The following is a 144,179-nucleotide window of genomic DNA, read 5'->3' as shown; positions in this document are numbered from 1 at the left end:
GTGACCTCTTAGCAGCTGGTAATCACAACTGCTGGAGGATGATGTCCCAGCCAGTGCTGAGGATCTGAGCAGGGCAGCAGCAGTGACCACTACATCCCCTCATGCTCCCTCCCGTTACTATAATTTTGATACTCTGCAATTTTTCCCTTCAGCTGGATTGTCATTTCAGCACACAATTTATGAGCAATCTGATTTATCTCAGGGTTTTACCTCTTAGAAAACTCTATGCTTCACACTAGGGCTATTATGTGTCTGTTCTGTGTCAAACAATGTGTTAGATAAACTCCAGTCTTCTATGAAAATAAATAGCACAGGCCTATTTACTTAGCATCAACAAAGATGATTTCAGACATTATTTCCTCTAAAAAAACCAAGAGAGCCATAAAAACAGAGACCATGAAGGTAGGAAAGAAAAAAAGAACTTTCTCATAGAATAATACTGACATCATGTCTCCCACTTCCCTCATCAGTGTCCCTGACGACAATATTTCTGTGACAGTAGGAATATTCACCAGGAAACATGGGCTTATGAGAAGCCAGGAGGGTTTTTGATGCTGAACTGGCCAATGTCCATGAGTTCATTAACAAGCCCCAAGAGAGAATTGGCTCTAGGAAAGTTAAAAAAGAAAAATAAAGGTTTAACTTAAGCTAAAGAAAAAACCCAAAGTTAGTTCTGTATGATTTTTATACTGCTGCATCACAAAGTACCACGGACATAGTGACTTAACCCACATTTATTAACTCACGATTTCTTTGGGTCAGTAGTCCAGGTCTTACTTAGCTGGGTCCTTTGCTAAGAGTCTCACAAGACTGTAATCAAAGCATCAGCTGGCACTACAGTCTCATCTGGAGTTTGGAGTCCTCTTCCAAGCTCACATATTGTTGGCAGAATTTGGGTTTTGTGGTTGTAGTGCTGAAGCCTTCAGCTTCCTGTTGGCTGTTGGCTGGAGGCATTTCAGCTCCTAGATGCTAACCACAGTTCCCTGCCCTGTGGTCCTCTCCATAGGCAATTTACAACATGACTGCTTCTTCAGGGCCAGCGGGAGAGTCTCTGTCTCCAGTCTTCTGAGATAGAATCTTATGTAACATGGAGTCGTCCTGAGAGTGATAGCCCAGCACAGTTGTCATATTCAGTTGGTTAGAAGCAAGTGACAGTTCTCACTCACACTCAGTGGCAGGGGGTGGAGTGAGTGGTCAGTTATTACAAGGGTGTGATTCATTGGGGGTCACCTTGGGATGTATTGGACACAGATATCAGTCAGTTCCATCACTCAGTCATGTCCAACTCTGTGACCCCATGGACTGCAGCACACCAGGCTTCCCTGTCCATCACCAACTCCAGAGCTTGCTCAAACTCATGTCCATTGAGTCAGTGATGCCATCCAACCATCTCATCCTCTGTCATCCCCTTCTCCTCCTGCCTTCAGTCTTTCCCAGCATCAGGGTCTTTTCAAATGAGTCAGTTCTTCACATCAGATGGCCAAAGTATTGGAGTTTCAGCTTCAGCATCAGTCCTTCCAATGAATATTCAGGACTGATTTCCTTTAGAATGGACTGGTTGGATCTCCTTGCAGTCCAAGGGACTCTCAAGAGTCTTCTCCAACACCACAGTTCAAAAACATCAATTCTTCAATGGTACTAAACTTTCTTTATAGTCCAACTCTCACATCCATACATGACTACTGGAAAAACCATAGCTTTGACTAGACAGACACAGATATAAACAACTGTTAAGTTTCTTCAGGTGATTTAAAACTTGCTCTAAGTATCTATCTTAAAAATAGTTTAATCACTGCATTTTGCTTTTAAAATAAAAGCTTGTTGTTTTTTTTAAATTATCAAGTATGAATTCTTAGCTCACTCTGAATACCCATGGGAACAGGGAGGTCCTACACGGTCTAGCCTCCTGATCATCAGATAACAGCATGCTGTCAGGGAGGAAGACGTTTTCTCCACCCTTCCAGGTTCTTCTGACTGGTCTAAGAATTAACTTGACATGAGACAGATAACAGGAGAAAATCACACAAAAGTGTAATAACACATATATATGGGAGAGACACAGGAAAACAGAGTAACTCATCAAAATGACTGAAACCCTCACCTTAAATACCATCTTCAACTGAAGACAAAAGAGGATGTTGGTGTTAGCGGTTGGGGACATCGTCGGGGAGGAAGGTAAATGACCCGGAGATGCAACAGCAAGTGTTCGGTAGACTAATATTTGCTGGGCCAGAGATAGTGGGACCCAAAGAGGAATTTTAACAAGCAGACTTTGCTAGGTTCCTCCCTGTCTACAGGCCTAGTTCATATAACAAAGGTATCTTTGTTATATATGGTGACAGGTCTCTTCCTGGAACAGGTCCATCATCTACATTCTTCAAGCAGCTAGGGGGAAAGTCAAGGTTCTTCCTGAGTATTTGGGCCTTGATTGTTTTCAGCTCAATATGCATGCCAAAGAAACTTTTAGGGGTGGTAAATTTTGCTCCCCTAAAATGCCATGGTTCCAGGCACATATTAGGTACTCAATAAATATGAGTTGACAATGAACAAATACATGAAAAGAAGTATTTTCCTGGCATACAGCATACACCCAGCTTTTTTTAATACCAAAGAGCAATATCCTAAGTGTATGTTTTCAACCCAGCTTCTCTGCTTATGAACAACCCAGGAGGAAACCAATAGCCTCTTGAGTGTGAAAATGACATTAATATTAAAAGTTATATCTTGGCTATAGATTGTAGCATGCACAAGGTCAGCTACCCATTCTTCTAAAAAGAATAAGTAATATTGGATTTGCAAAACCATAGACAGTATAAGTACCCAGAATGTTACCTCTCTGAGTCACCATTTCCTAGATTAAAAGCCCTATGTGGTTCATATCAGGTTGATCAGTGATGAAACCTTATGTGCACATATGAGTTCAATCCTGCTGAGTCCAACCCAAAGCAGAGAGCTTCTTAGACCAGTGAGTACATTTCCAAGTTATTACTCAAGTCAAAACATATTTGAATCAATTAATTTCCAGCTCTTAGGGAAAAGATAGCCAGCATAAATGAAAGAAAAACAAAATTTTATCTTGCAGTATCATCTGACTCTTCCAGTGACAATAGCCAAGGGTTTTATTATTCATAGGATCTCACTGTGACTGAAACAAAGTAATGGAGCATTCAGCTATCTATTCTGATGAGTTACTCCTTAGTAAGAAAAAGTTCTATGTCCGTAATTATGATGGTTAACTGTATGTGTCAATTGGACTGGGCTGCAGGGTTCCCAGATATTTGGTCAGACATTATTCTGGATGTGTTCTGTGAGGTATTTCTGGATGAGATTAACATTTAAATTGGTAGGCTGACTAAAGCAGATTGCCCTTCCCTAATATGGGTGGGCCTCATCCAATCAGTTGAAAGTCTAGAGAGAACAAAGAGGCTGACTTTCCCGTAAGCAAGGGGGAATTCTTCCTGCCTGAGTATTTTAACTGAGTGGTCTTTCCAGACTCCAGACTTGCATTCAAACATCAGCTCTTTTGGAGTCTTGAGTCTCTAAGCTTTCCAACTGGAACTTACATCATCAACTTTCCTGATCCTCAGGCCTTTGGACTCATACTGAAGCTACACTTTGGCTCTCCTGGTGTCCAGTTCTCTGACTGTAGATCTTGAGATTTCTCAGCCTCCATAAATCATATAATCACATATATACATATACACATATATATGTATATGTAACTCCTATTGGTTCTGTTTCTCTGAGATCCTTGATGTGATATAATAGTTATAGGATTAATTACAGCTTAAAATGTTATAATGAACGTATTTTGTAATTATTTTCTTCTCCCTGGTTGACTCCCTATAAACTCTTCTCATACCTCCTCAATTCCATTCCAGTGGCTGCTCCAAACAGTTCCGCTCAGGTCTCCAAACTAATTTTACTCCATCTCAGACAATGAGCCAGGTCCCAGTTTCAGTGAACTCCATGTCGTGGCCCACCTGGCATCCCTTGTCTCAAGGTCATAGTACTTGTAAGAGAGCCCTTTCTGTTCAGTTTGTGCTTGTGCTCCCTCCTCTCTTCTCATAACTCCCCTAGTTAGTAACACTTCAGGCCCAGGGAGGGGAAATTGGGACCAGCTGTTGAGTTCTGGGTTGCTACAGCATCCCTTGTGTGATTTTCCTGCTCCTTATTGCCATCTTCGTATATAGTCTCTTTTTTTAACTTTTTATTTTGAAATCATTACCTACAAGAACTTGTCAAAAATAGTACATAGAGGTTCTGTGTACCTTCACCCAGTTTACCCTGATGATACCTTACATATGTAAGGGTATCAAAATAAGGAAATTTACTTTGGGATAATACTATTGACTAGACTGTAGACCTTATTCAGATTTCGTCAGTTTGCACGTTCACTCATTTGTTTGTGTGTAGTCTAATAAAATTTTATTATGTGTGATCACCACCACAATCAAGATATGAATGAATCCATCTGTATAGAATCTGTTTATTAAATTCTTCTCAAATTATCCAATTTAAGCATGCCTTCCTCTTTCCTGCCACCATCCCTACTGATGGGACCTTTAAAGAGTTTTAGCATTCTGACAGTGGAAAGGATCTGTCCTTTTGCTTCTGGTTGAGGGCCAAGAAAGCAGCAAGCCCCTTAGAGAGAAGGGTGCAGTGTGGCAGCTGCAAAGTAAAAATGGCAGTTGGTCCCCTCTTGGCAAAGAATATCTGAGATAGTTTCTAGAGTGATATGCAAGATAATCTGAGAGTTTTATTTTATGGCAATTGTTCTCAAGCCTAACTGTGTATTAAAATCAGCCAGAGAACATCCAAAAAAACCCCCCAAAAAGCAAAACAGAAACTTAGACTCCATCCCCAGAAACTCTGATTCGTTTTATCTAAAGGTGGAGTCTAAGGATTGAAACTTTTTACAAGTTCTTTAGGTGATTCAAATGTGCACCCTGTGGTCCACTGGAGAAGAGAATCACAAACCACTTCAGTATTCTTGCCTTGAGAACCCCATGGACAATATGAAAAGGCAAAAAGATAGGATACTGAAAGATGAACTCCCCAGGTCGGTAGGTGCCCAATATGCTACTGGAGATCAGTGGAGAAATAACTCCAGAAAGAATGAAGAGACGGAGCCAAACCAAAAACAACACCCAGTTGTGGATGTGACTTGTACAGAAGCAAAGTCCCATTCTGTAAAGAGCAGTATTGCATAGGAACCTGGAATGTTACCTCCATGAATCAAGGCAAACTGGAAGTGGTCAAACAGAAGACGGCAAAAGTAAACATTGACATTTTAGGATTCAGCAAACTAAAATGAACTAGAATGGGTGAATTTAACTCAGATGACCATTATATCTACTACTGTGGGCAAGAATCCCTTAGAAGAAATGGAGTAGCCCTCATAGTCAACAAAAGAGTCCAAAATGCAGTACTTGGATGCAGTCTCAAAAACAACAGAATGATCTCTGTTCGTTTTCAAGGCAAACCATTCAATATCACAGTAATCCAAGTCTATGCCCTAACCAGTAATGCTGAAGAAGCTGAAGTTGAACAGTTCTATGAAGACCTACAAGACCTTCTAGAACTAATACCCAAAAAAGATGTCCTTTTCATTATAGGGGACTGGAATTCAAAAGTAGGAAGTCAAGAAATACCTGGAGTAACAGGCAAATTTGGCATTGGAGTACAGAATGAAGCAGGGCAAAGGCTAATAGAGTTTTGCCAAGAGAACGCACTGGTCATAGCAAACACCCTCTTCCAACAACACAAGAGACAACTCTATACATGGACATCACCAGATGGTCAATACTGAAATCAGATTGATTATATCCTTTGCAGCCAAAGATGGAGAAGCTCTATACAGTCAGCAAAAGCAAGACCAGGAGCTGACTGTGGCTCAGATCATGAACTCCTTATTGCAAATTCAGACTTAAGTTGAAGAAAGTAGGGAAAACCACTAGACCATTCAGGTATGACCTAAGTCAAATTCCTTATGATTATACAGTGGAAGTGACAAAGAGATTCAAGACAGAATGCCTGAAGAACTATGGACAGAGATTCATGACATTATACAGGAGACAGAGATCAAGACCATCCCCAAGAAAAAGAAATGCAAAAAAGCAAAATGGCTGTCTGAGGAGGCCTTACAAATAGCTGTGAAAAGAAGAGAAGCAAAAAGCAAAGGAGAAAAGGAAAGATATACCCATTTGAATGCAGAGTTCCAAAGAATAGCAAGGAGAGGTAAGAAAGCCTTCCTCAGTGATCAGTGCAAAGAAATAGAGGAAAACAACAGAATGGGAAAGACTAGAGATCTCTTCAAGAAATTAGAGGTACCAAGGAAACATTTCATGCAAAGTTGGCTCAATAAAGGACAGAAATGGTATGGACCTAACAGAAGCAGAAAATATTAAGAAAAGGTGGCAAGAATACACAGAAGAGCTATGCAAAAAAGATCTTCACGACCCAGATAATCACAATGGTGTGATCACTCACCTAGAGCCAGACATCCTGGAATGTGAAGTCAAGTAGACCTTAGAAAGCATCACTACGAACAAAGCTAGAGGAGGTGATGGAATTCCAGTTGAGCTATTTCAAATCCTGAAAGATGATGCTGTGAAAGTGTTGCACTCAATATGCCAGCAAATTTGGAAAACTCAGCAGTGGCCACAGGACTGGAAAAGGTCAGTTTTCATTCCAATCCCTAAGAAAGGCAGTCCCAAAGAATGCTCAAACTACTGCACAATTGCACTCATCTCACATGCTAGTAAAGTAATGTTCAAAATTCTCCAAGCCAGGCTTCAGCAATACGTGAACCGTGAACTTCCAGATGTTCAAGCTGGATTTAGAAAAGGCAGAGGAACCAGAAATCAAATTGCCAACATCCACTGGATCATCAAAAAAGCAAGAGAGTTCCAGAAAAATATCTATTTCTGCTTTATTGACTATGCCAAAGGCTTTGACTGTGTGGATCACAATAAACTGTGGAAAATTCTGAAAGAGATAGGAATACCAGACCACCTGACCTGCCTCTTGAGAAACCTGTATGCAGGTCAGGAAGCAACAGTTAGAACTGGACATGGAACAACAGACTGGTTCCAAATAGGGAAAGGAGTACATCAAGGCTGTATATTTGTCACCCTGCTTATTTAACTTATATGCAGGGTACATCATGAGAAACTCTGGGCTGGATGAAGCACAAGCTGGAATCAAGATTGCCGGGAGAAATATCAATAACCTCAGATATGCAGATGACACCACCCTTATGGCAGAAAGTAAAGAGGAACTGAAGAGCCTCTTGATGAAAGTGAAAGAAGAGAGTGAAAAAGTTGGCTTAAAGCTCAGCATTCAAAAAACTATGATCATGGCATCTGGTCCCATCACTTCATGGCAAATAGATGGGGAAACAGTGAAAACAGTGACAGACTTTATTTTTTTGGGCTCCAAAATCACTGCAGATGGTGACTGCAGCCATGAAATTAAAAGACTCCTTGGAAGAAAAGTTATGACCCACCTAAATGGCTTATTAAAAACCAGAGACGTTACTTTTCCAACAAAGGTCCAGCTAGTCAAGGCTCTGGTTTTTCCAGTAGTCATGTATGGATGTGCGAGTTGGACTATAAAGAAAGCTGAGTGCCAAAAAATTGATGCTTTTGAACTGTGGTGTTGGAGAAGACTCTTGAGAGTCCCTTGGACTGCAAGGAGATCCAACCAGTCCATCCTAAAGGAAATCAGTCCTGAATATTCATTGGAAGGACTGATGCTGAAGCTGAAACTCCAATACTTTGGCCACCTGATGCAAAGAACTGACTCATTGGAAAAGACCCTGATGCTGGGAAAGATGGAAGGCGGGAGGAGAAGGGGACAACAGAGGATGAGATGGTTGGATGGCATCACCGACTCATGGACATGAGTTTGAGTAAACTCTGGCAGTTGGTGATGGACAGGGAGGCCTGGCGTGCTGTAGTCCATGGGGTCGCAGAGTCGAACACAGCCGAGTGACTGAAGACTGCACTGACTGAATGTGCAGCCAAGATTGAGAATCCATGTTCTATGACTTTGGGTTTTGAATCTTAATTAGAAAAACTATTCCTAATCAAGATGATACTTTCTAAAAAGGCAACTTGAACTGCCCTGTGTGTTTCCTTTAATTTTTTGTTAAAGTAAAATCTTTAATACATCTTAAATTTATTTTTGTTGTAGATAGTAAAAAAGAAATCATTTTATTTTTTCCCCAGATAAGTATTTTGTTGTTCTAATATAATTTATTAAATAATCCATATCCTTACTACTGATATAAAATGTTACTCTTGTTGTTTACTAAATCCTTGAATTATTTTGCTCTATTTCTATATTCTATTTTTTTTACATTAATCTGTCTTTCTGCTAAGTGCCTGAATCAAACTGTTTTTGTTATAATCATTTTATCATGCTTTATTTTCTGATAGAAGTAGAGAGACTTGATGTATTTTAAGATATTGACTCTTTGTATTGAACAGATATATCTTTAGGTTGATTCCAATTCTCTGTACTCTGCAGTGGAGTTTTAAAATTTGTTCAATAGAGATTTTCTACTACAAATAGGTTAAAAAAAGATTTAAAATATTGAATCACTATGTTATGCACCTGAAACTAATGTAACATTGTTAATCAACTCTACTTAAATTAAAAAAAAATGATTTTTAAAGAACTGGATCAACTCAACATTTAACTAAAATTAACTTTGAGCCAGAGGCCAAAAGAAAATAGCCTATGTAACTTAGCCTTGAGCATAAATGATGAAAATGAGTGTTTGACTTGTATAATTTCTTAGAATAGAATATTTCTTTATTATCTGGCCTAATTAGCAAATATGTACTACTTTATCAAGAATTTCAGTATATCATATACAGAGTAGTAATTTTCAAAATATAATAAAACACTAAATGTTAAACCAATAAAACAAAACAAATTTTTTTCAAAGACTTGGAAGCTACATAACACTATAATGGTATGATGCACTATAGTTATTAATGGAAAGTTTAAATGAGAAAATGTCAGATGAAAATGACTTTTCAGAAAGCAGGGACTCCCCATAAAGACTCAGGATGAAAGTTGCTCAGTTTTACCAGCTTTAGTGAAAGATAAAAGTCCTAGACTAGAACTTGCCAGCCATGAGATTACAGAGAAACTTGAATTTCTAAAATAAATGATGGGATGAATTCATCTCAAGACCTAAATGCTCCAATATATTCTATAGTTTTAAATATTTAGAACTGACTGATTTGAATCAATTTGCAAGGAGTCCTTCTTTCATATCCCAAGTTGTACAAAAGGAATTTCTACTCTAGTTGTGTTTCAGCTTAAGGCTTTTAATCTTTTAAATGAGTAGCATTTTTAAGGTAAATGGTGAAAGTTCTGGAACAGAAAGAAGAATCCCCACATAAACTTTAGAAATGCTACTTGGATATGCATATGGAAATCAGTGGGAATAAAATTGTAAAGAAATAGCTATGACTGAGCAATGCTTTTAATGTAACATAGTCAGAAGAAATTGAAATATTCACAGCTACTATGTTTATGTGTGTGTGTATATATATATATATGCATATATATGTACATTTATACCTATGTATATGCACATATACAATATCTGTAATTAGGTTAAAGCATTCTTTTCTTTGGGACATAAATAGCCAGGGATGACTCTTAGAGTAACATTTCTGGGGCTACATCACTAGTAAATATTGGCCTACCTGACTGTAGAAACTTAACTTTAAATAACTTCTATAGTGAATAAAACACTGTTGAAGTCATTGTTTTATCTTCCCTTGACTTGTAAGCTGCTTACTTTCAAAAAGTAAGTTGGGTCATTGTATCTAAATATGTTTTCTTCAAAGAGAAGTATTTTATCCACATGGTATAGAAAAAGAGTAGTTCCTTCTCCCACCTCCCCCCCCAAATATGTTTCATCATGGATAATAATAAGTTTATTTGAGGATAGATTCTAAGAGGATTAGGTACATAGAGATGCTGTAGAAGTGTAGTCTCAGCATTCTTTTCCTCTGTGATTGGTTCTACCATCATTAAATTACTTTAAATGCAAAAGAAAAGATTAGCACCCATCCCTTAACAAAAATGCAGCTGTCTGTTTACTTTTGAGTACCTAATTGCATAGTGCTGAAAACTGGTCAGTGTGGTTTGGAAATCAAAGGTTGACCACTGAGACCTTGCTGCTGCTCTTGGGCAATGCCTGTGTCCTACCAGCAGCTTCCTCTCTTCTTCTAAGACAGAATCAATCATTGTTCACAACTTGGTTTCTTTCTTTTTTTTGCTTTCAGAAACATTTTATGTTCACTTTTACCAGTTTTAATAAGCTAATACCAACTTGGCTTTCAACTGCAGGCTCCTCCCGTTACACACCAGATTTGAAATTGAAGGGGAAATTTCCCCATTTGTCTGAACTGGACAGAGAAATGCATCCCCCACAAGGTAATTAACACCAGATGATCCAGAAAATCCAGGCAAAGTAGAAGCAGTATATTTTGCAATTTTCCTCCAAGAATGACTCAATTTCTCTCCCACCTCCAAGTAGCTCCCAAAATTTTACTGTTACATTTAGGCTTCAGAGTATCATACTGGCATTCTACATAAGGTTACAAATAAATATCCCTCATGTATCTCAATGAAAGATTTCATCTGATCATGGGAAACTTCATATCTGTTAAAGTCTGGTTCTGAACTGAATATAGCATAGCATATACATCAATTCAAATCTGTAAGTGAATCTATTAATATTTATTCAATATTTTAACAAATTAAAATGTATCCAATTTTACCCTTTACAGTCCATTTTCCCATATACTTAAAAGGGATCCTTCTGATGTTCAGGGGGTGGCCATGGAAAATCCCCTATTTCCCGCTGTCTGCAAGGGAGTATGGCCTTGTGGCCTGGGTGGGGCAGTCATCTCCCTTCCATGTGCAGGGCGGGGATGAGGGGCAGAAAAATCTAGGGGTGGTGGGCGGGCAATGGGATTACTGCCTGCCAAATCATCATACATTTTTTATATATATATATAAATGCCACGGTCCTGCTCTGTCAATAAAGGATCCTTTGGAGATAAAAAAAAAAAAAAAAAAAAAAAAAAGGGATCCTTCCCTACTTCTAGGTAGGAAAGTAATCATTTAAGGATAAGTGGACATCTAAAGAACTTTGGTAAACTGAACTATAGTACAGTAGTACTTACAAGAGGAAAACAGCTCGTCTTGATTTCTAATTGCTACAGTATGGTGTCAGTGAGATCAAACTCAGGCAAGACAGACCCAATTCATGTTTACATGTGGAAACCATACAACGTTAAGTGGTTAATCTATTGAAAGTTTGGCAGTCTGTTCACATCACTGAGAGGCTTACCTAAGACCTACTTTTATGCTGCAGCATCCTGTGGTGTTCTTGCACCACCCAGAAAAATTCTTTGGGGAGAGAAAAATCACCAAAGCTGTGATATATCCATTGAAATCCTTAATCTTTGATAACCTTTAAAGCTTGGGAGTATTTAACAGCAGGTAAACATGGAACATCTTCCTAGAATGCCAACTTTACATTAAACATGTAACATCAAAAAACAAAAAAGTAAATGCACAATTATATTCATATTTAACAGATGAGATGTCCCTCAAGTTCCTGCAACCATTTGTTATGACTTCATTGGACTTTGACAAGCTCTACATTAGAAAATGGTTACTTCTGCCATAAAATGCAAATATAATTATTTGTTTGAAACATCTGAAACAGGTACTACCTTTGACAGGTCACATAAATCTCATCCCTAGGTGACACTACCTAAGCCCAAAGGCAGGTGGGGTAAGTGTTATTTTAGCCTAACTATTGATAGTACTTACACCTCTTATCAAATACAATACTGTTGACTTGTCATTACATTTATGTGAAATGATTCAAGTATACAAAAAACTAGGAGCATGTAACCTAATTGACATCAAGTTAAGTGGTAATAGCAAAGGCAATTCAAATAGTAACATGGCACAACTTTCCCTGTTAGCGGTTTTAAAATGCTCATTTAAACAAGGGATGAGTTCACTTGCTTAGATATTTGAAATACAACTTTATTCTGATTCTAAACGAAAAGGAATGGGAATGACAGTAACAAACAAGATTCCACCTCTCAATATTGTCATGTGACTATAGCAGTCTTATATTTGAAACTCAAGGAGGAAACAACTGTGTTCCAAAACACCTAAATATGCAGGTCCAAAAAATGAAGGTTTTTTTTTTTTTTAACTGCCACATTCACTCCAAAGCCCATCCATCTCCTTCAGCATCCAAAGATTAAGCACATGTTCTGCTTAGCTATATAATAAAGTGGCAAACACGCTGCACCACTGACATCACAGGACAGTTGCCTATAAAACTAGACTTCTGACGCTGGGCCCCAGCTTCACTTTCTCACAGGTCATCATCTTCATCCGGGAGAGCAGTTGTCTGAGCAACCTCTAAATCGTGCTCGTACTGTGCTGCCAAGGCTGGGTCCATGACCACCTCTGGCGGGGCAAGAGCAGGCATGGCGACAAACTCCAAGTTAGGGTCTCCAATCAATTTTCTAGCAAGCCAGAGGAAGGGCTTTTCAAAGTTGTAGTTACTTTTGGCAGAAATGTCATAGTACTGAAGATTCTTCTTTCGGTGGAAGACAATTGACTTTGCCTTAACCTTTCTGTCCTTAATATCCACTTTGTTGCCACACAACACAATTGGGATGTTCTCACACACTCGTACCAGATCTCTATGCCAGTTAGGCACATTCTTTTTTTTTTTTGGTTTATTTATTTATTTATTTATTTATTTTCCATTTATTTTTATTAGTTGGAGGCTAATTACTTTACATCATTACAGTAGTTTTTGTCATACATTGAAATGAATTAGCCATGGATTTACATGTATTCCCCATCCCAGTCCCCCCTCCCACCTCCCTCTCCACCCGATCCCTCTGGGTCTTCCCAGTGCACCAGGCCTGAGCACTTGTCTCATGCATCCAACCTGGGCTGGTGATCTGTTTCACCCTAGATAATATACATGTTTCAATGCTGTTCTCTTGAAACATCCCACCCTCGCCTTCTCCCAGAGTCCACAAGTCTGTTCTATACACCTGAGTCTCTTTTTCTGTTTTGCATATAGGGTTATCGTTACCATCTTTCTAAAGTCCATATATATGTGTTAGTATACTCTAATGGTCTTTATCTTTCTGGCTTACTTTGCTCTGTATAATGGGCTCCAGTTTCATCCATCTCATTAGAACTGATTCAAATGAATTCTTTTTAATGGCTGAGTAATATTCCATGGTGTATATGTACCACAGCTTCCTCATCCATTCGTCTGCTGATGGGCATCTGGGTTGCTTCCATGTCCTGGCTATTATAAACAGTGCTGCGATGAACATTGGGGTGCATGTGTCTCTTTCAGATCTGGTTTCCTTGGTGTGTATGCCGAGAAGTGGGATTGCTGGGTCATATGGCAGTTCTATTTTCAGCTTTTTAAGAAATCTCTACACTGTTTTCCATAGTGGCTGTACTAATTTGCATTCCCACCAACAGTGTAAGAGGGTTCCCTTTTCTCCACACCCTCTCCAGCATTTATTGCTTGTAGACTTTTGGATAGCAGCCATCCTGACTGGCGTATAATGGTACCTCATTGTGGTTTTGATTTGCATTTCTCTGATAATGAGTGATGTTGAGCATCTTTTCATGTGTTTGTTAGCCATCTGTATGTCTTCCTTGGAGAAATGTCTGTTGAGTTCTTTGGCCCATTTTTTGATTGGGTCATTTATTTTTCTGGAGTTGAGCTGGAGGAGTTGCTTGTATATTTTTGAGATTAATCCTTTGTCTGTTGCTTCGTTTGCTATTATTTTCTCCCAATCTGAGGGCTGTCTTTTCACCTTGCTTATAGTTTCCTTTGTTGTGCAAAAGCTTTTAAGTTTCATTAGGTCCCATTTGTTTATTTTTGCTTTTATTTCTAAAATTCTGGGATGTGGGTCATAGAGGATCCTGCTGTGATTTATGTCGGAGAGTGTTTTGCCTATGTTCTCCTCTAGGAGTTTTATAGTTTCTGGTCTTACATTTAGATCTTTAATCCATTTTGAGTTTACTTCTTGTGTATGGTGTTAGAAAGTGTTCTAGTTTCATTCTTTTACAAGTGGTTGACCAGTTTTCCCAGCACCACTTATTAAAGAGGTTATCTTTTTTCCATTGTATATCCTTGCCTCCTTTGTTATAGGCACATTCTTGTAAGTAACTCTTGATGTTACGTCAAACATTATAATGGCACACTGAGCTTGTATATAATAGCCATCTCTCAGTCCACCAAATTTCTCCTGACCAGCTGTATCCCATACATTGAACTTAATAGGTCCTCTGTTGGTATGGAACACAAGAGGATGGACCTCAACACCCAAGGTAGCTACATACTTCTTCTCAAATTCACCAGTCAGATGACGCTTCACGAATGTAGTTTTTCCAGTACCACCATCACCAACCAAAACAAGTTTGAACTGAACTTGGGGTTCTCCTTGGGCAGCCATCGCGATGTTACTTCCAGAAGCGTCTCTCACACTTGGTTTCTGGGCAAACAAAAATCAACTGATTCTCCTCTGTGTGCCAGTGAGTATCAGGAGCGTACTGAAGCATTTCAACCAGCACATTTTTTTGCCTTCTATGTGAAGAGCGGGGTAAATTCCCAGGAAGTGTTTAATTTATCCCTTTGACAGTGTGTATTTGCATTTTGACCACAAAATGACTAAGCTATTTATAGGTATGCATATAGTACATAATTATGATTTGGTTTTATATTCTCAATACTATCATAACACTAAAAAATATTACGATTACCTTTGTGGATCAAGTCTTTTTATATTTCCAGTAAGAAGATAAAAATATCCTTTAATATTTATAGTTGAGCATCTGTAACTTTCCTATTTTATTTCTGCCAGTTTGGGGCACAGGGGTCCATAAGCCTAACATAATTTAAAGAGCTTTCCTCCTTTTAATTTTCTTCAGGCAAACCAGATTCAAGAGATTAAAAAATATAAAAACATTTCTATGAGGTCACACATAGGAATAAAGGTCATCTAAGTTTTCTTACTGTCAAACATTTTGGGTGGCTTGGAGGTATTATAAATGTTAAATGGAAAGTTTATTTTTCTTCCTGGTGTGTAACAGCATGACTCTTATACATAGTCTTATACACAAATTAAACATCATTTGTGAAATTACAGGACCCTTTGTTCAAAAATTATTAAGAATTTCAAGACAGCAACAACAGAACATTAAACCAGTGATGGAGAAACAGAACTTGCCACCCCAAAATATGCTTCTTTGCCATAAGGATTATATTCAGCTGGTTATCTTCAATTAACAGCAGACACAGTAGAAGCACTGAAGCCAAGTAGAAATTACAATGTTATGTTAATTTCTACTGTGTAGCAAAATGATTCAGCCATACATATACCTATATATTCTCTTTCATATTCTTTTCCATTATGGTTTATTGCAGAATATTGAATATAGTTCCCTGTGCTATGCTGTAGGACATTATTGTTCATCTATGCCTTATATTTTGTACCCCAACACCACCAAATTGTTTATAGTTTTCTCCACATGCCATAGCACTAAATTTTACTTTTATGTCTTTATTTCATCTGTTCTCTGAAGTGAAGCTTCCTCTCTCTCTTTTGCCTATCAATGCTTGATGATCTCTTAGAAACCTTCCCTAACCAACCTCTTCCTCCAGCTGGCTCTAGGATCCCCTTTGGCCTCCTGCTGCTTCCTGAATTTAACCTCAATCATTAACTTACTGCCTGTAACAGCAGCTATGGTGTTATGCTTATAAAATCCAACAGAATCCCCACAGGCAATATCTTTTATTTGGTTGAAAATGCCGATGTTTTTATCTTGCAAAAATTGTTTTTTCCTCTTCCAGACACCAAAATATTCACTGGAAGAAGGCTAGAAAATAACGTTTAAATAAAATTGTTGATTGAAGTGTTAGTGTGATAAAATCCTGTAAAAGGTAAAATTCAGCGCAAACCAGGGGTACCATGGGATGCTATGATAAGTCTGCTTCGTCTGTGAGTTATCTCAATATATGCCTTAGGTTTGTTGGTAAGCTTTAGGAGTATTTTATATTATATGCAATCAAAACAAAAGAGACTGTTTAATTTTGGTGTTTTTACATCTCTGGGTGAAGCAGAGATCACTTGAAACTAAGGCAAGACCCTGGTTACATAAGAACCTGGGAGACAGGGAGATCTATGATGCCTGCCTATTGTTCTGATATTCAACATTTGGAATATTATTTAATATTACAAAAACATTTTCTATACCTAGTTATTTTTTGACAACTGTAGTCTCATCATAGGCTCATTTCCTCCAGTTAGTTAAAGTGATTACAGCAGCATGGCTCAGTTTTAGGGATTATAGTCCACAGAGGATAGAATAGAGTTAGAACTTTCAACACCTAATTTTAGATATATCAATTTTTTAGATTATTTTTGCTTTTGTTTATTTTAGAATCCACTAAGTTTTGTAAAACAGTATCTATATCTACTGCAGAGGAAAAGTACGATTTTTTCCTTTTAATTTTTTCATCATGTTTGTATTTAATTTGATAAATGTACTACCTTCAAAATGAAGACATCCAACCAAGTTTAGGTTGAACTAAAGTTAATTTCATTTGCTAATTTCTTTTATTTATTTTTTTAATTGAAGGATAACTGCTTTACAGAATTCTGTGGTTTTCTGTCATACATCAACAAGAATCAGCCGTAGGTACACCCGTGTCCCCTCCCTCCCATCCCCTCCCCACCCCACCTCTAGGTGGTCGCAGAGCCCCTGTTTGGGTTCCCTGAGTCACACAGCTAATTCCCACTGGGTATCTATTTTACATACGGTGATGTAAACTTCCATGTTACTCTCTCCATACATCTCTCCTCTCCCTCCTCCCCTCCCTCTATGTCCATAGGTCTGTTCTCTATGTCTGTTTCTCCACTGTTGCCCTGAAAATAAATTCATCAGTACCATCTTTTTAGATTCCATATGTATGTATCAGTTCAGTTCAGCCGCTCAGTGGTGTCCGAATCTTTGCAACCCTATGGACTGCAGCACTCCAGGCCTCCCTGTCCATCACCAACTCCTGGAGCTTGCTCAAACTCATGTCCATCAAGTCAGCGATGCCATCCAACCATCTCATCCTCTGTCATCCCCCCCTTCTCCTCCTGCCTTCAATCTTTCCCAGCATCAGGGTCTTTTCCAATAAGTCAGTTCTTCACATCAGGTGGCCAAAGTATTGGAGCTTCAGCTTCAGCATCAGTCCTTCCAATGAATATTCAGGACTGATTTCCTTTAGGATGGACTGGTTGGATCTCCTTGAAGTCCAAGGGACTCTCAAGAGTCTTCTCCAACACCACAGTTCAAAAACATCAATTCTTCGGTGCTCAGCTTTCTTTATGGTCCAACTCTCACATCCATACATGACTACTGGAAAAACCATAGCTTTGACTAGATGAACCTTTGTTGGCAAAGTAATGTCTCTGCTTTTTAATATGCTATCTAGGTTGGTCATAACTTTTCTTCCAAGGAGCAAGCATCTTTTAAATTTCAAGGCTGCAGTCACCATCTGCAGTGATTTTGGAGCCCCCTAAAATAAAGTCTGTCACTGTTTCCCCATCTATTTGCCATGAAGTGATGGGACCAGATGCCATGATCTTAGTTTTTTGAATGCTGAGTTTTAAGCCAGCTTTTTCACTCTCCTCTTTCACTTTCATCAAGAGGCTCTTCAGTTCCTCTTCACTTTCTGCCATAAGGGTGGTGTCATCTGTGTATCTGAGGTTATTGATATTTCTCCCAGCAATCTTGATTCCAGCTTGTGCTTCATCCAGCCTGACATTTCACATGATATACTCTGCATATAAGTTAAATAAACAGGGTGACAATATACAGCCTTGATGTACTCCTTTCCCAATTTGGAACCAGTCTGTTGTTCCATGTCCAGTTCTAACTGTTGCTTCTTGACCTGCATACAGATTTCTCAGGAGGCAGGTAAGGTGGTTTTATCTCTTTAAGAATTTTTCAGAGTTTGTTGTGGTCCACACAAAGGCTTTAGCATAGTCAATAAAGCAGAAGTAGATGTTTTTCTGGAACTCTCTTGCTTTTTCAGTGATCCAACAGATGTTGGCAATTTGATCTCTGGTTCCTCTGCCTTTTCTAAATCCAGCTTGAACATCTGGAAGTTCTTGGTTTGTGTACTATTGAAACCTCTATTGGATAATTTTGAGCAATACTTTGTTAATGTGTGAGATGAGTGCAATAGTGTGGTAGTTTGAACATTCTTTGGCATTGCCTTTCTTTGAAATTTCACTGACCTTTTCCAGTCCTGTGGCCACTGCTGAGTTCTCCAAATTTGTTGGCATATTGATTGCAGCACTTTTACAGCATCATCTTTTAGGATTTGAATTAGCTGAACTGAAATTCCATCACCTCCACTATCTTTATTCATAGTGATGCTTCCTAAGGCCTACTTGACTTCTCATTCCAGGATGTCTGGTTCTAGGTGAGTGATCACACCATCATGGTTATCTGGGTCATGAAGATCTTTTTTGATATAGTTCTGTATATTCTTGCCACCTCTTCTTAATATCTTCTGCTTCTGTTAGGTCCATACCATTTCTGTCCTTTATTGTGCCCATCTTTGCATGAAATGTTCCCTTGGTATCTCTAATTTTCTTGAAGAGATCTCTAGTCTTTCCCATTCTGTTGTTTTCCTCTATTTCTTTGCACTGATCACTGAGGAAGGCTTTCTTATTTTTCCTTGCTATTCTTTGAAATTCTGCATTCAAATGGGTATATCTTTCCTTTTCCCCTTTGCCTTTCCCTTCTCTTCTTTTCACAGCTATTTGTGAGGCCTCCTCAGACAGCCATTTTGCCACGCTCTGTTCAGTTCAGTTCAGTTGCTCAGTCGTGTCCGACTCTTTGCGACCCCATGGACTGCAGCATGCCATGCCTCCCTGTCCATCACCAACTCCCAGAGTTTACTCAAACTCATGTCCATTGAGTCAGTAGATGCCATGCTCAGTAGACCTTTAATCCAGTTTTCTGCTGATGAGCAGGACTGTGTTCCCTCCCTGTTGTTTTGCCTGACTGTTTTGCCAAACTGTCGATCCATGCCTCCACTGGAGACTCCTGGACACTCACAGTAAGTCTGGCTCAGTCTCCCACTGGCCTCCAAAGTCAAATTCCCTGGGGGTTCTCAGTCCCTTTGCCAGATCCCCAGGTTGGGAAATCTGTTGTGGGTCCTAGAAATTTCTTAACAGTGTGAGAATTTCTTTGGTATAATTGTTCTGCAGTTTGTGGGTCATCTGCTTGGCGGCTCTGTGGTGGGGCTAATGGCGACCTCCTCCAAGAGGGCTTATGCCACATGACCCAGGTCTGCTGCAGCCAGAGCCCCTGTCCCTGCAGCAGGCCACTGCTGACCCGTGCCTCTGCAGGAGACACTCAAACACTCAAAAGCTACCATATTTATATTTCTCTTTCTGACTTACTTCACTCTGTATAATAGGCTCTAGGTTCATCCACCTCATTAGAACTGACTCAAATGTGTTCCCTTTTTATGGCTGAGTAGTATTCCATTGTATATATGTACCACAGCTTCTTTATCCATTCATCTGTTGATGGACATCTAGGTTGCTTCCATGTTCTAGCTATTGTAAATAGTGCTGCAGTGAACATTGGGGTACATGTGTCTTTTCAGTTTTGGTTTCCTCAGGGTATATGCCTAGGAGTGGGATTGCTGGGTGGTGGTTTATTCCTAGCTTTTTAAGGAATCTCCATACTGTCTTCCATAGTGGCTGTATCAGTTTACATTCCCACCAGCAATGCAAGAGGGTTCCCTTTTCTCCACATCCTCTCCAGCATTTATTGTTTGTAGACTTTTTGATGATGGCCATTCTGACTGGTGTGAGGTGATATCTCATTGTAGTTTTGATTTGCATTTCTCTAATAATGAGTGATATTGAGCATCTTTTCATATAAGGATGAAAAGCCATCTTTGTTAGCCATCTGTATGTCTTCTTTGAAGAAATGTCTTTTTAGGTCTTCTTTCCACTTTTTGATTGGGCTGTTTGTTTTTCTGGTATTGAGCTGAATGAGCTGCTTGTATATTTTGGAAATTAATCCTTTGTCAGTTGTTTCATTTGCTTTATTTTCTCCCATTCTGACGGTTCATTTGGTAATTTCTTGAACATTTTCATGACACATCTTGAGTCAGCTGGAGAAAAACAGTGATTCGAAAACTTGAGACTAATAATCATTAAGTCTTCTTATTAGATAAGGCAAAGGTTCTACTAGAAAGTTTTGTAGATCATTTGGCTTTCCTGGAAAACAGCAAATTGACACAGCCTGTTCCTCTGATGTCAGCCAGCTAATAGGCACATCTGTGTATCTTTATAACAAATGGGACCAAGTAACAGGACAATACAAATAAGTGCATTGATGATGAATCAGCAGCGTGATAGTAAAAAACAAAGAACTGTATCTTTTATAGGGCTATAGTTAGTTGTTTTGGATATTTGTGGCATAATATTAAGAAGGGACTTAGCAACCCAACAGCGTCACATACGGTAATTTTGGTAAAACATGAGGTACAAATAATCCCTTAACAAAAGACAAGCAACAACACCTGGTGTTTATGAGTAGAACATGAAATTATACATAATTTCCTGTTGGGATTCTTTGGTTATAACCAAATTAAATGTTCTGTTTAGAACCTTTGTGTTTTATGTGTGTTGAGGGGAAGTGAGGGTCCTTGGAAAGAAGGAGGGTCTCCTATGCAAACAGGCCAACTCTAAAGGGAAAGGGGAAAGAAAGCTAGGGAAAAACAGAACCCAGGGAAGAAGTAAATGCATTTCTAATAGGTTACCAGTCTGAAAAATAAATCTGCCTTAATTTGCTGTTTGATACATTTTAAAATTAAGGTATCTGAAGAAGATTTTGCCCCTAAGATAAGACTATCACATTTAGAGACTCAGCCTTAGAGAGCAAACTTATGGCTGCTGGGGGAGGGGGTGGTGGGGAGGAAGGACGGGGGGAAGGGATAGTTAGGGAGTTTGGGATGGACATGTACACACTGCTGCATTTAAAATGGATAACCAACAAGGACCTGCCGTACAGCACACGGAACTCTGCTCAACGTTTTGTGGCAGTCTGGATGGGAGGGGAGTTTGGGGGAGAATGGATACATGTATATGTGTGGCTGAGTCCCTTTGCTGCTCACCTGAAGCTATCACAGCATTGTTAATCAGCTACACCCCAATACAAAACAAAAAGTTTTTAAAGGAACAAAGAGTATCACATTGAAAGGTGTAGAAAACAGTTTTAACAGCAAAATCTATGTTTTAGAAAGAAAAGATAACGATAAAATATAGCTACTATTTCTATAAACTTCATATTTTGCTAGAATATTTTGCTTGTTTGACACAATTAAATGTTAAATTTTATCAAGACAAACTGTGGAACTAAAAATTATTTTGCTTTCTATCGATCTACTTTCCTCAATATTTTGTAACAGCTATACATGTTAGAACCTATTCTACTACATGAGGTGGAAGCATTGACTTTTCGCAGTGATCTGGGAAGAAAGGAATTGATGAAGAAAAGCAGTGTAAGCAACCACTGAAAAGAAAAGATAAACAGTATCCATGTGAAGTAAGAAAGCAAAACAAGTATCTTATATTAAGGCCTATATATGGAAATCTAGAAAAAATGGTTCAGTTGAACCTATTTGCAGGCAGGAATAGAGATGCAGGAATAGAGAATGGACATGTGGACATGGGAGTGGGGAGCAGGGGAGAGTGAGACTAACTGAGAGAGTAGCATTGCCATGTATGCGCTGCGATGTGTGAAGTAGATAGCTAGTGGGAAGCTGCTGTGTAGCCCAGGGTGCTCTGTGATGACTGAGAGGGCTGGGATGGGAGGGTAGGGGGGAGGCTCAAGAGTGAGGGGATATATGTACACTATGTGACTGATTCACATTGTTGTACAGCAGAAACTAACAACATTGTAAAGCAATTATCCTCCAATTAAAAAAATAAATAAAAGAAATGACAACATTATTGCTAAAAAAAAAAAAAAAGATAATGGCAGAGCAACAGAACCACTATGCAGGGTGTCAGAGGACTTGTGCTTTTATGATCCACAGTTAAGGGACTCACAGGAGCATCAGCTCTGCAAGTCATTATGTGTCATTAAGTCCGTTGCTTGATAAAATGATGCCATAATGAGGTGAGGTTTATAGAAAAAAGGGCCCTAAAAGGGAAAGGACAAAATCTAGCTGGTATAGAAGGCAAAAATCTTCAGGAGGAAAAAATAGGAGGATCTGGCTAATGTGGCAAGACTCAGCCCACCAGTCTTGCCCCTCTTCAGTTACTTAATGAGCTATGTACAATTTGGCAATTTTATGACTTCCACTACACAGTTTTGATGGGATGTTATCCAAATAGAGATAATTCCCATTCTTGGCAAATAGTATCTCATATGGCTTCCCTGGTAACTCAGCTGGTAAAGAATCTGTGCAATGCAGGAGACCCCAGTTCGATTTCTGGGTTGGGAAGATCCCCTGGAGAAGGGACAGGCTACCCACTCCAGTATTCTTGGGCTTCCCTGGTGGCTCAGTGGTAAAGAATCTGCCTGCAATGCGGGAGACCTGGGTTCAATCCCTGGGTTGGAAGATCCCCTGGAGTAGGACATGGCAACCCACTCCAGTATTCTTGCCTGGAGAATCCCCATGGACAGAGGAGCCTGGTGGGCTACAGTCCATAGGGTCACAAAGAATCGGACACAACTGAGCGACTCAACACACAGTGGCTGACTGGCCATTTTCAGTCAGCACAATGAATGGATCACCCACTAGGAAAACTGAATTACTGAAGGGAGATAGTCAGCCCTCTTTACTGAACACTTGTACTCAAAAACTTTTCTGTTCTTGAACTTGAAAGACACATGCTATCATACATAGCAGTGCTGCTCTGTTGGAACCAAAGCAAATTAATCATGCCTGCCTCCACTGCATGCCAGTTGCTACCCTTGGTGTAGTTTAGCTTTAGATCTGTGAGCAAAGTTTCTGACAGATGGCCTTTTGAAGGCAAGGCCTATTTCCTTGCCTGAAGAGGAGCTGCTAATCTAGTCTTGCATTTTGTTTCTCTATTTTGTATCCTGTTTTTTTAACATCTCAGGCACTGTTCTATATGCTTTGCACATATTCACTCGTTTAATTCTTATAAAGACCTACAGGTAGGGTGTATCATTATCCTAATTTTGCAGATGGGGAAAGTAAAGCACAGAGAGAAGGTAAGTAACTTCCTCAAGGTCACATAACTAATAAGTCATGAAGCCAGGATTTGAACTCAGAAAGTCTAGTTCCAGATTACCAGTGTAATCACTGTGTCCACTGCCTTTCACCTGTCTCTTCATTCCTTTACTTTCTCTCTTTCACTACCATGCTTGATAGAGATGTTCTGCCTTTATTATTATAGGTGGAGCAATTTTGTCAGCGTGTTTGCTCTTGACTTTTGGGCAGACTGGAAGGGTGGAGGTGAGATGTGAGACTGCCGGGAGACAGGTGCACGTGAAACTGGAAGGCTGGGAAGAGCCACAGTCACCATGCAGCCATTGCAGCAGCTTTTCTTTTGTAGATTTCTCTTCAGTGTGGAGTCAGAGGCCTGGATTCAAATCCTAGTACCATCACTTATCGACTCTGGGGCCTTGCCTTTATTGCTTCTGTCTTCATTTCACAGACTCCTTTTCTACAAATTGGAAATTGATTGTAGTGCTTACCCTGAAGGCTTGTTGTGGGGATTGCATGGAACAGTCTTGACACATAATAATTGCTCGGTAAACATTAGCCAGAATAGTGATTATTGTGATGGCGATGTCAATTTCAGGCATGGTTTGTCATGTAAGACACAAGCATCAGAGAATAAGTTGTGTTTAGCTTTCAGCTGAGGCCACACGCAGGACAAATTTTTCTAGAAAAAGTTGGCATCTGATGGTGGTTTACTTATAAGGGAAATGGAAGATATATATGTAATCTTAGGAGAAGGACTACTCTGCTTCTATATTTTAATTGTGAAAGGTCTCTCTCTAACATATTGACTTGGGGAATAAGGAATAATATTTGAAATTGACATTGCAAAATGAGTCTCAAAAATGCCTGACACATAGTAGGTACTCAACAAATGTTACCTTCTACTTATATCCTATACCCCACAACCCTTACTTGTCACTCTTTATTTCTCACATCTCCAAACCTTGACTCTAGTGAAGCCACATTGACTGCATTCTTGTTCTCACTCTATGTCTTTGCTCACCTTAGTATTCCTGTGTAGAATGCCCTCAACTCTTCTTTCCATGCTTCTAAGTCCTACACATACTCCAAGGGCCTGGTCAAATATGAGGTCCTCCCTGAAGCATTTCTGAGCCACACAAGCCTGTGTAAGGGTGAAGGTGAATTGAGAGAAGGCACTGTGTAAGCAGGAACCAATTTACTGCCTTCCAGAGCCCCCAGTTTCAGTTGTCTTTCCTGAAGAAGACAGATGACAATACTTCAACAGTGAACCCAGTGGAACTTAAGGCAGAGTGACTCAAAAATAGATTGTGTCCTCCCCCTGAGGCCTCTTGACAGTAGTCTCTCAGTATCCTTCAGGCTTTAGAATCAGTGCTGGGGAAGAGAAGGGAGGGAGCTTAGAAGTAGAGTGGGATTTGGTTCTATTACCAAATTTGATGATGACGTCCCGGGATGAGAGTACATTTACCTGACACCATCTGGAATAAATTGATTGCCAGAGATTAAGCTGGAAGTCTGGAATCACCAGGCTGAATCTGGTGGCTCAGATGGTAAAGAAGCTGCCTGCAGTGCAGGAGACCCAAGTTCAATCCCTGGGTCAGGAAGATCCCCTGGAGAAGGGAATGGCAACCCACTCCAGTATTCTTGCCTGGAGAATTCCATAGACAGAGGAGTCTGGCAAGCTACAGTCCATGGAGTCACAAAGAGTCAAACATGACTAAATGACTGATACCTTCATGAGAATCATAAATCATGATAAACTCTACAAAGGATACTCTTGCTCATGGGAATTTTGAAGACTGTGAAACTGAAATTCCATCATCAGTCACCATCAGTTCAGCTGCTCAGTCGTGTCCGACTCTTTGCGACCCCATGAACCACAGCACGCCACGCCTCCCTGTCCATCACCAACTTCCAGAGTACATCCAAATCCATGTTCCATTGAGTTGGTGATGCCATCCAACCATCTCATTCTGTGTCGTCCCCTTCTCCTCCTGCCCTCAATCTTTCCCAGCATCAGGGTCTTTTCCAATGAGTCAGCTCTTCTCATCAAGTGGGCAAAGTTATTGGGGTTTCAACTTCAACATCAGTCCTTCCAATGAACACCCAGGACTGATCTTCTTTAGGATGGACTGGTTGGATCTCCTTGCAGTCCAAGGGACTCTCAAGAGTCTTCTCCAACACCACAGTTCAAAAGCATCAATTCTTTGGCACTCAGCTTTCTTTATAGTCCAACTCTCACATCCATACATGACCACTGGAAAAATCCATAGCCTTGACTAGATGGACCTTTGTTGGCAAAGTAATGTCTCTGCTTTTTGATATGCTGTCTAGGTTGGTCATAACTTTCCTTCCAAGGAATAAGCATCTTTTAATTTCATGGCTGCAGTCACCATCTGCAGTGATTTTGGAGCCAAAAAAAATAAAGTCTGACACTGCTTCCACTGTTTCCCCATCTATTTGCCATGAAGTGATGGGACCAGATGCCATGATCTTTGTTTTCTGAATGTTGAGCTTTAAGCCAACTTTTTCACTCTCCTCTTTCACTTTCATCAAGAGGCTCTTTAGTTCTTCTTCACTTTCTGCCATAAGGGTGGTGTCATCTGCATATCTGAGGTTATTGATATTTCTCCCGGCAATCTTGATTCCAGCTTGTGCTTCATCCAGCCCAGAGTTTCTCATGATGTACTCTGCATATAAGTTAAATAAGCAGGGTGACAATATACAGCCTTGACGTACTCCTTTTCCTATTTGGAACCAGTCTGTTTGTTCCATGTCCAGTTCTAACTGTTGCTTCCTGACCTGCATATAGGTTTCTCAAGAGGCAGGTCAGGTGGTCTGGTATTCCCATCTCTTTCAGAATTTTCCACAGTTTATTGTGATCCACACAGTCAAAGGCTTTGGCATAGTCAATAAAGCAGATGTTTTTCTGGAACTCTCTTGCTTTTTTGATGATCCAGCGGATGTTGGCAATTTGATCTCTGGTTCCTCTGCCTTTTCTAAAACCAGCTTGAACATCTGGAAGTTCATGGTTCACGTATTGCTGAAGCCTGGCTTGGAGAATTTTAAGTATCACTTTACTAGCGTGTGAGATGAGTGCAATTGTGCGGTAGTTTGAGCATTCTTTGGCATTGCCTTTCTTTGGGATTGGAATGAAAACTGACCTTTTCCAGTCCTGTGGCCACTGCTGAGTTTTCCAAATTTGCTGGCATATTGAGTGCAACACTTTCACAGCATCATCTTTCAGGATTTGAAATAGCTCAGCTGGAGCATTCCATCACCTCCACTAGCTTTGTTCGTAGTGATGCTTCCTAAGGCCCACTTGACTTCACATTCCAGGATGTCTGGCTCTAGGTGAGTGATCACACCATTGTGATTATCTGGGTCATGAAGATCTTTTTTGTATAGTTCTTCTGTGTATTCTTGCCACCTCTTCTTAATATCTTCTGCTTCCATTAGGTCCATACCATTTCTGTCCTTTATTGAGCCCATCTTTGCATGAAATGTTCCCTTGGTATCTCTAATTTTCTTGAAGAGATCTCTAGTCTTCCCCATTCTGTTGTTTTCCTCTATTTCTTTGCATTGATTGCTGAGGAAGGCTTTCTTATCTCTCCTTGCTATTCTTTGGAACTCTGCATTCAAATGGTATATCTTTCCTTTGCTCCTTTGCTTTTCGCTTCCCTTCTTTTCACAGCTATTTGTAAGGCCTCCTCAGACAGCCATTTTGCTTTTTTGCATTTTTTTTTCTTGGAGATGGTCTTGATTCCTGTTTCCTATACAATGTCACGAACCTCCATCCATAGTTCATCAGGCACTCTGTCTATCAGATCTAATCCCTTAAATCTATTTCTCACTTCCACTGTATAATCATAAGGGATTTGATTTAGGTCATACATGAATGGTCTAGTGGTTTTTTCCACTTTCTTCAATTTCAGTCTGAATTTGCAATAAGGAGTTCATGATCTGAGCCACAGTCAGCTCCAGGTCTTATTTTTGCTGACTGTATAGAGCTTCTCCATCTTTGGCTGCAAAGAATATAATCAGTCTGATTTCGGTGTTGACCATCTGGTGATGTCCACGTGTAGAGTCTTCTCTTGTGCTGTTGGAAGAGGGTGTTTACTATGACCAGTGTGTTCTCTTGGCAGAACTCTATTAGCCTTTGCCCTGCTTCATTCTGTACTCCAAGGCCAAATTTGCCTGTTACTCCAGGTGTTTCTTGACTTCCTACTTTTGCATTCCAGTCCCCTATAATGAAAAGGACATTTTTGGGGGGTGTTAGTTCTAGAAGGTCTTGTAGGTCTTCATAGAACTGTTCAACTTCAGCTTCTTCAGCATTACTGGTCAGGGCATAGACTTGGATTACTGTGATATTGAATGGTTTGCCTTGGAAATGAACAGAGATCTATTGTTTTTGAGATTGCATCCAAGTACTGCATTTCGGACTCTTTCGTTGACTATGATGGCTACTCCATTTCTTCTAAGGGATTCCTGCCCACAGTAGTAGATATAATGGTCATCTGAGTTAAACTCACCCATTCCAGCCTGTCTTAGTTCTCTGATTCCTAGAATGTCGATGTTCACTCTTGCCATCTCCTGTTTGACCACTTCCAATTTGCCTTGATTCATGGACCTAACATTACAGGTTCCTATGCAATATTGCTCTTTACAGCATCAAACCTTGCTTCTATCACCAGTCCCATCCACAACTGGGTGTTGTTTTTGTTTTGGCTCCCTCCCTTCATTCTTTCTGGAGTTATTTCTTCACTGATCTCCAGTAGCGTATTGGGCACCTACCGACCTGGGGAGTTCCTCTTTCATTGTCCTATCTTTTTGCATTTTCATACTGTTCATGGGGTTCTCAAGGCAAGAATACTGAAGTGGTTGCCATTCCCTTCTCCAGTGGACCACATTCTGTCAGACCTCTCCACCATGACCCGTCTGTCTTGGGTGGCCCCACACGGCATGGCTTAGTTTCATTGAGTTAGACAAGGCTGTGGTCCATGTGATCAGATTGGCTAGTTGTCTGTGATTGTGGTTTCAGTCTGTCTGCCCTCTGATGCCCTCTCTCAGTGCCTACCATCTTACTTGGTTTTCTCTTACCTTGGATGTGGGGTATCTCTTCACAGCTGCTCCAGCAAAGCGCAGCTGCTGCTTGGACGTGGGGTAGCTCCTCTCGGCCGCCACCCCTGACCTCGGACGTGGGGTAGCTCCTCTCGGTCACACTTGTGCACTGTTGCAGCCGCCCATTTGTTCAGAAAAATTATCTAAAACTTGGAAATAAGACAAAAGGATGAATATGTATCCTTTCAGTGACATACAGGAGCTTTTTCTACAGGCTCATCCAAGAATCATGTAATTCTAGAAGGAAATATACCTTTGTTTGTTTTACTATTTGCTCTTGAATGAGGCCTAGCCTCTGAGAGATTATATGATAACTTCACATTTTTTTTGGTCTGATTCAGATGTAAATGAAGTGATGGAACCGAATGCCACAATCTTTGTTTTTTGAATGTTGAGTTTTAAGCCAACTTTTTCACTCTCCTCTTTCACTTTCATCAAGAGGCTTTTTAGTTCCTCTTCGCTTTCTGCCATAATAGTGGTGTCATCTGCATATCTGAGGTTATTGATATTTCTCCCTGCAATCTTGATTCCAACTTGTGCTTCATTCAGTCCAGCATTTTGCATGATGTACTCTGCATATAAGTTAAATAAGCATGGTGACAATATACAGCCTTGATGTACTCTTTCCCAATTTGGAAAACAGTCCTGTTGTTCCATGTCCAGTTCTAACTGTTGCTTCTTGACCTGCATACAGATTTCTCAGGAGGTGGGTAAGGTGGTCTGGTATTCCCATCTCTTGAAGAATTTTCACAGTTTGTTGTGATCCACACAGTCAAAGTCTTTGGCATAGTCAATGAAACAGAAGTAGATGTTTTTCTGGAATTCTCTTGTTTTTTCTATGATCCAGTGGCAATTTGATCTCTGGTTCCTCTGCCTTTTCTAAATCCAGCTTGAACATCTGGAAGTTCTTGGTCCCATCATTTCATGGCAAATAGATGGGGAAACAATGGAAATAGTGACAAACTTTATTTTCTTGTGCTCCAAAATCACCGCAGATGGTGACTGCAGCCATGAAATTAAAAGACACCTGCTTCTTAGTAGAAAAGCTATGACAAAGCAGAGATATTACTTACTGACGAAGATCCGTCTAGTCAAGTCTCTGGTTTCTCCAGTAGTCATGTATGGATGTGAGAGTTGGACCATAAAGAAAGCTGAGTGCCGAAGAATTGATGCTTTTAAACTGTGGTGTTGAAGAAGACTCTTGAGAGTTCCTTGGATAGCAAGGAGATCAAACCAGTCAATCCTAAAGGAAATCAGTCCTGAATATTCATTGGAAGGGCTGATGCTGAAGCTGAAGCTCCAATACTTTGGCCACCTGATGCAAAGAACTGACTCATTGGAAAAGACTGATGCTGGGAAAGACTGAAGGCAAGAGGAGAAGGGGATGACAGAGGATGAGATGATTGGATGGCATCACCAACTCAATGGATATGAGTTTGAGCAAACTCCAGGAGTTGGTGATGGACAGGGAAGCCTGACATGCTGCAGTCCATAGGGTCAAAAGAGTCGGACATGACTGAGTGACTGAACTGAACTGAGATGTAAGTAAATAATTCTGTCTAGTAAAATAGATGGTTACATTTTTGTTGCTCTGTAGGAGGATGTACTTTTGTATCAAATTTTATAATCTCATTCCTACATTATTTCTTTCTGTTCTTATATATATTCAGTCTCTCACATTATCCTTTGAACATGGTTTATTTTCTGATTAATGAGAGAAATAATCTGTGATATGTGCTCACTTTATATAAGAGTCACGTTTTTAACGTTTAAAGTATAAAAATAAAACTCAACATGAGAGTCTTTTTCTTCTTTAGCAAATTTGGAAGAATTAGAGGTAAACATCCAGAGCACCTAGTCACTGATGATAGACAGTAGGTTCAAACAGTGCTGTTCTGAATGATGTAAATGTGAACATCAGAAAGATGTACTAGGACTGAGATGTTACATGACAAAGAGCTGAACTGAGCGATTCGCCAGCCAGATGCTTCCTCCCCCACCCCCACAACCTTTAGTTTAGGTTCTTTTAACTTTAAAGTCTGTGTCAGTTTTGAATTTAAAATAGACTATTACTTGACAGTTATTTTAACCTAACAGAAACTAAGGAAAATAGATTAAGATGAAAATACTCTAGCTCTTTTATTTTGCTTTTAGTATAACTGGTAATTTTAACACTCCTGGATTCCTTTCATTGTTTGCCATGTATCCGTGGGCATACATAATGGTTGAAAACTTACTTTGAGATACTACTTTCTTTTGCTTTGAGAGATTTGACAGTTTCTGATCATATCTTTCCTTGTAAATGTTTGGAAGAAACATTAGTGTTCCCCATAACTGAGATATGTTGGAGTTTGGGGCCTAGAACCAGTAGAATGTGGTGGTGGAAAGTGCAGGTTCACTGTGTATACTGTCTGGGTTCAAATCCCAACCCTACTATTCGCTGGATATACTCCAGTTATTTAACCTCGCTGAGCTTCAGTTTCCTCATTTGTGAAGTGGGAACAATAATAGAGGACTCAACAGAATCCTTCTGAGGTGCTCGGCATAGTGATTGGCAAATAGTAAGCATTCAGATAATGGGAGCTATTACTATTTTGAAGATGGGAAACATGTAAATGTGCAAATCTTTCCAATTTGTATGTGGTTCACCTTTTGGGTTTCTTGTTAATTATTTCTTCTTTCTCCTTCTTACCCAGTGGCACCATGGTGAGAAATTAAGAGAATTTTAATACTCAGTAGTGTGTATCCAATAAAATTTTTTGCCCTATTTTATTGGAAAACAAACAAAAATCAGAAAGGCTAAACATTTCATATTTCTTAAGGAGAGGATTGATTAAATTTCATTATTTCCCAGGAATGTATTTATATTTTTCCCCCTTATAGACAGCAATGCTCCTTCTACTAAGATATTAAGAAGAGGTGGCAAGAATACACAGAAAAACTATACAAAAAAGATCTTAATGACCCAGATAACCACGATGGTGTGATCACTCACCTAGAACCAGACATCCTGGAGTCCGAAGTCAAGTGGGCCTTAGGAAGCATCACTACGAACAAAGCTAGTGGAGGTGATGGAATTCCAGTTGAGCTATTTCAAATCCTAAAAGATGATGCTAATGAAGTGCTGCTCTCAATATGCCAGCAAATTTGGAAAACTCAGCAGTGGCCACAGGATTGGAAAAGGTCAGTGTTCATTCCAGAACAGGCAATGCCAAAGAATATTCAAACTACTGCACAGTTGCACTCATCTCACACGCTAGCAAAGTAATGGTCAAAATTGTCCAAGCGAGGCTTCAACCACATATGAACTGAGAACTTCCAGATGTTCAAACTGGATTTAGAAAAGGCAGAGGAACCAGAGAACAAATTGCCAACATCTGTTGGATCATCAAAAAGCAAGAGAGTTCCAGAAAAATATCTACTTCTGCTTTATTGACTATGCCAAAGCCTTTGACTGTGTGGATCACAACAAACTGGAAAATTCTGAAAGAGATGGGAATACCAGACCACCTTACCTGCCTCCTGAGAAATCTGTATGCAGGTCAAGAAGCAACAATTAGAACCAGACATGGAACAATGGACTGGTTCCAAATTGGGAAAGGAGTATGTCAAGGCTGTATATTGTCACCCTGCTTATTTAACTTATATGCAGAGTACATCATGAGAAATGCCAGGCTGGATGAAGCACAAGCTGGAATCAAGATTGCCGGGAGAAATATCAATAACCTCAGATATGCAGATGACACCACCCTTATGGCAGAAAGTGAAGAGGAACTAAAGAGCCTCTTGATGAAAGTGAAAGAGGAGAGTGAAAAAGCTGGCTTAAAACTCAACATTCAAAAAACTAAGATCATGGCATCCGGTCCCATCACTTCATGGCAAATAGATGGGGAAACAATGGAAATAGTGACAGACTTTATTTTTGGGGGCTCCAAAATCACTGCAGATGGTGACTACAGCCATGAAATTAAAAGACGCTTGCTCCTTGGAAGAAAAGCTATGACCAGCCTAGACAGCATATTAAAAACAGAGACATTACTTTGCCGACAAAGGTCCATCTAGTCAAAGCTATGGTTTTTCCAGTAGTCATGTATGGATGTGAGAGTTGGACCATAAAGAAAGCTGAGCACCAAAGAATTGATGCTTTTGAACTGTGGTGTTGAAGAAGACTCTTGAGAGTTCCTTGGACTGCAAGGAGATCAAACCAGTCCATCCTCCTGCCCTTCAATCTTTCCCAGCACCAGGGCCTTTTCCAATGAGTCGACTCTTTATATCAGGCGGCAAAGTATTGGAGTTTCAGCTCAGCATCAGTCCTTCTAATGAATATCAGGACAGATTTCCTTTAGGATTGACTGGTTTGATCTCCTTTGCAGTTCAAGGGACTCTCAAGAGTCTTCTCCAGCACCACAGTTCAAAAGCATCAATTCTTCAGTGCTCAACCTTCTTTATGACTCAACTCTCACATCTGTACATGACTACTGGAAAAACCATAGCTTTGACTCTACAGATCTTTGTCAGCAAAGTGATGTTTCTGCTTTTTAATACACTGTCTAGGTTTGTCATAGCTTTTCTTCCAAGGAGCAAGTGTCTTTTAATTTCATGGCTGCAGTCACTGTCCACAGTGATTTTGGAGCCCAAGAAAATAAAGTCTTTCACTGTTTCCATTTTTTCCCCATCTATTTGCCATGAAGTGATGGGACCAGATGCCATGATCTTATTTTTTTGAATGCTGAGTTTTAAGCCAGCTTTTTCACTGTCCTCTTTCACCTTCATCAAGAGGCTCTTTAGTTCCTCTTTGCTTTCTGCCATTAGGGTGGTGTCATCTGCATATCTGAGGTTATTGATATTTCTCCCAGCACAGTCTTGATTCCAGCTTGAGCTTCATCCAGCCCAGCATTTCACATGATGTACTCTGCATGATGTACTCTGCAGGATGACAACATATAGCATTGACAGACTCCTTTCTCAATTTGGAGCCAATCCATTGTTCCATGTCTTGGTTCTAACTGTTGCTTGTTGACCTGCATTCAGATTTCTCAGGAGGCAGGTAAGGTGGTCTGGTATTCCCATCTCTTTAAGAATTTTCCACACTTTCCTGTGATCTGCACAGTCAAAGGCTCTAGCATAATCATTGAAGGAGAAGTAGATGTTTTTCTGGAATTTTCTTGCTTTTTTTTTTTTTTCCCTATGATCCAATGGATGTTGGCAGTTTGCTCTCTGGTTCCTCTGCCTTTTCTAAATCCAGCTTGAACATCTGGAAATTCTCGATTTACATACTGTCGAAGCCTAGCTTGGAGGGTTTTGACCGTGAACTTGCTAGCATGTGAAATGAGTGCAATTGTGTGGTAGTTTGAACACTCTTTGGTATTGCCTTTCTTTGATGTTAGAATGAACACTGACCTTTTCCAATCCTGTGGCCACTGCTGAGTTTTCCAAATTTTTTGGCCTATTGAGTGCAGCACTTTAATAGCATCGTCTTTTAGGATTTGAAATAGCTTAGCTGGAACTCAATGGCACCCCACTCCAGTACTCTTGCCTAGAAAATCCCATGGACGGTGGAGCCTGGTAGGCTGCAGTCCATGGGGTCGCTGAGAGTCAGACACGACTGAGCGACTTCACTTTCACTTTTCACTTTCATGCATTGGAGAAGGAAATATTCAGCAACCCACTCCAGTATTCTTGCCTGGAGAATCCCAGGGACAGAGGAGCCTAGTGGGCTGCCGTCTATGGGGTCACACAGAGTCGGACATGACTGAAGCGACTTAGCAGCAGCAGCAGCTGGAATTCCATCACCTCCACTAGCTTTGTTTGTAGTGGTGCTTCTTAAGGCCCACTTGACTTCACACTCCAGAATGTCTGACTCTAGATGAGTGACCACACCATCGTGGTTATTTGAGTCATTAAGACATTTTTTGTACATAGTAGAGCTTACATAGTAGAGCTGTGTAATTGCTCTCCAATTTTTAACAAGCAGTGCTATGGTTGACCTATGCTTTGGTGAGAAAGTTGAACTGTATGGTCACATGGATAAAAGTATGTGTTTCTGTGTTATAGGATGACTGGAGTCTTTCAAACATAAAAATAAATTTCAACAGGATAAAATTCTGTGGGAGAAATAGAATGGAAATATGAGATGAAGGAGAAAAGGAAATACTGTAAACATTTTTTATATCCTTAAAAAAAAGCAAATGGTGCTAGTTATCAAATGGTATTTGGACTCAGTTGGATATATTTAAATAAATGATGTCTCTGCTTTAATTGAAAATGTCCATATTTATAATGCTTTGGTAACTAGCCTTTGTAAATATTTAAATTTGTGATGAAAAACTTGAGATGTCAACTTAAAAATGGGTCAGGGATGTACATGGGTTTTCAAACTTCTTTTAAGCGACATGGCAGTTGAATTTTGAATATTAGGACTTGTGAACATGAGGGATCCTGACTATTTAGTCCCTTTTTAATCCTTGCACTTACTGCAGTGCCCAGAATATACAAAGTTCTCAATCTCCATTTGGGGAATGAAGACGCAAGGCCAGTGATGCACTGTGAGAGGCTGTGCACTAAAGGCCCAGGGCCACAGAGAAGACTTCATCAGGACCAGTGCACTGAACATTCCATCCTTCCAGCTTCATTTCCTCTGTTCAGAAAATAACATTCTAGAAGGGTTACCTGATTCTGCCAATAGACTAAAATAATTTTAACGATGATAGTTGTTGTAATCATGGTATCTTACAGCAGAGAAACCCTCTATAGACATCAGCTCATTATAATCCCGGATGGGGAGTGTGGCCTTTCCTTTCTATTTTCTTGACATAGAACATTATATTAGTTTCAGGTGTACAATACAATGATTTGATACTTGTATATATTGTGAAATGGTCACCACAATGTCTAGTTACCATCCATCACCATTCATAGTTACAGAATTTTTTTCTTCTATTGAGAATTTTTAAGATCTATTCTGCTAACAACTTTCAAATATATTCTATAGTATTATTAACTATGGTCACTATGCTGTATATTACACCCCCAGGGCTTATTTATATCATAACTGAAAGTTTATACATACTGACTCCCTTCATCCATTTTGCCCACCCCCACTTTTGGCAACCACCAGTCTGTTCTCTGTGAGTTTGGTTTTTTAGATTCCATGAATAAGTGATATCATATAGTATTTGTCATTCCCTGTCTGACCTATTTCTCTTAACATAATGCCCTCAAGGTCCATTTGTGGTGACAAATGGCAAGATTCCCTTTTTTATGGCTTAGTAGTTTTCCATTGTATTTATAGACCACATCTTTATCCATTCATTTATCAATGAACAATTAGATTGTTTCTATATCTTGTTTATTCCTGATAATGTTGCAGTGAACATAGAGGTGCAGATATCTTTTCAAGTTAGTGCTTTGGTTTTCTTCAGATAGATACCCAGAAGTGGAACTGGGTAGTTCCATTTACATTTGGTACTCTATTTACATTTCCTTTATTTTGGTTCTCATTGGCTATGGGCTTTCATCAAGCTGATTTCTCCACCTCGAACAATGCTACATGACTTGTGCAAGGGTTAATAACTTGGTGAAGGAGGTAAGGACTGGGGCAAGAAGGAGAGAAAAGGACTTTCCAGCTCAAGTATTCTTTACTCAAGACTGTGTGAGTGCAGCAGGGAGTCATTGATTTTGATCCATACCGGTGACAAGTGGAATTTCCTTGTGATTCACCCATCCATCCATTCATTTAATAAACATATATTAAATGCTCGCTTTGTGCAAGATCTTGGGATGAAGTGATAAATAATACCCATAAGAACATTTCAGAAGAGGGAAACAGATCAGTAAGTAAATGCATATAAGGGAGTAGAGCCTGTTTTCACTCTACAATCTCCCAGCCTAGAGATTAAATGCTTTTACCGTTTTCATCAGAAGGTGGGAGACCACAGGCTCAGAGCCTTCTCTTTCCTCAACTGCTCAAGTGAATCAGGAAGGGTCCCAGCATTCTCTAAAGGATGTGCTATTCAAACATGTAAGCCAAGGTTTGGAGTAAAACTCAGTGGAATTAATGTGAGCCGGGCTCCTGGACTTTTTCCTTTTGCTTTCAAAGGTCAGCAAGTTTAATGTGGAATATGTGTGGGGAAAAATGAGCTTTGGATAAGAATGAACGAAAAATTCAAATACTACCCAAGGGGGATGAAAGGAACTAGCTATGTTTTGTCTTCAAAAGGCCATATAATTGGGGTCAGGGGTTATAAGGGGCAGGCATAATATGTCTGCTAGGCTCACACTTCTGTTGAGTGGCAATTTGAATCCTAATGGCATTTAACCTGATTCAGGCAACCCTGCCTCCCAGTTCATGCCTATTATCCTGCTGTGGATTTTAACAGCATGCCCTTTTGCTCTCAAGAGTGCCCTAAGTTAGCAGTCAAATTATACTGCCATGGCAGTAACTCAAGAAGGGAAAGTCAAGCCCCATATCCATTCCCCATGGAGAAGTATGACCAAAATATGTTTGTTATTAAAATTTTTCATGTTAATATTTTGCTTCTGTGGGAAGTTGTAAATCTGCTGGAACAAACATTGTTTCTGTGGGGCTTGTGTGAAGAGAGCAAAGGAGACAGAAAAATGAGTTGGATAGAGGCCTGCTCCAGAAGAGAATATGGACTGACAGAGGTGACATATAAAGAATAATGTGTGCTTGAGACACTAAAGGCTTACCTCCTTGGAACTAAAATGCTGGAGCAAGAAGGGACCTGGGGCTAATCTTATGTCCTCACTTTACAATTGAGGATGCTGTTTGCCCAGGTTCACATAACCTTTAGGTGTGGAAACAGGGTCTTTGTGGGGGACTGTCCCTGTTTATGCCTATTGTCCTGGCATACCTACTAATAGTACTTACTTATGTAGTCGCTCAGTCATGTCTGACTCTGTGCAACCCCATGGACTGTAGCCTGCCAGGCTCCTCTGTCCATGGGATTTTTCCAGGCAAGAGTACTGGAGTGGGTTGCCATTTCCTTCTCTAGGGGATCTTCCCAACCCAGGGATCAAACCTGGCTCTCCCACATTGCAGGCAGATGCTTTACCATCTGAGCCACCAGGGAAGTTCCTACTAATAGTACCCCCCTTCAATTCAACAGTGTCCTGATTTAGATGATAAATGATATGGTTCCTCTACTGTAGGGAGTGGGGGCTCTTGACTCTGAACAGTATTTCTCCACTATGGCACTATTGACGTTCGGCGCTAGATAGCTCTTCATTTTCAGGGGCTGAGTCCTGTGCATTGAAGCATAGTAAGCAGAATCCCACTTGAGGCCAGTAGCAGCTTCTCTCCCAGCTGTGACATTAAAATTGCCTCGAAACATCGCCAGATGTCCCCTGGGAGGCATAATCACCCCCGTTGAGAACATCTTCCCTAGACAATGACCTTGACAATAGTCAGCCAGACTTTACCAGGCTGCCACAAAATGCTAAAATATAATTTATCAAGAATACATTTATTTGCTTCTCTCTTTTTTGAACTCTTAATATGACAGCCTCAAGAAAACTATTCAAAGCAAATACTTTAATCGGAATATATTTCCAAAAAGCCCTCAAATGGAATTATTGTTTCCCATGTAAATTAATATTTTCTGTGAACAGAAACACAAAGGGTACTAAATCGGAAGTGTTGGTGAACAACTGCACAACAGGTTAAACATCATATGAATTGCTATTTTAACCTGTTGCCCAAGTGAAAAACAAAAAGGAGAGAGGATAGTAAAATTAATTCTATAATACTTTGAACCTACTTTTAAAGTGATATTTCTGAGTATTTTTTTTTAATAAATTGGAAGAGACTGTGCTGCCCCAAACTGTGAAATTGATACTCTTTTCACACACTCCGCTTTCAATACTTCCTTCTCCTATATTCTCTCCAACTTGGCATTATTATATTCAATTTTGCTGTAATGAAAAAGACTTAGCTCTTCTCAAACAAGAATAGTTTATTGAGTCAAGCAATATATACTAAGTAGTTGCATGACAGGCTGCTCCAGTGCTGGAGATGCATTGGTGATCCCTAGTCATTATCCTTGAGATGCCCAGTGTCTAATGGGAACTCATTCATGGCTAGGTGGACATCATTGATAACATTTAGCACATGGTGGTTCTCAGACATACACACAAGCACCAAACAGCCAGCTGTAACATGAGGGTGTGATTGTAAAGGCACCTTCAAATTCTGATCTTTTATGATGATTTAAGCAAATCCAGGTTCTGGGTAAATCTTGCTGAAGTATCAGGATTGTCCTCTCTCTTGTTTAAATGCTAATGATACTTAGAAGACCCCACCACCAGCATCATCACCATTTTCTTCATACCTATCAGTTGGCAAGAGGGTCAAACATGTATCCATCCTTCTACTTACTGGGATTATGAAAATTAATCTAAACATGCAAGTATGTACAGAATGAAAAACTTTAAATGACATCTTGACTTGAGGACTATTATAAAGTTAAGTCCTCTCACATTCAGAGTGATTACTAGGTATTAACGATAAGAAGAAATACTTCCTTTAAAAATTTTTGATGGTTGCTTTCTCTTCACCCCCAAATTACTGGGGTTAATCTTTGATAATAAAGGGAGAGAACCTATGATTCCTTCTAGTGTGTGAAGTTGAGGGAAATTCAACATGAACATTCAGCCTACCAATGAGTTTGTAGTAGGTATTGTGTCTATTCATCTGGGTTAATGTCATGTGCAGTTAACGACTGAATAGGGATCGGGTAGAGAGGGAGGTGGGAGGGGGGATCGGGATGGGGAACACATGTAAATCCATGGCTGATTCATGTCAATGTATGACAAAAACCACTAATTGGCTCTTGATCGAGTTAACTTTAACCTGAATAGTTGGATCTGAATCCCAGTTAGAACAGTGAGTAGAAAATAGCACATGTAGAAGTTTTGTGACCAGTGAATTTGAGGAATAAGAAGGAAGGGAAAAAATCAAATGCTTTTCTCTCTAGAAAAGAGTGGCAGAAACTGTCTTACTCTCTCCCATTGCTTTCAGTTCAGTTCAGTTCAGTTCAGTCGCTTAGTCGTGTCCGACTCCACTCTAAGGAGAAGCAGAGAGGAGCTTTGGTGAGGAGGGGATAGAAAGGAAAGGAGGAAGACAATTTCTGCCTGGCATAGATACTATGTTTCAGGAAAGATAGTTGTCTATTACTCTGCATTTCCCCTTCATATTTAAAAAAATCCTACCTACTCATCCTCTTAGTATTTGACCATTCTAGAAGCCTGATACACAAGATGGTGCAGGCTTAGCATCCTGATGAAAGCAATCCTGGGTGCAGGTTCTAAACATATTATTGGTAGCCTTATCATGCTCTAAAACTGTTTGCAAAGTTACCGGATATTTAAAGGAGGATGAACTGTCCAATCAGAATGAGTTGAAGTATCCTAGAACAATAATGGTAATAATATCAGCTGCAGGGTATAAGACTTCACTGTATATTCCTTTTTTGATAAGTACCTTTTACCCCTTTGGTTCCTCAGAGTGTTACACTGAAACATTGTAATACATGGCAAGGCTGAAAGCATAATGAGTATACCATTTAAGAATACATTGACTGCACTTAACAAAACTCAACTTCTAAATACCAGGTAAAGTGTGAAATCCTTTTCAAATATTCTTTATTATCTATACAGCAACCCTGCAAGATAGTTTTTTTTTCCCCCCAATAAGCACAGAGTAGTTAACTAAGTTGCCCCAGGACACCGCCTTAAAATAATAACTTTGCCTGTTACTTTTCAAATCATCAAAAGTTATAACATTGCTTAAGAATACAAAACTTCTAAATCAATATAGAAAATTCAGGACTAATTTCTAGGTGGCCTAAAGAAAAACTCAGACAGGCAAGTTCCTAAGTGGAACAGAGGCCCAAGGACAAGGTTATTGTTTAGTTAGGAGTACCCAGGGCATGAGTATTTTGTACTTACTACAGATAGATTCCTGAAGGTAAGGATTACTTAGAGATAGGGAGGGTTGGGCATAGGGATCGCCTGTGTCACTCTGGTAGATAATATAGATTGTGTCAACACCCCTTTCCAGTAGCTTTCACCCTTGCCTTCTTTTGTTATCGAGGCTATAGAGCTTGAAACCATCTTTTCTAATGAGATATAAGTGGACCTCTACTTGGGGTGGTTCTGGGAAAGTTTTGCTTTCTGAACATCAGCTGCCATGGTCCTCTATCCTTTCTTCCTGACAAGAATGTAGACTTGACGCATGAAGCTGCGCCAGCCATCTTACAACCATGAAGAGACTAACAGTCATGGAGTGGAGAAAGATAAGAGCTGGGACTTCGATGATACCGTCTGCCTCACATTGCCTGCCTTTGAACTGCTTGTCACATGAGAAAGATGAACTCCTGTTTGTTTCAGCAACCGTTAAGTTTCATGTTATTTACTATTGAATGCATTCCAAGTCAACAGCCCATCTATGGGATAAGCCTCACCTTCCCCCATGATGTTTTAATATAATAGCCTGATGGACCAAAGGGAAAAAACATTGTACCTGTCAGAAAAACAATAGAGAGTGAAGCTTCGTAATGTATAATCAGCTTTGTAAATTGTGAAGCACAAGTCATGCTCGCAAATTGTGAAACATAAATTTCTATGTATCCACAACAGTATAAGAATGATAAATGCATAGAAACAGACAAAAAGAAGAAAACAGCCTGTAGATTAGACTGTTATTCACCACATATTCATTCTTTCCCACTCCGTGTCCTCAAAGCTCCGTGGAAAAAGTGTATTTCCCTTCCACATTGATGTTAAACTTGGCCATGTGACTGGCTTCAGTCAGTGGGTTGTGAGCAGAAGTGACAGCTGTAGTCTAGGCCTTAAAAGCTATCCAGTGTTTCTCTCTGCACTCCTGCACCCTGTCTTCACCATGAGAAGAACACACCTGGAGTAAGCTGCTGATCTGAGAGAGATGTGGAGCTGAGATGAACTGAACAGAGAGCTAGAGTCAAGCCTAGCCAAACTCTTACTGACTTTAGGACGCATGAGTAAGAAGTAAGTGTTACTATACATCACTGGGTTTTTGAAGGAGATTGCTATGCAGCATTAGTATTGTAATAGCTAACTGATACACAACCCTGAGAGCATAATCTCACAAAATAAACTATAGTTATTTTAATTTTTTGAACAAATATTAGTATTGTAATGACCTATAACAACATTCTATGTGCATGCTAAGTTGCCTCACTCATGTCCAACTCTATGCGAACCTATGGACTGTGGCCCAACAGCCTCCTCTGTCTATGGCATTTCCCAGGCAAGAATACTGGAGTGGGTTGCCATGCCCTCCTCCAGGGGATCTTCCCCACCCAGGGATCAAACCCATGTCTCCTGCAGCTCCTGCATTGCAGGAGGATTCTTTACCACTGAGCCACCAGGGAAGCCCAACAGCATTGTAAGTGGAACCATATTTATTAATAAATGAAAAGCCAATGTTTACAAAGACATTTTTACTCATTAAATTATTCATTTGCTTAGTCCCATTACTTCAGGAACTAGGTATCTCCCTGAATTTAGCCAGGTAAAGTGTATGTTCTGTTTCTTCCTCACCAAAACTTTAGCTTTATTCTTTTGATCTGCTTTTGTCCTTATTCTGTTAGCTTTGCTGTGATTGATAGTACCTATTCTTTAAATCTTTGTTTAACTAGATGAAAGAAAGCCTCTCTTATAAAGCAAACAAAAGCAAACTATTGGACAGAGAAATGTTTTCTTTGCTTGAAAGTAATATTTGTTCTAAATTCTATTAATTGTTATTCAGTTCAGTTCAGTTCAGTTGCTCAGTCGTGTCCGACTCTTTGCGACCCCATGAACCGCAGCACGCCAGGCCTCCCTGTCCATCACCAACTCCCGGAGTCCACCCAAACCCATGTCCATTGAGTCGGTGTAACAAATTATCCTAAAACTTAGAGGATTAAAATAACAATAAACAATAAGCTGTTTCAGCACATTAGGGATTCAAGAGTGGTTTGCTGGGTGATTCTGGCTCAGGGTCTCTCATGAGGGTGCAGTCAAGATGTCATCCAGGAATGAACTTCCAGGAATGGCTTCACAGGAGGATCCACTTCCGCTTACGGTTCACTCATAATGCTCTTGCCATGTGGACCTCACCATGGGGCTACTGAGTGTCCTCATGACATGGCAACTAGTTTCCCCGAAACAAGAAATCTCAGAGAGCAATGTCTCTTAAGACCTAATTTTAAAAATCACTTTGTGTCAGTTCCACAGTATCCTATTGGTTATCCAGCCAGACCTGTTAAGTATGGGAGAGGACTCTGTAAGGGTGGGAATACCAGAAAGCAGGATCATGGGGAGCCATGTTAGAGGCTGGCTACCACAGTTTCTAATACATGTTTTTCAACAGTCTCTCTCAGACTGCTCCAATCTTCTCCTCAAAATAGATTTACAGTTTAAAGTAGAGGTTATCAGTCCCCCTTCTTGGAGACATTTGGCAATGTCTGGGCATATTTTTTTGTCTCCTGGCATCTAGTGAGTAGAAGCCAGGGGTGCAGCTAAACATCCTATGAATGCAAAGGACTTTGCCCCATAACAAAGAATTATTCAACTCAAAATATCAATGGAGGTAAGGCAAAGAAACCCTGCATTTAAGCTATTACAGTCTGTTAAAATATTAAACACTTTCCCCTTACAAATCCTCCAATATATCATATAAACACTGCTTTTCATTTCAGTCAAGTATAATCAGATTAAGCAAAATTAAGTTATTGTAGTGTGTGATCAAATTGCAGGTGTACAACCAGAAGGGAGTGAACGGGAGAAATGAATTTGGCCAAAACACACACACACACACACACACACACACACACACCCCTCCCCAGAAAAGCTGGGGTCGAGGGAGTGCTTTCCCTTTTGTGTGATATACTTGCTAATTTGCCACACACACACACACACACACACACACACACACAAACCACCACCACCAAACAATTGCTATTTCATTTTGAACTCCCTGATAACAACTAGAAACAGCCCTAGCTGAGTGACACTGTGAATTCTGAGAGTCAGTAGAGGATTTTAAAGACAAGCAGAAGAAGAATAAAATGAATTTAATAGAGTTTTATTGACAACTTACACCTTATAGAGCTTTTTCTATAACTCTTGACAAGTCTTCTTTGTATCCAAGGTTTGATTGAGTGCTTAAAAGGGGCTGAGATAATAAATTCACAACACAGTAACTGGTAATGTCTGAGACTGATCTCCTCCTTTCTTAGAAGCCAGGGAGAAGTGATTATTAAGCAAACTGCTAGATCTGGAGACAGCCTGAGGACTTTGTGCTCACCAACAATTAGGGAGATAAGAAGATCAGCCTGAGCTCTATAATCTTCCTTGAACAAACCATGAAGAACTGAACTAGGTTCTGGGCAATGTTCAGAGCCACTGGGACAATGGAAAAAAGTGTCAGATTACACCAGATCCCCTGAGTGTCCCTATACTAGGACATGCGTAATGGTTCTTCAGGAAATGAAAAATATTCGTGTATCTTTGCATTGAAAGTTCCACTGCTTGATGAATATGCCTATAATCTTATACTTGTTTTAAAAAATATGACTTCATAAATAGCTATAATATATATAATACATATACTCTCTCTTTTATATATATATAATCATTATAATGATTTTTTTCTTTTCCACATTAGAAGCCATGTGAAGAATTGGGAAGAATAAAATAATTCTTAGAGACTGGGGAACCTACAATGAGGGGAAGCCATTATTTCATTCCCCAGTTTGGCATCTGCTTCAGCAGCAGGGGTGAAGATGGAGAAGAGAGAAGTGTTAACTTGTATGGAGACAGATTGCAGATGTGATTGATCTAAGAATCTTGACAATATCACTGGGCTGAAATCAAGGTGTCAGCAGAACAGGACTCTAGGGATGGTCTATTCCTCACCTCTTAGAGCTTCTGGAGACTGCTGGCTTCCTTGGTTTGTGGCTGTATCATTCCTGTCACCACTTTTGTGATCACATTGCTTCCTCTTCTTTCATCGATCCTTCTACCTCCCTCTACATATGATTGCATTTAGTGCCCACCATGATAATCCTGAATATTCTATTCAGCTCAAGAAAAGATCTTACTGCCCTATAAGGTAATATTTACAATGATCCAGAGATTAGGACCTGACATATTTTGGGATGGTGGTATTTTTCAGCCTACCACACCCAATATCTTGTCCCACTCCTGTTCCTTCCAGGGTTCAGCCCTCCACCTATTTATCTACACACACACACCCTCTTTCTCTATCTGGTCCCCTTTTCTTTCTTGATAGAGCTGATGACCCAAATCTTTAGCCTTCATTAGCCTGGCAAGCTCAGATCCATGTATGCATTCTACCTGTAGGCAGTGCTGGTGGTGCAGTAGGTTTTTGTATATACTTCTAATGCAGCAAAGAAAAGAAAGAAAACAAAGGATAAAGTTAACTTCCTGTATTGAAAGAAGTTAAATAGTGTTGTTTTGCTATGTGAGGAAATTGCATGGTATAGTTGAGGAGTTGTTATAAAAAAATTCGTACAGAGACATCATACCAGGGAAGAAGCTAATAATAATCACTTGTCTCCAAAGGTAAGCCTTGATGCATCCCTTTTGGGTGGAATTCCGTAAGCCAAAATATAAGTGCTTCCCAGGAATCTAGAAGATGCTGGCCCTTCTTACCCTCATACCTGTCTGTCCAGGAGACACACTTATTTTCAGTCAATAAGGAAACAAGGAGATCATTCTGAAACTTTGAAAGTCAGAAATTAAATGTATACTATTTATCTGAGGCTCAATTCTGCACTTTTCATGTGGCTCTTTAGCTACAATTGAAAGACTTTCTATTGCTCAGTGAGTGTTATTAAATGTAAAACTGATATATCCAGCCATAGGAGCAGCACTTCTGAAATCTATATGCTTTAGAAGTGTAAAAAAGATAAAGAACAATATTCAGCTACATAGAAATGAAGGAGGAGTTTATTTTAGGGGGAAAAAAAGGTTAAAGCCAGAACAGATCTGAGGTTGTTTAGTAAACATATTCCATTTAATGACAAGGAAACTGAACTGAGGCCCAGAAAGATAACAAGATGTATCAGTCAGCCACTGCTGCATAACAAACAACTGCAGACTCTTAGCAGGTTAGAACAAGCATATATTTAAGTAATGCCCCCGTGGGCATTTGCTGATTTGGGGTTTCCCTGATCTAGGTTTTTGTGCTTAGGGAACTTCTGTTTCACATTTTAGGTCCTTGGGTTTACTCCAAATGACTTTGTCCCAGTGGGCCAACTGGAATAGGTTTTTCTCATGGTAATGGCGAACTCAACATTCAGAAAACTAAGATCATGACATCTGGTCCTATCACTTCATGGCAAATAGATGGGAAACAATGGAAACAGTGACAGACTTTATTTTGGGGGGCTCCAAAATCACTGCAGATGGTGACTGCAGCCATGAAATTAAAAGACGCTTGCTCCATGGAAGAAAAGCTATGACCAAAGTAATGCAGAGACATTACTTTGCCAACAAAGGTCCATCTAGTCAAAGCTATGATTTTTCCAGTAGTCATGTATGGATGTGAGAGTTGGATCATAAAGAAAGCTGAGCACCAAAGAATTGATGCTCTTTGAACTGTGGTGTTGGAGAAGACTCTTGAGAGTCCCTTGGACTGCAAGGAGATCCAACCAGTCCATCCTAAAGGAAATCAGTCCTGAATATTCATTGGAAGGACTGATATTGAAGCTGAAACTCCAATACTTTGGCCACCTGATGCGAAGAACTGACTCATTGGAAAAGATCCTGATGCTGGGAAAGATTGAAGGCAGGAGGAGAAGGGGACGACAGAGGATGAGATGGTTGGATGGCATCACTGACTTGATGGACATGAGTTTGAGCAAGCTCCAGGAGTTGGTGATGGACAGGGAAGCCTGGCCTGCTGCAGTCCATGGGGTTGCAAAGAGTCGGACACAACTGAGTGACTGAACTGAACTGACTGGTGAAAGCACAAGAGAGCAAGTGGATGTGCACAAGGCATTTGAAGGTCTGGATTTGGAACTGAAACACTTGTTTCTACCCAAATGCCCTTGCCTAAAGTAAGTTACATGGCCAAGCTCAAACTCAAAGGGCAGGGAAATTCTCTCTGTCCACAAAGAGACCCTGCCAAGGGTATGGATTTAGTATGGGATGAAGAATTAGGGCCAATCATTTAATAATCCATGCAAAATTTGCCTAAAGTCAAAAAACTACATAATGTCTCAGTTAGGAGACTATAATTCTACTACACTGCACAACTATTTATTTATTTGATCTGGATTTTTCTCTTTTCCAGCCACATAATTAAAAGCCATTCATAGATTTCTATACTTATTATCTGCAAAGGCCTATGACAGATTGATGCATGTTAAACATGGCCCTGTCTTCATTCAATGTCAACCCAAGTTTTTCCAGCCTGTGAATGTTAAACTGGTCACATTAAAAAGAAAAGTCCAAATGTCACTGGTTTTCCAAAATCTCTTTCTGATGGCTCATGAGAGGCCTTCTCATCTTCTTCCCCCTGACACCTCAAGAATATCTGTTTTTGGTACTGCTCACCACTACACCAGCCCCTCTAGGAGAGTGCTGATATCCCAGGTGCCCCAGAACTAGGAACCCTTAATTCGCCCAAGTGACACTGTGTTCCCTGTAGCCTTCATTCACAGTCCTCAGTAGGGCTGTAGTACAATGTGGCTTGGATCTGCACATTCAGAATTTCTCATAAAAATGAGTTCCTAAGTTTCCTTATTATTCCGTCTCCTCAGTTCAAACATGAGTACAAAGGGCCAGGCTAGGGACCTATATTCAAAAGATCATTTCTGACTCTAACTTCCTTTTCCTTCAACTAAGGATGTAATCTGTTTATAAATATAAATTCACCAGACATATCTGAACTACAGTTAAAGCCTAAACTAAAAGATGAACTCTCAGATTAACATTAAAAATATTGTAGCCCAAAATGGAATTCAGCACAGGTGAAAGTCAGTCATTTCCATTAGAAAAGGGAAATGAATGATGAATAGATGATTTTAGTGACTTGCTTTGTAGCTATCTTATTTTTCCCCCTTGGAAATTACTATTTGACATTTTTTTAAATGGTTTCTAAAATGTGCCGTGTAAGAAACTTCTCAGTTTCATGGGGCATAGCTAAATTGAATTGGAACATGGCAAACCCATTTAATTTTACTGAGAATGCATTTAGAAACTGAGTCTTTGTGCTAATGCTTGTACATATTCCCAAAGGTCACTTTTTTCCTGCTAAGATAAACTCTCAACTTGACCCTAAAGATGTAGATGAAATGGGAATTTAAACTTCAGCTTTCCTTTTCAGTTGAGAAATCTGCACGTTGCTTCCTTTGTTTAGAGAAACAAAACGGAAAGCCTATGGTAGCAAATGCTTTCCTCCTTAGGTACTGCTTTGCCTAAGATGCTTCTGAGGCTCATCTGTCCCAATGCTGTACTTTTATACTGAACTGTCTTGAAAAATACTGTCTTCTCTAATATATTCACCAAAGAGATAAAAACAAAAAATATTTTTATTTTCTAAATGTAAAATTATATTAAGTATGGTTTTACAGATTATACATGTCTACCAGATATTCTGATTCACCCTCATAGAAAAGCATGGCCCTACCACAAATCATTTTATAAATGCTTCCTAGAAGATTCTACTGGCGAAGCAGATATGCCTCACCCATATCTAGTTGGGCCTTACCATTTTAGTGGGCAGATCTGATTTCTAGCTGCAAAAATCTTGTCTCTTTTTCTGAGGATTCTCTCTGGCCTCTGAAGCCCTCTCTGTATATGTACATTGCAGGCCAAAAATGCCAGGAAATCAATACCCCCTCTCCCAACAGCTGTCCTTAACCAATGTCAGATGGAAACAGGTGTGTGAGTGCCCCAGCTCCCTCACCCCTCTAGTAGGATAGTTCTGAGCCACGTGTTCCACGTGGTTCCTGGACTCCTTAAGTGTGATTGAGTCCAGTTGCCCACTGTGGAAAGCTGGCTGGTAACATACTTTTTATTCATTCCTTCCCTTCCCTGACACATTTCCCTACTCACGTGCAAGAATTTTCTGAATTATTTCACAAATGAATTATTTGAACTAAAATTCATGTCTTGGGGTCTGCTTCTGGGAAATTAAACAGGTCACATAAGATCAACAAAGGCATTACATCCTGAGAATAGCATTGAGTAGGACACTCTGGCCACTAGGAATATGCAGATATGTAGGATATGGTCCCTACTCTTATGTTGTTTAGTCAAGTAGGGAAATATGGGCCAAAGCATGTAAGTACAGTCTTTTGATATGCATTAACAGAGGTGCTGCATAGGATTTAATGTCAATTTCATCACTTTCCAGACCTGTGACCTCAGTTTCACCATCTGAAAAATGGAGATAATAATAGTAATTACCCCATTGTGAGTATTAAGTGAAACAATACGTATAAGGTGCCTAGGGCAGTACCACCTGGCAAATGGTAATGGTTGAACACTAAATTCTCAAGTCGTACACTGACGTACCTCTTGGGCACTTCAGTGAATTCACAAGGGTGAGGCAGAATATTTTAACGAGGGATAATTGACAAAATTGTATATGATTAAAGTATACAATGTGATGATTTGATATACATATTCATTGTGTAACGATTGCCAAGATCATGATAACTGACACATCTATCATCTCCCATAATTAACTTTTTAATGTGTGTTTGTGTATGTGTGTGTGTGGTGAGAATGTTTAATATCTACTCTCCACAACTTTTAAATATACAGTACCATCTTATTAACTCTAGTCACCATGGTGTACATTAGATCCTTAGAATGTATTCATCTCTTAACTGAAAGTTTGTACCATTTGACCTGTATCTCTCCATTTCTCCCTCTACTCAGCCCCTCATAGCCACCATTCTATTCTCTGTACTCTCTGTTTCTATGAAATCAGCTTTTTGGTTTTTTTTTCCCCCCCAGATTCCACATGTAAGTGATACCATACAGTATTTATCTTTCTCTGTCTGGCTTATTTCACTTACCATAAAACCACCCAGGCTCATTCATGTTGTCACAAATAGTAGGATTTCCATGTTTTATGGCTAAGTAATATTTCATTATACATGTTTGTGTTGTGTATATATACAACATTTTCTTTATCTATTCATCCACCAGAGGACATGAAGATTGTTTCCATGGCTTGACCATCGTGAATAATGCTGCAGTGAACATGGGGGCGGGAGAAGGAAATGGCAACCCACTCCAGTATTCCTGCCTGGAGAATCCTGTGGACAGAGGAGCCTGGTGGGCTGCCATCTATGGGGTCACACAGAGTCAGACACGACTAAAGCAACTTAGCAGCAGCAGCAGCAGAACATGGGGGCACATCTGTCTCTTCAAGATACTGGTTTCCTTTCCTTTGGATATACCCAAGAGTGGAATCTGCAGGATATTTTAAATTTTTTAGAGAAGCACAGGGCTATGCAATGTCTTTTGGACACTACGCAAACTAATTTCTTGATGTAGTGCACAGTTTCAACGTTAGATCTAGTGACAGTTCTTTTGATAGCATGATGTCTTTGTGAAACTGGTTGTTCAGCAGCTGCTGTGGTAGAAAACAAATACTAAGGGAAAATCGGTGTAGAACAGAGCATGAGGGTGGTGGTGGCCAATCTGACTCCAAGGTTTGAGAAACTATACAATGCCCAGCAGGTACACCCACCCCATTGAGAAGTAATTGTGATTATTTAAGAATGAAATTCTATGATATATATATATATATATATTTTTTTTTCCATGCATTGTTTTTTTTCAGATGACTACTAAGTTGTTAAGATACCAATATTCAGGAAGTCATTTGAACCTAACTACTTAATGAACGGAGTTGTTAGGTGTTTCTTATGGCCCAGGGAGCCCATGAAAAAATTATATAGACACAGAGTGTTGTAAACTGAGAAAGTTTTGAAACCTTGGGTTTAGATATTTTGTCTATTAGATAGCTAATTGAAAGTTGTTGCTGCTGCTGCTAAGTCACTTCAGTCGTGTCCGACTCTGTGCGACCCCATAGACAGCAGCCCACCAGAGCTCCCCGGTCCCTGGGATTCTCCAGGCAAGAACACTGGAATGGGTTGCCATTTCCTTCTCCAATGCATGAAAGGAAAAGTGAATTGAAGTCGCTCAGTCATGTCCAACTCTTAGCAACCCCATGGACTGCAGCCTACAGGCTCCTCCAACCATGGGATTTTCCAGGCAAGAGTACTGGAGTGGGTTGCCATTGCCTTCTCCTAATTGAAAGTTGAACTTGATTGAAAATATTTGGCACACACAACTTTGTATCAGCCTACTACTTAAAAATCTCAGTGTCTTCTCATGCCTACCAAGAAAACACCAAATTTCCTGACCATTATTGCAGACCTTTCATGTGTTCTTTCATGATTCTTTCCCTCTCCACCACCAACATACTTTTTAGTATTTAATGGCAACCCACTCCAGTATCCTTGCCTGGAAAATCTCATGGACAGAGGAGCCTGGTGGACTGCAGTCCATGGGGTCGCAAAGAGTCAGACACAACTGAGCCACTAACACATACTATGTTTACTATACTTCTATCACTATCATCTGTCTAAAACAGAATATTCACCATTCCCAGAGTTTCGATTTGCCCTCTCTACCAACCTCTTTCCCGAAAATGCACTCTCTTCTGTTTATGGTATCCTGCCAATTCTTTAAGAATCTACAAAATCCAAAGTATTAATAAATTCTGTCTCTTTCATTGAAGAGGTTTGTCTTTCTCTTCTGTCAGATATGAGTTCTCATGCTTTGCAAATCTGTAGACATACAACTCTCAGGAGCCTTTCTCTTGTATTTTCTCTAATTTTCTTTTCTCCCCTATTAAATGGAAATTTCTTATATGGCAAGGACCATTTCTTATATATGTTTATATGTACTGCAGTGTTACTCCCTTGAGTTCAAGGATTAGTGGAATGGATGGGTGAATAGAAGGATGGATACATGGGTGAATGAATGGCTGGATGATAAATTAATGGATGGATAGAAAGATGGATGCATGGATGGAGGATAGATGAATAATAAATTAACGGATGAGTAGATGAATTAGTACATGGATGAGTGAGTAGACGTGTGAATAAATGGTGGTGGTGGTGGAGTTGCTCAGTCATGTCCGACTCTTTGCGACCCCATGGACTATAGCCCACCAGGCTCCTCTGTCCATGGGATTTTCCAGGCAAGAGTACTGGAGTGGGCTGCCATTTCCTTCTCCAGGGGATCTTCCCGACCCAGGGATCGAACCCAGGTCTCCCACATTGTAGGCAGACTCTTTACCATCTGAGCCACCAGGGAAGTCCATGAATAAATGTTACAGCAGTTTAAAAACCCATTTTTCCCTAATATTTTAGTCCCTCATAGTCATAGATTACCCAGGAGTTACAGTCAATTAATAATTCTTTTGCCATTCCATGCCTTATTAGTACTCACCCCTTCTCATCATATCAAAAATTTGAAAAAAAATTCTCATACTCACCAATGAGGTTTACTTCTCACAATCAACACATAAGCTTCCTTATCAAATCATTTGATTTGTATGTTCAAAAATAACAATAGTGATTATGATATATTTTATCATATATATACTTTATGTTTCCTGGAGAAGGGAATGGCAACCCACTCCAGTATTCTTGCCTGGAGAATTCCATGGACAGATGAGCCTGGCAGGCTATAGTCCATGGAGTCACAAAGAGTCAGACATGAGTAAGCGATTAACACACAACACATACTTTATATTATATAATCACATAAAGGCAGTGTGTTTATAGATAAAAAAATCAGTCTTCCCATAAAATATAGGAATTAGTTAATTGTATACAATATGATTCAAGAGACTATAGTGGAGCTGACTGTGAATTTCAAGCACAAAATTTGTCAGTAATCTTGAGAAAGGGAACTAGTGTTTATTGAGCATTGCTGTGTGTCATTAATTCTCACAACTACCTTGTTGGCTAGAAATTATTATTCCTGTTCTATAAATGATAAAATAGAACTACATGGAGGTTTTCAATCTTGCCCAAGTTCACATATCTCCTACATAGCAGTAATTCATTGTAGCTCAGACCCATGCTCTTTACCCCTCATCACAGTGGTATGCAAACATGGGCACCCAGCAATAAGAACTAAGAAGAAATCACATTGTTCCTATACCAAAGCTTTAAACAGAGAAAAAGTGGCATAGGTTTGTCCTCCACTCTCCAATCTGCAGACCCTTATAACAGTAATTTCTGTTTTCCACTTTACAATTCAAAGAATCAAGGAGTAGAAAGGAGAAGACTGAGGAGAGAGAAAAATAAAGGGAGTAAAAGTTAAGAGGGCCCTGGGAAATTTGCAGAATTAACTTTATCAGTGGCAGAAGCAGAGTCTTTCCCTCTCACTCTTTCTCCTGCCAGGCCTCTAAACTATTGCTCAGACTTAATTTCAAGTAATTTACTTCTTAAGAGGAGATGTCTAGCAAAAGACAAGAATAGGACCTGCTATTTCATGGAATAGTCCTCTAAAATCTGGAGCTTGAATCCTAGCCCCATTCCTTTCCAGATATGTGACTTTAACCTCTCTGCGTCTCTGTCTCCTCATCTGTAAAATGGGTACAAAAATATTACCTACCTCATTGTGTGGTTGTAAGGATCAAGTAGAATATTCAGATGTAGTTCTGGTAATGAGTAATATTCAGTAGATGTCAATAGTGATGATGCATGGTAGTGGTGATGATGCTCTGGGACAGTTCTGCCTAGGGGACTCCAGGAAGGTTTTATAGGAGTGAAATTCTGGAGGAGAGAATGAAGGGGATTCAGGACATTTCAAGCAGCATGTTTGAAAAATTATAGGGCAGCAAAAGAGCCTACCTAGAGAAGAACGAGCACTTCTCTATGGTTAAATTCATTACATTCTTAATTGTTTTAAGAATTTCTTAAGAGGAGAATGTTACATTAAGAATCACCATGGAAGGGACTGTTGAAAGCACAGTGTTGTATCTTAGCATTGAGAGGTCTTACATGTAAGAAAGATGAGAGAGAGGAGCAAAGGCAGTATTCAGAACATTGACTCCTAAATTTGATTGTTTTCTTCCACTTACAGTGTTGGAAGTATCAAAGAAGTTGACTTGGTTCCTGTTCCTTGTGGGTCCTCCCCAGAAGGTGACAATGAAACAGCATTAGGTGAGGAAGAGATGCGCTGTGGAGGTAATACCTGTCAAAGATACAAGCGGAAGGAAGAGGGAATGACCTATGAGAGCCTCAGACCACGATGAAGCTCCCACAAAGTCTCCACCAACCCAGTGGGGAGTTCTGGGGCAAAGATTGCCCATTAGAAGAGCCCTTCATTGGGCAGAAATGACAGGTTTTAGTGTTCCCACTATGCTGGGTCTTTGGCTGAGGGCTGCTGAGAAGAGCATGGCCTCAGCTCAAAAGTTAAGTTGGATATTGAAGATACTTACCAATTGGAGTTTCTCACTAACTCTATTCCTGGTAGCTGAACAGGGAAGATCAGAGAAATGCATCTCTGTGGATGGATGCCATGGTTCCTTTGATGAAGTATCTCCTAAGAGAGCACCGTGAATGGAAGGTGAAAGAAGAGAAGTTAGTAAGCTTCCAGAAGACCTAGTTTCTTTTTTTTTTCCATTTATTTTTATTAGTTGGAGGCTAATTACTTTACATCATTGCAGTGGTTTTTGTCATACATTGAAATGAATTAGCCATGGATTTACATGTATTCCCCATCCCGGTCCCCCCTCCCACCTCCCTCTCCACCCGATCCCTCTGGGTCTTCCCAGTGCACCAGGCCTGAGCACTTGTCTCATGCATCCAAACTGGGCTGGTGATCTGTTTCACCCTAGATAATATACATGTTTCAATGCTGTTCTCTTGAAACATCACACCCTCGCCTTCTCCCAGAGTCCACAAGTCTGTTCTATACATCTGAGTCTCTTTTTCTGTTTTGCATATAGGGTTATCGTTACCATCTTTCTAAAGTCCATATATATGTGTTAGTATACTGTAATGGTCTTTACCTTTCTGGCTTACTTCGCTCTGTATAATGGGCTCCAGTTTCATCCATCTCATTAGAACTGATTCAAATGAATTCTTTTTAATGGCTGAGTAATATTCCATGGTGTATATGTACCACAGCTTCCTCATCCATTCATCTGCTGATGGGCATCTAGGTTGCTTTCATGTCCTGGCTATTATAAACAGTGCTGCGATGAACATTGTGTCTCTTTCAATTCTGGTTTCCTTGGTGTGTATGCCCAGAAGTGGGATTGCTGGGTCATATGGCAGTTCTATTTCCAGCTTTTTAAGAAATCTCCACACTGTTTTCCATAGTGGCTGTACTAATTTGCATTCCCACCAGCAGTGTAAGAGGGTTCCCTTTTCTCCACACCCTCTCCAGCATTTATTGCTTGTAGACTTTTGGATAGCAGCCATCCTGACTGGCGTGTAATGGTACCTCATTGTGGTTTTGATTTGCATTTCTCTGATAATGAGTGATGTTGAGCATCTTTTCATGTGTTTGTTAGCCATCTGTATGTCTTTCTTGGAAGAAATGTCTGTTTAGTTCTTTGGCCCATTTTTTTATTGGGTCATTTATTTTTCTGGAGTTGAGCTGGAGGAGTTGCTTGTATATTTTTGAGATTAATCCTTTGTCTGTTGCTTCATTTGCTATTATTTTCTCCCAATCTGAGGGCTGTCTTTTCACCTTGCTTATAGTTTCCTTTGTTGTGCAAAAGCTTTTAAGTTTCATTAGGTCCCATTTGTTTATTTTTGCTTTTGTTTCTAAAATTCTGGGATGTGGGTCATAGAGGATCCTGCTGTGATTTATGTCGGACAGTGTTTTGCCTATGTTCTCCTCTAGGAGTTTTATAGTTTCTGATCTTACATTTAGATCTTTAATCCATTTTGAGTTTATTTTTGTGTATAGTGTTAGAAAGTGTTCTAGTTTCATTCTTTTACAGGTGGTTGACCAGTTTTCCCAGCACCACTTTTTAAAGAGGTTGTCTTTTTTCCATTGTATATCCTTGCCTCCTTTGTCGAAGATAAGGTGACCATAGGTTCATGGATTTATCTCTGGGCTTTCTATTCTGTTCCATTGATCTATATTTCTGTCTTTGTGCCAGTACCATACTGTCTTGATGACTGTGGCTTTGTAGTATAGTCTGAAGTCAGGCAGGTTGATTCCTCCAGTTCCATTCTTCTTTCTCAAGGTTACTTTGGCTATTCGAGGTTTTTTGTATTTCCATACAAATTGTGAAATTATTTGTTCTAGTTCTGTGAAAAATACTGTTGGTAGTTTGATAGGGATTGCATTGAATCTATAGATTGCTTTGGGTAGTATAGCCATTTTGACAATATTGATTCTTCCAATCCATGAACACGGTATATTTCTCCATCTGTTTGTGTCCTCTTTGATTTCTTTCATCAGTGTTTTATAGTTTTCTATGTATAGGTCTTTTGTTTCTTTAGGTAGATATACTCCCAAGTATTTTATTCTTTTTGTTGCAATGGTGAATGATATTGTTTCCTTAATTTCTCTTTCTGTTTTCCTCATTGTTAGTGTATAGGAATGCAAGAGATTTCTGTGTGTTAATTTTATATCCTGCAACTTTACTGTATTCGTTGATTAGCTCTAGTAATTTTCTGGTAGAGTCTTTAGGGTTTTCTATGTAGAGGATCATGTCATCTGCAAACAGAGAGAGTTTCACTTCTTCTTTTCCTATTACTTCTTTTTCTGCCCTGATTGCTGTGGCCAACACTTCCAAAACTATGTTGAATAGTAGTGGTGAGAGTGGGCACCCTTGTCTTGTTCCTGATTTCAGGGGAAATGCTTTCAATTTTTCACCATTGAGGGTGATGCTTGCTGTGGGTTTGTCATATATAGCTTTTATTATGTTGAGGTATGTTCCTTCTATTCCTGCTTTCTGGAGAGTTTTAATCATAAATGGATGTTGAATTTTGTCAAAGGCTTTTTCTGCATCTATTAGAAGACCTAGTTTCTGACCTCCACTCAACATTAGTTTACTGTCACAGCCTCTTAATTATTGCTGGTTTTAATTTTCTCAGCTAGGAAGGTGAGGAGATTCTGGTTGAAATCTAGAATGTATTTGATTCTAGATAGCAAGAATTCTTAAACAGAAATCCCATGGAAGGAGAAATCCCGTGGTATTAAGAACATGAATTGCCTGAATTTGAAATCTGGCTTTAGTTGTGTTATTGTTGTTGTTCAGTTGCTAAGTCGTGTCCAACTCTTTGCAGCCCCATGGACTGTAGCATGCCAGGCTTCTCTGTCCTCCACTGTCTCCCAGAGTTTGCTTAAATTCATGTCCATTGAGTCAGTGATGCTCTCTAACTAGCTCATCCTCTGCCTCCCCCTTCTCCTTTTGCCTTCAATCTTTCCCAGCATCAGGGTCTTTTCCAATGAGTCAGCTCTTTGCATCAGGTGGCCAAAGTATTAGAGCTTCAGCTTCAGCATCAGTCCTTCCAATGAATATTCAGGGTTGATTTCCTTTAGGATTGACTGGTTTGATCTCCTTGCAGTCCAAGGGGACTCTCAAGAGTCTTCTCCAACACCATAATTCAAAAGCATCAATTCTTTGGCACTCAGCCTTCTTTATGGTCCAACTCTCACATCCATACATGACTACTGGAAAAACCATAGCTTTGACTATATGGACCTTTGTCAGCAAAGTGATGTCTCTGCTTTTTAATACACTGTCTAGGTTTGTCATAGCTTTCCTTCCAAGGAGCAAGCGTCTTTTAATTTCATGGCTGCAGTCACTGTCTGCAGTGATTTTGGAGCCCAAGAAAATAAAATCTGTCACTGTTTTCACTTTTTCCCCTTCTATTTGCCATAAGTGATAGAACCAGATGCCACTAACTTAGATTCTTGAATGTTGAGTTTTAAGCCAATTTTTTTCACCCTCCTCTTTTAGTTGTGTAATCTTGGGTAAATTATAAAATCTCTCTGAACCTTGCTTTCCTCATCTTTAGAATGGGAATACTATTGCTGCTGCTGCTGCTAAGTCACCTCAGTCATGTCCGACTCTGTGCGACCCCATAGACGGCAGCCCACCAGGCTCCCCCGTCCCTGGGATTCTCCAGGCAAGAACACTGGAGTGGGTTGCCATTTCCTTCTCCAGTGCATGAAAGTGAAAAGTGAAAGTGAAGTCGCTCAGTCATGTCCAACTCTTCGCGACCCCATAGACTGCAGCCCACCAGGCTCCTTCGTCCATGGGATTTTCCAGGCAAGAGTACTGGAGTGGGTTGCCACTGCCTAGTAGTAACTACCTAATAGTGTTGAAAATCCAAAAAGAAGAGAGCATTTAGAATAGTGCCTGGCACATGGTGAATGAATGCTCAGCAAATGCTAGTTAGAACTCCCATTCCCTGTTTATACATGTTCCCACTAGAGATACTCTTGAAAGGACCCAGACCCTAGAGTGAGAATTTAAGAAGTGAATGGGTCCAGATTAGGCCCAGTAGCAGCTGAGTCTAAGGGAAACTCTAGCTCTGCTTTTTTTTTTTTAAATCTCCTTCTTTCTGAGAAAGTGTAGAAAGTGGTTTTCTTCCAGAGCGCAGTTTGTGATGCTTCTGGATCGTGCAGTAACAAAAGCTTCTCCTCACTCTTTTTCTGATCTGATTGTTTACAACTCAACAATTTTTTAAATGGAAGGTTTTAAAAAATTGTTGAGTTCTGCTCTCCTGACCATTTCAAGTCACTGCATCTCAAACAAAATGCTTCAGAAGCCCATAAACACCATTGTTTGTTCTAAACTGCTCAGTTATTAACTGTCTATTCTTTTCTTTCTTTTTTTTTTTTGGATGCTTGGCAACCAGTCTGTCTTTACTGTAGGCATAATGAGATGTCCCCCTTAAGTCAGCCTCGTAACTAGGGGATTGGTAGTGGTGGGGGAGGTCTGCTCAATCTCTTCTCAAAGGTGGTCTCCCATACTTTCAGACATTTGATTGAAGGAAGAGAATGTGCTTGGAGAGTTGATTCCAATAGTAGCAAACCCGAAGAACAAGACTGTTATTAGTCATAATCAACAAAAAAAGAATTTGCAGAAGGAAGAGAAGTGGATGTTTTTTAATGACTCAAGTGAGGTCTTTCTCATCCCAGCAGTACAATTGAAACTTCATTTTCAAAGTTGGTGTCCTCACTGTTGGCAAAGAAATGCGAAAGTGGAATTGGTACTATTAGGAGAGTTGGGTATGTGAGAGGGGAGTGCAAAACAATGTATCAAGCCTTGCTCTGAGCCCACAAGTAGCCTCTTTGCCAGGAGATCAGAAATGGGGGCATGTTCACTGTTAAGAGTCACCCCAAAGCCTAGCATTGTTTTCAGCAAAATGGTGCATAATTTGCTTCCTGTTTCCGTGAGGATGTTTCATCTTGTTTACTAAATGAGGAAGCACAGTTGAGGTCCTGTCACCGTTGGGAATCAGTGAGTTTCTTTTCTGTATTCTGCATCTTAAATTACTTTGATATTAAAGAAATGTGACTGTAGACATGAGACAGGAACTGAGCATCCTGTTTGTTTCCCTGAGGCAAAAACCCAAAAAACAGAGAAACAAAAACACAGGACACCATTGCTGAGGAAGAAATAGAAAGCACAGCTGCTGGCCTCTCCGTGGTTTTTTTCCACTAGTTGTTCAGCTCCCTAATTATCCCTAGTTTTTACTTCCTTGTGTTTCAGCACACGTTTCCCCTCTTTCCTATTTGTCTCTTTTACCTCCCATGAGAGCTCCGAGGTATGACTGTCTCTCTGCTGCTACCCTTTGTCCCCCAAGAGGCATGTGGTGTAGTGGTTAAGCACCCAGTTACCAGAACACACTTATTAACTGTGTAAATTTAGGCCAGTTGCTTCCCCTCCCTACACCTCATTTCCTCATCTGTAAAAGGGATATTAATAGTGCTATATCATAGGGTGGGTGTAAGGACTTCATGAGGGAACACGTATAAAACATCTGGAGTCAGTGTTGGTTCTTTCTATTATTGTATCCTCTGTCCTTGCCCCTTTCTATAGATCCTGCACTATTCATTATCTGGCAATTTAAAAGAAAAGGAGAAAACTCGCTAAGAGAAGTAGAAAGGTGAATGCTGATAGTAGCTTTCAAGCAGTGGGAAAGAGTGTTTAGTTGTCATTAAAGTATAGGAAGGTCCTTTCAAGAATTGTAGCATAAGGGTCTAAAACAATCATTTGAGCTGATATAACTCATAGAGGAAGATAGGGAGGTAGTCTTGATTAAAAAAACCTAGGTTAGGACACCTTGTCTTAAAAAGAAATTTGGACTAAAAATTGATCTCACATTTTTTACTTCTGTAGGACACAAGCAGAATTTAAAATATACTAATGTGGCCATGGAAAGGAATAAGAAAGAATGTGTGTGTGAGAGAGAGAGGGAGAGGGTAGTTAAAAAAAAAAAAGGAAATCGGTCCATTTCCCCACTGTATCTAAGAGCCATTTTCCTAGACTGACAGTCCAATAGCCACTCTGAAATCATTCCCATCCCAAATCATGTGTACTCCATGCTGCTTCAATTTTGGGTCTCCAGATTAGGTGGAAAGAGATGAAATGCATGAATGGCCAGAATGATGCTGCCAGCCTCTGGGAAGCTCCCCTCTATGCCATCCAGCCAAGGTCTCAGAGATACATGTATAGTTAATTGTTTGGCATTATTTATCATGTCAGTAATAAATTACATTTTTTATGGTATTTAAAATAGTGGAGAATTTAAAACACATACAAAATAGACTCACAACATGAATCCCCACCTACCCTCACCTTTCTTCAACAATCATCTACTTGGCCAATCCTGTTTCATTTTTGCCCCTACTCACTTCTCCACTTTCCATATGATTTGGAAATCCTAGCTGTCATATCATTTCACCCATAACAATTTCAAAAGTTTCTCAGAAACAAAGATTGGCATACTCTGGCCCATGGATCAACTTCCTGTTTCACAAATACATTTTGTTGTATTCTTTACCTGTTTTCTATTGACTGCTTTCCCAGAGACCTGATGGTCCACAAAGCCTAAAATATTTACTGTTTGGCCTTTTTAGAGAAAGCTGGCTGCCCCTGCTCTAAAAGATAAAGATTTTAAAAATGTATCTATAATACCATTATCACACCTCAGAAATCAACAATATACACAGTAACTTAAAATTGTTTAGGAATCTATTCCTTTTAAATGTCTTCATATTTGTTATCTCATTTGAATCTCACAACAGCTCTCTGAGATAAAGATGGAAAGCCTTAATGCCATGTAAATCCTTTTTACACATGAAGAAAATTGTAAGCACAGAGAATTTAAAAGTGCCTTTATCTAAGGTAGACAGCTAATAAACAATTTGAGTGAGATATCGCCTCTGATATATTGCAGTAAGGCCAGAGGAAACTTGAATTCTGTGGTATGTGAATGATAAATGCCCTGTGTATTTCTCAGTTGTTCCATTTTGAGAGTATTTGACTTGAAGGACCTAGTATGGGCTATATATTTCAGACATGACTTGGAGTTAATTTGAGGTGAGTCCGTTTCAAACAGTAAAAATAACAGTTTTTATGTTGAGTGAAAGTTCCCATGGAACCAGTCTCAGCTTGAAGTGCTCTAGTGGCATCCAGAGAGAAATCTTTGGGTAATCCTATTTCTTAGCATCTTCCTTAGAGAAGAGCATGCTGTATTATTTCACAGCCCAAAGAAAAAGGGTGAAATGTGAGGTGTAGAGATTCACTTTAGTTACATGAGTGCTTAGAGTCTCGGGGTGCATTTCAGCTTTGTTTGTCCCATAAAACTGTCTGGATACAAAATAAAAGCCAGACTTTCTGATGAGAAGTCTGATGGCATTCTTTACTGGTTTTGCCCATGAGATTGTACTTCATCTTTGAGAAAATTCAAGAGAGAATATCAAAGTGGAAAATGGTCACAGAAAGTCCAAGCGAACTTCAGAAACTATAAGAAAATTAGTTTCCATTTCACATCACCCAAAACTCTCTATACAGTTAAAGGTCACCACCAAAACAGTGTCCAGATTGTTTAAACGGAAAGCTTGTTTATGTTTATAGACTTGCTTTTTTTAAAGAAATTGCAAATGTTGTCCTAGTTAGGCAGTTATCTCCTTGAGAGTAGGGACCATTGTTAATTTTTGTATTTCCAAGGTCTAGAACTGGGTCTGGTAGTGAATGGCACTTAATGTAAGTAGTTTTGCATGGTTACATAATGTCAACATCTTTACTTTGGGTGTGAATACAATCATATTTCTGGTAATTGAAAGGACTCTATCCCACCTAAAGAATCACTTTGCAGTGGAGAATCTTGGCCAACACAGCCTTAACCAAGGGATCGAGATTAACAGGGCCACTGATAAATCACAGGAATATCAGCATTGGCTGAGTCATGGCCCTCAGTGATATCTAGGTCCTGATCCCTGGAACCTGTGACTATGTTATTTGACAAAAAGGACTTTGCAGATTCAGTTGAGATGGGGAGATTATTCTGAATTATCTAGGTGGGCTCAGTGTAATCACGAGAGTCTATAAGAGTGAGGCAAAAAAGATTTGCCTATGGAAGAAGGGAAGGTACTGTGATGACGTAAGCATAGGTTGGAGTGATATGGCCACCAGCCAAGGAATGGTGGGAGACTTTAGAGCCTTCAGAAGGAACCAAACCTGTAAAACTTATTTCAGACTTTCATCCTTTGGAATTGTGAAAGAATACATTTCTGTTGTTTTAAGCAAATAAATTCATAGTAATTTGTTATAGGAGCAACTAATACATACTCCCTGATATGATGTGATGAGAAGAGCACCTCACTTCTATGCTTTTTCTCCCCCAAATTCATATCCTTAGTCTCAAACTCAAACCCAAATGGAGGAATATTCTAGAAAATTCCTCACCAGTGCTCTTCAAAAGTGTCAAGGTTAGGAAAAACAGGACTGTCTGAGAAACTGTCACAGAAGAGAGGAAATTAAGGAATCGTGGTGTATAAATGCAGTGTGGTATCTTGGATTGGGTCATGGAACAGAAAATGACTGGCAGGAAAACTGGTGAAATCTGAATAAAGTCTGGAGTTTAGATAATAGTCTTGTGCCCATGCCAACTTCTTAGTTTTTTCTATAAACCTAAAGTTATTTCAAAATAAAATGTTTAAAAAAGAATTCATCCCAGCAACATGTTGGTTTGTGAGACATCTATTCGTGGATATAGGCATAACATAGTGATGTGTTTCAGGGGGCCTGCAGTCTCACTGATTGGGTTCTCCCACAAGAGAGAAAGAGTTAGAAAGAGAGATGGCTGAGGGCAGAGGGGAAGGTGCCACTTTACATTGCCTTAGGTGCCACTGGGTGATTTCGATGCATCAAGTTGTTCTGAAGCATAGGCCAGGGGAAAACGCCCTGTATTTTATGGAGGAGGAATCTATGGCACAGAACAGTTCAGTGACAAATAATGTTCACTGAATTGATTTGACTTACCTGAGCTCACTTAGCAGATGGGAAAATGGGATATAAGTAATCTAATTTCCAGGTACATGGTGGCTAGTCCAGAAAGTTCAGCTTATTTATAATTTTTAAAAAATACATCTGTTTTATCCAGATAAGAAAATTTGGTGGCACTGAATAACATGTGGATTTGTCTCCTTAACTTTTCTAGATATGACCATACTTTGCTTCACACTCTGACAACTCAAGATTCAACCAGTTTATAGTACTTGCCTTTTCTGATATTCTTGTTCTGTTTTCTTTTGTCATTTTGGTGGTCCCCACCCTCACCCTGGCCCCTTCATCCATTCTACTTACCAGGTGTTATGTACTACTGTGTAATAAGCTACCATAAAGCAGTGGATTAAAACCAAAAACATTTGTTAACTTACAGTTTCTGTGGATCAAGAATTCAAGAGTGTTGAGACTGGATGGTTCTGGCTTAGAGTATCTCTTGAGATCATAGTCAAGAAGTTGGCTGAGCCTGCAGTCATCTGAAGGCTGGACTGGGGCTGGAGGAACCATTTCCAAAATGACTCACAGAGCTGTGGATGGGAGTCCTCCGTTTTTCAGCCTGTGGTCCACTGAGTCTCCTCACAACATGGTGTCTGACTTCCTTCAGAGACAGCGCACAGAGGGAGCTGCAGTGTCCTTTGTCATCTAATCTTGGAAGTTACACACTCTCACTGCTGCCTCACTCTGTTTGTTAGAAGCCAGTCACTGAGTTCAGCTCACATTCAAGGGGAGGGAAACTTATCTCCACCTTTTGAAGGAAACAGTGCCAGGAACTGGTGGAATATGTTAAAAACACCATGTGAGGTGTTCTCTCAGCCTTGGGTCTGGCTGAGAGTCTGGTCTTCCACTTCCAGGCTTTCTCTGGGCATCAACCTGCAGCTTCATGTGGCTCAAAATGAAACTTGACTCTTTCTTTCAAAAGACTCCCCCCATCTCTCCTAAGTTGCCAAGCACCATGAAAAGTCACAGACTGTTAAGAAAAGAGAAGGGAACTTGAAGTGATCCCAGCATTACAGGATCTGGATATAGTCATCTGTCTCTTTTGTTCCTGCTGCAGCACTAAAATTTGACATCTCTGATTCTTCTCAAGCAAGGGTTGCTACAATCTTTTCAGCAGCTTCTCCATGGTGCTGCCGCAAATATATATTGCAGTCATGTTTGGTACCCACTAACTTTGAGCACATGACTTTTTCCTCAAAGTGTAACTTCACTTGATTCTTGGCGATTTCTCTATGCATTTAAACTGTTGTCATTCGACATCCTGGTTCTCAGACAGCCCTCTTAATTATTTACCTCTTTGCTTCCAGACTTCAGCAATTGTTTCCGTTGGCTTTCTTCCTTCCCCGTGTTCATATGGTGAACTCAGTATGCCTGAAACCAGATTCAGCATTTCCCTCCACTATGGCTTCCCCCTTGTTCTTGCTGGGCTGAGTCACAAGCCTGAAAAACTCATCATCTTGGGCTTCTCCATTGCCTGTATTCTCTATATTTGTAATGGGATTCTGGCCCCCTGTCTTGTGACAAAAACAACTTGCCTGTCCTGCAGTCTGGGACAGTTCCTAGCCTTATCAGAGATATCAACAACCCCAAATCAGGGATTCTTCATTCAGCTTCCAATTGGTCCACTTGCTGGTTTCATTCTGAACTTGAAATTCCTGTTTCCTATCTGTTCCCCCTTCCTGCCCTGGTTTCTTAACCTTTTCTGCCAGATCTCCCTAACCACTAGATCAACACTTTTCAGACTTTAGCATGCATATGAGTCCTTGGGGAACTTCTTAAAATGCAAAATATGGGGACTTCCCTGGTGGTCCAGTGGCTAAGACTCTGAGCTCCCAACGCAGGAGGCCTGGGTTCAATCCCTGGTCAGAGAACTAGATCCCACATGCTACAACTAAGAAGTTTGCATGCTGCAACTAAAGATACCATGTGCCAACTAAGACCAATGCAGCCAAATATACAAATACATGTTTTAAATGCAGATTATGATTAAGGAAATCTGGGGTAGTACCTGAACTTCTGCATTTCTCATAAGCTCTATGGTGATACCCAGGCTGCTGACTCAAGGCCCATACTTTGAGTATCGAGGGCCTGTAATAACAATCTCCTAAATCTGCTTCCTTGCTCAGCCTCTGCATCCACAGAGGGAAGGCACAAGGACTGTCATGTTGCCATGATCTCTGGGATAGCAGAGAGTTGCAGTCCCTCTGGGACCTCATGAAAAATAGTGATTCTTGGGTTCCATTCCTGGATCTCTGATTCAATGGGTCTGAGGTATGGCCTCAGAATCTGCATTTTTAAGAATCACTCCAGGTAACCTTGATGAAATTTTTTTTTAATAAAAGAACCAGTGTTTTATAGCCTAAAGTCCAACCAGAAACCTAAAATGTCAAGTCTTCCCCAGCAGATCCAATCTCCTTTTTCTCATTTATTACTCCCCTGCACAGCTTTGTTCCAGACAGACTCTCTCTCAAACCCAAAGCATCCCTTTCTCTTTACTTGGGTTCCACCTACAAGTTCTACCCACTCTATAATTAACTTACCTTTTCTGTGTACATTCATTGTCAGTCTACCAAGAATACCAGCTATTGGAAGATGCAGTGATGTGCACATAGCTGGTGGAAAGAGACTTTGTCTCTACTCTCTTTGGTCCCATTGAATCCACCCATCCTACCAAATTCTACCAAGGGACTGTGCCTCTCCCCCATATTTAAAAAAAAAAATCCAGTTTTCTGGAAGAATGGAAAATGTGACTCTTTAGCCTGAAATAGAAATGACACTCCTGCTCCAACACATAAGAAAGGACGCTGAGTCACACTCCTATTCAGAAAGTGGAGTCCCTGAGGATGGGGACTTTGTATTATGTTTGTTCTGTCTCATTTTCATAAGTCATAGGCATCTCATGCTCACCATTAAATAAAAAACTAAGCAAATTTTTAAGTATGTTTGGTGATCTGCCAGAAGGTGACACATAATGGTCAGGATGGAGAGTCATTATAGCTAATTAGTTGAAATGACATCAAAATTTTCTAATGAGCTTTTTAAAACAACCTTGCTCCCAGAAAATATTAGGTGTTGAACTTTAATATATCTTCACTTCTGAAATACTACCAGAACAGTCTACCGTGTTGTGGAACACTCAACACCAAGAGCAGCCTTGAGAAATCACTGCTAACTATAAGCTTATATGGGAAGAAACACTAAGGACCCAGTTGGATTTAAGAGGTGAGGTCGGCCCAGCATATGGGATGTCTAAAGACATCAAAGGAGAAAACAACAACATCCAGGAGTCTTCTTTGTGAACCAAAATATGCCTTTCAGACCAAGCTTCTTACAAAGAATCCAAGATCCATCACAATGTCACTCAAACCTGCCCCAGGGTGCTTTTCACCCTGCTCTTTCCCCACCCCCTCTTCCAATCTGGATGGCCTTCTTGCATTTGGAGTTGTCCCCTGCTCAGTGCCACGTTCTTTCCTTTAAGCCTCCATCCTAGGTGCATACTGTTTTCTCTGTTCAAAGGATTCTGCCAGACACTTAACCTTTAAGATCAAATGTCACTTTCTCTGGAGAAAAGGTAGTTGCTTTATTCTAGGAAGGGGATGGGGTCTAAATGTTGTGATTTTTTTTTTAAAGAAGCCGGAGTTTATTTCTATTTAAACAATACTCAGCTTTTAACTTTCAGAAGGTTAAAAGGCCCAAAGATGCCCAAGAATATAGCCAGGTTCTGGCTATTGGTACCTTTGTTTCAAAATCCTCAGGATGAGCCCAGGCAGTTCAATGCCTCACCAATTCTTCTAGTCCAAGAGTGGTGAATTTCTCTGAGTTTTGCCATAGTTCCTACAAGGCTGTTCCTACAAGGTTGTCCCTCTAGTAATGAACAAAAACAACGCCAGAAGCAATCATTGTCATTGAGAGGAAGAAAGGTAAAAATCAGAGAAGAAAGCCACCACAGGAACTTCAAGAAGCAGAATTGTTAATATGGTATAGAATGAACAGAAGCATTTGCAGTATCTACGTGAAAACCCTTCTTGAGTTATTTTTTGAAACTAAGTCTAAGCTTGAGTAATTGGGATCATGACGGATCTTACAATAACATGTGCATATGTGCTCAGTCGCTTAGTCATGTCTGACTGTGCGACCCCATGGACCGCAGCCCGCCAGGCTCCTCCGTCCATGGGATTCTCCAGGCAAGAATACTGGAGTGAATAGCCATTCCCTTCTCTAGGGGATCTTCCCGACCCAGGGATCGAACCCAAGTCTCCTGTGTATGTCTCCTGCATTACAGGTGGATTCTTTACCACTGAACCATCTGGGAAATCCATAATAACATGTATCTTCATCTTATTTTCTCAATCCCTTAGCTCTTACACAGTGCCTGGAAAGTGACAAATGTTTGATGTCTTTCAAGTAAATGGAGGACTAGCTGACTCATATGTATGATAGGACCTTTTGCCTATTGATCTTGAGGTCAGTTGCTATTCTGACTTTATTGGGCTTTTCCAAAGTAAAATCACAAAAACAGTCTCTTTCAATCACAGTGATAATAATAGTTATAATAATAGCAGCTGATATTACTTGAGCACTTACTATGTGCCAAATTCTATGAAGTCTTAACATGGGTAATTTCATTTAACTTCACAAATTATCCCCACTTTACAGATGAGAAACTTAAGAGACGCTTAAGACACCGAGTGACTAGTCTAACTTGCCAAGGTAATGAGTGAAGGAGCCAGGACTTAAGCACAGAGTCCATGTATAGCATTATTAACCTCTGTTGCCAAAAGCTCATCAACACCATTAGGCTCATGGTTGTTGACTGATTACTGGTGCTATTGATCTCCACTGAGAAGCTCTCCACACTCTGGGCATGTAGCATCAGATTCTACTACTGGCTGAGAGGAGCAAAAGCCCTTGGGTTTATAGAAGAAACATAGCAGCCACCTTCTTTTTGTAACCTGTCTTTGGAAATTTCCATGACAACACACTTGGAGGCTTTCTTAGTGGGCCCCCGGCATGGTGATGAGTGCAAGCTTCTTTATTCCTTATGAATCCTAAAAAACCAAACTTTTGGTGACAGTGCCTGCTAGTAACTGGCTTCCTGTGATGTATCTGGAAAGGCTGGCTGCACGTAAGTCTTAAAGATTCACCCTTGTAATATATTTATACACTGTTGCTAAAGATCAAAGTTGACATCTAATAGTACCTCCTCAATAAAGTCTTTCCTGGCACATGTTAACTCTAAGTTATTCTTTCCACTCCTCCAATCCTCAGTATGTTATCTGTAACTCTTTCACAGTTCATTTCCCACTCAGAGCTTATGAGGAAATTTGCTATAAAATGCAGCAAACATTAATTAAAAATTGCAAATAGCTGCATCAGAATGCCAATTCATGTATTTTTTAGATCCAATGAGAAAATACCCATTCTTCTGGAAAAGACTTATCTGTGAGAGTTAAAAAAACAGCTGGCTTTTGATTTTTTTTTCTCTCTGGTAAAGGGAACAGGAATGTCCTGGCCAATCTACAGGACAGAGCATGTGTGTGTCCTGCTTTCTACTTTTCCCAGATGTCAGGTGCTGAAGGTTTAAGGCAGGAGTCCTGTGCGTTTGCCCTCAGAAACGATCCCCGTTCAAATAGGCAGCAGGAAGGCTGCATAGGACCACTCCCATGTGGACTCCCTGCGCATCTGTGTGCAGTTTGATTCAGGGACAGACCTCATTTTATAGCAAGCTTAACATGTTATACTCTAATGTATTGGAAAAGATGAGAGAATGGGCTGTGAATCTGGATATGGAAAATCTTTCTAGTATCAGGATTTCCAGTGCTTTGCAGAGTGCCGGCAACACTTAGGAAATACCTACCAGAAGTGCTGTGTCTGAAAAGAGAAGCCCAAATTTACCTGCTAAAGTTGTCGACTAGGATCCGCAGACTGCTGTGCAAGTCTCATCTGGGCAGAGCAGGCAGCTGGGCAGTGATTGAAGTGTCCAGCAGGGGGCTGGCATTGTCTGTCTGTAAGTAGCCCTGGTTCCTCTTCAGAGCCTCTGCTCAGCAGAGCTGCCGTTTGCTGGTGAAGTTGGTGACGTATAAAGCATTCCCGCCTATAGCATTTGAGGCTTTTTCAGTGCAGTTTTTTTCTACCCACTTTAAACCTTCAGGTTCTAAATATCAGGAAAGACAGCAAATGCCGTGTGAAAATAGCAGGCCCAAAGTTCTTAGTAAACTGCAGCAGGGAGACTCGGACTAGACTGGAGGTAAAAGGTGTTGGTACAGAGTGGGTCTGATTCTAAGCCTTTTGGGGGCTGAGTTTTTGTGTTTGTTTTGTTGTTAACTTACTCAATTTAGAGATGTAGTATACTGGTCATGTAAAGAGCAGAGCAGCACCAGCATCAAAATAGTGCCAGACAGTTTTGAATGCCACAGTATCTATATTTTTATTCAAGAAGATAAAGAGCCCAGCATAGATTCTGTCCTCATCTTTACCCAATTGCAAAGTCAAAAGTTAAGAAACAGCATCTCACGGCACTTTTTTAGGTGGGAAGGAATCCAGAGGATGGCTCTGAATGACTGTTTGCTTCTGAACTTGGAAGTGGACCGTTTCGTGCACTGCAACATTTCTAATCATAGTGTGGAGCTCCCCATGAATGACGACTGGTTCCACCCAGGGATCCTCTATGTCATCCCTGCAGTTTATGGAGTCATCATTCTGATAGGCCTCGTTGGCAACATCACCCTGATCAAGATCTTCTGTACTGTGAAGTCCATGCGAAACGTGCCGAACCTGTTTATCTCCAGCCTGGCTTTGGGAGACCTGCTCCTCCTGGTAACCTGTGCGCCCGTGGATGCCAGCAGGTACCTGGCTGACAAATGGCTGTTTGGCAGGATTGGCTGCAAACTGATCCCCTTTATCCAGCTTACCTCGGTAGGGGTGTCTGTCTTCACACTCACGGCTCTCTCGGCAGACAGGTAAGTCCTGGAGGACAGTGACATTCTCTCCGAGGGCGGTAGATGCCTCAGTAGATGAGCTACCACATTGGGAGAGATGGGGCTGTTTGTGCACAGGGAAGTTCTTCTCAAACTCCAGTTCCCTTCCCGGCATGTTTCTATGCTAGGGCTTACTTCTTGAGTTTGATATTACTAGTTTAAGAAAGAAAAGTCAGTGCATGGTGGGGGAAACGGGGGAAAAAAGTCTCTGAGAATAAGATTGAGGTGCATTTTCTGGAGACAATTGATTTAGCCTTGCCTCTTCCTCACTTCTTGTTCCCTGCAAAATTAATAGACTGGTGAGAAGAAAAAAAAAAATCACACCTAATAGAGTTTAAACCCAAGGCAAATGTTTCTTGGAAGCAAAGTCTTCAAAGAACAGAAAAGTCCCACTGCATTTCCTCATTAAATGTTCTTTCAGAAATAACCAAGAGGAGAAAATAAGCAGCATTTCCTTGAAATCCATTCTCTTCAGACAGTTTAATGTTTCTCACAGCTGATGTTGTATTTGGTTCTCTGGAACTGAACAGTTTGTGTGCTGGTTTTTCTAAATATCTCTTAAGTGAAATCAAGCATTATTAGGATTTTTTTTTTCATGAGAAAGCTCCATTCAAAGTTGATTTCAGATTTTAGTATATTTATTGACATACTTCCATATGTAATACCTTTAGAGCTTTTTTTTGGCGGGGGAGTGGGTAGGAAATCCAGTACAATGTTTTATTCTGGGAAATATACATACTTGTGAACTGTATTTCTTGTGTGAACATAGTGCTTAAAAATTCACATTTATCCATTCTTAAGCATTCATATTCATTCTTTAAGCATTTATCAGATGTCTGTCACATAAAAAACCCTTGCTTGAAATAACCAGTCAGGAAATATCTGCAGGTTCACATAAATTGCTGAGCACATCTTATATACTTCTGGGCTCTAGAACTTGGACACAGTAATGGGTAGGCTTGAGACACATAGTTGACCATATGGTCAAAATAAGAAAAACTGGTGCAAGGAACCAGAAATAATCAATTTTTATTTTAAAGTCTACTGTATGTTGTGGTGTTAAAGATACATAGGGATGTAAGAGTGTACTGAGAAAGGCATAGAAGCAGCTCTTGAAAATGTAGACCCTGAAGAAAATGTCCCACATTTTAATACATATGGTGCTAGATTCTCACTTTGTAGAGGAACAAACAGTCCCCAGGTGATCTGGCTTTGTGAAGTAATGGACAAATAAAGATAGCGTTATCAGTATTTGTAGACATGTGTTTATACTTAGCTGCCTGAAGTACACTGCTCAGGACACACAACTTTTTCACAGACTGCAAAACAATAGCCCAGGAATGAGGTTTACACATGGCACCCACTGGACAAGGTTTTTCACTTCCCACCACTCATCCTCAGCTTGCTGTAACCCTGAACATGTGCCCACCAGGGCCTCATGACCACAGGCAGTCTCACTGTTGGGCCAGGGAAGGCAAACTGTGGAGTGGCATCAGGTCAGTGGCTTGTTACCAGTGGCCAATGGTACCTCAGGATGACGATCATTTTCATGATGGGAAGTGAGATGAGATTTTGGTTTCTGGGTTGGTGAATGCAGTGCTACAGATAGTGTTTCCTGTCTTCCTAGGGTGGAATCGGGAACGGGGGGAGAGAAAAGTGAGGGTGTGCAACAAAAGATACAGCTGCAGGGAACTCTTCTCCAGGGTTTCAAAGCAGACCAAATTCACCATCAGCAGAAAGGCTCTCTCAAAAGCTGGGCTGCACCATTAAGTTTACAGTTACTGCATGTCTTTTCCAAATTCAGAAATTACTTGTAAGCTTACATATAACTAACTTTTTGTGTTTTGCTAAGGTTTAAAAAAACTGACAGATTACCTATATCACAAGTAGTGCTTGTGACCAACTTCAACAAGAATCAGTACTGAGCTACTTAAAATGTATGACTGTACTTATCTATGTATCTCATCTTTAACACATATATATGGAATCTAGAAAAATGGTACAGATGAACCTATCTGCAGGGCAGGAATAGAGACACAGACATAGAGAATGGACATGTGGACACAGGGTGGGAAAGGGGACCGTGGGATAAATTGGGAAAATAGGAGTGACATATATGCACTACCATGTGTATAACAGATAGGTAGTGGGAACCTGCTATAAAGCAGAGAGGAAGCTCAGCTCAGTACTCTGTGATAACCTGGAAGGGTGGGGAAGGAGGGAGGTCCAAGAAAGAGGGAATATATGTATACATATAGCTGATTCACTTCATTGTACAGCAGAAACTAACATAACATTGTAAAGCAATTATACTCCAATAAAAAAATAAAAAAGAAAAGCTATTGGAATTTTATAACAACCTCTTAAGGTTGGCAAGGAAATATACATACACACACAATATCTATATTTTTTCTTGTCAACAAAGTTAATCTATACAGTAAACTGAACAAGTATAGAGCTCAATATTTTTCATATATTCTATATAACAATATAACCACCACCCATATAGAGATATAGAACAATTCTAGCACCCTAGGAGTTTCTTTTATGTCCCTTTACAGTTAATCCTCACCCTCGAAGACAGGCAATCATTATTCTGAGTTCAATTACCATGTATTATTTTTGCCAGTTCTTTAATCTTATGTAAATAGAATCATACTTCTTAATGCTTATCATTATGTCAGGAATAGTCATCCACGTTGGTGCAGATAGCAATGGTTTATTCTTTTCAATTGTTGTGTTCCATTGTATGAATATACCTCAGTTAATTTATTCATTTTAATACTGATGGATATTGGATTGTTTCCAGTTTGGGGTTGATAATAACCTGGTCTGAGTATTCTTATTCATGCCTGTTGGGCAACATAAGTAAGTATATGCCTGAGAGAGGAATTGCTGGATCATAGGGGGCAGGTATTTCATAAATATTGTCAAAGAGTTTTCCAAAGTGGTAGTCTGTATCTGATGGATTGGTAAAAGGGTGAACCAGAAGACCCTCCAAACTGGGTAATCGCTGCAGTCACTGGGAGCTTAAAAATATGCAGATTCTTAGTTCCCATCATAAATCTCCTGACTCAGCATGGATGCTTATCAGCCCACTTTGGGTTGACCAGATATGCAAGTACTCATCCCAGCCTCCCTTCTTCAGCTTTCCCTCCCCAGGTGAATTTGTCTTTGTTTATATGAAAAGCAAAGCATTTTTTCTGGAAACGTTTATACTGGGACATGAAAGGGAGACTTCAAGGCAGTCCCAGGATTCTGCGTTTCACACCATTGACCAACTGCAGATTTACATTCAAGCCCCTTCCCTACTGGTCCTGCTCCCCCACCATGCTGTCTTCCCCTCCTCACATACGTTGACATCCTCATACATGGTCATTACACTGACAGGTTCCTGGCTCTGCTTCCTTGCTCATGCTGTATCACTCCCATTCTCCAGAATGCTTTCTCCTTTCCTAATTAGAAGACCCTTCTCCCCATCTCATGTGATGCATGAAAGTGGAATAGGCATCAAGAGCCCTACATTTTCGTTTCCTACCATTACTACCCATATAAAGGAATTGGACCAAGTCCCTTAACTCTCTGACCTTAGTTGGATCATCTCTAGTATAATAGGCTTGAGCTAGATTATTTCTAAGGTCCTTCCAAATTTTAATCATGATTGTTATCTGTCATCTTGCCCATCACTCAGATTCTGGCTCAAGCCTGCATCTTAAAGCCCTAAGTTGGACTGTTCTAGCCCAGATTTTTGACCCTCTTCTAAACATGAGGCTTATTATCTGAGACATGAATTATCTCATGATGCCTTTCATCTTACTGTTTTGAAGCATTAGTCATTTGTCATTTTTTAGTCTCTCAAATATTCATTACTTTGACTTTGTAAACAACATACTATTAAGAGTGTTAAGTATGATTAATCATCTGAAAGCATACTCTTAAAAACATGTCACTCCATCACCTATTTCTTCTCTATTCCTCTCTATTAAGCTCTTGTTATTTGGGCAAATGAGAGAAAATCTATTCTTTGTGAATCAGGAAATCACAAAGGGATACAGTGGGTAGATGGGTAGATGGATGGATGGATGGAAAGACAGATGGATGGGCAGATGAGTGGAGGGATAGGCGAATGGTTGGGATGAATGGATATATTTTTTACATACTGATCTTTCCTACAAGATGTCCATCTTTGTACTAGGTGCCTCAGTATTATGTAAATGAATTTTTAAACCTAACAGGAAAAGGGTAAGGAGAGTTTGTGTTTTCTTTTCTAGCATAAGTGCAAAGAATAAAGCTGAATTTAAGGTTAATAGCATTTATATTATATGCCCAAGTTATATTGTTTCTGCTTCAGTATTGTTACTCAGTTTTATTTCCACTAGAATGGAGCTGACAGAATAAATCCCAAGGACTGATGTGCTCCACTGTAATGTGATCCTTCTTTGATTCCATGGAAAAGACCTTTTCTAAGTTTTTCCCACCCTTGTGATTTGGAATGTGTAAGTGCAAGCTTTTTGAAGTGCAGATTCTTTTAAACCATTGCAAGGAATTTATGAGCTAATGTAGATAATGTAGTTTTCAGCCTTTCTTGCCATCTAGAGCTGCATAGCCAACATGGGGGTCACTAACCACATGTGTTTATTTAGATTTAATTTTTTATTATTGCTTTTTTAGCTGTGCCACATGGCTTGTGGGATCTCAGTTCCCCGACCAGGGATTGAACCTGGGCCACAGCAGTGAAAGCCTGGAATCCTAACCACTAGGCCACCAGGGAACTCTCAAGATTTGATTTAAATAAAATTAAAAATTCAGTCCCTAGTCAAACCAGCCACATGTCAAGTGCTCAGTGCCACATGTGATTCTGCTGGACAGCACAGATACAAAACATTTTGATCACTGGAGAAAGTTCTGTTGGACGAAAACACAGAGGAGCATTCACTGTGTGCCTTGGGGTCCAGATCTCTTTCCCAGGATTCATGTTAGCTGCTCTCGTTCATTGAGGGTATCAGGAATTCCTCAGGCATATATCAAATGCCTCCAAGCTGCATGGGCTCTTCCTGTCTATAAAATATTTTCTATTGGAAGATACTCGAAGAGGAAAGAATACAGGCAACCCAATACAATCACCAGTCTCAGGCTTGGGGAATTCAGTCATCCCACTGATGAGGTTTTGAGACTTTCTGAAGAATACCTATGGGATTCACTTCCCTGGTATGTGCTGTGAACTTCTGTCTGATCCTTCCATTCTCTTTTGCCAGGTCCTCTTCCATCTACCAGCCTATCTTTTTACCTTATCTCAAAACTCACCAGAGCAAACACTGCTCTAGCTACACTCTTATCACCTCCTACACCTGCCACCTGACTTCTCTGCTCTTTAACTTCACTTCCCCCTCCCTGATGACTAGGCTCTTCCCTCCATCTAGCCAAATGCTACCAGTCTTTCAAGGCACAATTCAAGCCCTTCTCTTTTATGAAGCAGTCCCCTTTTGCTTTCATTGATTTTGTTTTTCCCCCTTCCTAAGAGGCTTTCGCCTGTACTGTTCATTAAATATCGAATTTATCCTACCTTGTATTACTGGGTCCTTATTTTTATTATTATTAATTTATTTTTTTATTGAAGGATAATTGCTTTACAGAATTTTGCTGTTTTCTGTCAAACCTCAACATGAATCAGCCATAGGTATACATATATCCTCTCCCTTTTGAACCTCCCTCCCATCTTCCTCCCCATCCCACCCCTCTAGGTGATACAGAGCCCCTGTTTGAGTTTCCTGAGCCATACAGCAAATTCCTGTTGGCCATCTATTTTACATATGGTAATGTAAGTTTCCATGTTACTCTTGATGTGTTTTTTACTTCCTTCGTCCTATGGGAAGTTCCATGGGGTCTATACCTGCTACAACACCAAGGCCCGCCTTCCATCTAATAAGAGGATAGTACCTACAGCTTGGTTGATGTTTGAGCAGCGACACAACAATAAAGTGCAGCAGCTACAAGTTCATACCCTTATAAATGGTGTTCTGAGGCTCAGTTTCCAACACTGGGGGAATTTCCACACATCCAACAAGCAATTCTCAGAACACCTAGCTGGTGTTCTGAGAATTCAACTCAATTCTGACACGATCAAACCAGAGACAGCGTTGAATTCCACACATTGACGGTTCAGTCCTATAAGACTGTACCACCCGCCACTCCCATTTTGGATGCCAGTCACAAACCTGTACTTCTGACTAACTGCCTAAAAATCAGAGGTCCCCATGACACCCTGTCCTCAGGTTCCATTAATTGGCTAGAATGACTCACAGAACTTGGAAAGACATGTTACTTACTAAATCACCAGTTTATTGTAAAAGGATATCATACTTTTATCCTCAGGAACAGCCAGGTGGAAGAGATACAGAGGGCAAGGTATGAAGAAAGGGATCTTCCATGCCCTCTCCTGGCACCACAAACCCTGCATCTCCGCGTGTTCTCTAACCCAAGAACTCTCTGATTCAGAGAGTTCCTGTCCTTTTTTAAAAATGTATTTATTTTTAATTGGAGGATAATTGCTTTACAACACTGTGTTGGTTTCTGCCATACAACAACAAATCAGCCGTAAGTATACATATGTCCCCCCTCTTGAACCTCCCCCCACCCCCCACCCCATCCCATACCTCCAGGTTGTCAGAATATCAGATTGAGCTCCCTGCATCATACAGCAAATTCCCATTAGCTATCTATTTTACATATGGTAATGTACATGTTTCAATGCTACTCTCTCAATTTGTCCCACCCTCTCCTTCCCCTGCTGTGTCCACAAGTGTGTTCTCTATGTCTGCATCTCTATTCCTGCCTTGCAAATAGGTTCATCATTACCATCTTTCTAGATTTCATATATATGCATTAATATACAATATTTGTTTTTCTATTTCTGACTTACTTCACTCTATATATCAGGCTTTTTAGGTTCATCCACCTCACTAGAACTGGCTCAAATTCGTTCCTTTTTATGACTGAGTAATATTCTATTGTACCAAATTTATGTATGTAAATTTGTACCAAATTTACTTATTTATTCATCTGTCAACAGACATCTAGGTTGCTTCCATGTCCTAGCTATTGTAAATAGTGCTGCAATGGACATGGGGATACATGTATCATTTTGAATTCTGGTTTTCTTAGGCTATATGCCCAATAGAGGGATTGTTAGGTCATATGGTATTTTTATTTCTAGTTTTTTAAGGAATCTCCATACTGTTCTCCATAGTGGTTGCATCAAAAAATATGGAACACTTCATGAATTCACATATCATCCTTGGGCAGGAGCCATGTTAATCTCTGTATTGTTCCAATTTTAGTATATTTGCTGCTGAAATAAGCACTGTCCTTTTGGATTTTTATGCAGGCTTCATTACACAGGTGTGATTGATTAAACCATTGACGATTGACAGCTGATTCAACATACAGCTTCTCTCCAGAGGTCTGGAGCTGGGACTGAAAGTTCCAGCCTTCTAATCAAGCCTAGAATCACTTGGAAACCAGCCCGCATCCTTAGCTGCTTTCTAAAAGTCATCTTATTAACATAACAAAAGACGCCTTTATCACTCTCAACACACTTAGGAAATTCCAAGGGTTTTAGGAGTATTAGCCAGGGACAAGAGGAAAACCAAATGCATATGAGAAATATATTTTGGTTGTCTGAATGACCAAATATGTATTTCTTATAAATCACAGTATCTTTCTTTGTTTGACACAGAGACCAAAAGAGGTGCTGGAATTTGGCCTCGTCACAACAAATTCAAAGCAGAAGCTCACTAGAACCCTGCTTTCCACATTCCAGGTCCCAGTGCCTTCGGGGAAATTGAAAAACCAAGACAAAGTCTGATTCCATTTCCCTTCTCTGGACAGTGGGAGTTACTGGTCTCAAACCCTGCTATTCTGAGGGAAGATGTCCTGAGTGATTCCAAGTTGGTCCCTTTCTGAGGGGACCACCCCAGTGGTTACAGAGCTCCTCTCCTGTCTAGAGGCCCAGCTTCACTGCTTCCCAGGGGACTGGCCGTTTCTCGAAAGGGAGGACAATTTAATCTCTTGTAAGCGTCTTTCCTAGAAAGTCTCTGTTGGAGGAGTTTACATGAGTCACCAGTCCAAAACTTCCATAGAGTATGGTTTTTCCGCCTCTCCTGAAGGAAACTCGGTTCGTGTCGCCCCACAGCGAGGGATCTGTCACAGCTGCTGGCTGTGGGAGTGCTCCGAGGGCAGCTTCGAGGGAAGAGTGCGTGTGCATTGAGGGGGTGGTTCCCAGCAAGACTCTTGGAGTTGGAGTGCTGTGGAGATGAGGGCAGCAAAGAACTCTGACCTTGTCTCTCACACATTATCTTTTAAAGTCGTAGACCTTTATATGATTAATTATCATTTCTGGCAACTTAAAATGCATGGAGGCAAAAAAAAAAAGGCGCATACTTAATCATGAAACATAGAGTATAGACTGAAAGGGCTCCCTGGTGAGGTTTTTTGAACTGTGCTTGTCAATACCGCCTTTTGAAAATAGACTAAATTTGCATTTTTGCACTTGTAAATCCTCCTGGTGTGTGGGGTTTGCATAAATTCTCTCTTAATTAAACACATGGTTTGCAGAATAAAAGAAAAGTTTTTTCTACTTCCCTGTAGTAGATCAAGGGATCTTGTTTATTACAATCATCTTTGAAATTCTGATTATTAAGTATTATATTAATATCTGGTATTTGCTGCGACATGAAGTGATTTGCCTAGGAACCAGTAAGAGATTGCAGATTCATTTTACATATTAAATGTCACCTTCTGTAGGAGGTCTTCATCAATCATTCACTCTAAATGAATGACTAACACTTTATTCCATCATCCAGTTTCTTCTTTCAGGTTGATCGAGGTGTAACTTATATACAGTAAATTTCTAAGTGTGCATTCTATGAATTTTGACAAACTGACACAGTCATATAACCACCACCAGCACAATCACCTGCTTCCCAGGTGGTGCTAGTGGTAAAGAACCTGCCTGACAATGCAAGAGATATAAGAGATGCAGGTTTGATCCCTGGATCAGGAAGATCTCCTGGAGGAGGGCATGGCAACCCACTCCAGTATTCTTACCTGGAGAATCCCATGGACAGAGGAGCCCGGTGGGCTACAGTCCATAGGGTCGCAGAGTCGAACATGACTGAAGCGACTTAGCATGCATGCACAGCACAATCAAGATATAGAACATTTCCATCAGCCCCCAATTCTTTTATGTCCCTTTGTAGTCTATACTCTTCCTCCACCCAGGAGGGGATTTTTTTCCCAGATCCAAACTTTGTTTAGTTTATAACTCCCTTGCACACTAAGTTGTTCTTACAGAAAATAAAGCTCCTAGAAAAAGAAAAGAAAGAAAACAAAGCTCCTGGCAGCCACTGATCTTTTCCAAAATATCATATAAATGACATCATACAGTGTGTAAGCTGTTTGAGTCTGGCTTCTTTCAATTCATGTTGTTGCATGTATCAGTAATCTCTTCCTTTCTGTTGCTGAGTAGTAGTCCATCGTGTGGCTAGACTGCAGTTTGTTTATTCATTCTTCAGTTAATGGGTATTAGATTTGTTTTCAGTTTGGGGTGATTATAAATCAAGCTGTCACAAACATTCACATACAGTTTTTGTATAGATGTATATCTTCATTTTTCTTGGGTAAATATCATCCACTATTTTTTTTTTGAGAATTATTTTGTTCATTTATTGGTTTACTTGCTTACTCTCTGTCTCCTATCACTAGAATATAAGCTCAAAAAAAAGGGGGGTCGGGGAGGCTATGGCATTCATTAGTATACTATCTGACACTAGGACAGTCTCTAGCTTGTAGTAGATGCTCGATAAGTGTTTGCTGACTACATTAATAAATGGATGCATGAAGGAAGGGACAAAGGAATGAATGAATTCTGGTAGGTTCTACTATCCATGTTCCTGCAAATGGCAAATTTTCACATTTTTATGTCTAAGTAGTATTTTATTATATATACATATACCATATCTTATTTTTTAAAAAAACTTAAGCTTTTTATTTTGTATTGGAGTATAACTGATTAACAGTGCTGTGGTAGTTTCAGGTGAAGAGCGAAGGGACTCTGCCATATATCTACATGTATCTATTCCCCCTCAAACACTCTCCCAACCAGGCTGGCACATAACATTGAGCAGAGTTCCCTGTGCTGTACAATAGGTCTTTGTTGGTTATCTATTTTAAATATAGCAGTGTGTACATGACCTTCCCAAAGTCCCTAACTATCCCTTCCCCTGGCAACCATAAGTTCATTTTCTAAGTCTGTGAGTCTTTCTGTTTTGTAAGTAAGTTCATTTGTATCATTTCTTTTTAGATTCCACATATAAAGGATGTCATACGATATTTCTCCTTCTCTGACTTACTTCACTCAGTATGACACTCTCTAGGTCCATCCATGTTGCTGCAGATGGCATTATTTCATTCCTTTTAATGGCTGAGTAATATTCCATTGTATATATGTACCATCTTCTTTATCCATTCCTCTGTCGATGGACATTTAGGTTGCTTCTGTGTCTTGGCTATTGTAAACAGTGCTGCAGTGAACATTGGGGTGCATGTATACTTTCGGATCATATTTTTCTCTGAACCATGTTTACATCATCCCTTAACTACATACACAAAAATAAGCTCAAAGTGGATTAAAGACCTAAATGTGAGATGAGACACTATAAAATTGCTAGAGGAAAACATAGGCAGAACACTCTCTGACATAAATCACAGCAATATCTTTTTTGATCCATCTCCCAGAATAATGGAAATAAAAACAAAAATAAACAAATGGGACCTACTTAAACTCAAAAGCTTTTGCACAGCAAAGGAAACAATAAACAAAATGAAAAGACAACCCACAGATTGGGAGAAAATATTTGCAAATGATGTGACAGATAAGGGATTATCTCCAAAATTTCAGTTCAGTTCAGTCAATCAGTCCTGTGTGACTCCTTGCATCCCCATGGACTGCAGCACGCCAGGCCTCCTTGTCCATCACCAACTCCCGGAGTTTACTCAAACTCATGTTCATTGAGTCAGTGATGCCATCCAGCCATCTCATCCTCTGTCATCCCCTTCTCCTCCTGCCTTCAATCTTTCCCAGCATCAGGGTCTTTTCCAATGAATCAGTTCTTCACATCAGGTGGCCAAAGTATTGGAGTTTCAGCTTCAGCATCAGTCCTTCCAATGAATATTCAGAACTGATTTCCTTTAGGATTGACTGGTTGGATCTCCTTGAAGTCCAAGGGACTCTCAAGAGTCTTCTCCAACACCACAGTTCAAAAGCATCAATTCTTCGGCACTCAGCTTTCTTTATAGTCCAACTCTCACATCCATACATGACCACTGAAAAAACCATAGCCTTGACTAGATGGACCTTTGTTGGTAATGTCTCTGCTTTTTGATATGCTGTCTAGGTGGGTCATAGCTTTTCTTCCAAAGAGCAAGCATCTTTTAATTTCATGGCTGCAATCACCATCTGCAGTGATTTTGGAGTCCCCCAAAATAAAGTCTGTCACTGTTTCCACTGTTTCCCCATCCTATTTGCCATGAAGTGATGGGACCAGATGCCATGATCTTAGTTTTCTGAATGTTGAGCTTTAAGCCAACTTTTTCACTCTCTTCTTTCACTTTCATCAAGAAGCTTTTTAGTTCCTCTTCACTTTCTGCCATAAGGATGTTGTCATCTGCATATCTGAGGTTATTGATATGTCTCCTGGAAATCTTGATTCCAGCTTGTGCTTCATCCAGCCCAGCATTTCTGATGATGTACTCTGCATATAAGTTAAATAAGCAGGGTGACAATATACAGCTTTGACGTACTCCTTTTCCTATTTGGAACCAGTCTGTTGTTCCATGTCCAGTTCTAACTTTTGCTTCCTGACCTGTATACAGATTTCTCAAGAGGCAGGTCAGGTGGTCTGATATTCCCATCTCTTTCAGAATTTTCCACAGTTTATTGTGATCCACACAGTCAAAGGCTTTGACATAGTCAATAAAGCAGAAATAGATGTTTTTCTGGAACTCTCTTGCTTTTTCGAATGATCCAACAGATGTTGGCAATTTGATCTCTGGTTCCTCTGCCTTTCCTAAATCCAGCTTGAACATCTGGAAGTTCACGGTTCACGTATTGCTGAAGCCTGGCTTGGAGAATTTTGAGCATTACTTTGCTAGCTTGTGAGATGAGTGCAATTGTGCAGTAGTTTGAGCATTCTTTGGGATTGCCTTTCTTTGGGATTGGAGTGAAAACTGACCTTTTCCAGTCCTGTGGCCACTGCTGAGTTTTCCAAATTTGCTGGCATATTGAGTGCAGCACTTTCACAGCATCATCTTTTAGGATTTGAAATAGCTCAGCTGGAATTCCATCACTTCCACTAGCTTTGTTTGTAGTGATGCTTTCTAAGGCCCACTTGACTTCACATTCCAGGATGTCTGGCTCTAGGTGAGTGATCACACCATTGTGATTATCTGGGTCATGAAGATCTTTTTTGTACAGTTCTTTTGTGTATTCTTGTCACCTTTTCTTAATATCTTCTGCTTCTGTTAGGTCCATACCATTTCTGTCCTTTATCAAACCCATCTTTGCATGAAATGTTCCCTTGGTATCTCTAATTTTCTTGAAGAGATCTCTAGTCTTTCCCATTCTATTGTTTTCCTCTATTTCTTTGCATTGATCGCTGAGGAAGGCTTTCTTATCTCTCCTTGTGGGACTTCCCTGGCGGTCCAGTGGTTAGGAATCCACACTTCCAATGCAGGGGGCACAGGTTCAATCCCTGGTCAGGGAACTAAGATCCCACATGCCTTGTGGCACAGCCAAAAAATAAATAAAAATAAAATTATCTCTCCTTGCTATTCTTTGGAACTCTGCATTCAAATGGATATATCTTTCCTTTTCTCCTTTGCCTTTTGCTTCTCTTCTATTCACAGCTATTTGTAAGGCCTCCTCAGACAACCATTTTGCCTTTTTGCATTTCTTTTCCTTGGGGATGGTCTTGATCCCTGCCTCCTGTACAATGTCACAAACCTCTGTCCATAGTTCTTCCGAGGCACTCTATCAGATCTAGTCCCTTGAATCTATTTCTCACTTCCACTGTATAATCGTAAGGGATTTGATTTAGGTCATACCTGAATGGTCTAGTGGTTTTCCCATTTTCTTCAATTTAAGTCTGAATTTGGCAATAAGGAGTTCATGATCTGAGCCACAGTCAGTTCCCGGTCTTGTTTTTGCTGACTGTATAGAGCTTCTCCATCTTTGGCTGCAAAGAATATAATCAACCTGATTTCAGTGTTGACCATCTGGTGATGTCCATGTATAGAGTCTTCTCTTGTGTTGTTGGAAGAGGGTGTTTGCTATGACCAGTGTGTTCTCTTGGCAAAACTGTTAGCCTTTGCCCTGCTTCATTCTGTACTCCAAGGCCAAATTTGCCTGTTACTCCAGGTATTTCTTGACTTCCTACTTTTGCATTCCAGTCCCCTATAATGAAAAGGACATCTTTTTTGGGTGTTAGTTCTAAAAGGTCTTGTAGGTCTTCATAGAACTGTTTCAACTTCAGCTTCTTCAGCATTACTGGTTGGGGCATAGACTTGGATTACTGTGATATTGAATGGTTTGCCTTGGAAACAAACAGCTTATTACACTTAACAACATCAGAACAAACAACTCACTCAAAAAATGGGCAGAAGACCTCTTCTTCAAAGAAGACTGCAGATGCCCAATAGGCACATGAAAAGTTGTTCAACATTGCTAGTTATTAAAGAAATGCAAATCAAAACTACAGTGAAATATCACCTCACACCAGTCAGAATGGCTGTCATCAAAAAATCCACAAACAACAAATGCTGGAGAGGGTGTGGAGAGAAGGGAACCTCCTACACTGTTGGTGGGAATGTAAATTGGTATAGCCACTATGGAGAACAGTATGAAGATTCCTTAAAAAACTGAAAATAGAGCTACCATATGACCCTGCAATCCCACTTCTGGGCATCTATTCAGAAAAAAACATATCTTCTTTATTCATCCATCCTTTGATGGACACTTGGGATACTGCCATATCTTGGCAATTATAAATAAAACAGCTACTAACATTGGGATGCGTGTGTCCTTTAAAATTAGTTTTTTTGTTTTTTTGTTTGTTTGGATATATACCCAGGAGTGGAACTGCTGGTTCATATGATAGTTCTATTTTTAGCTTTTCAAGAAACCTTCATACGGTTCTCACAGTGGCTGCATCAATTTACATTCTCACCAACAGTGTAGAAGGGTTCCCTTTCCTCCATATCCTCACCAATATTTGTTATTTGTGTTCTTTTTGATGATAGTCATTCTGACAGGTGTGAGGTGATATCTCATTGTGGTTTTGATTTGCATTTCCCTGATGATTAGCAATGTTGAGCATCCTTCATGTGCCTGTTGGGTGATATGTTTTTCCATAGAGATATTAGAAAGATACTTTGGTCTTCTAGCATGGTTGATTCAAACTGACTTATTAATGAGAGGCTAGAAATGCTTCTTCAATAGTAGACCATTCACGTATGACCTAAATAAGATCCCTTATGACTATACAGTGGAAGTGAGAAATAGATTGAAGGGACTAGACCTGGTAGACAGAGTGCCTGATGAACTATGGACGGAGGTTTGTGACATTGTACAGGAGATAGGGATCAAGACCATCCCCATGGAAAAGAAATGCAAAAAGGCAAAATGGTTGTCTGAGGAAGCCTTACAAATAGCTGTGAAAAGAAGAGAAGCGAAAAGCAAAGGAGAAAAGGAAAGATATACCTATTTGAATGCAGAGTTTCAAAGAATAGCAAGGAGAGATAAGAAAGCCTTCCTCAAAGACCATTACAGTATACTAACACATATATATGGAATTTAGAAAGATGGTAATGATAACCCTATATGCAAAACAGAAAAAGAGACACAGATGTATAGAACAGACTTTTGGACTCTGTGGGAGAAGGCGAGGGTGGGATGTTTCAAGAGAACAGCATCGAAACATGTATATTATCTAGGGTGAAACAGATCACCAGCCCAGGTTGGATGGCATGAGACAAGTGCTCGGACCTGGTGCACTGGGAAGAGCCAAAGGGATCGGGTCGAGAGGGAGGTGGGAGGGGGGATCGGGATGGGGAATACATGTAAATCCATGGCTGATTCATGTCAATGTATGACAAAAACCACTACAATATTGTAAAGTAATTAGCCTCCAACTAATAAAAATACATGAAAAAAAAAAAAAAAAGAAAGCCTTCCTCAGTGATCAGTGCAAAGAAATAGAGGAAAACAACAGAATGGGAAAGACTAGAGATCTCTTCAAGAAAATTAGAGATACCAAGGGAACATTTCATGCAAAGATGGGTTTGATAAAGGACAGAAATGGTATGGACCTAACAGAAGCAGAAGATATTAAGAAAAGGTGGCAAGAATACACAAAAGAACTGTACAAAAAAGATCTTCATGACCCAGATAATCACAATGGTGTGATCACTCACCTAGAGCCAGACATCCTGGAATGTGAAGTCAAGTGGGCCTTAGAAAGCATCACTATAAACAAAGCTAGTGGAAGTGATGGAATTCCAGCTGAGCTATTTCTTTTTTTTTTTTATACTTATATATTTATTCCAGTGGGATGAAACTCCTAGATCTAGAGTTACTGTTTCAAAAGGAACTCATGTTTATAAAGCGGACAGGTCATGCCACATTGCCACCCCGAACCAGAGCAGACACATTGACATGGGTAATGATGACCAGCCTCCTGTTTTCCACACTGATAAAGGTATGGCATATTAACCAGGTAAGATTTTAACCCATCTGAGAGCCAAGATTTGTATTAAATCTGTAATTTTCTGACCAATGGGGTTAAGAACCCAACATGTGTTCTTTATTCGAGTTCTTCGAGCATGACGCATCTGTTGGCATGCACCACCTATTTCCCTGCTTTGTATGTGTCACAGCACTCTGTTCTTAAATGACACATTTATTCGTACACATTGTTATTTTCTGCCAGTTGTCTATTACATCTTTTTGGCACCTTCTGCCATGCCAAAGTTGATTTAGTTGTGTCCAACTCTTGTGACCCCATGGACTATAGCCTGCCAGGCTCCTCTGTCCATGGGATTCTCCAGGCAAGAATACTGGACTGGGTTGCCATTTATTTCATAATTAGAGCTGCTAAATACAATTGTCTCATATTTCTTTGTAAGGTCTAGGTATGTTTTTTTGGAGAGTGGATAACTGATTGTTAAAACATCATTTCCCCAATGATGAAAACCTAATCTTAATTATAGGTTGTTGTTTAGTCACTAACTTGCATCTGACTCTTTGGGACCCCATGGACTGTAGCAGCCAGGCTCCTCTGTCCGTGGGATTCTCCAGGCAAGGATACTGGAGCAGGTTGCCATTTCCTTCTCCAGGGGATCTTTCCCACTCAGGGTTTGAACCTGTATCTTGCACTGGCAGGTGGATTCTTTACACCCAGGGAAGCCAATCTGATTATAAACCAAAACATTTTAAAAATGTCCTGCTATGTTTGACAAATCACATTTCTGTGTTTTCCACTGAAATTATCAGAGCAAACATCCTACTGGGAGTCTGTTGTGAATGGTATTTTACATTTTAATGGTATTACTTCATCTAGAAAAATATTGTATTTCTCCTTTTGTGGACATTATTTCCTCATATTTACTATTGTTTGATGCTTTAATAATGTCCTTTCACCTCTATTCATAAATTGGTTTAGAGTTTTTCTTGTTTTTGATGGGAGAGTTCTATTATTCTCAGGGAAATAATTAGAACCTTTTGTGTGGTTTTTTTCTCTGCATGGAGCGGGAGTTGGCGAGCTTCTGCCGCACGAGGATATTAAGTAAACACTTGAGGTTTTGCGGACGACAGCGTCTCTGCCGCAGCTTCTCAGCTCTGCTGCTGTGGCCTGACAGCTGCCCCAGGCAGTAGGTACCATGCGGTGAGCCACGGCTGTGGGCCAGTCAGGCTGTATTTACGGACTCTGAAATTTAAATTTCACGTAACTTTCATGTTGTCATAAGCTATTATTCTCTTCACTTGTTCCTCCGTTAAACTGATTTTTAAAAATTAGGCCATGGGCTGTTCGAACAGTCAGTGAAACTTGGGCGGTGAGTCACATGGTCCAGATCAATTTGCCTGAAGGTTAGTGGTTCCTTGAGTTGAATGGAATTCACCCATAAGCCCTGGCGAATTTAAATGATCAAGTCCTGCTGAATGTAAAGCAATTCTCTTACCAACGTCACAGCACCTCACACAGGCAGATAAGTGACAAGCCCCAATACTAACTCAACATTATGGAACTGAGTTTAAAACCAAAACCGGAAAAGCCTCACTATCGGGAATCGCCCTTTCCTGATCTAAAAGCCGGCTTCTCTTGGCTTCCTTCTGTGCATCGTTTTTCCTCAGCTGCCAGTGGTAACTTTTCCGTGTCCAAAAATAACGTTCCCTAAAGAGCTAACATCACTGCACCCTTAGTACGGACCACTCCTCGCGCTACACACACCTTACACATTCACCGACCGGAAGGATCGCATCCCCGGTCTTTACGTGAGGCGTAAACGGGTTCCGCGCTCACTTCAACTGGCAACCTGAGGAGGAAACAGGGCAGGAACGGGACAGTCCTCAGCAAAGAGGGGCACGGGGCTCGAGGCGCGGCCTCTCAGGACGGCAGGGACGGCAGTGAGGGCGGGCTCCAGAGGAACGTGGGCGCGAGGCCCGCGGGGCTCGCCGCGGGCGCGGGCTGCGCGGGCGCCTCTCCCGGGAGCGTCCGCGCGTGCGCACAGTGCGAGCCCTGCCGGAAGGCTCTGCGGCTCCTCCTGGGGCCGCGCGGCCTCTCCCCCGAGTGCACCCTCTTGTGCTGGTTGAGGTGGCCGATCTGGATGAAGGTCTTCCGGCACTCCTTGCACTCGTAGGGCTTCTTCCCGGAGTGGATCCTCTGGTGCACGCTCAGGGACTGCCGGTGGCTGAAGGCCTTGCCGCAGGCGCCGCACTCGTAGGGCTTCTCGCCGGTGTGGCTCCTGCGGTGGCAGATGAGGGACGACTTGGTCTTGAAGGCCTTCCCACACTCCGTGCAGCCGTAGGGCCGCTGGCCCGTGTGAAGCCTCTGGTGCTGAGTGCAGGACGAGTTGTCGCCGAAGGCCTTCCCACACTGCAGGCACTTGTAGGGCTTCTCCCCGGTGTGGACGCGCTGGTGCTGGACCAGGTGCGTGGTCTGGCTGAAGGCCTTGCCGCACTCCTTGCACTCATAGGGCTTCTCCCCCGTGTGGGTCTTCTGATGCTGCGCCAGGTGCGCCTTCTGCGTGAAGGCCTTGCTGCACACCTTGCAGGCGTAGGGCTTCTCCCCCGTGTGGATCCGCTGGTGGGTGGCCAGCTGCGAGCTGATGCTGAAGGCCTTGCCGCAGTCCGCGCACTCGAAGGGCTTCTCCCCGGTGTGGATCCGCAGGTGGCTGGCCAGGTGGATGTTCTGCCTGAAGGCCTTCCCGCACTCCTTGCACTGGAAGGGCTTCTCCCCCGAGTGCACGCGCTGGTGCTGGGTGAGGGAGGCGTGGTGGCTGAAGGCCTTGCGGCACACCTCGCAGGCGTAGGGCTTCTCGCCGGTGTGGATCCGCCGGTGCTGGTTCAGCCCGATGTGGTCGCTGAAGGCTTTCCCGCAGTCCAGGCAGTCGAAGGGCTTTTCCCCGGTGTGGTAGTACCTCCAGTGGCGGACGAGCGACGTGTTCTGGATGAAGGCCTTCCCGCAGTCCAGGCACTCGTAGGGCTTCTTGCCCGAGTGGCACCGCTGGTGGCGGGCGAAGGATGAGCCGTCGCTGAAGGCCTTGCCGCACTCCTTACACTTGTACGGCTTCTCGCCCGTGTGGATCCTCTGGTGGACGGTGAGGGACGAGCTCTGTGTGAAAGTTTTCTTGCATTCATGACATTTGAAGAGTTTTTTCCCTGTGTAGATTCCTGCATGTTTTATCAGCACTGAGTTTGGTGGCAAAGCTTTCTTAACCGAGTCACGGTGGTGGACCCGCTCTTCTGAGACGTCCAGGTGGAACCACCTTCCTGGTCTGTGATACGGACAATCTCTCCCCTCAGAGAGGGTTTTGTGGCAAGCGACTGCCTCCCGCCCGAGCCGCGTCTCCTGACCTGCCAGTTTCCGTTCAAACAGACCCTCAGCGTCCCAGCTTCCGCTGAGCGTGGAACGCTCGACATTAGTGTCTAAAGTTCTGTCCGTCACCACTTCAGCAAAGCAACTGTGCTTTTGAAGTAACTCCTGGGTCTCCTGTATAGACTGCTGGCCTCCTGTCCCCGGATGGCGGTGCTGCCACACCACGCTCCTACAGAAACTCTCCGCAGCGGGGTCTGGCTGCTGCGAGACGTCTGAGGCCACATCTGTGATGGCCACCATGCCAGGCGCCCCCTCACACACAGCGGCGTAAGCCCAGCCTTCCCCGAGGATGGCGCGCTCCGCGGGTCTCTCCGTGTGCACCTCCTGGGACAGCGCCTCTTCACTGAAGTTCTTCTCTGAAGGCAACTCCTGGGTCTTCAGCGCAGTCTGCGAGTCTGGGCACCTGCCTCTGGTTGACTTTCTCTTCACAGCCCAGGGCTCCTTCCTCTGTTCCAACGACGAGATCATCTCGGGCTTAGACATGCAAAGTCCCAGCGAGGCCAGGTTCCTGTAGTTCTCCAGCATCACGCTCCGGTGCAGGCTCCTCTGGGCCGAGTCCAGCCGGGCCCACTCCTCCCCGGAGAACTCCACTGCCACGTCGCCGAACGTCAGCGGGGTCTGGGACGTGGCTCGCAGTTCAATTCCTGTCCCGGCCGCCTCCTGCTTGGGCCTCCTCTCCCGGAGGGCGGCCGTGTCCCTGGAAGGCAGAGCTCTGTCCTCAGGTGCCATGGTCACCGCTCCTCGCCGGCCCTTAGACGTGGGGCCACTTCTTGAGCGCGGCCTTCCCCGGGCGGGGCGGGCGAAGGCGACCGGGGTCCCCGCGCTCCGACCTCGGCCAGCCCTGGGCTTGGTGCGGAGGGCGCCTCGCCGCGGCGGCGACCCCAGCCCGCGGGGCCCCGCGCTCACCGCCCCACACATGTCGGCGCCGAGCACTCCCCGCCGCCGGCCGGCCACACCCCACCCAGTGCGCAGCTGGCAGCCGAGCCCACCGCCCCGCCGGGCCCGCAGGGAGCCGGGCACCGCGCGCCGCCCCCAGCTGAGCTGTTTCAAATCCTGAAAGATGATGCTGTGAAAGTGCTGCACTCAATATGCCAGCAAATTTGGAAAACTCAGCAGTGTCCACAGGACTGGAAAAGGTCAGTTTTCACTCCAATCCCAAAGAAAGGCAATGCCAAAGAATGCTCAAACTACTGCACAATTGCACTCATCTCACAAGCTAGCAAAGTAATGCTCAAAATTCTCCAAGCCAGGCTTCAGCAATACGTGAACCGTGAACTTCCAGATGTTCAAGCTGGATTTAGAAAAGGCAGAGGAACCAGAGATCAAATTGCCAACATCTGTTGGATCATCGAAAAAGCAAGAGAGTTCCAGAAAAACATCTATTTCTGCTTTATTGACTATGTCAAAGCCTTTGACTGTGTGGATCACAATAAACTGTGGAAAACTCTGAAAGAGATGGGAATATCAGACCACCTGACCTGCCTCTTGAGAAATCTGTATGCAGGTCAGGAAGCAAAAGTTAGAACTGGACATGGAACAACAGACTGGTTCCAAATAGGAAAAGGAGTACGTCAAAGCTGTATATTGTCACCCTGCTTATTTAACTTATATGCAGAGTACATCATGAGAAATGCTGGGCTGGATGAAGCACAAGCTGGAATCAAGATTGCTGGGAGAAATATCAATAACCTCAGATATGCAGATGACACCACCCTTATGGCAGAAAGTGAAGAGGAACTAAAAAGCCTCTTGATGAAAGTGAAAGAAGAGAGTGAAAAGGTTGGCTTAAAGCTCAACATTCAGAAAACTAAGATCATGGCATCTGGTCCCATCACTTCATGGGAAATAGATGGGGAAACAGTGGAAACAGTGGCAGACTTTATTTTCTTGGGCTCCAAAATCACTGCAGATGGTGATTGCAGCCATGAAATTAAAAGACGCTTACTCTTTGGAAGGAAAGTTATGACCAACCTAGATAGCATATTAAAAAGCAGAGACATTACTTTGCCAACAAAGGTCCATCTAGTCAAGGCTATGGTTTTTTCAGTGGTCATGTATGGATGTGAGAGTTGGACTGTGAAGAAAGCTGAGCGCAGAAAAATTGATGCTTTTGAACTGTGGTGTTGGAGAAGACTCTTGAGAGTCCCTTGGACTGCAAGGAGATCCAACCAGTCCATCCTAAAGGAGATTAGTCCTGGGTGTTCATTGGAAGGACTGATGTTGAAGCTGAAACTCCAATACTTTGGCTACCTCATGCAAAGAGTTGACTCATTGGAAAAGACCCTGATGCTGGGAGGGATTGGGGGCAGGAGGAGAAGGGGATGACAGAGGATGAGATGACTGGATGGCATCACCGACTCGATGGGCATGAGTTTGAGTAAACTTCGGGAGCTGGTGATGGACAGGGAGGCCTGGCGTGCTGCGATTCATGGGGTCGCAAAGAGTCGGACACGACTGAGCAACTGAACTGAACTGAGAAAAGTTTTAGCTCCATAAGTCTTTACCGGTAATGTCATATAAGTGTTTAGGATTATTATCAAATATTTAAGATTATCAAAGAAAGCCACTGTCGAGTTTCTTTCCTATAAGGGCTGTAAAATTTCACAGCTTTTCAAGTTGTTTTGTGCCTTGCATAATCTTAAATACTCATTTATTTGATGATGCCATTAACCTATTTGCCATGGATGTCTTTGCATTATGGATGTTAAGTTACTTTCATCAATGTTGATTTTTGTGGGTATGCATAATATGAGTGACTAAACAGAAATGTCTTTGCTATTTGTAACTTGGCTATAGATTTCTGCCCTATAAAGTCAGACAGTCTGGTAGCATCGATTTGCTGATATGTTTGGGTTTAGATCTACCATTTTATTATTTGGTTTTTGTTGGTTTCACCTGTTTCATAATCCTTTTTCTCTCCCTTCTTTCCTTCTTTTAAATTAATTAAACATATAAATCATTCTATCCTTTCCCCCACCCCTGCCATGAGTTTGTAAATTATACAAACTCAATGTTCTTTTAACAGTTACCCTTGTGTTTACAACATGTATCCTTGAATTATTTAAATTTACTATAAATTAGAACTTTCCTGCTTCACTTTAACTTCATTCTAATTCCCTCCTGTCTTTGTTTTTTTTGGGGGGAGGGCAGTATTATTATTCTATATTTAAATTCTCTCCATATTTTAAAACGCACAGACATTGTGTTAATTGTTTTTATATTTGCTCACATGTTTGCCTTTAAACTTATTCCTGGATTCACCATTCCTCACTGCATCTCTGTGACATCATCTTAGATTATTTCACTTCTGCCCAAAGAATATCCTTCAGTATTTCACTTAGTGTAAGTCTAATGGGTATACATTTTATGGTTTCATTTGTCCAAAAATGTCTTTATTTAATGTAATTGGAAGAGGATGTTGTCACTGGGCATAAAATTCTAGGCTGGCCATTCTTATCTTTCCCACTTAGAAGTTGCCATTCATTGTCCTGACTTCCACTGTGAATTCAGATGTCAGTTTCATTCATTTTAAAATAACTTAAAATTGTTGGTTTTTTTCTCTCTGACTCATTTTAAGATGTTTCTCTTTATCTCTGGTTTTCGACAGCATTACCATGGTGCGCTTAGGTATGGTTTTCTTTGCATTCTTCCTTCTTGAGATTCATAGCTTTTTTCCTTACATCTGTGACTTAATGATTTCAGTCACATTTGGAAAGTTCTCAGCTATGACAACTTCAAAGATTATTTCTGCCACGTTCTCTCTTTTCTCTCCTTCTGTGTGCTATCTACATATAAATAGAATAACTGCAGGTTTACTTAAAACTTCCTCATGATTTTTTTCTCCTTTTGGTTGTTTTTGGTTTTACTGAGGCAAACAGTTTCATACTTGGCTCAGGCCTCTGTGATTGGGAACAATTTAAAACACAATTTCATTTCACCATTTCACCTATATATTTCTATTACCTTTTCTGTATTTTCCCTCCTTTTTTCTCACTGTACTTCAGTCTGGCCATTTTCAGCTCACAAATTCTCTCTTCAACTGTGTCTAGTCTGCTTCTGAAGCTTTCATTTAATTCTCAATTTCAGTTACTGTATTTTTGCAGTTGTAGAATTTCCATGTTATTCCATCTCATCACATAATTTCTTGAATTCATCCCAATATATTGTAAGATGCCTCTTTGGTAACTCTAACTTGTGGAACCTCTATAAGTCTATCTCTATTATATATCCTCTTGTTTTTTGACCATTTTGTTTTCTCTTCTGGTATACGAGGCAATTTTTGTTTCACTACCTGATTTTGTATATGAAGAAGTGTAGATAATTTGGGACTCTGGATGGTATTATCTTCCAGAAAGGATGAGCTTTTGCTTCTTGTGAGCAGGTAGAAGGTGGCGGTGTGTCTGACCCAATCAGGGATTGAACAGATTGGAGGTTGGGTTTCGATCTTTGTGAGAACTGGTCCATTTCTGATTCACCCCTACTACTAGAATGTACCTCTTTGAACATCTCAACTATAAACCTGGGGTATTTACTTCAACTTCTCTTCCTTGGTGGGCCCTGAACTCCATTTATTATTCCCCTTCATCCTGAAACTGCTAGAAGCTCTTCTTAGCTTTCAGTTTCTCTGCTGCTGTTTGAAATTTGGTCAATTGAAAAATGATGCTGAATAACAACTTCATCTCTTTGTACCTCCCTTCTCTCCAGGACTCTGGTCCCTCAAATCCTTACTGTCTTGGTATTTCTCAGGTGTTTTCAAAGTGATTTTCTAGTTTTTCATTCTGGAGAGTTGGTCAGCAACAAGCTAGATTGCCATTATCAGAAATGGAAAATCCTATACTCTCTCTCTTAAAGACCTGATGTGCTCCCCACCAAGCTGTCCACATTCCAGCTCCTCTAAAGAGGAGTCCAGAACTACCAAGTCAGACCTATGGGATCAGCATTCAGAGCCTCATATTATATCAGCAACTTAGATTCAGAGAAATGAGCTCTGGCTAACCTCAAAGTTAATAAGTTGGGAATCTCAACTGAGGCCCTCAGCAGGGGACACTGCCAAGTATTATAGGAACATCAAAGCCTCTGGGATCTTTCAACTAGGCCAGGTCTCTTAGCGCCAATGGCAGAAGCTAGAGCCAACATGTATATATGCAGTGATTAATAACAGCTGAAATTTCATGGGAAGGACAGCACCAAAGTGTTGCTAAGATATACTTCTTTAAAGTTTATTACTTTTTTTTGTATTGTACTCAGACCGATTGGCCAGTGGTGAAAGCTAAAGGTTACATAGTAAAGAAATAGGGGGGAAATGTGAAATGCAGCACATAAAGAAATTTATTTCCATTGTGAGAAGAATTTACTGTGGCAATAGATAATACATTCATGTGACTCACTTATTTCTATACTGTCTACATATAAATAGAATAATTACAGGTCAACTTTAAGTTTTTTGAAGTTTTTTTTTTCTCTTTAGTGGTGCTTGTTTTTATTGTCAGGCTGTTTCATACCAGGGTCAGGCCTCTGTTATGAGAAATACTTTATAAACATAATTTTAGAAGAATAAGACATTATTTAAAAACAAAATTGTGAGAGTTGGAGTGTGAAGAAAGCTGAGCGCAGAAAAATTGATGCTTTTGAACTGTGGTGTTGGAGAAGACTCTTGCGAGTCCCTTGGACTGCAAGGAGATCCAACCAGTCCATCCTAAAGGAGATAAGTCCTGGGTGTTCATTGGAGGACTGATGCTGAAGCTGAAACTCCAATACTTTGGCCACCTCGTGCGAAAAGTTGACTCGTTGGAAAAGACTGTGATGCTGGGAGGGATTGAAGGCAGGAGGAGAAGGGGACGACAGAGGATGAGATGGCTGGATGGCATCACCGACTCGATGGGCATGAGTTTGAGTAAACTCCAGGAGTTTGTGATGGACAGGGAGGCCTGGCGTGCTGTGATTCATGGGGTCGCAAAGAGTTGGACATGACTGAGCGACTGAACTGAACTGAACTGAACTGAAAAGGCAAGAGTACTGGAGTGGGGTGCCATTTCCTTCTCTGAGAAACATCACAGAAGAGCAGAAAATTCAGAATTTGGCATCTTTTCTTTCCTAGATTGTCAACAGAGGTGAAATTGAATGTTAAAATGATGGCTTCAGGAATACATACATATACTACAGGATGAAGATAAATGTAGTCAATATTTAGTTTTAAGCATTCTTCACTTATGCTTTAAAAAGTCTGTAAATCCAAAGTGCTGTAGACAAATACAAGGGACTTGGGGATCCAGAGACGGATGTTCTAGTCTTGGTTCTCAGCTAACCAGCTGTGGAAACTAGTGGGCACCAGTTTCCTCTTTAAGTTCAGGAAATGCAACTTTAGGACACCTAAGTTTGATATTCCATATGTGTGTGTGTGCTTAGCCACTCAGTCATGTCTGACTCTTGCGACCCCATGACTATAGCCTGCCAGGCTCCTCTGTCCATGGGATTCTCCAGGCAGGAATACTGGAGTGGTGGGTTGCCATTTCCTTCTCCAGGGGATCTTCCCGACCCAGGAATCGAACCCAGGTCTCCTGCACTGCAGGCAGATTCTTTCTATTCCATAGTTATATTTAAAGCAGGTTTGGTGACCCAGATGGTAAAGAATCCCCCTCTATGCGGGAGACCTGGGTTTGATCCCTGTGTTGGGAAGATTCCCTGGAGAAGGGAATGGCTACCCACTCCAGTAGTCTTGCCTGGAGAATTCCATGGACAGAGGAGCCTGGCAGGCTATAGTCCATGGGGTCGCAAAGAGTCGGACACGACTGAGCGACTTTCACTTTAATCAAACATGTTCTCTTATGTCTGTGCCATGGTGACAACACTTTGTATACTGACCTAGCATCGTCTGTTCTGAGTGTTCCATGAAGGGGAGTACACATGTGAGTACCATTCTCTTGTTCTACAAGGGCCTCCCCTGGACATATCTCACTCCCTCAAGCAAATTTTAAATCCTTAGTGGCCAGGGACGTTTATATCCATAGTGCCAAGGAGAGCCTGAGATACTAAATTAGTATTTAAATATGCTGCTAAACTGACTAAGCATCTTGAGCCATGAGTTTTTAACACTGGAAGACTAGTGGCAGAGGTTAGTGGCCTGTCATCTTCATTATCACAAATTAATAAAGCTTAACATTCAGTGCTGCGTGTAATGGAAGATGGGCTTTCCTCCGTCTAAAGAAGGAACCAACAGCTCTGATGTGGACAGGCAGAGAGCAACAGAAACGTGAGCCCTGGTCACACGTGCAATGCACACAGGCCAGGGGCCAGGAAACTTTCTGTAAAGAGTTGTGTAGTGGATATTTTCGCCTTTGTGGACCATGAGGGCCCTGTTGCAACCACTCACCTCCACTTTTATGATGCAAAAGCAGCCGTAGACATGATGTCAGCAAATGGTCATGGTTGAATTTCAGTACAACCTTATTTATGGACACTGAAATGGGAATTTGATGTATTTTTCACATGTCATGAAGTATTCTTTTTCTTTAGATTTTTTTTCTCTAACCATTTAAAATGTCAAAACCATTCTTAGCTTGTTGGCCATATGAAATAGGCAGAAAGCCAGGTTTGGCCAGTCGACCTTAGTTTTCTGTTCCTGATACAGAGACATATACATGCTTGCTGAAGCGGTCATTTAGCAGAGAGTTTTCAATTTAAATGGAGTAGGACCTTGGGGAATCCATGACCCTTGTCCAGTTAGCCAGGATAGATTTCCTAGGGGATAGCATACAGACAGATCATACAGCTGTGTGATGTTTTACTTTATGAGGCACTGTCATGTCAGACACAGTAGCTTTTGGATCATCAAAAAATTGAGCATCAAGCCAACATCTTTAAGCCATGTGTCTTTTCCAGCAAGTCCTGAGTCCTCTGTGATGCTAAAAGTTATTTAAAGGAAGAAAAGGAGAGTTTTAAATCCAGGCTTAGCCAGTTCCAGCTCCCATGGGAAGTGGGCATGGGGGCAGAGCCTTCCTTTGGGGAAAGTAAAGATAGAAACATACACTGTGCCTCTCACCACTTCCTCCTAATATTCCACCATCATGCTCGGCACTGCTTCTTCTAAGGTCTTCTCATGATTGCCTCATGTAAGCAAGTCACCTTAAAATTGTTACAAAGGGAAATTGTGTTCAGTACCCCCAGAGATTCTTCTGGGCTTGAAATGGTTAGAAAAATAGGAAGTGTTTGGGTCATAATAGATATCTTGGCAAAAGCCTAATAAGATGGTTTCCAGAGTGGTTTGGGGATAAGTGAGCTTTAGAGGGGGATTTGGCTGGGAGCATGGCAGCGGAGGAGTGTGTTATTTTGAGCATCGTGAACCCATTTCCTTATCTGAAAGTAAGACAGTACAGGCCAGACAAATTGGGTGCACAGTTCAAGATTTCAAGTTTTAATTATATATTTGTTCAATAAATAAAATAGGCATAAAATGAACAAGACATAGACCCAACCCTTAGAAAGCTCATAGTCCTGTGATCCAGGGTGTATGAGCCTTTTTAATTTCCAGGAGTGAGAGAAAATGTCACTGAGTGTCCAGGGCTTGTGCTTCTCTTCACCTGATCTGTACCTAGTACAGGACTGTGCAAAAGTAGATGCTTAAGATACGCTTTTGACTATTAAAAGTGCTAGTGCTTGAGGAGTCAGGATGCTTTGCTTCATTTATATGGGATGTGTTCCACTGGAGCTAGCCCTAGGAGGGATCTGTGAAAGCTGGAGCACTGTACTCTGGTGACCCCCAGGGCTCCTCAAAGCTAAACAGACATGGTGCCCAAAGAGGCCAGCTGGCATCTGCAAAGTGCCACTTGCTGGCTAGAGGGATCCTGGGCATCTCAAGGCTGTTAGACCCTAATGAAAGATGCAAAATTGTATGCTCTGTACAAAAGACAAAGGAAAATTGGAAAGAAATGTATCAAAACCCATTATACAGAGCGAAGTAAGCCAGAAAGATAAAGACCATTACAGTATACTAACACATATATATGGAATTTAGAAAGATGGTAACGATAACCTTATATGCAAAAAAAGAAAAAGAGACTCAGATGTATAGAACAGACTTGTGGACTCTGTGGGAGAAGGCGAGGGCGGGATGTTTCAAGAAAACAGCATCGAAACATGTATATCTAGGGTGAAACAAATCACCAGCCCAGGTTGGATGCATGAGACAAGTGCTCAGGCCTGGTGCACTGGGAAGACCCAGAGGGATGGGGTGCAGAGGGAGGTGGGAGGGGGGACCGGGATGGGGAATACATGTAAATCCATGGCTAATTCATTTCAATGTATGACAAAAACCACTGCAATGTTGTAAAGTAATTAGCCTCCAACAAATAAAAATAAATGGAAGAAAAAAAAAAATCACGTGTAAGACTTATGGATGATTTTCTTCCTTTTTTTAAAGAATTCTCTGACTAAGTGTCTACAATGAACTGTTAATGCTTTTATATTAAATTTTTAAATGAAAAATGTTCAAATGAGCTAACTGCCTCTAGACCACCTTCCTTGACATTATCTTTGTCGAGTCAAAGCAAATCTCCAATTGGTTTTTATGATACCCCCCAAATTTCACGGTGACAAACTTGCAAACTCTTTTGCCCTCCCTCCCTCTTCCTTCCTTCCTTTCATTTATTATGTTTTGGAGGTTCACATTTAATAGAGCACTATTTATAGTAAAGTGAAAGTCACTCAGTCATGTCCAATTCTTTGTGACCCCATGGACTATATAGTCCATGGAATTCTCTAGGCCAGAATACTGGAGTGGGTAGCCTTTCCCTTCTCCAGGGGATCTTCCCAACCCAGGGATCGAACTCAGGTCTCCCACATTGCAGGCAGATTCTTTACCAGCTGAGCCACAAGGGAAGCCCAAGAATACTGGAGTGGGTAGCCTGTCCCTTCTCCAGCGGATCTTCCCAACCCAGGAATCGAACCAGGGTCTCCTGCATTGCAGGCAGATTCTTTACCAACTGAGCTATCAGGGAAGGCCCCAATTTATAGTAAGGATAAATTCAAAAGCACTGAATTTGGTTGAAGAGATGTCTGAATTTGGGCCCTGATTTTCCTAATGGTCAACTGTGTGACTTTGGGCAAATTACAGGCCTCAGTTTTCTGATCTGCTAAAAGGGGATAGGATATTTACTTTTCATATTTCATAAGACTTGTAATTTTTGTGAGAGTGAAATGAAATAACGTGTTGACTTCTTTATGAAATGTTAGAATTCCCAGTCAAAAAAGTGAGTGTACCATTAGCATGATTGTTGTTCATGTTCATAAGGGAGCTGAGAGGATGTGGTTGAAATTGCAACTGATTGATATTCTAGTGGATAGTCACTTGAAAAGTGTTGGGAGTGTACCATGCACACAGGGCTAATAAGTTTGGGTTGAATAAAAATTAAAAGATTAATCTACAAAGTTGGCCACCATTTCCCCCTGTATAAAACCTCTCACAAAAGGTTATTTAAATATAGTACTCATATTTTTATAATTATACACAATGACTCATATGCCATGATGGTATTTTTGAGCTTTAATGTTTCTTATTTGAAGAAGAAATAAAATGATAATGTATTTTATTGAGATAATTTAGAAACTTAGAAATTCTATTTTTATTCTCAATAATTTGAAATATACTTAAAAACTGAAATTGTTTCATTTTTTGTATATATATTTAATTTGACTGGATCAGGGAAAAAATTAACATAGTGAATGCTGTTAGTGGTCCCTAGAGGTCACTTACAGATCTGGGCTTCCTGTGTTTCTCTGACAGAGGGTGATCCTGTCCAAGGTAAGATTTGGGGCGGGCCAGAGTGTCCCCAAATTAATACTGCAGGACAGTTCTCTACCAAAGATGGACAGGAGTCGAGGGGTGAACACCCCAACCTCCTCACACCTTGGTGGCAAGTTCTGGAATGTGCTCACCATCGTCTCTCAGGGGTCCCCAGCCGGCCTGTGCTTCAGTTGCCTCGAGCGGTACCCTTCATTGCCTTTCATCCCCTCCTTGTGCCACTTTCCCACCCCATCCCCATGCTACCTGGGAGCCCCTCCCAAATAAACTGCATGAACCCAAATCCTTGTCTCAGGATCTGTTTGGGGATCAATGACAATTTATACAGACTATTTATGACCCAGAGCCTATTATACTCTCCACCATAGAGCATGGGTGATTTTTTTTTCTGTCTTTGTGATTTTTTTTCTGAATTCTCTGTGTATCTTCTATGCCACACAGTAGAGTAAATGCAGGCCATGTCTAAGAATAATTTACAGATGGGACTTATAAACGTTCTTCAAACTTTTTGGCTCATAAATTGCTGAAAAAAGTCTTACAAGTTATAAATATATGTTCCTCTCTCCATAACATTTTTGAGGAATGGCCTTCGAACAACTTGTGCCAGGATGTTTGCAAACCTACTGAAACTTAACTGGGTTACTGCTTTCCTTTGTCATTTTAAACATACCCACTGGCAACTGTAATGTTTCATCCTGTTTATACCCCTTCCAGTGGGCTCCCTTAAAGGATTAGCACCTAGCTTTGGAATTAGATCATCCCGCTGAAACTCGTTTTGGGGCCCAGAGGTCTATAGTTGCTCAACTCTTTCTGCCAAAACACCATCAGATGTCCAATAGTCACTTGCGTCTCTTCCAGTTTTATACCTCAGCTTCTACATTCCTCAGAACCCTGCACTTCTGAAACCATCCCCATGTCCGTGGCTCTTTCTGTTGCCTCCTTCCAGCCTTTGGTTCTTAGTCCTTCCCTGATGCCTTTTCACCTCTGCTCCAGTGTCTCACTAGGTTGACCTCTTTAGGCCATGAGGACTCTCAATATATGAAGAGTCCAGGCCTCACTCTGGCCTCAGGCCATGGAGAACTTCAGGGTATGCATATAAGGGTGAAAATGCAGGCAGTTAGGTATAGCAGACTTGAAGATGAAGAATAAGAAATTTGTGTCTGTCTAGAACGACACTATTTTCCCCATGGCTGCAGCAGGCAGGGAGGGAACAGAGACCCTGATCTTTTTTCAGGTTTCTTCCTTAGTTCCAGTACCAGTGAAGGGGAGCAAAATTTGCCCCAAAATGTGCCTTATTGGCATAAAAATAATTTTAGACTTTTTTTTTTTTAAAGAAATAGCACATATAGGAGAAGCTCTAAAAAACTGAGTAGAAGTTACCCTGTTATAGGAGATATTTACATTTATGAGGGAAATCTCCATTCTAAGGGGATCTTTCTCTTGGTACCAGGAAAAGGAGGATGACTCTGAATCTCTAGAAATTTATCAATGTAGAAGGTATGGATTTAAATCTGTATAATGAGCTTATTCTTATTTACTGTGCTCTGCCTGATAACCTCCTATAGCTGGCTCCCCTATCCACGTCTTTTTGTCTTTAGGTGGAGATGGTATTTAAGGTGATTGCTTGGGCCTTTTCAGGGAGTTACTCAGTTTTCTTGGGTCTCTCCCATGTTGTCAAGGAGATATGCATGCTCAGTTGCTCAGTCATGTCCGACTCTTTGCGACCTCATGAACAGTAGCCTACCAGGCTCCTCTGTCCATGGGATTTCCCAGGCAAGAATACTGCAGTGGGTTGCCATTTCCTCCTCCAGGGGATCTTCCCGACCCAGGGATCGAACCCGCATCTCTTGCATCTCCTGCATTGGCAGGCAGATTCTTTACCACTGCACCACCTGGGAAGCCCCCAAAGAGGTATACATGTTGTTAAACTTCTTTGTTTTTGTCTCGTTAAGCTGTCTTTTATTACAGGAGGTCTTAGTCAAGAACCTAGAAGGGTAGAGGGAAAATGATTTTTCCTTCCCCACACTTGAAAACCTCCATTGTGTGGTTAATCACAGGACCATCATTATAGGAAGCAGTAGGGCCTGGTGGTAGAGGCTTAGGGGACAAGCTGCATGGGCTCCAATCTTGTATCCAGTGCTTAGCACTGATAGCCTCGGAAAACTTACTTCATGTCAGTTCTCTCATCTGTAAGAGAGCAATAATGTTAGTACCTGCCACATAGAACTGCTGTGAAGATAAAAAGCAACATTTTAAACAAAGCTCATAGCATACTTTACCCGATCCATAGGAAATCTCTAACAAATTTTAGCTATTATTATCGTTTTTAACAAAATTGATCTAACTGAAAACCAGGTACAAAATGGTCTTGTTCCTCTGCAGTCTGTTACTAAAAAGAAATCCCCATGTGGTAGTTGCCCCACGTGGTAGTTGCCCCGAGTAAGCCTTTGAAGGAAGTGAATCTGTAGAAGTCTAAATACCTGCAGCCCTTGCACCCCAGATATCTCTTCCATCTGCTGGAGGAATAAACAAAAATACCTTTATTGGGAAACAGAGCTTTCCTTCCATAATCAGAGGTAGAACTCTACATGCAGGGAGGTTATCTCACTGACTTCAGCCCATACTAAAGAGAGAATGACTGATGTACACTCCCTTCCTCAAAGCAGGGCTTGATGTCAGGCAGACAGTAGCCTTCTACAGTGGGTGAACACAGTGGAGGGGAAATTTTGATTGACAGAGAAGTAACTTCAGGATTTTACTCAGAGGTGGTCCTGCGTGGATCCACGATCTGTGTCTTGATCTCTTGGAAGAAAATGAGAAAAAGAAAAATTGTGATTATACTTTGTCGCATGGATCTTGATCCTCTGTCTTGGTCTGAGTTTAAAGCTCACTTCTTCCAGGGACAAGATAATCTTCACTGCAGACTTAGAAAATCTTAGCTTATTAAGACCTCAGAAAATCTCCTGAAACCTTAGCTAAAGCTTCTGGAAAATGTGTTTGGGGACATTAGACCCCACAGTGGAGTTCACTTCTACTCTTATTTTTATTTAAATAAGGATGAATTAAAAGTTAATAGCTCACCCTGTCACTGAATTCACATCAGAGGATCCCTTGTCATGTGCAGCTGAGGCAGCAGAAGTGGGTGCCCACTGTGTACAAGTCTCTATAGCAACTTGACTCTTCCCGGCACTTTGCAGATAATGGTGAGGAACTGCAGACTGATATCTGCTTGTGCATGACCTAGTTTTATTTAACCTCCCTAAATGAGCGTGTAGCTTAAAAATAAGACTGCCAAAACAAAGCGGAGCAAAACAAAATCCAATAGATTGTAGATGATACTAAAACCGCAAGTCCAAGAGAACAATATGAACATAACAGAGAAGACGCTTCCTTCATTCCTGGTGGAGACTCTAATTAGATATGCCACATTCAACTCCATTAAAATTATAATAAAGTCTTTCCAATGACAAAAGGACTATTAATAAAATATATAACACATTATTTTAAGATTGCTACTTTACTCTTAGCTCATCTTTTAAAAACTATATTTTAGTGTAAGTTTTCTCCCCAATCTGCTTATGAACTCCTGTATAATACCCACCCACATTCCACAATGAACATTTCCTAAATTTCGTTCTTGCTCTCTTTGCAGCATATATATATATGTAAAGTATATAATAATATATATATATATTTAGTATATATATATATATATATATATTTGTTTGTTTTGTTTTACTTTGCTGAACTCTAGAAAGTAAGGTACAAACATTCTGACCTTTCACTCCTAAGTATGTTTGTATATTTCCTAAGAACAAGGACACTCTTCTACATAACCTCAGTGCTGTTATCATACCCAGTGAAATTAACAATAATTCCTTCAGTTCAGTTCAGTTGCTCAGTCGTGTCCGACTCTTTGCAACCCCATGGACTGCAGCACACTAGGCTTCCCTGTCCATCACCAACTCCTGAAGAATACTTCCTTAATTATAATAAGCATATAATATATAATAATTTCTTAATTGTAATATCCCAAAGAATAATTCCTTAATACTGACTAATATGTAATCCATAATCAAATTTCTTCCATTGTCCCCAAAATGTCTTTTATAGCTTAAGAGCTGACTCATTGGAAAAGACCCTGATGCTGGGAAAGATTGAGGGCAAGAGGAGAAGGGGCAACAGAGGATGAGATGGTTGGATGGCATCACTGACTCAATGGACATGAGTTTGAGCAAACTCAGGGAGATAGTGAAGGACAGGAAGCCTGGTGTGCTGCAGTTCATGGGGTTGCAAAGAGTCAGACATGACTTAGCGACTGAACAACAACAACCCCTAAATCCAGGATCAAATCAAGGTGTATGTGTTGCATTTGGTTATTATATCTCCTTTTTTCAGGTTATTTTACTGCGATATAATTGACACATAAAATTGGGTTGGGAAGATCCCCTGAAGAAGGAAATGGCAACCTGTTCCAGTATTCTTGCCTGGGAAATCCCATGGACAGAGGAGCTTGGAGGGGTATAGTCCTTGGGGTCTGAAAGAGTTGAACGCAACTGAGTGCACATGCACACACACATATGTATTATATACATTGAATTGTATAAGTTTATACATATGTATTCTATATATTGTGGAAAAACATTACTTGTTATAGCTCTTTCATCTCCTTTAAGGTAGAATAGTAGCTCCCCTACATTCTTCTAGAACAATAACGCTGAGTGTTTCGGTGAATCCAAGCTAGTTATCTAGTAGAATATGCCAGAATTGGATTTGTCTGATTGTTTCTTCATGGTAGATTCAGGTTAAAAATTTAAAGCAAAAACAGTTGTAAGCAATGCCATGCCCTTCCCATAGCGTTGTATCAGGAGGCACAGGATAGCAGATTGTCCCACCGTTGGTGATGGTAAGTTTGATCAGGGCCACATTATGAATTTCCTGGGCCCTTTGCACATTTACTTACCTTCATGGGATCCTTTCTCTGTAAAAAGTATAAAAAAATTTATTTTATAGATGTATTGTCACAAAGATAACCATAATTCAAGATAGATTATATTCAATTTTTTCTTCTGATTTTAAAAGAAATTAAGATATTCTCTTGAGCCTCTAAAAATATCATGGGCCCCAGACCTATGCCTGTTCCACCTAATGGAGAAGTTCACCCTGGATTTGACCATTTGATTAGATGAGTGACCCCCAGATCTCCCCTACATAAAGGTACATTTTCCCTTTGTAATTAAGTAGTAATATGTGGGGAGCTCTTTAAGACTATGTATCTCATCCCCCTAAAACCTCTCCCTCAGTGGTTTTATCATTTTTGCCTGAATCAGTTATTATGTTGAAGGTTGTAGGAGTTATATACTATTCAGGGATGAGAATAGTGGAAGTGAAAGTATAGTCGCTCAGTCATGTCTGACTCTTTGCGACCCCATGGACCATAGCCCACCAGGCTCCTCTGTCCATGGAATTCTCCAGGCAAGAATACTGGAATGGATTGCCATTTCCTTCTCCAAGGGATCTTCCCGACCCAGGGATGAGAATACTGAGGTTCCAAGAGTCTGTGATTTGTCTGAGATCATAAAACTAGTGGCTAGAATCACCATTAGGAACTAGGTCTCTGCTCCCCAATTCACAGTAGAGCCCTGAGGAAACTGAAGTATATTAAAAACGAGTGAAAAGAAGCACTGGAGTTTTTTGGTCCAATGAGAAGAAGAGAAAAGGATGACTGTAATCTGTTACATACTTAAGATAACGGTTGGATGGGCACCAAGGAGCAGCAAGCTCTGTATTTGCAGAGTAATAGTTCAACGGAGGTAAGACTCCATTGCTCTGGATTATAGTCATTTTACAAACCAGCTAATAATTGCCTCACATTTCTTCAGAAAAGTTCTTGGTGTTATTCTCAGGAGAAAATAAAGCCAAAGTTTAATAGCCTTGTCAAATCTTATTAGGTATTAGGATTCTAATTTAAATGCCGACAATGTGTCAGTTACCCTAGAGACCTTTTAGTTCATTTCGTTTTCTCTTCACCTCAGCCCTCTCCAGGTAGCATGCATTAGGATTGTAATGGAGGTTTTAAAATATTGTTGTTCAACAATTCCTGCAGACCTCGGTAGGTAATTATGAATACATAAGGGCTGAACTGCTGGATCCTTAAACATAAATAAACTGCCCGTGTTTGAATAAAAGACATACCTTTCTGTGAGCAAAAGTTTCCAACCATGGGTGTGGGAACCCGCTACTTCCACTTGCCAAGAACCCCTTTGACACAATAATCTGGCAGAGGACATTTTTTACCTTTCCAGTGTTTGCATAAGAAAAATGAAGCACAGATGTTTTCAGAAGTGGGAAGCAGTTGTTTTCAGCCCCCTCTTATCAGAGGAGTGAATCGGTCAGTCTGTGGAAAAATGATTCTTACTAGGTGTGTGAAAGTGAATCTGTTGTCACTTATTTATGTGAAGTTGAAAATAAAAGACACTTCTGCGAGTCACTTATCATTAATCTTAATTGATTAGCAAGTCTTTGCTGAGCCTCTACTTTGAAATAAGTGGTATGCAGAAGAGGGGACCTGGGGCATTTTCAATGATACAGAAGACAAGAAGAGGAGAAGATATGAGCTTTTGACCTCAGGAACTTATGAGAAAATCATGTAGAAAAGACATGCCCATGGAAAGCTAGAAGCAATTGAAAGTAATGCAGAGGAAGCATAAAATGAGAAGAGTAAAATCAGACGGGTTGGGAGAAGGAAAGGGAATTATTGATGTTTCGATTGGTCAGCAAAAGCTGTAAGATGGTACTTATAAGCTGGAATTTGAAAAGATCGCCTTAAGATGAATGGAGCCTCCGGGATGGAGCACAAAGAAAGGAGGAGGCAAGAAAGTTATGGTGGATTTAGGAACTGGTCTGTATCTTGAGAACAATCGAAAGTTGACAGCTCATTCTTTCAGAGGACAGCAAGCAGGGGATAACTTACGCAAAATGATCCTGGAAATAAACTCTGATGATAGCTTTAAATGACCAGCATGTCTAATTGTTCTAGATAAGGCTCTTTTGTTGATAGTGAATGGTGGCCACTTAAACCAACTCAAATGAAAAGGGAACAGGAGAATTGTAAGATTATAACAGGACACCTCTCGTACATTCAAAAGTAGTTCATGGGCCAGGAACCAAGGACCCTCTGTAGGACTTAGGGCAACATCATCTCAGCTTCTTCTTTTATGTCTGCCTCATTCTCTTTCTTTTTTTTTTTCTGTTAAACTCTGTATATTATTATTACTTTTTTTTTTTTTTACAATAGAAAGTTAAAAATCAAGACTTAGATTTACTATACATTTCTTCTTCTCGCAGATTACAAAGTTTATATTATATAACTGGGGTTCCCTAAATCGAAGTCCTTTTTAAAACAGTCCTAAGAGAGACCAGAAGTGAATATAAAAGAACTAAATGAAATTTAAAAAAAAAAAAAATGAGAATGTGCTGCAGCCGGAAGTCGTCTCTGACCTGTGAGTCTCCAGATTTCGCACGCACGCACGCACACGCACACGCACACGAGAAAGAACGAGAACGGACACCCCGCAGCCCCGGGGCGCGCACGTGGACGAGGTTGAGCACCGCGCGGGGGCAGGAGGCGGGTAGCACCTGGGGCGAGCGGCCCGCGCCCCGCGGGGTCTGGGCTCCCCTCACGCCACGGAAAAGGCCTGCATCTCTGCTCCTTTGTTTCTTTTTTTTTTTTTTAATGCATTTCTTTTGCGGTTTTGATTTTCTTTCTTAAAAAAAAAATGACCAATGATGTTAATAAATAAAATATTCATATATACACGAGACTGGGATGATGGTTCCGGAGTGCGTGGCAGCGGCTGGGCTGGGGACACACGCGGGGCTGGCCTTTCGTAGAAAATTGCTGAACCTTACAAAAAGAGTCTCCTTTTTTTTTTTTTTAATCTTTTCTCTTTTTTTTTCAAAGTTGAGGTAAAAGTTTCAGTGTTTGGGAACCCTCATGCTGCCCACGCAGCTTCTGTGATCCTCCTGGGAGCTCCCAACATCACGGGAGATCAGAAAGACGGGGCTCCTCTGCACGCCCCCTCGCCGGCTCCCCGCCCGCAGAAGCTCGGGCTGGGAGCCACGGGGACCCCTCCTGGCGGGGGCCCAGCCCTGGCCCTCACTCACGGCAGGGGTGGGCCTGGTTGTCCGCAGCCCCTGCAGAAAGAGCTGCCCTCGACGTGAGGGTCAGGGCCCAGGGCCCCCGGAGACGGAGATAAACCCTGTCAGCAAAGCCAACAGCCTTCCCGTGCGGTACCACGTCCGAGACATTTCCTCGGGAGACATTCTCGCTGGGGCTACAGACCAGGTCGGGCTTAAGGAAAGGGGTTCTGCAAGCACCTTCAGACCACACCTCACACGTTTTCCTACGGTTATCAGGTTAGCGTCTGAAGCCGGCATCTCCAAGGGACTTGAGTTCAGTTATGGAGGAAAGACCTTATGCCGATTCACAGCTTCTCAAAGTCTAATGGACACACACAGAAAGATCTCGGTTGACCTATTAAAGCCAGAACTGGAAGATACCATAACACTGAAGTGAAAAGAGAACCTGCACACCATGGAACGAAAGGAGTATATTAACCACCAGAGGGAACACCGTGGTGCCCCGGCGGGGCGGCGGCCACCGGCTGCGTCCTGAGCCGCGCGAGCCCCGGGCTCACTCGGAGTCGCTGCTGTCGGAGCTGGACCCGCTGGTGCTGCTGCTGCCGGACTCGGAGGAGCTGCTGCTGGACTCGGAGGAGCTGCTGCTGAGCCGCGAGGGCCCCCCGGACGTGGCGGAGCCCGACTTCTCTCTCTTGGCCGGCTTCTTGCTGTTGCTCAGCTGCCCGCTGACATCCTGCAGCCGCCTCTCCAGCTCCTCCTTCTTCTCCTGAGCCAGCTCCTCCTTCGACTTGGCCGCCTGCTTCTTCCCGCTCGTGGAGAATGGCTTCCTTTGCTTTTTCTGTAAACAAGACTTGACGTATCTCTCCAGCTCCCGCAGCGTGGTGGGCTTCAGGGTCTCGAAGTCGATCTCGATCTCGTCGGGGTTGGAGTCCCGCAGCGAGGGCTCCCGCGACTGGATGATGTGCACCACACGGCCCAGCTTCTCCCCCGGCAGCCGGTTGATGTCCAGGCTCAGCTGCCGCTTCTCATCATAGCTCATGGGCAGCCCCTCCTCCTCCTCCTCCGAGTCGTAGGAGGCCGACGCCTGCTTGCCGCCCTTCTTCGGCTGTCTGCCAGCCACGGTGGTGCTGTTGGCCTTCTTGGCGGGCGCCTTCTTCTGCGGGGCCTGCTTGGCGGGCGGGGCGGCCTTGGCCCGCTTCTCGTCCTCGGCCTTGGCCTTGTGCCGCTCCTTGTCCTTGTCCTTGTCCTTCTTCTTCTTCTCCTTCTTCTCCTTCTTCCTCTTTGGCTTGTTCACCGGCGCCTGAGACAGGGCGGCCAGCTGCTCGTGCACGGCCTTCAGCTGCTCCTGCAGCTCCGCCAGCCGCGTGGCGCGCTCCTCCTCTGAGTCCGAGCTGCCTGAGTCCGACGAGCTCTCGTCGCTGCTGCGGCTGCTCTCCACGCCCTTGCTGACCACAGGGGCCGCAGGCGTGGGCAGGGCGGGTGCCTCCGCCGGCTCGTCCGGCATCTTGGCGAAACGCATCTCAAACACGTCCTGCAGCTTCCTGGCCATGGCCACCACCTCGTGGTCCGGGGGGTTGTATTTGTAACAGTTGGAGAACATCAACCGGATGTCGGCCGCGAAGCCCTGCGCGTCTGGGTACTCGCGGCTGTCCATCTTCTTCTTGACGGTGCTCAGGTCCATCGGGTGCTTGATGATGTCATGGTAGTCGTGCAGCTCCAGAGCCTCGGCATCCACCGGCTTGTAGAAGGGCCAGGCGTAGGCCGCGTGCTTCTTGGAGAGCATCTCCTTGAGGATGCTGTCGCAGTGCCGCAGGTGCTCGGACAGCCGGCCCTTCTTGCCCGCGTGCTGGGGCACCTCACCATCCTCCAGGTCCTTCTTGGGCGGCTTGATGGGGCGGCCCCCACTCTCCCGCCGCGCCACCACCTTGGCCTGCTTGGGGTCCGAGAGCGGCGGGGGCGATTCGCTGCGGCTGGCTGTGATGGCCGAGGTCGTGGGCGTGGTGGTGTCCGCTTTCCGCTTCACGCCCTTCTTCTTGACGACGGGCGGTGTGGGAGGGACCACAGGGATGATGGGCGTGGCGGGGGGAGGCGGGGCGGCGGCCGGGGGGACAGGGACTGACGTGACGTTTGCGGTGATGGTTGGCACAGGGGTGGCGGCGATGACGGGCGTCTGGGAGACCGTGGGGGGGACGCTCTGGAAGGGGGTCGCTGGGCACACGGAGGACACGGCTGCCACTTGCTGTGAGCCTGCACTCTGTGCTCCCGAAGCTGGCTTCCGGCCTTTGCCCTTTGGAGCAGGGGGCAGTAATTCAACTTCCTCCTGGGGCATCTGAGCCACTTTCTGCAGAAAAATTTTCTCTAAGGCTTGGGCCATGAGCACTATGTCATCTGTGGGCTTGTTATAAATGTAACAATTTGTAAACATGGTGTTGAAGTCCTGCATACATTCACTCGCGCTCCAATAATAATTATTTTCTAGTCTCTTCTTAATGGTTCCCATGTCCATGGGGTTTTTTATTATCTTATGATAATCGGGCAGGTTCAGCTTGATGGCGTCCACGGGCTGGTAGAAGGGCCAGGCGAACTGGTGTTTCCAGAGTGTCTTTACCACCACGTTCTGCATATACTGCAGCTGGTTGGTCTTGCGGCCGGGCTTGGCAGGGTTGGAGACCTCCGGCGGGGGCGGGTTCACTGGGCCCGGGGCCGCCGGGATCCCCGTGGGGGCGACCGGCGTCGCGGTGGACATCCTCCGGCTGCTCGCTCACTGGCCGTCACGGCAGCGGCTCGGGGAGGCGCTGGCTTCCTCTGTGCTCCCCGCCGAGGCGCGACATCCCATGTCTGGGCCCAACCAGGCAGCACTTGGCCTCGGCGGCTCCGGCGGCCGTCCCCTCCCGGCCCGCGCGGCCGGCTCCTCTTTGGCTCGCCGGCCCCGGCCATTCTCTTTCTTTCATTCTACCTACTTTGGTTATTCATCTTGCCCTGATTGCTTCCTTGACATCATAACCTTTTCTTTGTAGCATCTATGATTGACTGATTACATCCTCTCAATTTTTCAGTTTAAATGCTTAAGACAAAGAGAGAGTCTCTGGTAGTTGGCCAGGCAGTTTATTGGCTGGTTTACAATATTGAGTATCCACCCTAGGCCAACCGGCCATCACTCCTAAACGAGAACCACCCCTTGGGGATCTCCCTTCACTGGGAGCTCCAGGCAAAGCAGTTTAAACCAGAAGATATAGACTGATATATCTATCATGCTCTACAGAACCATTAGACTTCCAGGGAACATTTGGTATGTTCCATACACATTTGTGAAATGGCTGATCTGTTTATCTCTAGGAAGAATTTACCCAGAGCATTCTTCTGAAAAAGCTGTAGTATCCTGAACAGACTTGGTTTACATTGAATATTGACCTCACCGCTTCTGAAACCACCTGCATTTCATTCAGCTTGTCACTGTAGAGTGGGGCTAATAGCACCTACATGCTAAAACATAAGTGAGATCACGTAGATGCTAGTCTCTGCCTGGCAGAAGGCAAGAGCTTAGTGAATGGAATTTCCTTAATTTCTTTGAAATGTTATTAATATTCCATAACGAAATTGTTTGCAATGCATTTTTACTTATTTTTAAATTATACAAATGATACATGAATATATCTGAATATTTTAAAGCAAGCCCTAGATAGATATTATTTCACTGGTAAACATTTTAGGATGTGCTTTTAATAAAGTATTTTTTAAAACACAGAATCACAATACCACTATTAAGCCCATTACGTTAAAAATAATTCCTTGATATCACCAGTACTAAATCCATATTTGATTTTCTTCAGTAGTCTCAAAAAAGTCTTTTTATGGTTGTTTGCTTTGGATCAGAATCCAAAAGAAGGGATTTCCCTGGTTGTCCAGTAGTTAGGACTTCTCATTCTCATTGCCAGGGGCCTGGGTTCGATCCCTGGTCAGGGAACTAAGATCCTGCATGCTGCACAGCATGGCCAAAAAATAAACAAAATTTTAAATAATGCAAAATGGGTCTACACATTGCGCTACTGATATCAGTCAGTCTGTAACCATTCTCTCTGCTTTTTTATACCATATATTTTTTGTAAAAAATGAGGTCATTATTCCTGTAGAATTTTCTGTTTCAGGATTTGACTGACTGCATTATCTAGCTGGTTCTTCTATCCCCACATTTCTTGAAAACTGGTACATAGATCCAGAGGCTAATTTAGATTTAGACTCAAATTATTTTTCTGACAAAGCAATCAGAGAAATGTTTTATCTTACATGTTTTAAAAGTTGTGAATTTGAAATAGTGGCTCAATATCTCATGGCATTTTGCACTTAGGAATGCAAGATTCCCAAGAGGGAAGGAGGGGAAGCCATTCCCTCTGGCTTCTGCTTCATACATGAGGAGATCACCTTCCCTTGGAGAGTTAATGGTACTTGTGACTGCCCATTTATCTCTGATTGATTTATCTAAGATATCTTTAATTATATACATCTTTGGCTGAGGATGTTCACATATCTTTCATTAAAAATATCTATTCCTTTCCTTCATTCTAAACTAGAAATTAAAATGTTTGAAATTATTAGTGACTAGAGAAAGCACCACAGGACAATAGAACCTCCTTTTGAAATGTTTATTTTTTTTTAATTGTTTTAAGTGCACTAATGCAAATTATGGATGGAAAATCACACGCAGGTATACTAAAGCAGGACAATAGTGTTGTTCTGGAGTGTTGGGGATATCTGATAAATAGTCTCCTTTTCTTCCCTACCTGAAGTGGGAACAGAGAACTAGATATAAAATGAGACAGATGATGATTAAAAAATAATTGCTTCTACATCTGATAAAGCTGTTTGGAGACTATGACCTAGGTCCACAGCAATAAGGAACTTGCAGACACTCTGATTGCCTATATTAGAGGTGCCATTCACCTAGTCAGGGACACCTAGATAAGCACAGGCCTCTGTGAGTCCAATGCACATGCCAGGTTCTTTTTCTCAAACTCACCACTCAAAACTCACACCCCCTTCCCTGGAGAGAGGCAGAAAGTGAGTGAGAGGTCAGGATGCAGCCAAGAATGGTAACTCAGTGGAGGTTTAGTCAACTTGGAAACAAGTGGAAATAACTATACCTCTTCACTGAAGGCCATGATACAAAAGAATATCAGAGGCAGAACCCGGTGTCAACACAGCATTTTTAGCATTGGACACACATTTAGATAGTTCCAACTCATGTCAACTTCTACACCATAGCAGCTTATGTGCAGTAGAACAAATGTTTGTACACTGTGTGCAGATCTTGACAGATACCAAGATTGATAAAGACCCAGTCTTTGCCCACCAGAGGCTCATCTTTTAGTGGGTTCTCAGGCAAGTGGGCCCAAAATAAATGTGTGGCTCACTGTGGTAGGTGTTGTATGGGTAGCTGGCAACCTCCAGATGTCAGCTCCTTCCAGGTCCACTTCAACTTTCAAGCTATGGTCATGCTCTTCTTGGGCAGTTCCTGCCCAGTGACAGAACCAGGTAGCAATTGAGATCACCCTCTTTTTGGGTGGTCCCAGCCAGTAACCAAGCAGGGTGGTGCTACAAGGGCTTGGCCATTTCCACTGATAGGACTCCCCCACTGGGCAATCTTTGCTCCTGAGCTTCCCATTGGGCTGGTGCAGGGTGACCAGCTGTCATAGTGACTGGGACTGAGAAATTTGCCAAGATGTAGGACTTCCGGTGCTAAAACTGGGAAATGTCCAGGGAAACTTGGATGGTTGGTCACCTTGGCTGGTGTACACCTTGTAAGGTCTGCCTCAGGGTCTGACAGCTCCCTCTGCCCAGTCCTGCCTCCTCCCCTTTCCCCACACATCTTCATCAACAATAAACTCTTTGTCTTCCTGACTTCATCTCAGTGTCTGCTTCCCAGAGCTCAACCTGAATACTGCAAGAGAAGATGACGCCGAAAGAGAGTAGGAGGGCAGGGGAAAGATTAGTTTGATAATTACAGCGATGCATCTGTGTGTAACTTTTTCAGCGAACTATTTGTTCTTCAACCTTTGAGAAAGAAAAGAGGTGTCTGTAAATACTGCATTTACAGACTGTTCACTTTACTGCATTTACTGTAAAGTGACTGCATTTGAATACTCAAAATGAAGGCTTTGCCAAAAAAACAAAATAAAAAAACCAGCCTTCTTGTTCCAGTGTCCTTTGTTAAACATGCTTTGTTATTCATTTCTGTGATTTAAGAAAATAAAAGAAGCTTCAGCTTTTCTGAGAAGTATTCTTAAAATCAAGAGAGAATGGGGAAAGGGGGACATCCTTCAGAGCCAGGCTAGGATGAGGTGAGCAACGAGCTTGGGGGCAGCATTTAAGGAGGCGCTCACTATTTCAGAGTCGGCCCTTGGATGACTTTTCTTAAAGTATTACACCTCAGGGGCCTCCCTGGCCTTGCCCTAGTCCAGACCCTGGCAACTTAATATTAAGCAACTTCCCTCTTTCCTGCCCCAGGTACAAAGCCATCGTGCGGCCGATGGATATCCAGGCCTCCCATGCCCTGCTGAAAATCTGCCTCAAAGCCGCACTGATCTGGATTGTCTCCATGCTGCTGGCCATCCCAGAGGCCGTGTTTTCTGACCTACATCCCTTCCATGAGGAAAGCACCAACCAGACCTTCATTAGCTGTGCCCCGTACCCACACTCTAATGAGCTGCACCCCAAAATCCACTCCATGGCTTCCTTCCTGGTCTTCTACATCATCCCGCTGTCGATCATCTCTGTTTACTACTATTTCATCGCCAGAAATCTGATCCAGAGTGCCTACAATCTCCCCGTGGAAGGGAATATACATGTCAAGAAGCAGGTGGGTGCTTAGGAGTAATTCATTTCCTCCTTGGGGATTCGATCCCTTGCATATATGTAGGACTCCACTGACAAGTTCCGTATTTAGGTGGTCCCGCTGCCTGATTCTGCAGTAGAAGAGGTGAGTGATCTGTGGCCAGATGGTGAACAGAGATTCCTAGCTGCAGAAGACTCAGCATTCAGATGTCCCTTAGAATCTTGTTCTTTTACTTAAGGCTAGGTTTAGTGAGGTGCTGAGAACCTGAAAGCTTTGGAGTATGGGTTGTTTCTGGGAAAAATCTGAAAAACATGTTAGTGTTTTTTAAAAGATAAAATGTAGTGTCTCAGAGGGATGCAACTGCTTTAAACTCCAGTCACATTCTTTGGGTAGGAAGAGGGTCACCATATGTGATAAGGCAGAAAGGGCTGGAAAATGAGGCTGGGTGAAGAAAAAGAAGTAGTTTGATTAAGATGGGCTCACATTGATTTGAGTTCAAATCCAGGCTTCCTGACCTACTCATTTACCCTCTCTGAGTTTCTTACCCATGAGGAGGGTAGTAACCCTTATATCAGAAGGCTGTTGGAGGATGACAGAGGAGCATATTTACCCCCAGGTGGTCCAGAATGCAGGATGCCCTCCGTCTGTGTTAGCCTGCCTTCCCCAGTACCCCCATCACCCCCATAATGTCATCCTGAGGTATAAATGGTAGAAACCAGGGACTCTGGCTTTCTCCTCTGTGGCAATTTTTGCCTTCTAGTCCAAATGTAGATCAAGCGGTATTTATGATGGAAAGACAGAAAGACTCTCCCCTCATTTAAAATGTGTAGCCGACTTAGTTGGAGGCTTCACCTCTAAAATTCTCTTTTTCCCACTCAATTATGGGGGGAAAGCAGCAGTCCTCAGTGAAAGGCTCCCCCTGCTTGAAGGAGTTCTCAGTGGAGAACATTTTGTATCCCCAATTCTTGAAGGAGAATGATGTTTCCTCTTGCCGTAGCAAAGTGAGTTGGGAACAAAAGGAGATGCTCAGCCCACTTTGTTTGAGACTCTTCCTATATTACATAGGCTAGAAATAACTTGAGATTAAAAAAAAAATGGTAACAGGCAGTTATCTTAGTCTGGCCAGTGGGGAAGAACAAAGTTGGGTCCTTGTTTAAGCATCAGAGGGAAGAAGAAATTATTAACTGTGGAGCCAAGGAAGACATGAAGTCATATGGCTGATAACTGCACCAATGCCCTCCCAAGGAAAAAGAGGGCGCTTACTAGAATTTCATTGTGCCGCCCACTCAAGCGTGTAATCAACTTTGTTTCAAGAGCTGCTCTCACTGTACTCTGCTCATCCATTTCTGCTTCCTGGCATTTTCCTTTCTGTGTCTGACTGTTTTCTTTTTCTGTCTGTTTCTGTTGCTTTTCTCTCCTCTGTTTCCCTCATCTTTCCTCCTGTGGAACTCATCTGCTGGGCCTTGTGAGCTCATGCACTTCCCTAATTCACTCCCGCCTCTTCTTCTCTGCCCACACCCTTGTCTCTGCGTCCCCCGCCCCTCGGCCCCTCTGTGTGTGACTCTGCCCTCAGATCGAATCCCGGAAGCGCCTGGCCAAGACGGTGCTGGTGTTCGTGGGTCTCTTCGCCTTCTGCTGGCTCCCCAACCACGTCATCTACCTCTACCGCTCCTACCACTACTCCGAGGTGGACACCTCCCTGCTCCACTTCGTCACCAGCATCTGCGCCCGCCTTCTGGCCTTCACCAACTCCTGCGTGAACCCTTTTGCCCTCTACCTGCTGAGCAAGAGCTTTCGGAAGCAGTTCAACACCCAGCTCCTCTGTTGCCGGTCTGGCCTGATGAGCCGGTCTCACAGCGCCGGCAGAAGTACCAGCTGCATGACCTCCTTCAAGAGCACCAACCCCTCCGCCGCCACCTTCAGCCTCATCAACGGAAACATCTGTCACGAGGGGTACGTCTAGACTCACCCTTGACCCTGCCCCCCCGGTTTTGCTTTATGGCTGGTGAGGAACCCTCGCGTCACTGGTTGTTTCTGTACCCTCCGAAGACCCTTTGGCAGGCTTGTGAGTGATCTGGGTGGGTAGGGGAGAGGCCCAAATGGGTCACTTGGAAGGCCTATCACGGCTTGCATTTTCCATTTCAACTTGTGGACGCTGCTTCGGAGGTAAAACAAACTTTCCCTTTTTAAGAAAAGGGAACAAATAGGAAATCTTTATTTTAAGCATTAAACCCTGAGATACAGATGTGCTCAACTAAGTCATAGAAACTACATGAACAACCAGATTTATAGAGCAGAGAAATTGTACATTGACTGCTTTCTGAAAAACCTCCCCTTGTCATTTCTTTAAGCAGAAGCTAGTGCTTTATGAACGTGATTTGAGTCATTTTTCAGGAATATTTATAATCACAAACCAAGGAACTTATTTTTACACTTGTAATGTGAAAAGCCAACCCTTGGAGAGTCCAATGTATAAAGGACAGTCCCCAAATTGATAACACTGGAAGCCAATTTCAAACAAATCCCCGAGTTTTGATTGTTTTTAAAAGACATAGCTGAGGACATAGGAAAAACATTCACCACATAATTTTAAGGCAAAAACACAACCAAACACGCTGACACATATATCAAGATGCACATTGGCCTGTGGAGTGACAGTTCTAACTCAACACAGGTCATTTTTGCTATTACCCAGTTATAATCGTCCATGGTGCCATTCTACCATATTAGAGAAATCCTTTGGCTGGGGGGTGGGAGGGATTGATTATGTTATTTATTCATCAAAAATTTATAAAGATGCATTAAGTTAAGTATTTATTTTAGGCATATAGGTTTTCAGCCAACTGTATTGACGTCTATTTGGCTGTCCTTGTCTGCTACGCTGAAGAATGTGAGAAGAAAGGGATCATATTGAAGTGGAAATAGAAACATGTTTACATTTAATGTCTGCTTTAGGTAAAGTCTGTGGCAGGAAATGAATTCAATGTCAGTAATATATGTTTCAGTCTCAGTATGTGTGAGAAAGTTGTAGGGGTCTCAGGTTTAAGAACTGACTGAAAGACAGATATATATACATTAAGTTTCTACTTATGAAGAGTATTTATAAAACAGCCCATGTACAGGAAAATACTGGATTTAAATCTCTTTTGTTTTCCAACTGAGTAAAAGGATTTGACTCTCTTACTTTAGAAACCCTGAATCAAGTTTTTCTTTACTCAAGGATAGGCCAATTCTGCTAGGTTGCAAATGTGTTAACCCACTTTCAGATAAATCCAAATTCTGCAAATGTGACCTCATGTGTAGCCCTCACACACTAAGACAGTTTTAGTTCCATTTTTCTCTATCCAGGTGAGATAGAAGAGCCAGCTCTCTTTTCCACATGGCATATTTCATAAGATTTTTGTTTCAGCTTTAGGAGTTGGGACCAAGACTGTTGTCAAGATCTGTACTTATAATTGTGTTAGCTGGAATGAACCTCTGCACTTCTGTTTGCCACATGCACTTATATAGTGTACACACCTGCTTTCCTGGCACTCCATATTACATGGGGCCGTTTGAAAAGAAGACAGGTAGTGTAACTGAAAGAACCAAGATTTTTAGCTTGATGTCCCAGCTCTGTCTCTAGTCATATATATGTATGTGTATATATATAGATATGAGTATCATTTTTTAAAATCTCTAGAACGAAAAGACAGTTCCACCTATTGCTAAGATCCTCTGAGTCCCATCATCTCTAGGTTTGTCTCTAAAGCATTTATATAACCACCTCCCCGCGTTTGTCCCACCTCTGCCACCTTTGCAACAACTCCTCTTGAGAAATCCTTCAACTGCCATTCTACACTCATGTTCACATTAGTGGAGTGGAAGGAGATAGGCAATTCCATCGCTTGAAATAATTTGTATGAATGACGTCCCATTAGCTTGTTGTATTTTGTACTTAGAGCTGAAAGAGACAGTAGAAAACACATTACTCGATCTCCTCATTGTGCGAAGAGTACTCTTCCTGTTCACAGTTCTTCACCCTCCATGCACCTGTTATCTTGAACTGCTGCTCACAGTTTTACCCTTAGCTTTCTTCAAAACTCTTGAGTGTAAGTGACTCCATACCTAGTTAGTTGCTAAAGTGTCTGACATCCTAGCATGACTTGTTCAAGCATCTCTGATCTACCTGCATCCAAAGATGTTTTGGGAGTAGGACTTATCTTAATGCCTCCAGTTAATATCATAGGCATAGACTTTGGCCTCCTTTCTAGCTTCTGAATAAACAGAAGATTGATATCTAGCTCTAGCTATGTGTCCTTAGACAAATCTTATCACCTCTTTGAGACTCTTGAATGAAAAGTTTGAAGGAGGTCTTTGCCAGCCAGCGACTTTTAGGACTGGTCACCTTATTTTGTAAATCAACTGATTGACCCTAACCTTCTCAGTGGAATGAACTTAGCCAGGCCCTTCTAGAGAAGTCAAATTTTTATTTTACCTCCAGAACCTAAAATCACAGTGTGAGACACCCACGCCCCCATGTGATATCACGTCTGTGTCAGGGTTAAGCATGGCGGCAGGGGGTGGAGCTAAGGCATTTCACGCCTGGCTTCCAAAGATAATCACGTTTGGCACTATGTCTTTGGTAAGGAGGAAAAAAAGATCAATTTTGGCTGTGGAAAACCATCTGTGTTTATTCAATTGACAGACACTACCTTTCAATCTATCTTAAATTGAGCCTCCCCGAGGCAGGCAGCTCAACAGTGATAGATTAAGCAATAAACAAGGCAATCTTCCCACCAACGGCTGCTGCAGGCAGGGATTTTCCAGAGCAAGATGGTCCTCCCTGCCCTGTGCAGACGAGGCCCCGCCTTGTCATTGACATGATGATTCCCCATAAATGTGGATGGCCAAATCCTCTTCTAGCGGCCCTCACACTCCCGCACTGAACCTGATCTTCTGCCTCATTAACAAGCCCTGGATTTCCCTGCTTTGCCTCACAGTTTGGTTTCCTCCAGAAGGATGGAGAAACCTTGAATAAATAAACAGTTTAGAGACTCCTTCACGCAAACCAAGTTCAGCTTGTTATGAAAATATACGTTGAATAGATATAAATGAACTTATTCACAGGGCCCACTTAAGTTAAAAGTCTTCATTTGTGCCCAAAGTGGCAGCCAGTTATTGCTTTTGGAGTCTATTCATGTGCCAAGTAGCTTTTGATAATAGGGATTAGCTTTGTTTGGGGACTACAAGAATGACATCCTCAATCTATGGACTGCTAAATCAAGGTATCTAAATCATTTTTCCCAGGAGCCAGATAGAAACAATGATCCTGGTGACCTGACTGTATTAGAGTGGTATAATTGTACAAACTGTGTTGTGATTAGATGGGGTGGTACAAACTTTCTTGCCATTTGTGACCTTCACACCCACACCAGGAAGATGTCATCACAGAGTAGTTTAGAATTAACCCTGAGTTGTTGGGCAGAATGAAGCACATTTGGCACATTTGTCTAATATTTGACTGAATTTTCATAAAATGGATTAACAGATGAAAACAAAGGAATTAGTCACTCCCCTGGGACCAAACTTTGTGTGAGCTAGTCAATGAAACCAAGCCCTAACGAACTCTACTTCATTCTGAATCTAGATGGTCATTTCTCTCAGCCCCCACCTCAACAACCAACCCCCGCCCCACAGGCCCAACACAAACACAGTCATCATATCAAGCAATCTCTTACCATGATTTTGGCCTTCAAAGACACCCATTTTTAGGTGAGGGCTAAGCATTAACTCCAGCAGTCAACAGATCACACACTGAGAACAAGCTTTTCTCATGTGAAAGTTGACATAAATTCGGTGGAATTTATCTAAATTTCTAAAAAGTTTCAGAACTCCTCAGTTGAAGTATTCATATTCACATATTCACAATTAATTCAAAAAAGGCTTTGCAGTGACCTAGTGTTCATGGTCTGTAAAGCACTTTTATACTCATTGCCTCATCTTATCCAAGCCTTTACTGCTGGCCAGAGAGCTGCTATACATCCTTTCCTGTGGAAGTTTGTAAAGGACATTGACTAGTGACCGTCCACTATTAGATTAAAAGGCCTAGGGAACTATGAGGCTGAAGCATGAAACTGGCTATTGGACCACACTGATGTTCAAAAAGGTGATTTCATGTGGTTCGATGTAATGTGATCTCATTCATTCTCACGGCCCATTCTGTGCTATTAAAGAACAGAGTTGATCATTGCCACCCAGTTTACAGGACAGTCTCTTGCCCAAGTGAGTCTCTTTAACTTGGCACAAGGGAGTGACTAGTTTCATCATTGGTTGCCTCAAGAGAGGCATACTACTTGGAACAGCATTCTCCATCTGAATGGAGTTCTGCCATTCTAGAAGTGCTGGAAGGAAGGGGCCCAACTTCCCCTGGCCCCAAGGATGTGTCACATGCAGTGCTGAGCACATTGCTGTTCATCCTCACCAGCACCTTGAAGAACATTCAGAAGATGAAGCCGAGGTGCAGGGAGATTGATTCACGGTTCCAAGGCCACATGGCATAACTGAAGGACAGAGCATTAACCTGAGCCTGCCTCTCTCGTATGTCCTCATCCATTCAACTGCTCAGTGTTGCTCCCTAAATCCAGCTCACACGAGAAGTTCATTCATGGAACCTCATAGACCTACTCTGCATTTTGTCTAAAGGCCTGAACTAGTGACGATGTCAAGTAATAAAGAATACGGGCATCAAAGATGTTTATAAGCACGTAAGTTAAGGACAGAAGCTGAAGCGCAGCACAAAGTAAGCGGGCAAGGAAGTCCTTTAGCTCAGTTGCAGTTGGTGGCCCTGGTTCTGTGACTTACTGAGGAGGAGAAAACCTTGGCGAAGGGCCATGTTCACAGAGAGGACCCCAGTGAGAGCAGTCAGTCCAGTCATCCTTCTTCAAATCAGGGTTAGTTGAGGAAAAGGTGCCAGGAAGAGGTAGAACCACTTACTTCCCCCAAGAAAGAGTAAGCATGACAGTGGATGGTTTCCTGAAGTCTGGAGACACTGGCCACATGAATAGCCTTGAATAGAAAACTATCTCCTGGACTAAGGGACCACGTCAGGGGCTCAGGTGTGGACCTGGGTGTCTGGGTGCCTGGCCTTAAAGGCCCTGTTATAATCCCAGATGCCTCTGCCTCTCTGCTCTCTCTCAGCTCATGTCCTAGAAGATAAGATTATTTTCCTTTTCCCCTCAAATTTAAATTTCATTCCCAGAGCCATATAGTGCCATGGAAGGACTCACATAATTTTATGGTCTTTTAAAAGGATCATTTTAATGGACAGTAAAACCTCACACATTCAACACTTCATTAATTCCCAGACAAGCTTGAAAATTTTGGTATAATCCAGGATTTCAGAGTTCAGACTTCATTATATAATTTGGGCCTGTAATGAATCCAAATTTTTCATCACTTTACTTCAATTTTAGCTATTGATATTGTCAACATTAAGAAAGTTAAACTGATTTTCTTAAAGAAAATTTTTTTTCCTGTAATTTGGGCTTAACTAGTTCAAACATGACTTTTTTGCATCTGAGTCAACAGGGTTTTGGTAATAATATTTGTTTAAATGGTCAATTCAGTGAGTTGTAAAAATATCTGGCACAAGCGTATTTAATGTCATTTTGTTTTGTTTTAAATATTAGATTCATATTTTGTAAATTATAATTGTACTTGTTACTTTTAACTGTAAATATTTATTGCATTAAAAACATGCACTGTATTAAATAACTTGGAACAAGTATAAATAATGTCATGGCTTGGCTTTGCCTAGACTCCTAAGAGTAATGAATTATTTATAAGAAATTCACAATAATAATATAAATGATTCAGATCCTTTTAAATGTGCAAACTTAACTGTGTGACCTTGTAAAATTCTATCTATGAAGCGTGCTCATTGATTGTACTCTTATTTTTCAAGAAATGTTCCCAGTGCTTCTATTACATTGTACCTGGCCTGTATAACATTAAGTCACATCCAATGTAGTAAGCTGAATACTCAAGTCACAGAAAAAGAAATGTGTTTTATTTCTTAATATAATAAAGCATAATTTATGAAATGGACAGATGCATGTATGCAGTGTTCAATAAAAACATAGCTGTTGCATGAATGTAGTCTGTGGCTATACGCCTCAGAGTTCCTTGGTTCCAGAACTATCTACATCAGAAGCACCCAAATCAACTCCTGTTGACTCTGGAACATCTGAGGATGTGGCCTAAAAAATCAGCATTTTAAAACACCCTAGGGACTTCCTTAGAACATGAGAGTTTTGTTTCATTAAATGTCTAAAATATATATGTTTAACTTTTGAAGAAGTAAGCTAGTCTCATGATTCAAAATTGAAAGCACAGAAAGGTATTCAGTGAGAAGACACTAGGCTATCACAGTCCGCTACCCTCATGGTCAGCATCCATCATCACCTTCCTCCAAAGGGTGGCCATTGTTATTAGTTTCTTACATGTGTATACTCCAGGACATTATGTAAGCATATGAAAATAAATACAAATATGTGTTTTCCAGCATCCCACCACTATTTTACATTTTAGAGAAACCATAGCATATTATATTTGGGCTTCCCTCGTGGCTCAGCTGGTAAAGAATCACCTGCAGTGCGGGAGACCTGGGTTTGATCCCTGGGTTGGGAAGATCCCCTGGAGAAGGGAAAGGCTACCCACTCCAGTATTCTGGCCTGGAGAATTCCATGGACTGTATAGTCCATGGGGTCACAAAGAGTCAGACACGACTGAGCAACTTTCACTTTCACTTCACTTTCATATTATAGGCATTGTTTGGTCCCTTGCTTACTTCACCTCACACCATATCTTGGCAATCTTTCCATATCATTATATAAAGTTCTTCCTCCTTCTTTCTTATACCTGTAGAGTATCTTCTAACTTATTTGTCCAGTCTACCATTGATGAACACTGAAGTTGTTTCCATTATTTTGCTGTATGAACATTGTTACAGTAAACATATATAATTTCATGTATGGACAAATGTTACTTCAGGGAAAAAAAAAATCCTAAATGTAGAATCGTGGAACCAGAGACCATGTACCTTAATAATTTTGACAGTTATTCCAAATTTTTTTCTTTAGGGCTTGAATACCAAAGTTTGAGAGCCTCTGTTTTCTGGGATAATCCTAACCATCAGAGACCAGGAAAGCAGCAAAGAAACGACAAAACAGCTGGCAGTGAGTGGGGGCCGTCCATGCTCCCTGCAGCCTAGGTGAGAAGGGGTAACCAGGCATGCCCACCATAGTCAGCCAGTTCCTGGAGGGGCGCATTGACCCCCAGGTCCAGGGGGCTGCAGACTGCAGGGGATGTGTAACCATGGGACCATCTTGGAGGAAGGCTCACCATTTCCCCTGCCATGCACCCAACCACCATGAAGTAGAGCACTTACAAGTCCCTGTCAAATTGTAAGTGCTCTCTGAAAGTGTCAGTGCTTTAAATCGCTGAAAGTCACGATTCACTTTTGTGCCTGCAGTAGACCCTGTGCCTCTAGTTTCCCTGGATTACATGGGACATTTCAGATCTGTCCATGTTAATTGCTCAGAGCTCCACCCAAAGCCCAGGTGTTTCTTCCTATTAGAAACTCTGAAATGTGTCTTTGTAAGCATGCTGCCTACCATGTTAGAAAAGAAAGCTCTATTGCGTGCACAGATTGTAGTATGGAGAATTTAATATTTTCTTAGAGCCGTGGATTATTGGAGTTGAAAGATACCCCAGAGAATGCCCAGACACAACCCCACATCCCACAAATGAGGAAGCTAAAGCAAAGTGTCATGACTTGTGTTCCTACACAGTCATCAGGCTTTGGGAAAATGAAAACTAATTATCTCAGAGATGACGTGAATGAGGAGAGGTTCATCATGCCCTTCTGCTGGAGGACAGATGACTCACACAGGCATATCCTGTAACACAAGATGCAGAGAAGCTTCCTGTTCACTGGGTTCAATATTGAGAAACAATGCTTTCTAATACAAGAGAAATGGGATTATGTGTTGTCAAGAAGACACACAAAAGCAGGAGTCATGTCTCTTGAATATGGACTGAACTCTGTTCAGTATTATAGAAATGAATTTATAAAAGCACAGCCCCCTTCCCAGAGCTGAAGTCACTTGTCAACCCTGACACCTACCTGCTGTGTCTCAGGGTGTCCCTCCCACCTCAGAGCCTGTCAGAGGGATTAGACTAGCTCTGACTCACCCGTGTGCTGTTTGCTAGAACAGTCTGTTGGTGTGTCCACTCTTGGGGGGTGGGGTCCAGGATGTTGCTACTTAAAGTATGCTCAGTGGGCCAGCCCTGGCGCCCTCAACTGGTAGCTAGTTGAAAGTGCAGACTCTTATGCTGGGCCTCACATCTACTGTGCCGGAATTTTACTGGAGACCCCTAATGAATCCTATGCATATTCAACTTGTGGTCATTGGTGTGCGCTTGTGGCTAAGTTACTCCAGTCATATCTGACTCTGTGCCCCGATGGACTGGGTGGACTGTAGCCCACCATCCTCTGTCCATGGGATTCTCCAGGCAAGAATACTGGAGTGGGTTGCCATGCCCTCCTCCAGGGGATCTTCCCCACCCAGGGATCGAACCTGCATCTCTTATGTCTCCTGCATTGGCAGGCAGGTTCTTTACCACTAATGCCACCTGGGAAGCCCATGGTGACTGGCAGAGGATATTGTTTACTGTGAAGAAACCCATATTGGGCTTTATATTTTTTCTGTGCCGTCTGATGATGTTTACACATTTCTCCAAAGCATTTGGGTTGAGAGCCTTGGAGTCCTTTTCCTTCTGTGGCCTGTGTTCACCACCTTAGTCATTTCGACCTAAACTCTGTTCGTACAGACTGGCACAAGGAGATCCAACCAGTCTGTCCTAAAGGAAATCAGTCCTGAATATTCACTAAAAAGACTGATGCTGAAGCTGAAACTCCAATACTTTGGCCACCTCTTTGGGGTACACATGTCTTTTAGAATTGTGGTTTTCTCAGGGTATATGCCCAGTAGTGGGATTGCTGGGTCATATGGTAGTTTTATTCCTAGTTTTTTAAGGAATCTCCATACTGTTCTCCATAGTGGCTGTATCAGTTTACATGTGCCCCAGTGTTCACTGCGGCACTATTTACAATAGCCAGGGCATGGAAGTAACCTAGATGTCCATCGACAGATGAATGGATAAAGAAGCTGTGGTACATATATACAATGGAATATTACTCAACCATATAGAAAAGGAATGAAATTGGGTCATTTGTAGTGATGTGGATGAACCTAGAGTCTGTCATTACAGAGTGAAGTAAGTCAGAAAGAGAAAAATAAATACACATAATAACACACATATATATGGAATCTAGAAAAATGGTACTGATGAACCTGTTTGCAGGGGAGAAATAGAGACACAGATGTAGAGAACAGGCTAGTGCACATGGAGGGAAGGAGAAGGTGGGATGAACAGAGTAGCACTGACATAGATACACCACCATGTGTAAAATAGACAGCCAGTGGGAAGCTGCTGTGTAACACAGGGAGCTCAGCTTGGTGCTCTGTGATGACCTAGAGGGGTGAGATGGGTGGGTGGGAGGGAGGCTCATGAGGGAGGAGGGGATATATGAATACATATAGCTGCTTGACATTGCTGTATGGCAGAAACTAACGGAACATTGTAAAGCAATTACACTCCAATTTAAAAATATAAAAAGATGGTCCTCTTTTAAGTGGGCTGTTGAAGCTTTAGACAGATCCTTGCATTACAAAAACAAAAGCCAACTGTCAGGGCTTACACTACACTTTCCAGTGCAGTGTCTAAATATTTGTTGTTATTGTTAACTTGCTAACTCCTGTCCGATTCTTTACCACCCAGTGGACTGTAGCATGCCAGGATTGCCAGGCTTGCCAGGCTCCTCTGTCCTCCACTGTCTCCTGGAGTTTGCTCAAGTTCATGTCCATTGAATCAGTGATGCCATCCAACCATCTCATCCTCTGTCACCCTCTTCTCCTGCCCTCAATCTTTCCCAGCATCAGGGTCTTTTCCAATGAGTCGGCTCTTCAGTTCAGTCGCTCAGTCGTGTCCGACTCTTTGCGACCCCATGGACTGCAGCATGCCAGGCTTCCCTGTCCATCACCAACTCCTGGAGCTTGCTCAAACTCATGTCCATCAAGTCGGTGATGCCATCCAACCATCTCATCCTCTGTCGTCCCCTTCTCCTCCTGCCCTCAATCTTTCCCAGCATCAGGGTCTTTTCCAGTGAGTCAGTTCTTCCCATCAGGTGGCCAAAGTATTGGAGCTTCAGCTTCAGCATCAGTCCTTCCAATGAATATTCAGGACTGATTTCCTTTAGGATTGACTGGTTGGATCTCCTTGCAATCCAAGGGACTCTCAAGAGTCTTCTCCAACACCACAGTTCAAAAGCATCAATTCTTCGGCACTCAGCTTTCTTTATGGTCCAACTCTCACATCCATACATGACTACTGGAAAAACCATAGCTTTGACTATACAGACCTTTGTCAGCAAAGTGATGTCTCTGCTTTTTAATACACTGTCTAGGTTTGTCATAGCTTTCCTTCCAAGGAGCAAGCATCTTTTAATTTCATGGCTGCAGTCACTGTCCTCAGTGATTTTGGAGCCCAGGAAAATAAAGTCTGTCACTGTTTCCATTTTTTCCCCATCTATTTGCCATGAAGTGATAGGGCTGGATGCCACGATCTTTGGTTTTGCTTTTTTTTTTTTTTAACTTATTTTTATTTATTTATTTGGCTGCTCCCGGTCTTAGTTGCAGCACATGGGATTTTTAGTTGCTGCATGTGGGATCTAGTTCCCTGACCAGGGATAGAACCCAGGCCCCCCCCCCCCCACACACACACACACACACATTGGGAGCTCTGAGTCTCAAGCACTGGACCACCAGGGAAGCCCCACGATCTTAGTTTTTTGAGTGTTGAGTTTTAAGCCAGCTTTTCCACTCTCCTCTTTCACCCTCATCAAGAGGCTCTTTAATTCTTCTTTGCTTTCTGCCATAAGGGTGGTGTCATCTGAGTATCTGAGGTTATTGATATTTCTCCCAGAAATCTTGATTCCAGCTTGTGCTTCATCCAGCCCAGCATTTCGCATGATGTACTCTGCATATAAGTTAAATAAGCAGGGTGACAACATACAGCTTGACATACTCCTTTCCCAATTTTGAACAAGTCCTTGTTCCATGTCCGTTCTCACTGTTGCATCTTTTCCTGCATACAGGTTTCTCAGGAGGCAAGTAAAGTGGTCCAGTATTACTATCTCTTTAAGAATTTTCACAGTTTGTTGTGATCCACACAATCATAGGCTTTAGCGTAGTCAACGAAGCAGATGTTTTTCTGAAATTCCATTGCTTTCTCTATGATCCAGCTGGAAAGTCATCACCTCTAGATATACCACAATGTATCTATCCACTTTGTTTTGGTTAATATTTGAGTTTTTTAGTGGTGTTGTGAATATTTTTGTAGACATCCTCTGGTTCACCTGTACAAGTTTTTCTAAGTTTCATATCTAGTAGTGGAATTACTGGGTCATAGGGCATGCTTGAGTTTAACTTTACTAGTTAGCACTAGTTTCCAAAGTGGTGGTATTCATTTTTACCACAGTAGGAGAGAATATGTTGATCTGTATTTCTCACCAGTGTTTTGTATTTTTCCAGTTTTTTTTTTTTGTTCGTTTGATGTGTAGTGATGTCTTATTGGGGTTTTAGTTTGCTTTTCTTTGTTTACTAATGAGGTTGGTGGCCTTTCCTGATGTTCATAGCCCTTTTGGATATTCTCTCTCGTGAAAGGTCTGTTTAAATTCTGTACTTATGTTTCAGGTGGGTTATTTCCTTATTGATTTTTGTATGAGTTCTTTATATATTCTGGATATAATCCTCACACAATTAATATGTTTTGTAAATATCATCTTACCCTAAATGACTTGTTTTTCACAATTTTATGGTGATTTTGAAAGAAGTCTTTAAGGATTTCTTTCAAATTTGACAGTGCCTTCCTTAAAATTTTGTGGTTTTTATTTTATGTTTAAGAAATCCTGCCCTACTTTAACATGATAAAATATTCTCTCATTTATTCTTCTGAAGCCTTGTTTTTTGTCTTTCATATTCTTTAATTCAATGGGCATGAATCTTTGGGAAAGTTGCGAGAAGTGTATTACATTTTAATTTTATCCATATTCAGTATCAAATACTGAAAAATTCATCCTCTCCCCAATGATCTGTGCCTCTTGTTATGTACTAAGAGTCCACACGTTCATGTATTTGAGGGCTCTGTGCTGCTCTATTGGTTTGTTTCTTTATCCTTCAGCCAACGCTACATTGTTCTAGTCATTATAGCTTTATAGCCTTGCTATCTGGGAGGGTAAATCCCTCCAACTCAATCTTCTTCAAAAGTTTCCTTTTTCTTCTTGACCCTTTATACTATCCTACATACATTTTGTTTTTAATTAATTAATTATTTTGGTGAAGGAAAGCTCAGTGTTTATTATAAGGCACCAGACAGTCCAGGACTGCTAAGGTTCAAAAACACCTGAACTCCCTGAGGGGTTTCAGGGGGCACTTTTAAAGGCAAGGTAAGGGAGGGGGTTCCAGGGTTTGTGATTAGCTCATGCATAATTCTCTGAGAGGTTGATGGTGAGGTAAGAAGGCCATGTCACAGGGGTTAATATTATCAGTCCCCAGGCTCCAGTAGGTCTCCCAGCTACATGCTCATGATCCAGTAGTTAACTTCTACTTGTAGAATGGTGGTTTCAGCACCTGTAAAACAACTCAGGAAACATGCATCATATACTGTTATGTAGGTACTTCAGAGGAACCAAAGGAGAGGACCTGGGGGGCGGGGGGGTCCTGTCCCAGGAAAGCCCCATAAGTCCTACACATCATCACAGTGCTTGTGTTCAAGGAACCCTTATTTTACTTAATAATGGCCCCAAAGCTCAAGAGTGGTGATGCTAGCAATCATGATATGCCAAAGAGAAAATTAAGTTCTTCCTTTAAGTGAAAAAGTGAAAGTTCTTGACTTAATAAATGAATAAAAAATCATATGCTGAAGTTGCTAAGATCTAGTTAAGAACAAATGTTCTGTCTATGAAACTGTGAGTAAAGAAAAAGAAATTTGTGCTAGTTTTGCTGTTACACCTCAAACTGCAAAAGATATGGCCATGGTCTGTGATAAGTGCCTAGTTAAAAGGTGGGAAAGGCGTTAAGTTTGTACAATAAAATAGAGGTAGACCACATTTACATAGCTTTTATTATAGTATATTGTTATGTGTTCTATTTTTAGTATTATTGCTGTTAATCTCTTGCTGTGACTAATAAGTTCAACTTTACCATAGGTATGTATGTATGTATATTTTAAATTATTTTTTTAACCTAAATATTCTCATTAACTGCAAATAATAAAAGTTTACTTAAAAAACAAAAACAAAAACCCTCTGGGCACCAGACGTAAAAGTGGGGCAACTGACCTAAAACCAGGTTCCAGATGTAAAACCATGACACTTTTGGGGGGGGGGTACGGGGTGTGCAGTGTGCAGAATCTTAGTTCCCTGACCAAGGATTTAACCCGTGCTCCCTGCAGTGGAAGCCCAGTGTCTTAACCACTTGAACAGGAGAGAAGTCCCTGACACCTGACTTATTACCAGGTACCTGATGTAAACCTGGTGCCTAACGTAAAACCAGGTACCTGACCTAAGCTGAGAAACCTGCTGTCAAACTGGGCACCTGACATAAACGACGCGCCTGCTGTCAAGCTGCCCGGCAACTGACATAAACCTAGTGTCTGAGTCAAAACTGGGAGGCTGAGGTAAAGCCACCATCTGACGTCAAAATCAGGCTCGGAACGTAAACTGGGCGTCTGATATTAAAGTTAGGTGCCTGATGTAAATCCGGCTGCTGCTAAGTCGCTTCAGTCGTGTCCGACTCTGTGTGACCCCATAGATGGCAGCCCACCAGGCTCCCCCGTCCCTGGGATTCTCCAGGCAAGAATGCTGGAGTGGGTTGCCATTTCCTTCTCCAATGCATGAAAGTGAAAAGTGAAAGTGAAGTCACTCAGTCGTGTCCGACTCTTAGCGACCCCATGGACTGCAGCCTACCAGGCTCCTCCATCCATGGGATTTTCCAGGCAAGAGTACTGGAGTGGGGTGCCATTGCCTTCTCCAGAAGCTGGGCATGTAAACCATGCACCTGACATCAAAGCCAGGAACCGGAAGTCAAAGAACTGGACTTACGCAAAGCAAATGCAGTGCATGATGTCACAGCCAGGAGCCTGCAGTAAGCCCGGCGTCTAACATCAAAACCCGGTGCGTAACGTAAACTGGGAGTCTGACGTCAAAGACAGGCGCCTGCTGTAAATACCACGTCTGACATCATAGCTGGGCGCCTGACGAAACCTGGCATCTGAAGTCAATATCAGGTGCAGAACGTAAAAGGAGTTCATGATGTCAAAGCCTGGCACCCGGCTTTGATATCACATGCTGGGTTTACGTGAGAGCTGGGCGTCTGACATCTAAATCACACGCGGAACATAAACCACTTATCTGACAACAAAGTCAGGTGTCTAATGTAAATCCAGCGTCTGACGTCAAAGCCCGGCGCCTGATGTAAACCCAGCGTCTGTCATCAAAGCAGGCATCTGAAGGGAACCTGGCGTCTGACATCAGAGGCAGGCACCTGACGGCAAGCTGGCGTCAACGTCACAGTCGGGCGCCTGACGTCAAGCTGGCGCCTGACGTCACTGTCAGGCGCCTGACGTAAACCTGGCGTCTGATGTCAAAGCCGGGTGCGAAACTTAAACGAGGTATGATGTCAAAGTCAGGTGCCTAGCGTAAATCTGGCGTCTGACGTCAAAATTGGGCGTGGAACATAAGCCTGGTATCTGACGTCAAAGTCTGGCGCCTGACATAAACCCGGCCTCCGTCATCAAAGCCGGGCGTCTTATATAAATCAGGCGTCTGACCTCAATACCGGGCGTGAAACGTAAACAAGGTATCTGACGTCAAAGTCAGGTGCCTAGTGTAAATCCAATGTTGATGTCAAAATCGGGTGCTTAATGTAAACCGGGCGTTTGACATCAAAATCGGGCACATAATGTAAAGTGGGCATCTGATATCAAAATTTGGCACCAAACATAAATTGGGCATCTGATGTCAAGTTGAGCAACTTATGTAAATGCTGCACCTGACATCAAAATCTAGCACCTAACATAAACTGGGCATCTGACGTCAAAGTCAGGTGCCTGACGTAAACCCATTGTCTGACTTCAAAACCGTGTGCCAGATGTAAATTAGGCGATTGACTTCGAATTGAGTGACTTAGATAAACCCTGCGAGTGAGATAAACCTGGCGCCTGACGTCAGTCCGGGCGACTTACCTCAGACTGGCACCTGACGTCAGAACAGGGGCACCTGACAGAAAACCCAGCACCTAAGGTAAAACCAGGTACTTGACAGGTGTAAACTCCCTCCTGGGAGATCCTGGCCCTGGAAGGAGGGCACAGAGTACCATGGTGCCCGTCAGTCTCCTTCAAAGAGAACTCCAGTAGGCTCCCGAATGTGTCGAATCAGAGGCCTTCCCGGAAAATACAGCCTCTACCACACTGTCTCGGCGTCCCTGGAGGTGGCTTCTGCTATGGACCTTGGGCCGGTGAGTCTGAGTGCAGACCTTCAAAAACTGTTCCTTGAATGGCTCTGGGTCTCCTGAAGTGAGCCCCACTGGTTTTAAACATAGATATTTTTTGCAGAGGGTGGGGGCTCATGTGTCAGGTGTAGGTCTTAAAAGCTGGGGGTGCCCCATGTGGAGCACTAAACCTTCACTCCTCAGGGAGAAGCTTTGGATTTGAGTTCTCTCCTGAGAGTTGCCTCTCAGAGGTGGCGTTAATGGCAATGTGTATCCTACTCTCTCCTCCTCTCCTCCACCAAGCTGCTCAGCCAGTTTTCAGATTTTTTTTCAAGAGGAAGTTGGTCTATATGTAGGTGTAGATTGGTTGGGTATGTCACAGTCTTGGTCTGGAATCTCTTTAATAAGATTTTCCTGAAGGTTCTATGTTCCACTGCTGTTGTTTCTTTAACAGAAAACTGACCAAAAGATTGCAGTACAACACGGGAGAATTAGTATCAAAAGATACTGGCATCCCAAGCCAGCATGCCATCCTGGTGATGTTTTGAGTCACTTTAAGCAGGACCATCCCCATAAATTTTAGAATCAGCTTGTCAATATCCAAAGTTATTAAGAGTTTTGATTCCTATGAATTTAACTATAGATCAGTTTGAGACTTTGTACCCCAACAATGCTGAGGCTTCTAATCCATTCAGTTCAGTTCAGTTCAGTCACTCAGTCGTGTCTGACTCTTTGCAACCCCATGAACCACAGCATGCCAGGCCTCCCTGTCCATCACCAACTCCCAGAGTCCACCCAAACCCATGTCCATTGAGTCAGTGATGCCATCCAACCATCTCATCCTCTGTTGTCCCCTTCTCCTCCTGCCCTCAATCTTTCCCAGCATCAGGGTTTCGAATATGGTATATTTCTCAAAATTTGTTTTCTTTAATAATTTTCACTAAAGCTTTGTAATTTATTCCACGTTGTTAGATTTAGAGGCACATATATTTTCAATGGTATTATACATGGGAACAGAAGGGCATGGCAATCCACTCTGGTATTCTTGCCCAGAGAATCCCCATGGACAGAGGAGCCTGGCAGGCTACAGTCCATGGGGTCACAAAGAGTCAAACATGACTGAATGATTAAGCACATACATGGGACTCTCATGCCCTCAAAATTTTTTTTTTTAAGATTTTTTTGATGTGGATCATTTTTAAAGTCTTTATTGAATTTGTTACAGTATTGCTTCTGTTTTATGTTTTTTGGTTTTTTTGGCCATGAGGCATGTGGGATCTTAGCTTCCTGACCTGCACCCTCTGCTTTAGAAGGGGAAGTCTTAACCACTGGACCACCAGGGAAGTTCCCCATCCCAATCTATTTTTTAATTGATAAAAAAATATGTGAGATATATGTGTATATAGATATATATACATATATGTATATATATATATATATATTCTTGCCTGGAGAATCCCATGGACAAAGGAACCTGGCAGGATCACAGAGAGTCAGACACAACTGAAGTAACTTAGCATGCAGTGTTATTAAACTCTCTTATTGGTTTTGGTTTATACGTGCATAGTTTAAGCTGTTTTTTAGAAACATAAATCACATCCCCTTTAAATAATGATACTTGATCTCTTTCATTCCAATTTGCCTTATGTTTCTCTTTCATGCCCTAATGCCTTGACCAAGACATCAGCGCGTATTAAATGAAAGTGATGAGTGAGCCCCTCACCTTGTATCTGAACATCAGAGAGAGGGCTTTTAGGATGTCCTCATTGACTATGATGTTTGTTACAACATTTCATATTAGATTGAAAAATATAAAAATTGGTGGCATTTGACCATTTCTGACTTACAAAAATAGCAGTTTTGTATATTTTAACATAATAATTGCTCTTATCAGGTTAAAGTAGTTCCCTCATGTTTCTTAAAGATTTGGAATAGTTTTTTTTTTTATATATATGATGAATGGTGTGGGGTTTTTTTCAAATGCTTTTTCTGCATTTACTGAGTTGACATATTTCCATGTTTCTTGTTATTGTTTGATTTCTAAATACTAGAGCAGTCTTATGTTTCTGGATTAAATTAAATGTTTTTTATTTGACATTTTGCATTTATATTCTGGAATGAACATGCCCTGTGAACATGAATTATGAATTCATGTTGACTGAATTATGTCCTTTGACTTTGTTTTATTATACTGTGTGTTCAGATATCACCTGTGCCTGTTTGCTTTCTCTTTGCTATCTATAATTCTGATTAGTTTTCTCATGCTATTCTATGTATCTTTTAACCTCTTTTTCACATTTTCCTTACTTTTGTTTGGAGTGGCCTTTCTGTATTCTGGTGGTCTGTGGTTCCTTTTTATTGTGGAGGTTTCTCCCAGTGGGTGGGGTTGGACGATTGGCTTGTCAAGGTTTCCTGGTTAGGGAAGCTTGCATCGGTGTTCTGGTGCATGGAACTGGATTTCTTCTCTCTGGAGTGCAATGGAGTGTCCAGTAGTGAGTTTTGAGATAGGTCTATGTGTTTGGTGTGACTTTGGGCAGCCAAAGTCACATATGTTGATGCTCAGGGCTATGTTCCTGCGTTGCTGGAGAATTTGTGTGGTATGTCTTGCTCTGGAACTTATTGGCTCTTGGGTGGTGGTTGGTTTCAGTGTAGGTATGGAGGCTTTTGGATGATCTCTTATTACTTAATGTTCCCTGTAGTCAGGAGTTCTCTGGTGTTCTCAGGTTTGGGGCTTAAGTCTCCTGCCTCTGGATTTCAGTCTTATTCTTCCAGTAGCCTCAAGACTTCTCCAACTATACAGCACTGATAATAAAACTTCTAGGTTAATGGTGAAAAGATTCTCCACAGTGAGGGACACCCAGAGAGATTCACAGAGTTACATGAAGAAGAGGAGAGGGAGGAGGAGATAGAGATGAGCAGGAGGAGAAAAAGGGGGACTCAAGAGGAGAGAGACAGATCTACGCAGTTCTCTGTTCCCTAAGTGTTCTCCATAGCCCAGAACACCCACAGAGATTCACAGAATTGGATTGAGAAGAGAAGGGGGAGTGGAGGAAATAGAGGTGATCTGGGGGAGAAAAAGGAGAGTCAAAAGGGGGAGAGAGTAATCATCACACTCCTGAGTAAAAATGGGTACTGAATATTGGATTCTTAAATGTCCAAAATTGATATCAAATACTGAAAAACAAAGATTAAAAATCTAGAGTAGAGGTTAGACTCTTAAAAATACAATATTAAAAACAAAAACACAAAAAATTTAAGAAATATATATGAAGTTTGCTTTAAAAATAGGGTCTTTTTTTTTTTGCAAGGTTATAGTGGGTTATGAAAATGAAAATTAAGGAGTAATAGAGGAGTAATAGAGGACTTTAAAAAAAAGAAAAAAAAAAAAAAAAAATTTTTTAATTAAAAAAATAATAATAGTAAAAATATATCTAGGAATTTCTCTGGAGCTGTTGCAGGCAGTGTGGGTTCGGTTCAGTTTCAGATAGCTCCTTGTTCCAGCTTACACTTCTCGATATCTATAGGCCCCTTCCGGTGTAGTCGGTGTTGACCTACAGGGATTTTAATCTGTTGCACCAGTCACTTCTGAAGCGGTTCCCTTTGTTTATTTGGCTTCTGTTTGCCGGTCTCTTCAGTGTCTAATTTCCACCCTGACACAGGCGGGCGGAGGTGGTCTCTTGTTCAGGTTCGCTTGTTCAGTCCTGCTGCGGGGAGGGAGGGGCGCTGCAGACAGATATCGCTGGCGTGTGTGGGGAGCACTCGCAGTGTTCCGGCCACACTGGGTTTGCCCCCGCTCACGGGTGTGTGCTTTCCCCGTCTACACTGCTCAGGCTCCCGGCTGCTCTATAGGGAGCGGGCCCTGCGTTGCGTGCGGTTCCAGTTTTCGGGTATTCCACAAAAGCGCGGACTCGGTTGCGCCTGCGTTTTGTGCCTTCCCCGGCCGAGCAGCTCAGGCAGCCAGGAGCTTGACAGGCGCACTCTCCCCGGGTGCGGTGCGCCTTCTCCCCTCCGCGGTCCCAGCCTCAGTTTCCACGCGCCGGTCTAGTGCGCCTCGTGTCTGTTCTGGGGAGCTGGTCTCTAGCCACGACCCTCCCGGCGGATGTCAACCATCCAGAATCTCAGGAAGTCTTTGGTTAGAAACTGGGAGCCTGTTTGCAGTTTGGTAGGGGATGCCGTCTCTGGGGCCGAGTTTGCCCCTTTCCCCTCCCCCCTGCCTCCTGCCTCCGGCGGGGGATGGGCCGGTCCGCAGCCGGCTAGCTCTTCTCTGGGATCGCTCAGTCCTTCCTTTGTTCTGCGAACGGGCCGGCAGTGTCTTCGGTTAGGGCTTTTCGCAGGTTAATTTTCTCTCTCTCTCTTGCTATCCCACAGTTTAAGTTGCTATCTCACGTTAGCTCCCTCCGATTGCCCTCAGGGCATTCAGGCCCGGTCCTTACCCTAAGCAATGCCGCCTGCTCCTCTCCATTCCGCCCCCACTTGCTGGTGGCGGATGTGAGCGTCTGGGGTACTTTTCTGCTGGGAGTTGCTTTTAGGCATGTAATCTGTGGGTTTTATTTATTTTTCCTCCCAGTTAGGTTGCCCTCCGAGATTCGAAAACTTCCCCCAGACCCACCAGTGAGAGGGTTTCCTGGTGTTTGGAAACTTCCTCTATTAAGAACCCTTTCCCTGGACGAGTCTCCATCCCTAACTCTTTTTTTTTTTTTTTAATTTTTTTTTTCCATTTATTTTTTTTAGTTGGAGGCTAATTACTTTACAACATTGCAGTGGTTTTTGTCATACATTGAAATGAATTAGCCATGGATTTACATGTATTCCCCATCCCGGTCCCCCCTCCCACCTCCCTCTCCACCTGATCCCTCTGGGTCTTCCCAGTGCACCAGGCCTGAGCACTTGTCTCATGCACCCAACCTGGGCTGGTGATCTGTTTCACCCTAGATAATATACATGTTTCAATGCTGTTCTCTTGAAACATCCCACCCTCGCCTTCTCCCAGAGTCCACAAGTCTGTTCTATACATCTGAGTCTCTTTTTCTGTTTTGCAGATAGGGTTATCGTTACTATCTTTCTAAAGTCCATATATATGTGTTAGTATACTGTAATGGTCTTTATCTTTCTGGCTTACTTTGCTCTGTATAATGGGCTCCAGTTTCATCCATCTCATTTGAACTGATTCAAATGAATTCTTTTTAATGGCTGAGTAATATTCCATGGTGTATATGTACCACAGCTTCCTCATCCATTCGTCTGCTGATGGGCATCTGGGTTGCTTCCATGTCCTGGCTATTATAAACAGTGCTGCGATGAACATTGGGGTGCACGTGTCTCTTTCAGATCTGGTTTCCTTGGTGTGTATGCCCAGAAGTGGCATTGCTGGGTCATATGGCAGTTCTATTTCCAGCTTTTTAAGAAATCTCCACACTGTTTTCCATAGTGGCTGTACTAATTTGCATTCCCACCAGCAGTGTAAGAGGGTTCCTTTTCTCCACACCCTCTCCAGCATTTATTGCTTGTAGACTTTTGGATAGCAGCCATCCTGACTGGCGTGTAATGGTATCCTCATTGTGGTTTTGATTTGCATTTCTCTGATAATGAGTGGTGTTGAGCATCTTTTCATGTGTTTGTTAGCCATCTGTATGTCTTCCTTGGAGAAATGTCTGTTTAGTTCTTTGGCCCATTTTTTGATTGGGTCATTTATTTTTCTGGAATTGAGCTGGAGGAGTTGCTTGTATATTTTTGAGATTAATCCTTTGTCTGTTGCTTCGTTTGCTATTATTTTCTCCCAATCTGAGGGCTGTCTTTTCACCTTGCTTATAGTTTCCTTTGTTGTGCAAAAGCTTTTAAGTTTCATTAGGTCCCATTTGTTTATTTTTGCTTTTGTTTCTAAAATTCTGGGATGTGGGTCATAGAGGATCCTGCTGTGATTTATGTCGGAGAGTGTTTTGCCTATGTTCTCCTCTAGGAGTTTTATAGTTTCTGGTCTTACATTTAGATCTTTAATCCATTTTGAGTTTATTTTTGTGTATGGTGTTAGAAAGTGTTCTAGTTTCATTCTTTTACAGGTGGTTGACCAGTTTTCCCAGCACCACTTGTTAAAGAGGTTGTCTTTTTTCCATTGTATATCCTTGCCTCCTTTGTCGAACATAAGGTGTCCACAGGTTTGTGGATTTATCTCTGGGCTTTCTATTCTGTTCCATTGATCTATATTTCTGTCTTTGTGCCAGTACCATACTGTCTTGATGACTGTGGCTTTGTAGTATAGTCTGAAGTCAGGCAGGTTGATTCCTCCAGTTCCATTCTTCTTTCTCAAGGTTACTTTGGCTATTCGAGGTTTTTTGTATTTCCATACAAATTGTGAAATTATTTGAAATTATTTTTTTCTACAAATTCTCACTCATGGTACTGTACTTTCCTGCCTTCTTTTTCATGATTTCTTTTGCCTTTTGCTTGTATTCCTTAAAAAAAATTTATTTGCTGAAATTTTTGGAGATTTGAGGTAGAGTTCCTAGTGTAAAGAGAATTGGCTTTTGCTCTCATCTGTCAGCTATGGGTACTTATCAAGCCTGTCTAAAACTACTAAATTACTGGTTTCAGGCTTTGTTGAACACCCATATGTGTTATAAGAAATGTGAATTTGGGCTGTCTAGGCTCCAAAGGGGCAGCTTATTATTACATCTTCCTGAGGGAATCTCCTTTCTCTCTTCTCAGTACAAAGATTTAGAGAGCAATTTTCATTGCAGTTCCTTGAGACTATAACCCTTTGGGTTCCCAGTGTTATGATGGGGACTTTTGTGTAGACTCTGATTTTAGGCAGGCCCTTGGTTTCTTATCCTGTATTCATGCCCCAGAGAACTGTGACACTGAAGTTCAAGTTCACATCAGTTTGACCACTACTCTCAATGTCAAAGACTGCTTTGGTGCACTACTTACGAATCTGGGTTTCCATCTTATTACCTATGTTTTCCTGTCTTTCTTGCCTGCTATCAGCTCTTTTAATAACTTTTTTAATCCAGTATTTTAAATTTTTCTCAGTAGGAGGGTCAATCTGAAATATTTTGCCTACTGTATTACTGGAAACTGAAGTCCAGAGGTAATATTTTTTGCATATTTACTGTATAACTGGTTATTTTTTAAATTAATTTATTTTAATTGGAGGATAATTACAGTATTGTGATGGTTTCTGCCATACATCAACATGAATCAGCCATAGGTATACATGTGTCCCCCCATCCTGAACCCCCTTCCCACCTCCCTCCTCACCCTGTCCCTCTAAAGTTGTCCCAGAGCACCAGCTTTGGGTGTTCTTCATGTGTCGATCTCGCACTGGTATCTTTTTTACATATGGTAGTCTATATGTTTCAATGCTATTCTCTCAAATCATCCCACCCTCTCCTTCTCCACTGAGTCCAAAAGTCTGTTCTTTACCTCTGTGTCTCCTTTGCTGCCCTGTATGTAGAATCGTCAGTGCCATCATTGTTAATATACAGTGTTTGTCTTTCTCTTTCTGATTTACTTCATTCTGTTCATCCACCTCATTAGAATTGACTCAAATGTGTTCCCTTTTTATAGCTGAGTAATATTCCATTGTGTATATGTACCACAACTTCCTTATCCATTCATCTGCCAGTGGACATCTAGGTTGCTTCCATGTCCTAGCTATTGTAAACAGTGCTGCAGTGAACATTGGGGTACATGTGTCTCTTTCAATTCTGGTTTCCTCAGGGTATATGCCCAGCAGTGGGATTGCTGGGTTGTATGGCAGTTCTATTCCCAGTTTTTTAAGGAATCTCCACACTGTTCTCCATAGTGGCTGTACCAGTTTGCATTCCCACCAACAGTGTAAGAGAGTTCCCTTTTCTCTACACCCTCTCCAGCATTTATTGTTTATAGACTTTTTGATGATGGCCATTCTGACTGGTGTGAGATGATACCTCATTGTAGTTTTGATTTGCATTTCTCTAATAATGAGTGATGTTGAACATATTTTCATGTGTTTATTATGTCTTCTTTGGAGAAATGTCTGTTTAGGTCTTTTGCCCACTTTTTGATTGGGTTGTTCATTTTTCTGGTATTGAGCTGCATGAGCTGCTTGTATATTTTGGAGATTAATTCTTTGTCAGTTGTTTCATTTGCTATTATTTTCTCCCATTCTGAAGGCTGCCTTTTCACCTTGCTTATAGTTTCCTTCATTGTGCAAAAGCTTTTAAGTTTAATTAGGTCCCATTTGTTTATTTTTGTTTTTATTTCCATTACTCTGGGAGGTGGGTCATAGAGGATCTTGCTGTGATTTATGTCAGAGAGTGTTCTGCCTATGTTTTCCTCTAAGAGTTTTATAGTTTCTGGTCTTACATTTAGGTCTTTAATCCATTTTGAGTTTATTTTTGTGTATGGTGTTAGAAAGTATCCTAGTTTCATTTTTTATACATAGTTGACCAACTGACTACTTTTCTATTGTGATACCTATCATGAAGTCAGTGAATATAATTAGCAACCCTCAGACTCAAACTTGGGGTTTCCCTGGTGACTCAGATGGCAAAGTATCCTCCTGCAATGCAGGTAGACCTGGGTTCCATCCATGGGTTGGAGGAGGGCATGGCAACCCACTCCAGTATTCTTGCCTGGAGAATCTCATGGACAGAGGAGCCTGGCAGGCTACAGTCCATGGGGTCGCAAAGAGTCAGACACAACTGAACGACTAAGCACAGCACAGCACAGGCTCAAATTTACTTATTTCCCCAGGGAAGCTGAGACAGAGCCACAGAGAGAATCATATATTAATATATTCTGCTACTTAAGCAAGATGGTATCCTACTCCATTCTGGTCCATCATTTGGCAGTAATGAAGATCATACCCTTGACTTTGCAGAGGGGTCCCTAGAGAATCTCTTATTCTCTTCCCCAAACAGTGTTAAGCATTACACTCAGCCCTCTGGATCCCTGGGTCCTGCATTTGCAGAATCAACTAACTGCAGATCAAAAATACTCAGAAAAAAAAAAAGTAGAACCAATTCCAGAAAAGTAAAACTGGAATTTGCCACACACCAGCAACTATTTACATTGTATTTACATAGCATTAGGTATTATGAGTAATCTAGAGATGATTTAAAGTATATAGCTGGCCAATTCATGTTGATGTATGGCAGAAACCATCACAGTATTGTAAAGTAATTATCCTCTAATTAAAAATTAAAATTAAAAAAAAGTATATGAGAGGATGTGTGTAAGTGAAATGAAGTCGCTCAGTCGTGTCTGACTCTTTGCGACCCTATGGACTGTAGCCTACCAGGCTCCTCCGTCCATGGGATTTTCCAGGCAAGAGTACTGGAATGGGCTGCCATTTCCTTCTCCAGGGGATCTTTCCAACCCAGGGATCAAACCCAGGTCTCCCACATTGCAGGCAGATGCTTTACCATCTGAGCCATCAGAGAAGCCCGAATTCTACAAATACTACACTATTCATAGAAGGGATGAGCATCCATGGATTTTGGTATCTTCAAGGGTCCTAGAACCCATCCCTCTTGAACACAGAGGGATAAATGTATTCATATGGTGGTTGCCATGACTTACGGTTTCCACTTGTGAGATTTCTTCTCTCCCTAACCCATGTCCAGGTGTGTCTGAATCAAAATGCTCGTGGTAATCAGACGGGGTGATTCTCCTCCTCCCCCCTCCCTGCCAGGGCACATGGAACAAAGTCTGAAGATAGTTTTGGTTGTCAGAACTTAGGGTGACTCAAGGTGGGGCTGCTACTGGGATCTAGTGGGCAGATGTCTGGGATGTTACTAAACAGTACACCCAACAAAGAATTATCTGGCTCCAAATGTGTATAGTGCTGAGCTTGAGACATGTTGGGAATTGATGAACCCAGGTTTTTCCCATAAGAGGATGAATTCCTCAAATTGTCAGTGACAGAAAATACATTGTCAGCCAAATGCAAAAATATTACATTATAGCAAGTTGGCATCACCTCTGGGCTGAGAGAAATTGTTCACAGAAATATTTAAGCAGTACATGTTTTAGTCATTGCAGTGTGTAAAACTGTCTTTAGGAACATGGACACAGTGTGACTTGCTTAAGTAGAAAAGAAAAAAGTCCCAATTTCCAGTCCTATCTGTTTCCCATAAGAGTGGAAAAATCACTAATTGTGTATCAAATGGTTAAGTCAGCGCATGTGTGCTAAGTCACTTCAGTAGTGTCTTGACTCTTTGTGACCCCATGGACCGCAGCCTGCCTAGCTCCTCTGTCCAATCCAGAACAATTAAAACTTCCACATTGACCAAAGGTCTCCCAGGACACCCATGTTGTGATTTGACTGAAATCTGATTATTAGAATTGCTGAGTCAGTATACATCACGAACAATTTCAGTGGCTTCCATTCAGGAGACCATTTTCCCTCAGAAAAATGTAATTCACTAGCACTTGAGAAAGAGATATTCTTCAAGTTGATTCAGTCATATTTTAAAATTTATGTGTAACTTAGGACATAAAATATATAAAGTTTCAATGATCCTGTACCAAATAAGATTGTACCAGCAGACTTGCTGAAGTCATTAATGAGAAGGGGTGAAATAACTTCTAGGAGAATAATCAGAGTTCAACAGAGAAGTAAAAACACCATGCATAATGTAGAGGGTTTATTATGGGGCTTATTGTGGGGATGGTGGAGCAGGTCATGTAAGGCTGTTTTCTCTGCATCTAGTGTTGAGCTGGCAGTTTAGCCAGGCCAGCGATTGGAGGTGAGCTGGGCATAGATGAGACCAAAGACAAATGAGAAGCTGGATCTGTCTCTTTCAGCTTCCAGCCCCAGTACTGTGGGTAGCCTTCAGGAGAAGCTGGTTTTGCCATGGCGCTGCGTGTGTGCTTGTCCCAGAGAAGCTGAGGAGGGAAGCTATCAGGAGATGCAGTGCCATGGCAAAACCAGCTTCTGAAGGCTACCCAAAGCACTGAGTACTGCCCCTGGCTGACAAGGTGGACCAGCAAGTCAGTGCCAGCTCTCCTGGCACTCTACAGCAGGCTGTAAATATAGCAGCTAAAATAGCTGCTGCTTAACTTCTTTTTTAAAAAGATTAACATTTAAATTGGAGGATAATTGCTTTATAATACTGTGATGGTTTTTGCCATACATCGACATGAATCAGCCACAGGTACACATGTGTCCCCCATCCTGAACCCCCCTCCCACCTCCCTCCCCACCCCATCCCTCTGGGTTGTCCCAGAGCACTGGCTTTGAGTGCCCTGCTTCATGCATCGAACTTGCACTGGTCATCTATTTTACATATGGTAATATACATGTTTCAATGCTATTCTCTCAAATCATCCCACCCTTGCCTTCTCCACAGAGTCCAAAAGTCTGTTCTTTTTTGGAAACTAAATATATTTTAATAAAAACCAAAATACAAAATAACTATTTTCAGAAAACAGAAATATTTAATCTTTTTCCCACAAATTAGAAGTCGCTTCATCCTCAGAGCATAGTTTTCGA

At 41.7% G+C, this 144,179-nt stretch overlaps 2 protein-coding genes, 1 non-coding gene and 2 pseudogenes across 3 annotated transcripts; 1 reads left to right on the top strand and 4 right to left on the bottom strand.

Annotated features, from left to right (window-relative positions):
- Window positions 1–11,900: 11,900 nt before the first annotated feature.
- On the bottom strand, window positions 11,901–14,584 carry LOC110128604 (GTP-binding nuclear protein Ran-like). The gene is made up of 2 exons (XM_070462643.1): window positions 14,265–14,584; window positions 11,901–12,793 (listed from the first exon to the last, which is right to left on the bottom strand). Exons 1-2 carry the CDS (start codon window positions 14,562–14,564, stop codon window positions 12,440–12,442), a joined length of 654 nt encoding a protein of 217 aa, XP_070318744.1. The 5' UTR covers window positions 14,565–14,584; the 3' UTR covers window positions 11,901–12,439.
- Window positions 14,585–69,264: 54,680 nt separating this feature from the next.
- GRPR (gastrin releasing peptide receptor) lies at window positions 69,265–123,137 on the top strand. Its single transcript, XM_070462603.1, has 3 exons — window positions 69,265–70,057; window positions 114,722–115,073; window positions 116,623–123,137. The coding sequence occupies exons 1-3, from the start codon at window positions 69,645–69,647 to the stop codon at window positions 117,010–117,012; spliced, it is 1,155 nt and encodes a 384-aa protein (XP_070318704.1). The 5' UTR covers window positions 69,265–69,644; the 3' UTR covers window positions 117,013–123,137.
- LOC139033444 (U6 spliceosomal RNA) lies at window positions 77,333–77,436 on the bottom strand. The gene has a single exon (XR_011486023.1). It is a non-coding gene; the product is annotated as a U6 spliceosomal RNA (small nuclear RNA).
- Window positions 86,481–90,105, bottom strand: LOC139033436 (zinc finger protein 28 homolog pseudogene; annotated as a pseudogene).
- Window positions 107,982–111,147, bottom strand: LOC139033435 (bromodomain-containing protein 3 pseudogene; annotated as a pseudogene).
- Window positions 123,138–144,179: the final 21,042 nt, after the last annotated feature.

The sequence above is a fragment of the Odocoileus virginianus genome, unplaced genomic scaffold, assembly GCF_023699985.2.
Source record: "Odocoileus virginianus isolate 20LAN1187 ecotype Illinois unplaced genomic scaffold, Ovbor_1.2 Unplaced_Scaffold_6, whole genome shotgun sequence".
Taxonomy (NCBI): domain Eukaryota; kingdom Metazoa; phylum Chordata; class Mammalia; order Artiodactyla; family Cervidae; genus Odocoileus; species Odocoileus virginianus.
This window is presented reverse-complemented; position numbering and strand designations above follow the sequence as displayed.

What these genes read in the sequence shown, in the direction of transcription:
- GRPR (XM_070462603.1), top strand. Translation starts at nt 69,645, where the DNA reads ATGGCTCTGAATGACTGTTTGCTTCTGAACTTGGAAGTGGACCGTTTC. An exon ending in ACGGCTCTCTCGGCAGACAG is followed by an intron (nt 70,058 to 114,721) that starts GTAAGTCCTGGA and finishes TTCCTGCCCCAG; the next exon opens with GTACAAAGCCATCGTGCGGC. An exon ending in ATATACATGTCAAGAAGCAG is followed by an intron (nt 115,074 to 116,622) that starts GTGGGTGCTTAG and finishes CTCTGCCCTCAG; the next exon opens with ATCGAATCCCGGAAGCGCCT.
- LOC110128604 (XM_070462643.1), bottom strand. Translation starts at nt 14,564, where the DNA reads ATGGCTGCCCAAGGAGAACCCCAAGTTCAGTTCAAACTTGTTTTGGTT. An exon ending in CAAGAGTTACTTACAAGAAT is followed by an intron (nt 12,794 to 14,264) that starts GTGCCTATAACA and finishes AAAAAAAAAAAG; the next exon opens with AATGTGCCTAACTGGCATAG.